The 144,179-nt window shown below is 43.0% G+C and overlaps 3 protein-coding genes across 9 annotated transcripts in view; 1 reads left to right on the top strand and 2 right to left on the bottom strand.

The window, feature by feature from the left end:
• Positions 1-1,311: 1,311 nt before the first annotated feature.
• Positions 1,312-16,884, bottom strand: LOC121870003 (solute carrier family 26 member 6-like). 4 transcript variants are annotated; one of them, XM_042371699.1, is made up of 15 exons: positions 16,731-16,884; positions 11,375-11,526; positions 10,411-10,593; positions 9,918-10,028; positions 9,410-9,612; positions 8,418-8,585; positions 7,963-8,067; positions 5,851-5,984; positions 5,420-5,582; positions 5,048-5,224; positions 4,312-4,584; positions 3,921-4,106; positions 3,260-3,484; positions 2,906-3,035; positions 1,312-2,142 (listed from the first exon to the last, which is right to left on the bottom strand). In XM_042371699.1, exons 2-15 carry the CDS (start codon positions 11,511-11,513, stop codon positions 1,955-1,957), a joined length of 2,385 nt encoding a protein of 794 aa, XP_042227633.1. In that variant the 5' UTR covers positions 11,514-11,526; positions 16,731-16,884; the 3' UTR covers positions 1,312-1,954. The 4 variants fall into 4 exon arrangements, with proteins under 4 accessions (XP_042227633.1, XP_042227632.1, XP_042227634.1 ...); XM_042371698.1 differs by lacking the exon at positions 16,731-16,884 and adding an exon at positions 16,685-16,703; XM_042371700.1 differs by lacking the exon at positions 16,731-16,884 and adding an exon at positions 13,484-13,869.
• A 12,822-nt stretch (positions 16,885-29,706) lies between these two features.
• LOC121870002 (glucocorticoid-induced transcript 1 protein-like) lies at positions 29,707-113,041 on the bottom strand. Of its 4 annotated transcripts, none has more exons than XM_042371693.1 (8): positions 112,817-113,041; positions 102,396-102,495; positions 39,588-39,730; positions 37,897-38,108; positions 35,988-36,115; positions 34,673-34,818; positions 34,240-34,544; positions 29,707-32,730 (listed from the first exon to the last, which is right to left on the bottom strand). In XM_042371693.1, the coding sequence occupies exons 1-8, from the start codon at positions 112,889-112,891 to the stop codon at positions 32,370-32,372; spliced, it is 1,470 nt and encodes a 489-aa protein (XP_042227627.1). In that variant the 5' UTR covers positions 112,892-113,041; the 3' UTR covers positions 29,707-32,369. The 4 variants fall into 4 exon arrangements, with proteins under 4 accessions (XP_042227627.1, XP_042227630.1, XP_042227631.1 ...); XM_042371696.1 differs by lacking the exons at positions 102,396-102,495; positions 112,817-113,041 and adding exons at positions 60,855-60,903; positions 79,801-79,993; XM_042371697.1 differs by lacking the exons at positions 102,396-102,495; positions 112,817-113,041 and adding exons at positions 60,855-60,903; positions 79,537-79,771.
• Positions 113,042-140,812: 27,771 nt separating this feature from the next.
• LOC121869921 (protein DBF4 homolog B-like) overlaps positions 140,813-144,179 on the top strand; it is a 4,863-nt gene continuing 1,496 nt past the window's right edge. Inside the window, exons 1-4 of the mRNA XM_042371486.1 lie at positions 140,813-140,851; positions 141,745-141,966; positions 142,914-143,182; positions 144,119-144,179. The exon at positions 144,119-144,179 is cut by the window's right edge and continues 92 nt beyond it. Coding sequence (XP_042227420.1) covers positions 140,813-140,851; positions 141,745-141,966; positions 142,914-143,182; positions 144,119-144,179 — 591 coding nt within the window. The remainder of the gene's footprint in view (positions 140,852-141,744; positions 141,967-142,913; positions 143,183-144,118) is intronic.

Genomic DNA, 144,179 nt, shown 5'->3' with positions numbered 1-144,179 from the left:
TTCTTATTTTATTAGTTACACACATCTTCACTGCTCTTCCCTTATAATCTCTTTCTCAATGTGTGTGTGTGTGTAACTAATCATCTGTCTTGGGTAAACAAATGAAACGACAGAGAATTTACATCTTTCAGTCGTCTGCAAGGAGACCTGAAGCATTATAGACAGACACACATACATGACTAACAAAACACAGGTATAGGGTCACAACACAGCTATTAAGGTGAGATGGTCGGCCAGCCTCATTTACGAGGGACATCATTAGGGATAGCTAGCGGCTTATCTTAATGTTGGGCCCACTGCTCTGATAAACCTCGCCCTGCCCTGACCACACACTTGATACACAAGAGAGAGATTGTGAGGGGGTGGGGGGTGACATTGTAATAGAGATAAAACAAGAGATACAGGCCTTTGTTTCTGGCTCTTCACCCACTTATAAAATTTACTACATCCACTTAACATGATATTATTACTACAGTGAAGTAGTGAGACCAGCAGCCCTCTGTGTCGATTTCACTTCCGGACAATGCCACTTGATCCCTGAAAGAAACCAAATGACTGGCTCTGTATTGGACGATTAAACTGCTGCTTCTTGGCTTCACTAGGGAATTAAAACTAAACAGTTTTCAATTAATTGTATTTAATTATTGGATATATATATATATATATATATATGCTGATAACCACAAGGAAAGAAGAAAAACACGAAGGTAAAAAAAATAATACTCTCTGGATTGAGTATGTGTGTTTATGCACATGCATGTGAAATGTGTCTTTCAGCAATGTCACTTTACAACAAGGCACTTTCTACTGTCCATTGCTGTCTAACAAACATCTTTCTACTGTCCTCTTTACAGTACTGTATAACTGTATTACTGTGCTGGCGTTAACATAAGAACATAAGAAACTAAGGAGTCTGCAATAGGCCGGTTGGCCTGTGCATGGCAGCTCCTGTCGAGAGTTACTACCACTCTATCATCCATGAATCTATCCAGCCTCCTTTTGAAACTTTCCAGAGTTCCCGCACTTACTACAAAGTTGCTAAGCTTGTTCCACTCGTCCACCACCCTATTTGTGAACCAGTTCCTTCCTATCTCCCTCCTAAACCTAAACTTATCCAACTTGAATCCGTTGCTCCGAGTCCTATCCTGCTCGGATATTATAAGAACTTTATCTATATCCCCTTTATTGATTCTTTTCACCCACTTAAATACTTCTATCATATCTCCCCGCACTCTTCGTCTTTCTAGGGAATGCAAGTTTAGTTTCTTTAACCTATCCTGATATGGAAGGTTTCTAAGTCCCGGAATCACTTTTGTCATTCTTCGCTGCACCGACTCTAGTGAATTTATATCCATTCTATAATAGGGGCACCAGAACTGAACCGCATAATCGAGGTGCGGCCTGACTAGCGCAAGATATAGTTGCAATAAGACCTCTGCACTCTTATAACTTACACTTCTGGTTATAAAACCCAATACAAAGATATAAAACCCAACACCTAGATATAAAACCCAATACTAAGTAACTGTGTAGTGAATAAGACTAAAAGAACCGACCAAAGTGCAGAGTAGTGGACTAGGCTGGTTAGTAGGTCACCACCCAGTCTGTCTACTCCCATTTTCGTCTATTTCCCTTTAGGTTAGATTAGCTCATCATTAACTGACACTTCGGGAATATGTACCATTTTAAGAATAGACAAAGGAAGTAGACAAAGTGGGCATAAACCGGTCTGTGGTCACAACGGAGGCCTTACTGCATGGGGACACAAGATTCTGTACTGAGGTCACGGTTCCTTTGGTCCTTTTGCCTTCCTAATACTGACCACACTTTCCACGGCTATTGACCCTTGACCTCGGGGTGACCTGCATTATCACAGACATAACGAGGGGGCTTCATCTTGACTGCACTGAACATCACTTGATCACGGATACACCTCAACACGCTGCAGTTTTATCTAATCATTGTGGACAGTATGAGATAGAGGAAGAGGGGAGGGGGGTGGATGAGGCTGTAGACTGTGGGAGGGCAGGTTGAGCTGTGAGTGGGTGATGGCGGTGAGGGCGTCGTGTGTAGAGTGAAACATCAGGTCTCTAGTGATGGCGTCCAGTGTCCCGCACCTGCTTAGGGTCCTCTCCACGCCATCTATAAGACAATATTCTTGATGATGATAATAATAATAATTCACATTGGTTAAAGAAGAACATAAGCAAAAAAGGAAATTGCATTAGTCTTATTGACCCATACAACACATCTCTGTTTACACCCAACCCTTATCACTCAAATATCTGTCCAACCTTCTCTACGAGTTGAGTTACTGATGGGTTTTGGTAACTTGTTCCACAACTCTGTTAACAAAACAATGTTTGCCTAATTCTAAACCTGTTCAATTTAAAACTATTGCTACGTGTTTGCTCCTGGTTTAATAATTATATCACCTTAATCTAACCTCATTTTCCACTTACACACTTGGATCTTATCGCCCCTCATTCTACATCCCAGAGAATGAGTTTTATTAATCTGTACCTACATTCAAGGTTCCTAATGCCTGTGATCATTCATCCCATTGGGGTCATTATTACTATATCTTAGTTGTTTGTGTGGTATATTTAGCACTGGTGAACTGTTAGTTTGGGTATCGGGTCACCTGAAAAGGTCGGATCACCCTCTGTATCTATGGTCACTTCTGGTGGGGTCATCTTAACTACACCTCATCTCAGCCATTTACTAGTCCTCAACTGTCTCAACACCTTCCTCAAACCTAACCAAAGCTAATCTGACCTGACCTAACCTAATCTGATCTAAACTCACCCTAAAACTGATATAACCTGGCCTCAACTCAACCTAGCTCAAATTAATCTTCACTAACAAAGCATATAATTCAACTTTTAAGTGGTGAGTGACTTACCAGTGGCACCAGCAAGGCAGAGCTTGATGCCAGCATCTCTCAGATCCTTGTGCAGCTGTGTGAGGACTCTGGCCCCCATAGTGTCCACGAAGGTCACTCCGCTCATCTCCAGTACCATCCACTGTACCTCCTGTAAAACACACATACACACTGTTATCACTGTACTGCTTGACACACACATACACACTGTTATCACTGTACTGCTTGTAACACACACACACACACACTTAGGTTAGGTTAGATTGAGTTTGGTTGGGTTAGGTTATCTATAGTTACTCTTAAGCACTTATATAATTCTACCAGCTGTGGCGTTCATTAATAGTTAAATGTGTAGAATCAATTCACAGGGTGTACCGGGAGCGCAAGGCAGGCAGCACTGGGGTGTATGCCGGTGTCCGGGTGTGAAGTAGGTGTCAGCGGTGTTGTTAGTGTCCCTGGGTCCACCACTTGTTTGAGTTTCTCCTTGTCGAGAGATCCATTACTGACAGAGCCTTGGATGGGTGAAATCTCGTCATCAAGTATCGTCTCCTGAGTCTTACTGTTGCTCACTTGACACTCACTGATGCTTGCTACACTGGGCTGAGGGAATCGGTAGTTATTATCAACAGTATGTGAGTTATGCGTGGATGGCTGTGAAATTGCAAGAGCCTTTGATGACATTCGGCGAGATTGAGATTATTCTAAAATATCAGGCACTGCTGTTAACCTACCTAAACATGAGCTTCTTCGAAACATTATTACATTATTTAGATTAGGTAGGTTAGTATGGTTCAATAAACATTCTAAAATATCAGGTACTGCTGTTAACCTTCCTAAACTTGAGCGTCCCTTAAACATTATAACATTATTTAGGTAGGTTACTATGGTTCAATAAATTATATAATGTTCCCAATCGCGGCAAACGTCAACAAAGGCGCTCATGATTTTACACCCTATACGGACTACCTAAATTTGGACAGCTATATTGATTTTACGGACTAAAATTGAACTGAAGAGAATGAACAACACCACTGACCAAGCGTGGATAAATGGTAGGTTCTGGGGATTCGTTGTGGTTTTGTAGGTGGTCTAGTCTGGCGGTGATGAGGGCTGCCAGGTCTAGTCCAGTTACGGAGACCAGCTTGGACCTGAAGTATTTTATATTAGCGAAGTGAAGAGCTCCACCGAATTGGAAGATGCGTACCCCAGCCACCTCCTCCGCCTGTACACAGATCACACCAAAATGTTACCGTATTTTTATCCAAGTGTGTAATTAGATAATGCAATTTAAGACTCAATTGTTTTAATCTCTGGAGAAACTTAATGGCAATCAGGAGGTACTATTGTGTGGTAGCATTCTTGTCATGTATTTAATCATCAGGGGAAATAAGCTGGGGGGGGGGTAATCTTTGTCATCTAAAACTTACAAGCTGATATTTAGTCAGGTCAAGATACACGTCAGTATAGGGGACGTGGCCGAGACGTGCAGTGGGCGGGCACTGGTTACGGGCCAGGAGCACCAACAGAGACATGCCAACACCCGCCATCAGCCCATAGTCAATGTCGACGATAACGGAGACGGAAAAGGTGACGACCCAGATGAGGGCGTCTAGCTTGGACGTCGCCCAAAGCGCCGCCAGGTCGTGGAACTGAAGGAACAGCCCCTTGAGTGACACCACGATGATGGTCGACAACACGCACTGTAACACATTGTAATAATTCATTGTAACAACAGCACACTATAACAACACATTGTAACGGCACACATTAACAACACACTGTAATAACAACACACTGAAACACAACACACTAACCACAACATAGTGTACTAACACAACACTACTCTGTAGTAAGTGTTCTTGTAAAAATTTCACACTCAAGTGGGTGTTTGGACAAGTCATGACTCATCCCTCACACGGTATGGGAGGCTGTCCTGGCCTCCTGGAATGCATAAGGAGCTGAACAAACCCAACAAAGAGACTCAATTATATATAATGATGGTTTATCAGATTTTGTTAAATTTTTTTTTGTATGTATGGCACCTTGAATGTGTTCATAAAACACAAACATTAATGATGACATCCTGTCAGTTTAGCTCTTTTTTTTTGGGGGGGGCATTTCAGGAGGACCTGCAAGTACAATACACACAGGTGAACCTCTTACATTGGGGAGTGTCTCGAAGACTGGCCCGATGAACAGCAGGACGATGAGGATGAACAAGCAGGAGATGAAGGAGGTGATGAGGGTGACACCGCCCACCGCCTCTTGGATGAGTGACCGAGACATTGCAGCCGCCATCGGCCCGCACGAGAAGAAAGACCCGAACAGGTTACTCGCACCCTGCAACAGTAACCAACACCTTGCAACAATGATCAAATCCTGCAGTTATAATAAGTGTATTACAATATTTATCAACACTGCTTCAATAATAAACATTGTGCAACGATTATTCAATTACTGCAAAAGCATCATAACGTCCCTCAAGACTGATTTGATCTACATACATTTGTCAGCCACAGCACCAGAAAGTTTTACCTGGGAGTAAAGTTCCTGTTTGGCGTCTACAGTGTAGCCCTGACGCTTGGCGAAGATCTTGGCCATGGAGAAGGTAGTGGTGTAGCTGATGACCCCAATGATGAAGGCGTCCATGGCCACCCGAGACAGCAGCTCTAGTGGAGGCTCGGAGGGACTTGGCAGCCTACAGGTAACAGGAGACACTATGAATGACTAACTTTAGATACATTATTAATACATCCCTTATTTATGATAGTGTTGTGTATTTCTAAGTAAAGTTTTTGATGTCTTAATTCTCAGTCTCTTTCTTGTTCATTGTCTCATAAACAACGGAACCCAAGGGGACTACCAACTTCATTCGAGGGAGAAGTATTGTGGTAAAACTCGGCTGTGACCACCAAGGAGCAATACAGTGACGTGTGTGTATGTGAGAGGAAGAGAGATTCACCCACCCAGTAGGAATCTCTCCGACGACTTGCACGTGGTAGGTGTTGCTGAGGTTAGCGAGGTAGGACACAGCCGTCCCAGTCACCACAACCAACAACTCGATGGGGATTGGCAGCCTCGTGTACTTCTTCACTCGTGGCTGAGGAAAACAAAATCTACCAGTGACACAAGTTTCCTGAGATAGATCACTTGAAGAATCGATACCCCAGCTTATTGCATCTGAAGAATAGGTACCCCAGTTTATTGCATTTGAAGATTAACCATGCTAACTTTAACCCTTTGAGTATTTTTTTCCCAGGGATTAGCCCACCTGGGCACAGGTCATGACCCACATCGGGGTCTGGGGGGCGAAAATGTACTTCAGTAATAATAATAGTAAAAAAATGATAAAAAAATAAAAAATAATACCTGTAGCTATAATTTGAGAACTTTGTACGGCAATAGTTTAAACAATTTACCTTAATTATCAGTAATTTATATTCTACGTGTTCACAACTTGCTTTGTAACCAATGAATTTTTCTTCTGGATAAACTTTTGAAATTGTATTTTTTTTTTAATGTTGTACATGTTAAAATTATTTTCAAGGCAGTGTAACTTCAAGGGGATAAGTGATGTTTGTGGCAACTTGGGGATGTGTGAGGCTCTTAAGAGCTATCTGTGTCTCTGAGGAGGCTGATTGATTCTCCCCTAAGATCTACATGATGCTTCTAGGGGGCTTATAAGTAGCTAGTTGTGTACAGCTAGTAAGGGCTATGTGATGAAACTAAAGGCTGTCTGTCACTGCTAGGGACAGTGATGCTGCCAAGGGCTGGGTGCCGAGGCTTATCCGAGCCCCCTACTATAGAGATAGGCGAGACACGTCGACCAAGGTACACTGGTAGCCTTGCATGATCCAGGTTGGGTGACCTTTATGGGACCCTGTGTACACAGGTTGTAGTACCATAAGGGCAACCTAACCTAGCAGTAACCTGGTGTCAATCATTACAATAAATATTTGTAGAGTAACTTAATGTGTCGTATAAATGAAAAAAAAATACTTCTTTTTCTTTGTTTATAATTATCCTAATAAAAAAGTTGAAAACAAAAGGGTTCCAAAGGTAAAATGATAAGAACCAATTTTTATACTTTCCCGAAAAGTAGAAAATCTACGTCACCGGAAAGTAGATACTTACGATCTTTTGAGAATTAGAAAAATCCTAAGATATTTTTTCTCTTAAGTTCGAACTTACGACAATGAGAAAGATCGTAAGTAATTTTTTCTCTTAAGTTCGAACTTACGACAATTAAAAAGATCGTAAATTCGGATTCTCAAAAGATCGTAAGTATCTACTTTTCGGGAAAGTAGATTATATACTGTACTTTTCGGGAAAGTAGATTATCGACTTTTGGTAAAATATTACCTAATTTTCTGAATTAAATTATCATAGAAAACGGGAAATTTGTATAACGGAAAATGGGAAATATCTACTTTCTGGGAAAGTTGGTTATCTACTTTCCCGAAAAGTAGATTATCTACTTTTCGGGAAAGCAGATTATCGACTTTTCGGGGAATTAGATTATCGACTTTTGGTAAAATATTACCTAATTTTCTGAATTAGATTATCATAGAAAACGGGAAATTTGTATAACAGAAAATGGGAAATATCTACTTTCTGGGAAAGTTGGTTATCTACTTATCATAGAAAACGGGAAATTTATATCATAGAAAATGGGAAATATCTACTTTCTGTGAAAGTTGGTTATCTACTTTCCCGAAAAGTAGATTATCTACTTTTCGGGAAAGTAGATTATCGACTTTTCGGGGAAGTAGATTATCGACTTTTGGTAAAATATTACCTAATTTTCTGAATTAGATTATCATAGAAAACGGGAAATTTGTATAACAGAAAATGGGAAATATCTACTTTCTGGGAAAGTTGGTTATCTACTTATCATAGAAAATGGGAAATTTATATCATAGAAAATGGGAAATATCTACTTTCTGGGAAAGTTGGTTATCTACTCTCCCGAAAAGTAGATTATCTACTTTTCGGGAAAGTAGATTATCGACTTTTCGGGGAAGTAGATTATTGACTTTTGGTAAAATATTACCAAAAACAGTATTTAAGACTCCCACCTTAAGGATCTCGTTGTTAAAGATAAGAATAACCATGAATAAGGCAGAGAGACCCATGACCATAGGATTGGCCGATGTCAGACGAGTCACCACTTCCTTGTACGTCTGAAACCACAGTAAATCGAATGAATAACTGTAAATTAATTATACTTCAACTTCAAAATAAATAAAACATTCAATCACGTATAGATTAACCACATCTTATTAACCCTTAATATTAACCTAATCTAATAATGATAACATAATCTTATCTTACAGTGAGGGGAGGCAGTGTGTGTGTGAACATAGGGTGTATTAGTGTGGTCGTGCTGAGTAGTAATGGAGTGTTGTGGAACAAAGGCGTTACTCACACAATAACATGGATGACTCATAAAGGCGTCACTCACTATAACATGGATGACTCATAAACACACTCGTCACTCACAATAACATGGATGACTCATAAACACACTCACGTAGATGAGCCTGAAGGGGCCGTTGAAGCGAGGGACGGAGATGCCGAAGAGGTACTTGACTTGTGAGGTGACGACATGTACTGCGACGCCCGTAGTGAAACCCGAGATGAGCATGTCTGAGAGAAACATACTGAACACCTCCCCGAGCTGCACCACCGCCAGCAACACCTGTAAAAAATAATAAAAACAAAATAAATAAAATAAATAGATAAGTAAATAAGTAAAAAAATAAAAAATAAAAATCCTCTTAATAATGGTGGTCAAAAACAAGTTATTGCACAATTCAATAAAAAAAAATCTTTTCTTCAATCCAACAGTATGCAGGTAGATCTCCTGCGAACATCCTGTTATTCATGGCTTGTAAACCATAGGCGGGGAGTAATAGTTAAAAACTTTGGGGCGCGCTGTGTCCGAAAGTACAATACCTTAGACGTAGAAGGACTTGGGATACGTAAGAATGGTCGTCTCTCTCGTAAAGCTCGGCAATAAACTTGAAATAAGCGAAGGAGCACAAACAACAACCTACCTCCACCACGGCCATTGTGAGACTGGTCAATGAAATTATTAATTACCCAGGCTGCTTACTCTGAAAAAATCAAATGGGATTGGTTGAAAAAAATTTGCGTGAAGATATTGATACCTCATTGGTCACGACTGGGTGACGTCAGTCAACTTTGCGCATGCGTGATACGCAGATAACATCTCAGACGATGACTGAAAACTACTTAAAATCAATTCAATTCAATTGTGTCGCTATTATCCATTTCCGCCATGTATATATCTGGTTCAAAATGCTCAGAATAGCGAGATCTAAATGTTTCAGTAGTTTATAACTTTCGGGGAAGCTATGTCCGAAAGCAAAATAATAGTCATTTGTACAAGTAATTTTACAGATATCAAATTGCAGACAACAGATCCTTATTCAGCATGTTCAGGAGTACATATATTAAGATTTTGAACGAAAGTGGTCTTTGGTCATGAGATTAACTCACCTCCCACATACCCACAGCAAAGGCCACCACAGCGCTCACTTGCTGGGGGGTGTAGGTGGTGTTGGTGAGGGTAGCCGCCGTGGTAGTAGCGGTGTGATCAAGAAACTCCAGCGTGGTGTTGGAAAGTGTTAGAGACGTTGGCTTCTCCGAGGACAGCTCCCCCACCACCTTCGCCATCATCAGACAGGCTACAGAGAACGTCCCTGAAACAGCGACATAAAAAAATTGGACCTATGAAATTCGGGATTCTAAAGTGGGGAAAAACTCTAAAATTCGGATGATATCGCAGGCCTGAATCTTAAATTTATATAATACAGTCATTAAGTTTATTTACTTGTAGTTAATCCATTTTCCTATTATGCTGTACTTATATGTACTATTCACGTAATTTCTATTAGTTTCCAAAAAAAATCGAATCAATCTGAAATCCGGAAAGGACCAGGTAGGCTACCATATTAAATAATTGGTTGAAGGTGTGTGACCAGCTAACATACAAGGAGGAACTAACCCATTGATACGTGGCGGGAGGTGCCGAGGCAGATGTACATCAAGACGGGGAAGAAAGCCATGTATAGACCAGTGATGGGCGGGAGGCCACCTAAAAGCGCGTAGGCCATACCTGCCAGAGACATCGATAACCATGTCATTCACTAGACCAACAGAGGTGCCACTCTTGATGCATGGGAGTTAATTTACCGTGTTAACAAGGGAATGTATTTGTTAGTTGTGTGTTAAAGGAATGTATTTGTTAGTTATGTGTTACAAGGGAATGTAATTTTTTACAAGGTTATTATTTGTTAGGTATGACTTAAGAGCATAATATATATTTTTAACGGGTGTGATATATTAGTTATGTGTATGTTAACAGTGCTTTTGGAATAGGCCTTAAAGCAGACCATTGTTTACAGTCCAAGACACATACCCCCCAACTATGACTTACAGTAGTAAAAAGAAACATTACTGTTTTATACAAATGTCAATAACAGCTATCTTGTCTTTACCTTGTGGGATGTGCATAATGCCGACGGTGATGCCGCCGACCACGTCACCAAAGAGGTTGGCACGCAGATTGTAGGCGGGCAGCCAGCCGAGGATGGGCACCCGCTTCACCACCGAGCGCCACACACACCCACGGGAGCATCGCCAACCTTCCCACACACGTTGTCTCACTTGAGCCCGCCACCCTGTAAAGTCATGTTCTTGATATCTCGTATTATGTATGAGTAGATGTGAGAATACAAATTATACTTTATTTAGAAAAGTAAAGTGACGGTGATAATGGACGCCCCCTTTCCAGCCATTACCGTATCTGGCGGTCAAAGTGTGGTGGTGGTAGGGTGGGTCATCCTTGCAAGGCGCTGACGGTTCCTATACAGTAAACACAGCAAGGTCACCAGACAGCCACTGCAATGTCTGTCTAGCGGCTAACCTATTATATTAACAGCAGTACGTGACTTTCCCAGCCCAGACAGGTGCTGTTTAACGTCGGGTAGCCTTCACCTGTTGTGCTTCTAATGGTGTTTATATGCCCTCACACACACACACACACACATTGCAACACTAGAAACCCGCGCAACAGTGAGGGTGGGCCACACTTACCTGGACCACAGTGAGGGTGGACCACACATATCTGGACCCCGGTGAGGATGGGCCACACCTACCTAGACCACAGTGAGGGTGGGCCACACTTACCTGGACCACAGTGAGGGTGGGCCACACATCTGGACCCCGGTGAGGGTAGGTCACACCTACCTGGACTACAGTGAGGGTGGGCCACACCTACCTGAAATATAGTGAAGATGTGCCACACCTACCTGAACCACAGTGACGGTGGGCCACACCTACCTGGACTACAGTGAGGGTGGGCCACACATCTGGACCCCGGTGAGGGTAGGTCACACCTACCTGGACCACAGTGAAGATGGCCCACACCTACCTAGACCACAGCGAGTGGGCCACACTTACCTGGCTTTTGAGAGGCGACATAATTGTATTTGTAGCAGCGGTGGGCCACAGTGAGGGTGGGCCGCACCACATGGACCTCGCCGGGGTCATCGTGTCCCATACAGGTAGTTGTGGTCGGTGGTGTCTGGTACCCCCTCATATCACTGCTGGACCTGGAGCATCGATCATTAGAACTCAACATACAGGGTTAGGGGGATCACCTGAAGATTAGACACACCCTAGCTTACTTCAATTGATGATTAAACGCCCTAACACTACCTAGGCGGATTAGGTTAGGTTAAATTAGCGTTAGGTTAGCATTAGGATGGTTAACTCTCCAGATGAAAAATGCTGGGGTGTCTACTCTTCAGTTGTTTCGATAGAGAATAGATAAAAGTGCAGTACCTCTTATTTCACTAATAAGAAATTCACTACTACAGATCAAAATATTATCATCATCCTGTTATAATGGTTGTATGACGTTTGGACCAGAGTGGCTATAACCTAACCTAACCATGGCCACGGTAAACATCCAGTGGCTGTTAAAACAACAATCGTGACGTCGCGTTGGTCTCACCGTGTAAAAAATAATGGAAAATCAGTTAAACACGCTGGTGAGTGAGAGAAACATAGCTATTATTATAATTATTATTATATTACTAAGAATTCATTCGCAGGCATTATCCGGGTTCAAGGGTTCAAGGCTTCGCTTCCCGCTTCATTGTATATCTTTCCCAAAGTTTCTCAACGGCTCTCTTAAAAAACAAAACAAGTTTTCCTATTATCTTTGGTGATAAGGTAGACCAACTGTTTATACACATTATAAATTATTAACAGCTATATACTTTACTATACAACGGCAGAAATATATAGTACCATTATGTGAGATAATGGTCACTAATTATCAGCCCGTATTGTATCTAAAGGGTGAAGGAGTGACGGGGGATGGGTCTGAGGTGAAGGAGGGCGTGACGGGGAGGACTGGGGTGAAGGAAGGAGTGACGGGGAAGGAGGGGGTGGCGGGAATGACTGGGGTGAAGGAGGGAATGGCGGGAAGGACTGGGGTGAAGGAGGGAAGGACTGGGGTGGAGCGCGGCAGTGACGGTGTTACCAGGTGCGTCACTTACCGTGGTCTCCAGGTGAGGGACTGGATCAATAAATGCAGTAGTGGTGGTGGTGACAGTGGCAGTAGTATAATGGTGGTGGTAGTGGTGGTAGTGTAGTGGTGGTAGTGGTAGAAGTGAGTGGTGGTAGTTTAACAGTTAAGGGTTTTCACTTTATTTTCTATTTATTTCTCTCCTTTATTCTTTAATTCCACTTTCTTACTCTGAATTATTCTAGTTTCTTGTTCCTTACACCTTTAACCCTTAATCTTACTCTGTCGTAGAGAGAGAGAGAGAGAGAGAGGGGGGGGATGGGGTGAGGAACGTAGAATCGGGGAGGAGAGGAGAATAAGGGAAGACTGAGAGAAACAATAATCGTGGAATAGGAATAACATGCAATCACACAGACACTAATATTATGTGATAGTTGTTTAGTTGGTCATGATTCACAGTGTATTTGTGATATATATTCTACCCCATACTATTGATGACATTTCATAACGTTGCCTGTATTAATTGAACAATTTAAGGATTGACAATTGCACTCACAGCAACCTAATTTCTAGCTACTTCACAGAGGAACACGTATCACTAAACCTAACCTAACCTTATGTGAGCTGATAGAACTTAGCCTCCCGACCCGACCTAACTTAACCTAATCCATTTTAACCTGACCTAACACAACCCAGCGTATCTTAACGTAACCTAATTCAACCCAACGTATCTTAATTAACCTAACCTAATTTAACCCAACCTATTGTAATTTAACTTAACCAAGACTAAACAGTACTTAACCTTAAACCCTGCTTGTTCAGTCAGACAGTAGTGCAGGGAAGTGTCACAACTAAATCTGACAGTATACGGGAAGTGTCATAAGTTATCCTGACAGTAGTATATAAGGGAAGTGTCACAACTCCTGACAGTAGTATATAGGGGAAGTGTCACAACTAAAATACGACAGCAATGAAGTGAAAAAGGCGAAGGAACTTGCAAAGCGAGTCAATAAGTCGATGTAAACTACACTCACCCGTCCAGGAATTTTCCACTGGAACGCCGCGGCCGACCGCATCAATCATGTTCAGAAAGCCGTGTAGGATAACACTTCACCCCCCCCCCTCTCTCTCATCTTTAATTCTTCCACTTCAACACATGTAAATTTCCACGTTCATTAAATATTCATAAAGACGGGATATATTTTGAGCCCTTGTGGTACTACATGATCGCTTTATGTCCAGTAAAGGATAACACACTATGCTGTTATGGTACCAGAGTTTCGGCCCCCTATGATGTACCAACAGACCAGTGTTCACTCTCCCAGCCGATACGGTCCTAACAGCAGTGATAGGGTACGACAACGGGAGGCTTGGTTGCACTCGCCTTACAGGGTCGCTCGATGGCGCCACACTGACTACTACAACCACCACCACCACCACCTCCTCCACTACCACCACCACCACCACCACCACCACCTCCTCCACTACCACCACCACCTCAACACAACACTTACTGTCTACCACACAAAACTACCACGCAACACCACTTCCCTTATGTCAATTGCAGTGCGTGCGTGTGTCGCAACTGATAACTGGTATTTATTAACAAACACTATCTCAGTAAATCAATTTGGTAAAAAACCTCTTACTTCTGTTATACGCAACAAAATAGATAAATACAGACAGACAGACAGACAGATGCACAGACACAATACACGAATCATTGACGCCATGCAGCAATAACTCCCGGAAGTTGATTCAATTGTATTAAATCACAAGAAAAAGAAGGCGGTGGGTGATTTACCGTCTAAACTAGCCAACCACTCTGTAGTTTTAATTCATATAAGATCACATGAAAATAATACACTCTAAAGCTACTTGACAGGGTTTTAAGTGGTTTAATAGTGCGTAATAAGCTGGGGTGACTAATCTTCACATGATCCACAATTCTTCCTACTGGTTTGTTATTAAACGTTTATATTACTTATTAATGGAGGTGTCTTAAGGATGAGGATGGCGGTGAGGAGAAAATGGCTCCTTCATGACTCTGTTCTGGTATCATAAGGCTCTCCTCATATAAGCTTGGTCTTGATGGAGTGAGGTTGCATAAGACCATTAACTTAATAAAGACTGTTCAACACTACTCCACTCACTGACGCTACACACTCACATAATTCACTTTATACTCACGAACTCACATGCACACCCACACTACACACTCACATACACTACCTCCATACCTGACTCAATACACTCACACATACTCACACACTCACACCCCTACACCTCACACTCCCAGACCACTACTCCCCTACACACTCACACATACACTACACTCACAGACACTACTCACACATACACTACACTCACACACACACTACACTCACACATATACTACACACTACACTCACAGACACTACACTCACACACACACTACACTCACACATATACTACAAACTACACTCACAGACACTACTCACACACACACACACACACATACACTACACTCACACACACACACTACACACACACACACACTCACACACACACTACTCACACACATACACTACTCACACATACACTACACTCACACATACACTACACTCACACATATACTACACACACACACACTACACTCACACATATACTACACACTACACTCACAGACACTACTCACACACATACACTACACTCACACATACACTACACACTACACTCAAAGACACTACTCACACACATACACTACACTCACACATACACTACACACTACACTCACACATATACTACATACTACACTAACACATACTGTACACTACACACGCACACTACACTCACATTATACTTTCGCACACTGACAGACTACTGTGCTGTACTACACACGGTGTCACATGACAAATACTGTTACAAACCCAGATAGTCTATCTGGCCTATCTGAGATATTACTTCTTAAAAAAATAATATTTTTGATAATAGTAGTATCACCACCACCATTACTACTACAAGTTTTTTTTTTATGGCCTCCACCCTCCCTTCACAACCATACTTTCACCTGCATTTTATTACCTAGCTGCCCCTATCATAGGCTAGTTTCACAATGAGCTGTCACGACACGAGACAAAAACATCAACTGTCATGTCTGGTGCTGACTGGCTGCACTTGTCGGGGCCAGCCACTCAAATTCCATACTCCAAAGGGTGAAGAAGCTGCCATGCAGAGGTTGATCTCACTCGTGCAGGAAAGGAGGGCAGTTTATGACTTCACTCTGAAGGATCACAGCAATAAAGTTGTGGATAAGCTTTCGTTGAAAATTTGAAATGATCTGAATATCACAGGTAGTGCCTTTCCACGTGCTTTTTTTTTTACTAAAAATAATACCATATTGCAACTGCCCCTTCTTCGTCGGTAAACATACTGACTGGCCACGTGAGCTGTGTCGTCCCGCCAGTGAATTCAATCTCCACTCCCCAGACACGACGTTTTGTTGTGTCGTGGCCAGACAGTCGTGCCGTAACAGCTTATTGTGAAACCAACTTAACGAGCCGGTCAGTGAAGAGGATAAAAGTAAATTATCTAACCTAACTGAGTTGGCTACGCTGCAGATCTATGCGGCATTCCGTGACTTCCTCATAACCCATGTCTGTGTTTGATTTATAGAATTACTGCACACAGAGGTCTCACTGGTACCCATGCAAGTCCAATTAGTGAAACAGCGTCGTTTAATGCGCTACCAAAAGAAACATTTTAAGAACATTGAGGGTCTCTTGTTCAATTTATGAGACCAATATATTAATAAAGAAATAAAGCATCCCCAACTCATGTCTGCATGCAGCCACCTCGCAGCACCATGTTTACATCAATAACATGTACAGTATAAAAGATTTTGTTAAAGTGTATTTTATTCTGTTGTGGATATGGCAAAAGTATTTATTTTATTTAATTGACGTATAATACGTTTGTGGAAGAAATAAATAACGGTATTCTTTTAGATTTACCATCTTTCTCGCGACCTAAAATAATACGACCATAATGCTGTATAACATTATATCAACATAATTCACGGTCACAATTAATACGTGTGTTATTAATCCTAGTGTGACTGTTCATGCACATATACTTTTCACAATTTCACGTTACTGTATAAAAACACATGCCCTTGTGTAGTTAGTTAAATGATGGATATTAGCACTGCTTAACGAAATGGTATATTACATAAATAAAAATAAACACACACGCACATCGTGAGAGAAGTCGATGATGGATGGACACACACATGTAACTCACAGTACAGTCCGTGCGTTGTTTTGAACCACTTCAGGATTGACGTGGGTAGCGCGGCTGAGGATCGATGTGGTCACCTCGGGATGGCCCGCTTCACTGAGCTCTTGATTTGAGTCTGGGCCTTATATACGGATGCAAGTGATCCGTTGTGATGCACCTGATAACACGATGGTAGCTAGTACAAGCACGTGGGTATCCCCTGGTTACCTGTCAGTCACTGCAGGGGTAAATTGGTCAATGTTTATGTACTGCGCACATCATTGTCATTCCTAAAAACCCCATTTAATTCATATTACGCTATATAACATTCAAATCCACCGTTCAAACCATTAAAATTGCTAGTGTCCTCATTGGTAATGTTCCCGGTGTTCGTGACCCTAACGACCCGGAACGGTTAAAACTCTCCTCACCACCAGCACCAGTCCTCACGCCACCTGCCGACGTCGCCTCGCCACCCTCACACGCCGCCACGCCTGCAGCCAAGGTCCAAGCTGTAGGGACACGGACGGCGAAGGTGAAACGACCGCATCCCCTGATTCTGCCGAATTTGTTGCCACTGACTGTGACGCCCAAGGAGTTTGCCAAGCTTCAAGACTCGTGTGCCACTCTGAAGCGGGTAAGGGAGAAGGTGACTTCCGGGGAGGAGGATCAGGTGAGAGATGGGTCGGTTTATAAGTTTGTTTCTATTAATGGGGTGTTACACAGGTCTTGTGTTTCATCCAAGCGACCAGCCAAAGTAGGTCGGGTTTTACTTGTTGTCCCTGCTGTTTGTCGGAGTAACATTCTCTCTGTAGCTCACAAGAGCTCTCTTGTAAGTCACTGTTCTCGTAGGAAAACTTATAGGAAGGTTGCTGATCAGTTTTACTGGCCAGGTATGGGAGCGGATATTAGAGCTTTTTGTAGGAGTTGTGATCACTGCCCACGTATGTCCGCCAAGGGTAGAGTCCGTCCTGTTTCACTTGAACCCTTACCCGTCATTGCAGAACCATCTTCTCGGGTAGCCATAGATTTTGTTGGACCGTTCTCACCCCCTTCCTCTAAGAAGCCTAAATTACATCCAGCTAATTTGTTAAAGCAATATAATTGCAGGACCCACATTGCTCGTGTCCTTGACGACGTCCCCAAGCTGGAGTTAGTCGAGGCACTACCCTGCAAGAGTTCCTGTGAAGTTCGGACGCCAGAGTCTGGTGATCTCGGTTCCTAGTTGCTGCCAACACCTGACGAGATAGAAGAATCCTCTACGACTGGAAATAGGCCCAAACTTAAACTTGGACTGAAGTGGACCCCACGTGCAGTTCCTTGATACGGCCTTACGTTTTGGACATCAAGTTACCACCTATTCTTTTATGTGACCCTTCTTTATTGTGCAATGTGTATTTAAGGATTTGTTGTAAGATGATTATGCTTTGTGTACTAATCTTAAGTTTTAATCTACCTTACAGTAGATTTTTGTTGGGGGAGCTGTGTAAGGGCGGAAACGATCTTCCTGCTGTTTACCGCTGCTAACTCGCTCGTTTGCTGGTGCAGACGACACTTAGGGCGGTTGGACAGAGGTGAGAACGGCAGCGACCCTCTGGGTCACTGGCAGATTCAACCCAAGCTGCCATACAGTCACTATCTAGCTACCCCGCTGTCCGTCAAATTCTGGCTGTGATCTCATCATAGGTCCTGGACTCGTGGGCTGTGTTCCCAGACCTTCACCTATCGACTATCAATTCTCTGGTCATCTACCACTACCGCATACCACGACTGCCATTTCATCTCATTCCGTCTGTGCCCCGGTGTTCTGCCATTTCAAGACGTCGCTCAAGTGTGGAGTTGAATGGACGCTTCCCTACCCTGAGTGTGCATCACCGTGTTCCAGAACCTTCCCCCAGGGCCACTGCCGTAGGAAATATCTGTTCATTGTTTGATTCTATCAGTTGTTGACTCCCATTAATTGTTTGATTCTATTAATTGTTTGACTCCATTAACTGTTGACTTGACGTAAAACCGTATAAGATTTTAATAAACATGTAATTGTAAAATCAAACTAGTCATTGTCTACCAAAGTAACCATTGTGCAACCTCATCCTTACATGTTCACTATAACACCACCACATGTTCACTATAACACTACTACATGTTCACTATAACACCACTACATGTTCACTATAACACCACCACATATTCACTATAACACTACCACATGTTCACTATAACACTACCACATGTTCACTATAACACTACCACATGTTCACTATAACACTACCACATGTTCACTATAACACCACCACACGTTCACTATAACACCACCACACGTTCACTGTAACACCACCACACGTTCACTGTAACACCACCACACGTTCACTGTAACACCACCACACGTTCACTGCAACACCACCACACGTTCACTGTAACACCACCACACGTTCACTGTAACACCACCACACGTTCACTATAACACCACCACATGTTCACTATAACACCACCACATGTTCACTATACCACCACCACATGTTCACTATACCACCACCACATGTTCACTATACCACCACATGTTCACTATAACACTACCACATGTTCACTATAACACTACCACATGTTCACTATAACACTACCACATGTTCACTATAACACTACCACATGTTCACTATAACACTACCACATGTTCACTATAACAACACCACATGTTCACTATAACACTACCACATGTTCACTATAACACTACCACATGTTCATTATAACACTACCACATGATCACTATAACACTACTACATGTTCACTATAACACCACCACATACTGTAGTTCTTCCTGCCTGCTATTCAAAAGCTCCTCCCTACTTCTCACAAGAATGTGGTGGTCGAGTGGATAGTGCTCGCCTTCTGTTCCATGGGTTGGTAGTTCAATCCCACATGCACTCCCAGTTCATCCAGCTGTAAGTGGTGTACTTAAGTTACAACTTGGGGAAGTGAACATGGTCAAGTGCAGTACCAGTCATGCTTCCTCCTTGAGTACAAAAGACACTGCATATAGTAAAGTGTGCTATATTCACACTGTTAGCTAATGGGCTGCCATGCCGATGAAACCCACTTTCACTTTTCACCTCTCACAAGCTCTTCTTAAATGTCAAAAACTCCACCCTGCCTTTCACAAGCTCTCCTTGTTTCTCCAGGTTCTCAAAAGATCTCACAAGCACTCTTGGTGTTCAAAAATTTTCCTTATCTTGTCTTTCACATCTTACCTGCCTCCCTGAGGTTTCAAATAACATTAGCTACTCCTCACCAAGCCTCCCTTCCTTTCATAAAATATTTCTGCTTCTCACCAGCACTCTAATACTTTCCCATCTTCCCTAGCTCTCCTAAGTCCTTCCAACCTCTCATAGTTCCTCCCTGCCTCTGAGTGCTTCCTCTTGGCCATAAAGTCTACCTGCCTCTCTTAAATATATTCTGCCCCTCCTTAAACTTTCTGTAAGCACTCTCTGCTGCTCACAAGCCCTTCCTGCCTCTCAAAACATGCCTATTCACAATTCCTTACAGGGGAGGATCCAGGAATATCAAAAGGAGGGGGTGCAAGAAGTTGTGGGTGTGGGAACATAGCGAGCGCAGCAAGCCCACCCAGCTGGGGATGTTTGGGGGGGACATAAGAACATAAGAATGGAGGAAACTGCAGCGGGCCTATTGGCCCATACTGGGCAGTCCCGTTTACACCCAACCCCTATTGCTCATATAAGCATCCAACCTATGTTTGAAGCTATTCAGCGTATTCGAGTTAATGATGATATTTGGCAACTTGTTCCATTCATCCACAACTCTGTTTCCAAACCAGTGTTTACCTATTTCACGCCTAAATCTAAATTTGTCTAATTTAAAACCATTGTTACGAGTTCGCTCCTGGTTGGATAGTTTGAGTACCTTTGTAATGTCCCCTTTGTTTAGCCCTGACTTCCACTTATACACCTCTATCAGGTCGCCCCTCGCTCGACGTCTCTCGAGGGAGTGCAAATTAAGATGCTTTAACCTGTCTCTATACTCAAGATTCCTAATGCCCGGGATTAGTCTTGTAATTCTCCTCTGAATTCTTTCCAATGATTCTATATCCATTCAGTAATACGGTGACCAGAACTGAACTGCGTAATCCAGGTGTGGTCTCACAGGAGCAAGATACAGGTTCAGGATGACTTCGCTAGTCTTGTAACTAACACTCCTTTGTATGAACCCAAGTACTTTATTAGCCTTGTTGCGAGCAAAAACACGGTGTGAGCTCCCCCTGAAATTTTTTGTTAATTAGACAAATATCATGGGTATTTGAGGCCATTTGAAGCCATGTGCATTTAATATTAAGAGATATTCTGAAGTCAATAGTAAATGCTTTTTACTATACGAAAATACCTGAGTACAATACTGCATTCAAGAAAAAGTATTGGAATTTTCTGGTGAAAAGGGGGATCCGCCCTTCCCTTGCATAGAAGTGAGGATCACCCTTTATGACAAATTTACTTGGATGAACTACTGATTTACCTGTACTGTGCAGTACAGTACAGTACTTCAAATTGTTAAGGTTGGATAGAGCTCCAGGCATGTTCACTACTTTACAGTATTTCCCAGTTAGTCAGAATCTTCAAAAACTAGAATTTGCCGTCACCCAGAATTTTTTTTTTTTTAATTTTCCAAGAAAAAATCTCTATTCTAGGCATGCAAACGAATTCCTGAGAGATTGCATCATGCACCAACACATGCCAAGCATGTAGGTTAGTAGGCTGAGTGCTTGAGAATTACGATTGGTCACTACTCTCATATGACTGCATGGGATGCCAACGATTGGCTGATGTATCTTGCAGCCTATCTCCTCAAACTCTAGCACCGCTGATTTCGCATACGATCTGTGTTTTGCAGTATTGTATATACTGTACCAGGATACAATCTGCCAAGAATACTGATAAAGCAGTGCTAAGACATAAAAAGTAATTACAGTTACATACACTGTACTATACATTCAGTAAGTGTGAAATTGTAGTATGTACAGTACTGTACTTAGCATAGTGGGCAGTGTATGACTACTGTAGGCTAGTTCACAGAGGGTATATGTATATTACATACAGTGTGTACAATCCCTCCTTCATGGAGGGAAAGGAGAGTAACAGTTAGCACCAGCTGCCACAGTAGCTGGTACTTAACAGGACAAAGGCAGGCCATCCTGTATCATCATTATCGTCATTTGACCTGCCTGCCTCAGAAGCTCAAGATGACAGCATCTGCTGGTGAGTACAGTATAGTATGTACATTAGTAGCTATATTTTGTTTACAGTAAACCCAGGGCCGGATTAAGACCCTTCGAGGCCCTAAGCACTTAAAAGATTTTGGTGCCCCCCCCCCATATATATGTAATTCAAAATATAAACAATAATAAACCATAAAATAAAATGTTATTTTTCGAAATTAAACAAAATTTACAGTCAGATGGAAAATAATGTTTATTTTTGTATACGTCCACTTTATTTATAGTTGAAAAGTTTTCTCCTACTTTTTTTAATTGCAAAGTCTTTGATCAGATCCTCAAAATTAGTCTTATGTAACACATCTGCTTCTATACTTAGTAGAGATAAGGCATCCAGCCTGCCGGGCAACACAAGAACGTTCACGTGAGCCTCCGTGGACCATGGGGCAGTTACCAGATCCTAATTTTGTTGTATATCATTAACTTCTATAATTACTATTTATTATTATTATTGTATATATATGTATTTATTTTTTTCATTTAATGTGTGGGCCTCTTTTTGTGAACCCTGGTTCAGCTGCACCATTTGCAGTTTTGCACCATATGGTCCATGGTAAATCCGGCTATGGAAAATTTCTGTGGTGCCCCCTTCCCTTGATGCCCTAAGCACATGCTTATTTTGCTTAATGGTTAATCCAGCCCTGAGTAAACCCATGATAACTCAGAATACTGTACAAGGGGCTCTAACCATTCCGAGTTATCAAGGCACTTTCCTCCTGGTCTTTCGTACCACCCCAATACTGTACCCAACTTTTTGGCCAAAACAACCAACCATAATCAGAAAACTTGCACAAAAATTAACACTTACCAGCACTGCAGGTGAAGGATGATGATATTCAAGCTTGTGGTGCCATATGGTAGATTTCAGACGTGATGGGGGGGCTCACTGCACACTATATACAGTACAATTCTGTATTGTAAGAACTTACCACACCAACTTTAAAGGTTATTGTTCACTTAAATACTACTGTACATGTATACTGGTAAAATTTTCAATGAGGATGGAATAGCACTTTACACAAAATACGTAAAGCGACTGCGGGTGGGAATCATCTCACGGCCTGCCAACACGTATGAGCGGCCGACCAGGCACAACCTGCCACGCATCCTGCGTTGATCACACGTGTCATGCCATTCCGAGATTGTCTCATCGTATCTCGGAATATTGTGAGTTATGTAAAAAAATAATTAAAAAATAATTAATTTGCAGTTGAAACTTTTACTACCATTCCTAGTTACGTATATACTCGTCTATAACCCCCCCTCGTTTAGCGATCGACCCTGATTTTTTGACCAAGAAATCGTTAATTTACGATATTCCTCGTTTATAGTTTGACCCATGTTTTTGAGGATAATGGAACAACAAAATCTTCACTAAAAACTCTCTACGTCCTATAAACTGAGGCTCGCTGTGCATGAAACACGAGTGCCGAAGGCAAATTGTTTCCCATTTATTATTTCGTCACTTTACACTGAAACGCGGGTAGTTTCAACAAAAATATTGTATATTTCCATTCAAGTATTTATTCAAGTCCATAAGGAGGGAATATTTTGTAATACAACAGTTTTTTAACTAGACCATTCGAAAAGCGATTACGGAACATCTTTCGAACGAAAGAAAGCGAGTCATTGCTTTCGTCACAATTTTATCCCACTTTCCATTGTAATACGCACGTAATTTCAGCAAAAATATTACATTTCCGTGAATGTATTATATCAAGCACAGTATGAATAGAATATCATTGTAATATAACAGAATTTTAACCGAAAACTATAAAAAAACCGAGTAACATCTCAAGAACAGAAGCTTAGGTAAAGTCTTTTGTTTTCGTCATGTATTTTATCCTATTTTACATTGAAATACATCACGTTTCAGCAAAACTACTATTTATTTCCGAGAATATATTCATTCAGGCGCAGTTTAGGTAAAATATACGTGTGATGTAATAGTTTTTTAACTGAAAACGTTTCGAAAAACACGTACCCTCTAGCCCTGTTCAAGGAGAGGACTGGGAGAAGCTGTTTGGTGCTGGAGACCATCACAAGGAAAATGATTTTGATGGATTTTAATGAAAATATTCAGAAATATGGTATCGTAGTATTTATTCAAGTCAATTAGGAGAGAATATTATCATAATACAACAGTTTTCTAACTGAAAACCATTCGAAAAGCGATTACGGTAACATCTTTTGAACAAAAGAAAGCGAGTCATTGCTTTCGTTACGCTTTTATCCCACTTTCCACTGTAATACGTACGTCATTTCAGCAAAAATATTACATTTCCGTGAATGTATTATATCAAGCACAGTATGAATAGAATACCATTGTAATATAACAATATTTTAACCAAAAACTATTAAAAAAACGAGTAACTTCTCTTGAACATCGGAAGGTTAGGTAAAATCTTTTGTTTTCGTCATGTATTTTATCCTATTTTACATTAAAATACATCACATTTCAGCAAAACCACTATTTATTTCCGAGAATATATTCATTCAGGCGCAGTTTAGGTAAAATATACGTGTGATGTAACAGTTTTTTAACTGAAAACGATTCGAAAAACACGTGTACCGTCTAGCTCAGGGGTTTTCAAACTATGGGTCCCGACCCTTCAGTGGGTCGCGAAATAAATAAATTGGGTCGCAAAATAAAAATGGGTCGCGAAAATAAATAAGAAAAAAAAATAAAATGGGTCGCGAAAATAAAAATAAATGCACCATAATGTAGGCTTGGTTATTGTAATGTACACTCCACAGTCTAGGAAGCGACTGCAAGGAGAGCAGTGTTTGTCTTTGATTTACTCATTTCATATCATTACACTTAGGTTTAATGGGTCGCACTTCAAATTGTTGTTCTGGCTGTGGGTCGCAGTAAAAAAAGTTTGAAAAACACTGGCTAGCTGATACAGCTGGTGGTGCGTGATGCGTCATGCGTCGTTGTAAACAATAGGAGGTTGAAGTAGATTACCGGGTATTATATTAAGTGTGAAATATCGAAAAGGTTTTTAATACCGGTATTTTTTGTAGATCAATGAGAACTGTGATACCGTATATGATATGATAAGTTAGCCTGTGCTAAGAACTTCAACATAGGCTACTGAAAGCACGTTGTAAGGTAATTTAGCCTATTGTAAGTTGGTGTGTACTGCGCACATCATTGTCATTCCTAAAAACCCCATTTAATTCATATTACGCTATATAACATTCAAATCCACCGCTCTTGTAGAATCTCAAAAAAACGGGAAACACTGTTAAAGGATAACTCACCTACTCAATGTTACTAGACCATGTGTTGTATTGTACCCAGGTACAGTTATATCATATTAAGTGTATGTATTCATAGCATTAAGGAGAACTCAGGGTATCCATAAGATGAATGTTAAAGTCCAGTTGAGCCGGACTAGTGTACTGTAGGACTAAGTGTGGATCAGGGTTTGAAGGTCATACTATTTACGTCTGTGAACGTGTAGCGAACATAACTTCCACAGATATCATATGAAAATACATGAGAACAATGATCTGGAAAAAGGATTAATGTACCAGAACTATGTGAGGTGTTGGAAGTGACCCAGAAACTATACTTGAAAGGAAATATCTTGTATGCGTCGGTATGAACTTAATACACCTCGTATCCTCACGTGACATATACCCACGACAGGTACAGTGATCAGAGAATCTTATGTCTGTGTTCAAATAGTGCAATGTGTGAGAGGAGGATCCCTCATTACAGTTTTAAGTGAAGTTGATACACCCCCGCCATGAACATTCAGCCTTTGTTTTAAGGCGCGTCATGTACCCGCCTCGGGTGTGCCGCGTTGATATTATAACCCAATGAATTTACCCACGAACTAGCAAACCAAGACCTTACCTTAGTGTGTAATTTAGGATTAAAATATGTGTTTATACGGCATGAGTGACAATATACCGAAAAGTGTTCAGGTGAGAACCGTAAGAAATAAAAGTAAAAATTAAAGATTGGAAACTGTAGGCCTATGCGGTGACGAGCGGCAGGGCACTGCCCTCAGTACCCTCCGTTCTACCGTCACCTCAGGTTCCATGCGGTCGGAGTGCCTTGCTGCCCGGCAGCCATTATCCCTATGAGCGTCCCAACAGGTGGTGACTACTCCCAGCTATGCCACTCCACTGTGAACCTGTGGATTTCCAGCACACCACTCCAAATGAGTAGTCACAATTAAGGAGACCGTGAGAAACTCTGCGGTTGTCACTTGGAGCGACCTATAATACCAGGCATAGAAATAGTACTGGTATGTCTCTGGGTGAAGCCCTCGTCTTTACCCACCGAGGGCGGTGTGTGAACGAGGTGCCTGTTGTGTATACCTAAAAGTCACAAGGAGTCCCATACCTGCAGGTATGGAGTGTAACATGTGTGTTGAGATGGTGCTACTATGTATGATAACCGATGGTGCTATATTCCATACAGGTGGAGCAGTCTGATGTGTTAAGGGGTAGTGTAAGAAGGAATGACCGAAGTAAGGAGGCCACAGATTGTTATGCAATAAGTATGTGGATGACACGCCATTAATGTAAGACGTCTGGTGCCCATCTGGGTAACCAACATTTTCATTGTTCTTCTGAGGAAGACCCATTCAATTGTATGTTTTCTACCAGTATGCTTTATAAGGAATAAATTAATTAAGACGTGTTATGGTTTCACCCTTCTTTCCCCTTATCGATCTGGTCAATGGAAAACCTAACCCAATGCCTAGTCCACTCTGCACGCTACCTAACGAGCTACATACTGTCCAGAGGGGGTCTGGTGGCAGCGACCCTTAGGAATTAAGATTAGAGTTAAGTATTTACCCTTAGTATTAGTGACTCCCAGTCTGGCAGTATAGGTGAGCTTCATTTACTGAAGGAACTGCACAACTTTTCATTACTACTTGGTACATATTTTACTTTTCCATTGTTTACTGGCAGTAAATGGTAAATATTTTTCATGTCTGAAGATAAAAGTTGCTCCTCGCCCTTCCCATCATGTACGGGTTCAACCTAACAAAACTATTACGCATGTATAGGACGACCCCCAATTTTTTGCCAAAAAATTTGGTCTTAAAAACTCAAACTATACACGAGTATATACGGTATATAGAAATATGAGCTATCAAGGGTTTACCGTGTGTGTACAGTAGTGTTTGCATAGATAAATGCAGCTGTGTCTGTCCGACTGCAGTTATGCCTCCATAGCAGCGGTGCTCTGTGAAAGATTCTTAGTTTAGATGTGGAAATATTCACCAGTGCCCAGAAAAATTCTGGGGATAAGAAAATTTGTCCCAATACCCGGAAATCTCTCAAACCTAGAGCTGCTGTGCACACATTATTCCGGCTACTGGGAAGATTACTCGTATATCTTTTTTTTTTAAGCTCTTATTCTATTGCATCATACACTACTGTATAATATTGTTTCTTGCAAGCCTTCTCCCACTGCTGAAGGACAGCCACCATCACCCTACTACTGTTTTTTTTTATGTCCCTCCCCTCACATTTGGTACAATACTTCCGTAACCCTTTTTGGTTTTCCTCTTCTCTCCTGTCTCTAAACTATACTAATATTTTGTTTACCAATCCCTCACTTCATTTTCTCTTAAGTACAGTATATGTCCATATCATCTTAATAAACGCTGCTAAAGTTTCTCTCCAACTTCATTTACAGTCTCCTGTGTATATTTCTTATTGTATCCATTTTATTCACCCTACATACTGCTCTCAAGTACTGTACAGTCAACCCTCGCTTTACGCGGTCCCACATTACGCGTTTCCACGTTTACGCGGTACCCTGCCGAAACCGGAATGCTCACTTTCCGCAGTGCGTGTACCCCTTTACGCGGAGAGCGGCTGGCGAGCCGCGCCATTTTTGGATCCAAACCTCCCGCCATCTCTCCCGCCCTCCGCCATGTTGTGTAAGCGGCGCGAGCAGGGTGCGCACAAGGTCGCCCAGTCATCAAAACATTACCGAGTTCTTCACCCGCCACCCACCACAGCCGGCCCAAGTCAGTGATAGTGATAATGATAGTGAGGATATGGACTTATATGGACTTTGAGGGGTTTGACAAAGAGGCCCTGCAAGCCTCTGTGGTGGATAGTGATACAATTGATACAAGTGATACAGGTGAGGGCCAATAATCTGCCCTCTGCCTCGGAACCAACCCCCCATCCCCATGTGCCCAGCCATCTTTTCTACTAATGTAAGTGTTAAAAAACCTAATATTATTGATATTTCTCTTAATTATTAATTGTGTGTGCATACCATCATAAAATTAAGAAGTTATTTTTACTACAACGTAGGTATTGTGTCTGAAAAAGTGGAGTTTGGGGGTCGGCCCGGTCTCTATTTCAATTAATCCCATATGTTATGTTGTTCACTTTACGCGTTTCTCACTTTACGAGGGCCGCCGTGGGTTGACTTAACCGCGTAAAGTGAGGGTTCACTGTATATCATTTCTGCCAGTTCAAATTTAATTCTTCCTCCTGTACCCAAAGAGTCGGTGCTTCACCCACACATACAGTCTCTCTAAATGTTCAAAACTTTGACACAGTTCTCTCTATATTTACATTTCTTAATACACCTCCATATTATACTCTCTTCTTTTACTACTCTTTGAATCAGCTTGTCTAACATATCCACTCCCAAACACCTCACTTCCTCCATTGTATCTTTTTTCAAACTAACATTTATTTCTCTATCTTCCTTCTCACCTTATTTTCATCAGTTTACTTTTGTTTTACATTCACTATTAACCCTCTTTTAGTACTCATTGTAACAAGCTCATTCACTGATTTTTGTAACTTTTCTTCTGAATCATGTACTGTACTAGGGCAGTATTATTATAAACAGGAACTAATTATACTGCCATTTGCAACCTGCATTACTAAATCCAGAAGCTAATTGCTTCCCTGTGCAGTACTTTTCTTTTCATTCTCATCACCCAATTCATAAAACCTTTGAACTGCCTTGGTGACAATGTCCATCCTTGATGTAAACACACTATCACTGGGAACCAATTTTCCTCCTCACAACACACTCTGATACATGTTTCACTATCCCAATAAGAACACTGAATGGCCTCCACCAATTTTCTATTTATCTCATAAATATTTATCATCTCCCAAATTGCTTAAATTCTATCAAGTGCATCTTGTTTTTTTTCTTGATCCATGAATGCCAGACACATTATTTCCCTTCTATACATCCTCTTCATTTTCTGTATCCACACCACTTTATCTTTAATACACTGTGCTGTACTCTCCATTTTTGCAACAACTCTCTCAATAAACCAACCATACACTGTACAATATACTGTACTCAAATATACTTATTCCCAAAAAATTTATTTCATTTTTATCCTCTTTTTCTGTTTATACTGTACTGTATTGGGAAACTATTCATGGTCTTTGCCATTCTTTTGCTTGCTACTCTTCCTTCAGTCTTGCATTCTATTGCTTTTCCTCCTCATACCCTTAACATTTCTACACAGATTCAATCCAATAATGATACCTTAGCATTCTTAAGCTTATTTGCTTGTAGAGGTCTGACTTATGTGTACAACAAACAAAATACAGGGTGCTGCACAGTTATTACGTACAGAGGAAGAAAAAATGCCAGACTACAATGTATCCATTATCTACGTTGTGCAGTATACACGAAAATACATTTCACTTCTAACAGAGGCACGGGGTAAATTCAGAAAGGGAGAATCATACAACTTTTCATTTTAATGAGCGTTTAATGAGAAGTGAGATTAGCCGAGGCATACCCGAGGTCCTTCTACAGGAGGCTGGTGTAGCGGGTGTAGCAGGTACACCTCAATCTAGGTTATGGACCAGCCAGCAGACAACCACAGACCAGGTGTAACAGGCACACATCAATCTAGGTCACAGACTAGCCGACGACCTTAGACTGGGTGTAGCAGGCACACGACAATCTAGGTCACGGACCAGCAGACAACTATAGACTGGTGACTTGCTCGTAAACTGATTTCTGCAGTTTTTTCCTCATGCTGGGCACCACTAGCTTTATAATATGTAAGCTACTGGTGATGGAGAGTTCCCAGCAGCATTACAGTCAGTCATGCAAATACTGAATTTAGTTACACTGCGAGCGGGCATGGTCATATTCCCAGAAATTTGTACGTTAAACTTCCTCCTATTTGGTGATAAGACAGTTCATCTACATACTGTGGTCTTGATACATTATAGATGCTGTTTTTCAGTTGTCATCTTTGTACTGTGCTTCAAGTGATCCAGATAGATGTGTTCTGATATCTCCAATTAAGAGGAAGATATTTCCTACAAATCTTTGAGAATCCTGATGCAGCCCATAACAGTGTAGATTTATTCAATGAACTTATACAGACATTAAAATACACCCCTGCCAAAAGAAGTGTACTGTAATCCATACTGCAAGACAGGTTGAACTGTGGTTTTGTAAGCACTTGTATCTATTTTTGCAAAGAAATTTTAATTCTAATAAAAAAAAGGGGTAAGGGGAAGGGCTGACTTTTTTTAACAGAGGTATATTCTTGGATGTCAGATAAGTATCATTACTGACTTAAGGTTGCTGAATTAAACTGCTGCCACTTGAGCAGCAGCCACAACAGCAGTTGGCACACTCAACCACCAGCGATCCAGATCCACATCTTATTTTATCCAAAGAAATCTATCACAGGTTTCCAGCAGGAACTTGTTATGGTGTAAATTGTGTTTATAATGCATGATCAGACTGGTTCCTCCCAACAAGGGTATGATGAGACTGGTTCCTCCCAACAGGGACATGATCAGACTGGTTCCTCTCAACTGGGGCATAATCAGACTGGTTCCTCCCAACAAAGGCATGATGAGACTGGTTCCTCCCAACAAGGGCATGATCAGACTGGTTCCTCCCAACAGGGGTTTCATCAGAATGATTCCTCCCGACAAAGGCATGGTCAGACTAGTTTCTCCCTACAGGGGAATGATGAGACTGGTTCCTCCCAACGGGCATGATGAGACTGGTTCCCTCCTGGCAGAGGAATGATGAAACTCGTTCCCTCCCAGCAGGGGCACGACGAGACATCCCTCCTACCAGGTGCATGATGAAACTGGTTCCCTTGTACTAGGAGCATGATGAGACTGGATTCTTGTCACCATATACATGAGGAAACTGATTCCCTTCCACAAGAGGTATAAGACTTTTTTCAGTCAGGGCAGGATCCACTTTTGTTTCCAGTAGAAGAATGGTGTAACTGATTTTATCCCAGCAGAAACATAAGACTGGTTCTTTTCAATTAGGGACAAGAATGGTCAAGTTTCCTCCTAGCAGGAGCATAACCACACTACTCCCTCCCAGCAGAGGCATCATTAAATTGGTTCCTTCCAAGTAATTTAGCACCACTAAAAGTACCACAGATAGAATGGCAACTACACTGCAATTGAGAATATGTCAAATTAAATTAAGTTTATATTTTTCATATTGCCTATGAATTAATCACTTGCCTTAATTGAAAAATGGTTTGAACAAGTAAGAAAAAAAATGAATACTGTTACGAGAGATCAACAGAAGTCTTGTGAACCAGCAAATTTAACCAGTCTATTAACAGATATCACAGATGACAATCCTCAATGGGTGTCAAACCAGTCCTCCAATATGCTGGTGACATGTTGTCCTTTAATAGTAGCCGGGCCAGTTGTGGATGGCCAAAAGTTTTATCACGACAACAACCATTTATTTCAGGTGATTGTATGCAGACAGCTATTTCTATTCCAGAAAAAGGATCATTTCATTAATCCTTTAGCAGAAGAGAGACTTTACCTGTTACAATATAAGGAGAATACTTAAGATAATTCACCAAAATGACATCATTTTTTACACTTTCAGAGCAGGAGGGTATGTGAATAACTTTCCACACCAGCAAGTCATTCTAAAGTTCCTGTAGTAGGAGGTTATTACACTAGTTCCAGCAACATAAGTGATTACACCAGTTTCACTAGCAGAAGAGTCAATGCTTCCCTGGCAGGAGGGTAGTCGACTGGTCCCCCACCAAGAGGACGAAGAGTAAGTACATGAGCAGTTCCCTACAATGTGTCAATTAGGTCTACGTTATAGTGGCTACTTATCCATTAAATCCTGAGATGTAAGGGAGCTTATTCACTTCTAGGTGAACAATATGCAACATTGGGATATACGTACAAAATTGCCTTGGAAATGCTGAATCACGTTGAAAGTTAATACACTGTGTACATTAATACATACCAAATAATACTCAGTAAGCATATTCACGAATCACTATAATGTCTATTAAGAACCACAATGTCTGAACCACTTTTTAAGATAACTGTTAAACTGCAGGATGACAAAAATAATTGTAAAATGTGCTAAAACATGGCCTTCGCTATTGATCAGCAGTGACTTCAGAGGATGTCCCTATACTTGTGCTGGCAGGACCAGGGACCATAGTAGACACACCAGCTTCACACGTTGCTGCTGACTGACTTGAAGACGGTTGTTGGAGTTCTTGATCTGGACTACCAACATCGGGAGGACATCCGCTAATACTACTGCTTCCACACACAGGACAAGGTTCACTCACGGTACCAGTGTGATGCTGACACACAGGGAGAGCTGTGGCTCCACACATCTCTTCCGTTCCTAACCTGTCTGGCGGACAGAAGGCTGACCCCTGACTGGGTCTAAGAGTGAAAGCACCAGGAGGTCTGACGGCTGGCCATGCACCTCTCGTAGTTGCACCTGACCTGTAGACAGGGATATTGTTAGGTACAGGCAGCCTAAGAAGTGAAGTAACTGTTTTCAGTATGATTTGTTCAAACAGCGGTATCTGGCAACTTGGTGGGAGCCGAGTGACTGACCGAGAGACCAGTGTTTTTTTTTAAGTACAATTTTGATTTATTCTTCACATTTACTGGTACATATTATTTTATCTTATTCCTCATAGGAGTTGGTAACTGATGGGAATTCAGTTTCAGAGTTGGTAACACCGTTCATAGCGTCAGCTGCTGTGGTGGTGGTCACGGCCAAGACACGTTGGTGTGAACGTGGCGTCTTGCTACAAATTATGTCCAGGATTATACCTTGTATTTCTCAAAAGCTGAGACTGAATCATACAAGAGATATATGAAAATCTCGGGATTTTTACCAAAAAATCAAGAGTGGAACTATATATGAGATCAGTTTATACACAAGTATATACGGTAGTCAAATGAAAGAAAGGAGAGTATTTTCACAAAACAATATCCCAAGATGATAACACAAGAGTTGTGCACAAAATTGCCAAGAACAATAAGGGGTGTGTGGTTAACTCGGCCTGTACACATATTTTATGTCCAGACAAGATGAACCAGTTAGATAATATAAATCTGTGAAGGAGAACTATTGTCAGACATGTTGAGGATATTGCTAAGAACCTGCATCTATAGTTAAAAAATAAAATATGTAACTTTAAATATTTTTCACTAACACTCACTGAGAGTTGTGACACCAGATACAGTCCAGTTGATCATTTAGCTCACAGAAGAACTGACATCAATGAAAGATCCAACAACTGCAAGCAGTACATATGTGCATCAAAAAATTAAGACTGGATTGGGGAAAAATAGATGAGAGTGACCAACGATGGAAGTCCAAATCTGATGAGTAAAAATACTGGGTTGCTGAAAAAGAATTAAAGACCAAATGAAAGCCACAAATGCTCAGCAGAATATTGTTTTCCTCCACTGCATCATCCACCAAGAGGTCCTCTGTAAGTGTTGTAAATGTAGGCAAAGTTGTGAAGAATTTAAAATCCAACACAGATGTTCTATGTCACACTAATGTAAGATAAGTTATTTGGGAAAGGTCCTGAAAAGAGTGTGGGAAATGAGCAGAGATTGGTTGTTTTTGACAGGAAACAAAGAGATTTGAATTTGCAACAGCTGTTTGTGATGTAAACCTAAAGTGTTCTTAGACTCACCAAATTTACTCTCTGATTCCAAGCTTATTGAAACTGACAGTGACCTTGGTTGCTTCTCCTTTCTCATTTAATGTTGATAAAGCCCCAGTTGATCTTATTGACTTGCAACACCATGCAGTCTGCCAGCTCTATGAATATACTGTATTGTAAATCCTAAATGAATGACTAACTCATTTACTTTCAGAACTTTTTGACAAGCTACTTTTTAAATAAGCAGCACAAAACCAATTCTTGGTGAATTTTGTTTGGGAAATAGAAAAAATCAACCAAAGTAATGTACAATGCATTACTTTACCTGTCTTCGTGCTGCTTGAGGGCTACTCTCTCGCAGCCGTCGGGAGGCTCCCGTGCCAAAAACTTGTTTATGTGTGGGGAAGTTGCCAGTGTCGGAGCACTAGTTGGGCTTGGAGTCAAAGGTGGCATGGCAGCATCCTGGCTAGGTGGCGGAGAGGTCGGTGGGGAGAGGGAGGGTGATGTGTGGTTGGAACTGGTTGCAGAGACTGTTGACCCTCGAGCCGGAGTCTGAGTGTCGATACTTCTCGTAAACCGCAGGTAGTCGGCAATTGGTGCTCTTCGACCGTCACGTGCAACTTCACCCCACTGTAAACACAACGTTGAAATCAGCAGGTCATAGATGTGTTGGCATCACCTGCTATGAAAGAACTACTGTACCAAAAGAAATTATAACATCTAAGGTGTAATGATCCTGCCTAAATTACTGTACATACCCCATCATCTACGTCATCCCCAGGTATGTGGGACGGGCGTAAGACGAGGCGTTCAATTTCTTGGTTAAGACCCTCCACGGAGCTGCGCAGCCGAGGAGGAAGCAGTGGCTTTGGCAACTGTGGTATGGGGATGGCACGGGACCCACCTGTTAACAAAACAGTAAAAATATTAGGATTGAAAAGACTGAATTCATTTGTTAACACAATGTTATAGCCCTCTGACCCAACTAAACAGACCCCTTATCAATATGACATTACTGAACAGCATTTTGATCCTACCGATTTAATTCACTTGTTTAATATAAAAAAAAACATTTGAGCCAAGTGGTAAAATTAACTAATAATATAATATTAAAATGTTTTGATCCTAATGAATGAATTCAACGGTTGATACACAAACACAATTTTTGGATCCTACAGAACAATTCACCCAGATGCCAATAAGGAGGATTGTAACAATAAAAACTGTTAATTTTACCACATTTTGTCTAAGTTGGCAATATAAATGAAATGCAACATCAATAATGGCATCTCACACCTGTTGTAAACTTTTAGTCAACTTTTCCCACTATTTAATTCAGTGTGTATAGAACTTAAGGCTCATTAACTTATTCTTCATCAATTAATACATTCAATATACCAGAGATAAAAAGGACTGATCTCTAAGATATGCAAACTGAAGCATTGTTATAACATATACTTTACATTTCAATATGATCCAGTGAATCTGTTTCAACCACAAGTACTTATTATCTGACATTCTCTCACCTCTTCTGATGATGTAACCTAAGCTGGCAATTTCAATGAAAGAAAAACACAGACAAAAAACCCCCCTCACAATGGTATTTTGGTGTTGAGACAAAGAATCATCGCGGCTGTAAACTCGTCTACATTTGAAAGTTATCCAGGGAACCAGAAAACAAATTATTGTAACCTATGATAGAGAAGAAACATCACCTCAGCTTTGCTCTGTTTACTTCTACTTATTTTCAAAACAACTTTATTCATACAGTATTTCCACCACACACCCTCAATGGACCAGCAAGTGTGACTCATGGGCCAGGAAGTATAATTTATTGGACAAGATGTATGACTGTATGAGCAGGCAATATGACTGGATGGAAAAAGAGGTATGCTTGGATGAACAGGGAGTATGAATGAATGTACAGGAAAGAAGTATGACTGAGAGAAGAGGAAGTACTGTATGACTGGATAATATTAAGAAGATGAGAAGATTATTCATAAAATTTGGCAAAAAAAAAATTACTGGCAATAGACTTCACTTTTCCTCTCAATTCAACAGCAGGACACTCACCATTTGTATGTTGGAGGGGATGGTGTCTTGGGTGTATGGGAGTTGGTGCAAGGACGGAGTGATCAGCATGTACGGGACTGTAGCGCAGCCCACCCCCTGCTGTACCTTCTTTGTTGGTTCGTTGCAGCCTGGAAATAGTCCGGTGGATGTGACGCAGACGTTAACAACAAGTAATTCTTAAAGGAGCTTATTTCTGCCAACAAATAATAACCTCATCAAGTTACTGGTGCCAACATATAATAGAGTTGTTAGTTCATTATAGCCTGCAAACAATGGAGTCATCTCTCCATAAAATCCATTAAATAGGGGTTTCATATCTAGTGGACCCTCGCTATAAAGGACTTTGATCTCTATATAGTTCATTGGATGGAGGTTTCACATATAACGGGTCCTCGATATAACGGATTCTCTCCATATACTGTGGTCCGGTAACTAGAGGTTTTCATTGTCTATCATTCAAGTGTCAGCTCCTTACGGTCTATAATTTATCCTGTATAACAACACTAATGACAAATAGGTTATGCCCATGTGCTTCTCCTTACAATTATACAGATGAAACATTTATCTTGGTAAGTTTGTATTTCCTTCATGATTTACAAATACGTACTGTACTGTACCCACTCAGTGTATTCATTACATACTCAAAGGGTCCATTTTATATATACTGCACCAACATTTTTATTTATCTTTACTCATAAATCTAGCATTACTATATTTATATCTGTATGGTCTACTCTTGATCTAAGTTGCAGACAACCCACCAAAATGAATGTCCAGTACAGTACATGACCAACTATAGTCTCTCTCTCTCTGGAGTATATAAAAAATACTCAAGTACTATAGAAACAACAAGACTGAGCTTATATTTTTGTGGTACAGGTACAGTATTGGTACAGTATGAGGGGGCAATTAAGAAAGTTACATCTCTGGTTGACATCACCAAAGAACTTAGAATAAATCTACAGTGTTTCAGAGCAAATTTTAAATACAGTATATGGAAAAATTATATAACCAAACAGTTGAAAGTCAAAACTGTAAGTCCAGATGTGTTAAAATGTGCCCGTGGCTCATGAACAAGTATTTTTATTTTGTTTTTTTTATTCTTGTGACCAAACTGGGAGAAAAACAAACCTACATCATTTGTGTGAAGAATAAATCCTGCACACTCATTAATGTAATTCAAAATGAGACAGCATCAAAACAAATGTCTTGTGAAATGGGAAAAAATCTTGTTACCTGTGAGGCAAAATGCACTTGAAATTAATTAACCAGACATTAAAAAAGTTCTTAACCATTCAGACAAACACACACACACAACTATGGCTGTCCAATTCCAATCCTTGTTCTAGCTACCAGGCGGATGTTCTCTTGACCCCAGATTATATCAAACAAAAGCAGCCAAGTGTAATTATTAGTTGTCTCAACCAGTGAGACAAGACCAGTATTCACAGAGCTGCTCATCAAGATACAAATATGGCTAAAGTAAATTCATAAATATACTGTACTATACCTCAAGCTGCAGCAAATGAACTAGCATCACCTGCAGTTCACACACACACACACACACAAGCCTATTCTTTAGGGTAGCTGGATAGGCATTTAATCCTTGAGTCTTGGCATACACCAGCTTGGCAGGATCCTACTCCAGAGATGTTCTACCACCAGCAAGTTCATCCAAGAGTGGACTTATTTACTGGCATAAGGGGACGTGTGTAAAGAGGGAACTTAATTCTCCACACTAGCTGGGATTTAACCTGTGACCATTCCTTCGTGGATCAAACACTCAAGTAACCAAACGTTGACATAAATATGAAACTAAAAAATATATTATATTGTGCCAGGTAGTACTGTAATGAATCATTAGTACAAGCCTAAATCAGAGGCAGGAAGAAGGCACCGAGATACTTACCGATGTCGAATAAATTTGTCTATTTGTTCTCCCGATGCCGCAGTAGGAGTCTGGTGCCCACTAGTCAACCACGGGGATGACACCACAGACACTGAGGGGCGTCTGCTGCTGTTGTTACTGCTACTATTGCTGCCGCTGTTATTGGATTCTTCGTACACCGACCAACCAAGGCTCACCCCCCCATAACAGCTTGAGGCCCACTCTTCTGGGGTCTGTGAACACAAATTCACATAGTGAGAAAGACTAATACATATTGGAGAAAATGGATCCACTCATCATTCAAGTCCACAGTTCATCAAGTTTGGTGTCCACCAAGGCAAATGTGCTTCACCAACTGTTCTGTACACTCGACAGCTGAGCTACACACCTAAAATACATTTAAAATCTACATAATAGATCAGTTCAAAATCACAATGTTTTTTGGGGAGCACACAAGGGAAACACATTCAGTTAGTTTTGTTGAGCATGAACAACACACATGTCTTGTTTACTAAGATATGACCTCATGGAATATCTCTCATTCAAATGTGAGTATAGTACAGTTCAGTACATGTGTTATGAGTTACAGAACTTGCATTAATTCAAAAGTTCAGGAACATCTTACATATTGTATGCAGTTAATATTAGGGAATTATACCTTATTAAAATCTGTTAAAAAAGAAATCCCTGCACAGCGTCATCACGTGAAAAGGAATTACAGTATCTGAGAGTGATGTCCAGTGATGTACACACATCTCATTATATTCTGTACAGTTATAACTCTCCTAGCTCCTCCCCCCCCCCAGAACCTTCCACTGAACCCTCCTCCCCCCCCTCTTTCCCACAACCTTCCACTAGACCATCCCTTGAGAGGGGGGAGAAAGTGTTTCCAAGGTAATCCAGAACCTGTTCACCTTATACCCCCATCCCCCTCCTCCAAGACTCCCTTTTTTCAGACTTGCTAACTCTCTCTTAAGCTTCCAGGGACCACCTCCTAAGTCTTTCTTAAGTCCCACCTAGCCTTCCTAAGTATCCTCCCCCCAAGACTTCCCTGATCTTCTTAAGTCTCCCTTGGTCATTCTCTGTCTCGTCTGGACGGTAACTAATGTATCGTGGTGGGCATTCTACATCTTGTAAATTCTACCTCGGTTATCCCTTAAAATGTCTAATAAATTCTACCTCAGTTATCCCTAAAAATGTTTCATAAATTCTACCTCAGTTATCCCTTAAAATGTCTAATAAATTCTACCTCAGTTATCCCTTAAAATGTCTAATAAATTCTACCTCAGTTATCCCTTAAAATGTTTCATAAATTCTACCTCAGTTATCCCTTAAAATGTTTCATAAATTTTACCTTTACCTAAAACTCCGTTAAATCCACCTAACTCTATTTGTTTTCCAAGACTACCTGAGATGACCTGACCTGACCTATCATCTCATTAATTATCTCCTGATCTCCCTAAATCTCCCCTAATCTCCTTAATTTTCTCTTAATCTAACCTAATTATCCCCTAACTGTAAGTGTGGCAGGTGTATGAAGCTTTGTTTAAGGTACAGGTGTAACTGTGTGTGTGTGTGAGGGGGAAGGATTCACCTGTGAAGCCTTGTCTACATGCAGCAGGTGTGTGTGTGTGTGTGTGTAAAAGAAGGACTCACCTGTGAAGCCTTGTCTACATGCAGCAGGTGTGTGTGTGTGTAAAAGAAGGACTCACCTGTGAAGCCTTGTCTACATTCAGCAAGTTTGTGAAGGGTTGGTCGTCCTTAGGCCACTGTCCCTTGAGGTAGATGGTGTCCAGCGAAGCCGTGCGTCGCATCAGCGCGCTCCCCTCACCACCTCGACCAGTTCTCACTCGACCTACACAACACAACAATTCATTATTAGTAACAAGACATGGAAATGGTACAAACACAGAAACAAACAAACACATACACCCCCTCTCTCTCTCTCAAACACACACTCAACCCTCTCTGTAAGTGCGTGCAGTAACACAGGAAGGCGTGATCAGGTCAAGTGCATTACCGTATAGGGTCATATAGGCAAGTTAGGGGGTAATGACCGGCAGCCAGGTGACCTATTCTCTTAACGACCATCACCTGTACTACTACCCCCCACACACCCCGTCATACGTCACAATATAATTTCTTCAGTGTGTCAACTTTTCTTCTCCTCCCTCCTCTACGACATACCGTTAAACACACCTTTTACACAGCCCATCCATCAACACCATCCCCCCCTCCTCCTCCTCCTCCTCCTCACAGGCATACCACACTATGCCCACGACACATAATTTCTACACAACATCGACCGTCATACACACACACACACACCACTCATGACAGGTAAAACTACTGAGTAAGTTAGTGGGTGGGGAGGACAACGCCACCACCGTCAGATAAACAAGAGTTGGTTCACCTTTCGTCTCCCTGTAAAACATTAACTCGTTTACATATATCCTGATGACTGAAAGTGTTATAATCCTGACCTGACCTGACCTGACCTGACCTGACCATCTTACAATCATTATCTCCCTTTCTCTATATCTTTTCTATCTCTCTCTCTCTTCTCTCTATATACCTCTCTTTTCTCTCTATCTCTGACGTGTGGGGGGAGGGGGGGAGGGCACGAGTTACACCTCACTAACTTGTAAAGGTTTTTTTACACTCGAGGTTATGAATGGAGTGCTAGTTCTCTCTCTAGTTCCTCACCCTTCAAGTACAAGAAACTGTCATCACCACTCCCATCATCACCACTATCACCACCACCACTCCCATCACCACCACCACTCCCATCATCACCACTATCACCACCACCACTCCCATCATCACCACCACCACCACCACTCCCATCATCACCACCACCCCACACACCACCCCACACACCACCACCACCACCACTCCCATCATCACCACCACCATCACCACTACACCACCACCACCCCATCATCACCACCACCACCACCACCCATCATCACCACCACCACCACCACCCATCATCACCACACCACACCATCATCACCACCACCACCACCCCCATCACCACTATCACCACCATCATCATCACCACACACCACCACCACCCACCATCACCACATCACCACACCACCCCATCATCACCACTATCACCACCACCCCCATCATCATCACCACTATCACCACCACCACCCCATCATCACATACCACCACCACCCACACCCACCACCACACCCCACACACACCACACCACACACCACACCACCACACACCACACCCACAACACTATCACCACCACCATTCCATCATCACCCATACCACCACTACTCCCCACATCACCACCACCACCACCACCCCCACCATCACCACCACCACCACCACCATCCCCATCATCACCACCACCACCACCACCACTCCCATCATCACCACTATCACCACCACTCCCATCATCACCACCACTACATCTCTCTCACACTTAGGATGCTGCTGTAGTAACGTAGATTGTAGTGAAGATGTGTTCCTATTTTCCTACCCTGACTACACTAACTAAACCTTCAGATAATCACTGTTGAGATAATCACTGTGTTGGAGATAATCACTGTGTTGGAGATAATCGTGTTGGAGATAATCACTGTGTTGGAGATAATCACTGTGTTGGAGATAATCACTGTGGAGATAATCACTGTGTTGGAGATAATCACTGTGTGAGATAATCACTGTGTTGGAGATAATCACTGTGTTGGAGATAATCACTGTGTTGGAGATAATCACTGTGTTGGAGATAATCACTGTGTTGGAGATAATCACTGTGTTGGAGATGTGGAGGTAATCGTAACACCTCCACCACCTCACTTCACCGTCACACCTCAGTCATGTTACCTGTGTGTAGTATCACCTGTCAGTCATCACCTCAACAGGTCAGGTGTGTCAGGACCTACTGTCAGCACCACCAGACAGCCTTCAGGTGTGTCAGGACCTACTGTCAGCACCACCAGACAGCCTTCAGGTGTGTCAGGGCATCCACCAGACAGCCTTCAGGGTCAGGGCCACTGTCAGCACCACCAGACAGCCTCAGGTGTGTCAGGACCTACTGTCAGCACCACCAGACAGCCTTCAGGTGTGTCAGGCCTACTGTCAGCACACCAGACAGCCTTCAGGTGTGTCAGGACTCTGTCAGCACCACCAGACAGCCTTCAGGTGTGTCGACCACTGTCAGCACCACCAGACAGCCTTCAGGTGTGTCAGGGCCTACTGTCAGCACCACCAGACAGCCTTCAGGTTGCCAGACCTACTGTCAGCACCACCAGACAGCCTTCAGGTGTCAGCCATGTCAGCACCACCAGCAGCCCAGGTGTGTCAGACCACTGTCAGCACCACCAGACAGCCTTCAGGTGTGTCAGACCTACTGTCAGCACCAGACAGCCTTCAGGTGTGTCAGGCCTACTGTCAGCACCACCAGACAGCCTTCAGGTGTCAGGCCTACTGTCAGCACCACCAGACAGCCTTCAGGTGTGTCAGGACCTACTGTCAGCACCACCAGACAGCCTTCAGGTGTGTCAGGCCTACTGTCAGCACCACCAGACCCAGTCAGCTCAGCACCACCAGACAGCCTTCATGTCAGACCCAGCCCACCAGACAGCCTTCAGGTGTGTCAGGGCACTGTCAGCACCACAGACAGCCTTCAGTGTGCAGCACTGTCAGCACCACCAGACAGCCTTCAGGTGTGTCGGCCTACTGTCAGCACCACCAGACAGCCTTCAGGTTGTCAGCCTATCAGCCACCAGACAGCCTTCAGGTGTCAGACATCAGCCAACTTCAGGTGTTTTCAATAGTCATCCCCACAACTTATTGTTTACAGTGTGTGTGTAGTGAATGACAACAGTGGGCGGCAGGGTGGTGGTAGTGGGCGGCAGGGTGGTGGTAGTGGGCAGGTGGTGGTAGTGGGCAGGGCAGGGTAGTAGTGGGGCAGGGTGGTGGTAGTGGGCAGGGTGGTGGTAGTGGGCGGCAGGGTGGTAGTGGGCAGGGTGGTGGTAGTGGGCGGCAGGGTGGTGGTAGGGCGGCAGGGTGGTGGTAGTGAATGCAGCAGTGGCGGCAGAGTGGTGGTAGTGGGCAGGGTGATGGTAGTGAATGGCAGCAGTGGGCGGCAGGGTAGTGGGAGGCAGGGTGGTGGTAGTGAATGGCAACAGTGGGCGGCAGAGTGGTGGTAGTGGCGGCAGGGTGGGTTGAATGGCAGCAGTGGGCGGCAGGGTGGTGGTAGGGCGGCAGGGTGGTGGTAGTGAATGGCAACAGTGGGCGGCAGAGTGGTGGTAGTGGGCGGCAGGATGGTGGTAGTGAATGGCAACAGTGGGCGGCAGAGTGGTGGTAGTGGGCGGCAGGGTGGAGGTAGTGAATGGCAACAATGGGCGGCAGGGTGGTAGTGAATGGCAACAGTGGGGGCAGAGTGGTGGTAGTGGCGCAGGGTGGTGGTAGTGGGCGGCAGGGTGGTGGTAGTGGGCGCAGGGTGGTGGTAGTGGGCGGCAGGGTGGTAGTGAATGGCAACAGTGGGCGCAGAGTGGTAGTGGGGCAGGGTGGAGGTAGTGAATGGCAGCAGTGGCGGCAGGGTGGTGGTAGTGAATGGCAGCAGGGCGGCAGCAGGGCAGGGCGGCCTTCACCTGACCCTCTCAGAGAATCAATAGAAGCTTTCACTCTTGCTAGTCTTCATAATCTGCTGCCTCCGTCTACCGTCACAACACCGTAACTACCGTCACAACACCGTAACTACCGTCACAACACCGTAACTACCGTCACAACACCGTAACTACCGTCACAACACCGTAACTACCGCCACAACACCGTAACTACCGCTCACAACACCGTAACTACCGTCACAACACCGTAACTACCGTCACAACACCGTAACTACCGTCACAACACCGTAACTGCCACAACACCGTAACTACCAACACCGTAACTACCGTCACAACACCGTAACTACCGTCACAACACCGTAACTACCGTCACAACACCGTAACTACCGTCACAACACCGTAACTACTGCCACAACACCGTAACTACCGTCACAACACCGTAACTACCGCCACAACACCGTAACTACGCACAAAACAAACGAATACAACACCGTAACTACGTCACAACACCGTAATACGTCACAACACCGTAACTACGTCAATACTGTAACTACCGTCACAACACCGTAACTACTGCCACAACACCGTAACTACGAGAAATGCAGGAGTGTGACTTCTTACTACCTTCTTCCCTACTCTTTCTTCTCCCCACTTCTTACTCCCACTTCCCACTTCCTACTTCCTTACTTCCCACTTCCTTCCTTTCTTTCTTCCTTCCTTAATTCCTTCTTTTTTCCTTACCTGTATCTTATCAAGAGGTCAAGCCTTCAAGTTTATTTACCTATTAATTAATGTGTTATTAACAGTCCAGTTAGTCAGGTATACAGTTACTTGGTTCCAGTCAGTTACTCAAGGTGCCAGTCAGTTACCTGCTGTGCCAGTCAGTTACCTGGGCGGTGCCAGTCACCAGGTGCCAGTCAAGCTGCTGTGCCAGCCAGTTACCTCAGGTGCCAGTCAGTTACTCAAGCCAGCCAGTTACCTAGGTGCCAGCCAGTTACTCAAGGCAGCAGCCGTAGTTACTCAAGGTGCCAGCCAGTTACTCAAGGTGCCAGTCAGTTACTCAAGGTGCCACCAGTTACCTCGGTGCCACTGCTGGTGCCAGTCAGTTACCGCTGCCAGCTGCTACTAGCAGCCAGTTACTCAAGGTGCCAGCCAGTTACCCACGTGCCAGCCAGCACTGTGCCAGCCAGTCACCTGGTGCCAGCCAGTTACTCAGGTGCCACCAGTTACCCAGGTGCCAGCCAGTTACCTGGTGCCTAAGGTGCCAGTCACACTGGTGCCAGTCAGTTACTCAAGGTGCCAGCCAGTTCAGGTGCCAGCCAGTTACTCAAGGTGCCAGTCAGTTACCAAGGTGCCAGCCAGTTACTCAGGTGCCAGTCAGTTACTCAAGGTGCCAGTCAGTTACTCAAGGTGCCAGTCAGTTACTCAAGGTGCCAGCCAGTTACTCAAGGTGCCAGTCAGTTACTCAGGTGCCAGCCAGTTACTCAAAGGTGCCAGTCAGTACGGTGCCAGTCACCAGGTGCCAGCCAGTTACCAAGTGCCAGTCAGTTACTCAAGGTGCCAGTCAGTTACTCAAGGTGCCAGCCACAACAGTCAATCATTTTACTAAGAGTTGCTATGTTCTACTTTAATGGCTTTGTTAGTAGGAACTGTTCAGCTAGTAGGTGACTTACACTCGGCCTACACTACACCCTCAAAATACCACTACACTACACTACTCACTTCCACACTACACCACCTCACTACACTCACACCACTACACTCACTAGGACACACTACAGCTACACCACCACTGCTGCCTGCCGGTTTAACATTGTACTACGGTAAGGTCGATGCTCCCAATGTAAAAATAAATAGGTTTAACAGTTAACTGACTCGTGGCGAAGACAAGTTATTGATAAGAGGGAATAACAAATTACCTGTTGACGATAACGAGGAGGGCGTGACAAGAGATTGTTGGCAGAAGTGCAAATACTGACACTTGATATACCTGTAGACCCCGACACACACCCAGCCCACGCGCCCAACCCACACCCAGCCCTATGTGCGCCTGCAGCCCCTGCAGCACACCCAGCCCACCATGTGCGCACATATACCTCACCCTGCCTCATGCAGGATCTATGGTTCCAGTAGCACAAAGAAACAAGTGTAAAGAGACAGTGAGGAAAGACGTGGGGTGAGGCTACGATGTAGGGGTGGGAAGCCCAGTGTAGGGGTGAAAGACAAGTGTAGGGGTGAGGAAGCCACAATGTAGGGTGGGAAGACACGATGTAGGGGTGAGGAAGACACGATGTGGGGTGAGGAAGACATTAGGGGTGAGGAAACGCCGATAGGGGTGAGAAGAGAACGAAGTGGGGTGAGGAGAGAAAAGTTAGAGGCTGGGGAGACACGTGTAAAATAGAGAAGACACGATGTAGGGGTGAGGAAGACACGATGTAGGGTGAGGAAGACACGGTGGGAGTGAGAGAAGACACGTGTAGGGGTGAGGAACACGTGTAGGGAGTAGGAGAGAGGAACCAGTAGGAGGAAAAGACATTAGCCAAATGAGAACACATTAGCAAGGTGAGAACACATGTAAAGGTGAGAAGACACGATGAAAGTGAAACAAAAAAAAAACAAAAAAAAACAAAAAAAAAAAAAAACAAAAAAGGAACGACACGTAGGGGTGGGAAGACAAAGTGAAAGGGAAAGGAAGAACCCACAAATAGGGAAAAAAACCACAAAAAAAAACACAAAAGGGTAGAAGAACGTAAACGAGGCAAAGGAAGACACGTGTAAAGGAAAAGGTGAGAGGAACAAAAGGAGGAAGACAAGTCATAAGGGTAGAGGCAAGATGTAAGGGGTAAACACGAGGAGAAGACACGAAGGGGAGGAAGAAGACACGTGTAGGGGTGGGAGACAAGGTAGGGAGTGGGAACACAATTAATAGGGAAAGAGTCAAAGGAAGAACGTGTAGGGAGTAGGAAGAACCAGTCGTAAGGTGAGGAACACAAATAGGGTGAGAGGAAGACAAGTCAAAGTGGGAGACACGATGTAGGGAGTCAACAAAAACAAAAAAAAAACAAAAAAAACACAAAAAAAACACAAAAAAAAAAACCAAAACCAAAAAACACAAAAACAAAAAAAGAGAAGACAAGTGTAGGGAGGAAAACTTACGTGTAGGGAGTGAGAACCACGTGTAGGGAACCACAGTGAGAGGAAGAAAAGTGAAGGAAGGAGGGAACACGTGTAGGGGTGGGGAAGCAGTGTAGGGGTGAGGAAGACACGATGTAGGGGTGAAGGAAGACACGTGGGGTGAGGGAGCCACGATGTACAGAGTGAGGATACACATTAATAGGGTGGGAAGACAAGGTGTAAGAGGAACAGTAAAAGGGGTGAGAAAGACACGTGTAGGGAGCGAAAGAGAACACAAGCTTGGGATTGAAAGACAGTGTAGAGTGAAAGAAAGAACGTGTAAGGTGAAATGAAAAACACAATGTAGAAATAAAAGGAACAAGTCAAAGGGAGATGAAGCCCCACACAGTGAGGCACAAGAGAATTAAGGAAGACAGTGTAAAGTGAAAGAACCACGATAGCAAGGGTAGAGAAAACAGTGTAGAGGTGAGAGAAGACAAGTGTAGGGTGAGAACACGATGTAGGGGTGAGGAAGACACGATGTAGGGGAAACAAAAAAGAGAAGACAATGTAAAGGAGGAGAACCGTAAGGGGAGGAAAGAACGATGAGGGTGAAAGGAAAAGACACGTGTAAGGGGTAAAGAACACAATGTAGGGAATTAAGGAAAACGACCACGTGGCAGGGGTGGGGCGTGTGGGTGGGGAAGTGTAGGGGGGGTGGAGTGGGAAGACACGTGTGGGGTGGGAAGACAAGTGTAGGGTGAGGAAGACACGTGTAGGGGTGGAGAAGACAAGGGGAGGAGGAAGACACGTAGGGGTGGAGAAGACACGTGTAGGTGAGGAAGACACGTAGTGGAGAAGACACGTGTAGGAGAAGAAAGGTGAGAAGACATGTAGGGAGGGAGGAAGACACGTGTAGGGGAGAAGACATGTAGGGGAGGAGGAAGACAAGTGTAGGGGTGAGGAAGACACGTGTAGGTGAGGAAGACAAGTAAAGAGGATAAGTAAGGAAGACAATGTAAGAGGAAACATGTGGGGAGGAACAGAGAACACAAGTGAGAAGACACGTAGGGGGGAGGAAAGTGTAGGGGTGGGAGAGGAAGACACGTAGGGGTGAGGAAGACACGTAGGGAAAGACATGTGTAGGGGGAGGAAGACAAGGGGGGTGAGGAAGACACGTGTAGGGGGAGGAAGACACGTAGGGGTGGGGAGACAAGGAAATGTAGGGGTGAGGAAGACAAGGAAGTGGAGAAGACAAGTGTAGGGGGGAGGAAGACACGTGAAAGTGAGAAAGACATGTAGGGGAGAAGACAAGGAAGGAGAGGAAGACACGAAGGGGAAGACAGAGGTGAGGAAGACACGAAGAGGAAGATGAATGTGGGGAGGACAAGAAAGAAAGTGAGGAAATATAAAGACAAAGAAAGGGAGGAAGACAGTGTAGGGGTGAGGAAAACAATGAAAGAGGAAACACGAATATAAAAGAGAGGGACACGTGTAAGGAGGAAGACACGAGTGATAAAGACACGTAGTGGAGTAAACAACGCAAAGAGGAAGACAGAAAGGGAGTGGGAAGACACGTGAAAAGTGAAGACACGTAGGGGGTGAGGAAGACACGAGAGGAGGAAGACATGAAAGGATGAAGACAGCAGAAAGGGAGGAAGACAAGCCAGAAAGGGAGGAAGACCGTGAAAGGAGGAAGACACGAAAGAGGAAACAAATGTAAGGGGTGGAGGAAGACATATGTAGGAAGTGGAGGAAGACACAAAAGGATAGGTAGGCGTAAGACAGAATGAGGAAGACACGTGTAGGGGTGGAGGAAGACATGTAGGGGTGAGGAAGACACGTGTAGGGGTGAGGAAGACAAGGGAGGGAGGAAGACACGTGTAGGGGTGAGGAAGACACGTAGGGAGGAGGAAGACACGTGTAGGGGTGAGGAAGATGACACGTGTAGGGGTGAGGAAGACAAGGAAAGGAGGAAGACACGTGTAGGGGTGAGGAAGACAAGTGTAAGGGTGAGGAAGACACGTAGGGGTGAGGGAAGACAAGTGTAGGGGTGAGGAAGACACGGTGAAAGAGGAAGACACGTGGGGGTGAGGAAGACATGTAGGGGTGGAGGGAAGACACGTAGGGGTGGAGGAAGACACGTGTAGGGTGAGGAAGACACGTGTGGGGGTGAGGAAACAAATGTGTGTGTGAAGACAAGGGAGAAGACACGTAGGGGGGAGGAAGACACGTGTAGGGGTGAGGAAGAAACGTGTAGGGGTGAAGAAGACACGAAGGAGGAAGACACGTAGGGGTGGAGGAAGACACGTGGGGTGAAGACAAGTAGGGATGAGAAGACATGGGGGAGGAGGAAGACACGTGTAGGGGTGAGGAAGACACGTAGGGAGGAAGACACGTGTAGGGTGGAGGGAAGACACGTGAAGGGGAGGAAGACAAGTGTAGGGTGAGGAAGACACGTGTAGGGGGTGAGGAAGACACGTGTAGGGGTGAGAGAAGAAATGTGTAGGGTGAGGAAGACACGTGTAGGGGTGAGGAAGACACGTGTGGGGTGAGGGAAGACACGAAAGGGAAGACAAGTGGGGAGGAAGACACGTGAAAGGAGGAAGACAGTAAAAGTGAAGACAAGTGTAGGGGTGAGGAAGACACGTAGGGGTGAGGAAGACACGTAGGGGGGGGTGAGGGTAATGTGTAGGGGGTAGAGGAAGACACTGTAGGGGGAGAAGACACCAAGGAGAAGACAGAAAGGAGGAAGACACGTAGGGGGGGAGGAAGACACGTGTAGGGGTGAGGAAGACACGTGGAAGACAAGGGGAGGAGGGAAGACACGTGTAGGGGTGAGGAAGACAGGGGTGAGGGAAGACACGTAGGGGTGGAGGAAGACACGTGTGTGGGGTGAGGAACACGTGTAGGGGGTGAGACAAGGAAGAGAAGACATGTAGGGGTGGGAGGAAGACACGTAGTAAGACAAGTAGGTGAGGAAGACACGTGTAGGGGTGAGGAATGAAGGAGGAAGACACGTAGGGGGGGAGGAAGACACATGTAGGGGTGAGGAAGACACGTGTAGGGGGAAGACACGGGGGTGAGGGAAGACACGTAGGGAAGAGGAAGACACGTAAAGGGAGGGAAGACACGTGTAGGGGTGGGGAAGACATGTAGGGGTGGAGGAAGACACGTAGGGGAGGAAACATAGGGGGAGGAAGACACGTGTAGGGGGAGGAAGACACGTAGGGGTGAGGAAGACACTTAGGGGTGAGGAAGACGGGGGTGGAGGAAGACACGTGTGGGGGTGAGGAAACACGTGTAGGGGGGGAGGAAGACAGTGTGGGGGTGAGGAAGACACGTGTAGGGGGGGAGAAATAGCTAGGGGGGTGAGGAAGAAAGTGTAGGGGTGAGGAAGACAAGTGTAGGGGTGAGGAAGACACGTAGGGGTGGAGGAAGACACGTGTAGGGAGGGAGGAAGACACGTGTAGGGGAGGAAGACACGTAGGGGGTGGAGGAAGACACGTGAAAGGAGGAAGACACGTGTGGGGGTGGAGGAAGACAAGGTAGGGGTGAGGAAGACACGTGTGGGGTGAAGAATGTGTAGGGGTGAGGGAAGACACGTGAGGGAGGAAGACACTGTAAAGAGGAAGACACGTGTGAGGGTGGAGGAAGCACGTGTAGGGGGGAGGAAGACACTAGGGGGTGGAGGAAGACGTGTAGGGGTGAGAAAGACACGAAGTAAATATGAGGAGAAGACACGTAGAGGAAGATAGGGGGTGAGGAAGACAAGGAAAGGAGGAAGACATGTAGGGGTGAGGAAGACAAGTGAAGGGAGAAGACACGTGTAGGGAGGAAAAAGTGTAGGGGGAGAAGACAATGTAGGAAGACACGTAAAGACATGTAGTGGAGGAAGACGTGTAGGGGTGAGGAAGACAAGGTAGGGGGAGGAAGACACGTGTAGGGGTGAAGACAAGGTGGGAGGAAGACACGTGTAGGGGAGGAAGACAAGTAGGGTGAGGAAGACACGGTAGGGTGAGGAAGAGTAGTGGAAGAGACGTAAGAAAAGGATGTAGGGGGAGGAAGACACGTAGGGGTGAGGAAGACAAGTGTAGGGTGGAGGAAAGACATGTAGGGGTGAGGAAGACAGTGTAAGTGAGGAAGACACGTGTAGGGGTGGGAGGAAGACACGTAGGTGAGGAAGACACGTAAAAGGGAAGACAAGGAAGAGGAAGACACGTGTAGGGGGGGGGAGAAAGACACGTAGGGGAAGTAGGAAGACACGTGTAGGGTGGAGGAAGATGGAAGAAAGACATGTAGGAGGAAGACATGTAGGAGGAAGACACGTAAGACACGTGTAGAGGAGGAAGACATGTGGAGGGGTGGAGGAAGACACGTGTAGGGGTGGAAGAGGGGGAGGGAGGGAAGACATGAGAGGAAGACGTAGGGGGCAGGGAGGAAGACACGTAGGGGTGAGGAAGATGGGGTGAGGAAGACACGTGTAGGGGTGAGGAAGACACGTAGGGGTGAGGAAGACAAGGAAGGACGTGAGGAAGACACGTGGAGGAAGACATGTAGGGGGTGGGAGGAAGACACGTGTAGGGGGAGGGAAGACACGTGTAAGAGGAAGACACGTAGGGGGTGAGGAAGACATGTAGGGGTGAGGAAGACACGTGTAGGGGGAGGAAGACAAGGAAAGGAGGAGAGAGGAAAGACACGTGTAGGGAGAAGACACGTGTAAGGAAAAGACATGTAGGGGTGTGAGGAAGACACGTAGGGGTGAGGAAGACACGTAGTGAGGGTACACGTGTAGGGGTGAGACACGGGGGGGTGGGGAGGAAGACATGTAGGGGTGAGGAAGACATGTAGGGTGAGGAAGACACGTGTAGGGGTAAGGATGTAGGGGTGAGAAGACACGTGGGAGAAAAATGTAGGGGTGAGGAAGACACGTGAAGGGGGAGGGAAGACACGTGTAGGGGAGGAAGACATGTAGGGGGTGGAGGAAGACATGTGGGTGGAAGACAAGTGTAGGGGTGAGGAAGCAAGGTAGGGGGAGGAAGACACGTGTAGGTGAGGAAGAAATGTGGTGAAAAAGGGAGGAAGACATGTGTAAGTGGAGAAGACACGGAGATGTAGGGGTGAGGAAGACACGTGTAGGGGTGAGGAAGACACGTAGGGGAGGAAGACATGTAGGGGTGAGGAAGACATGGGGTGGGAGGAAGACAAGTGTAGGGGGGAGGGAAGACATAGGGGAGGAAGACACGTAGGGTGGGAGGAAGACATGTAGGGGGTGAGGAAGAAGGTAGGAGGAAGACATGTAGGGGGTGAGGAAGACACGTGTAGGGGAGGAAGACACGTGTAGGGGGGGAGAGGGAAGACATGGGAGTGGGAGGAAGACACGTGTAGGGGTGAGAAGACACGTAGGGGGGGAGGAAGACACGTAGGGGGGTGAGGAAGACACGTAGGGGGTGGAGGAAGAGATAAGGAAGACACGGGGGGGTGAGGAAGATGTAGGGGTGAGGAAGACACGTGTAGGGGTGAGGGAAGACATGTAGGGGTGGAGGGCACATGAGAAGTGGAGGAAGACACGTGTAGGGTGAGGAAGACAAGAGTAAGGAGGAAGACACGTAGGGGGAGGGAAGACATGTAGGGGGGGGTGGGAGGAAGACACGTAGGGGTGAGGAAGACACATGTAAGGAGGAAGACAAGTGTAGGGGTGGGAGGAAGACATGTAGGGGTGAGGAAGACACGTGGGGAGGGAGGAAGACACGGTAGGGGTGAGGAAGACATGTGGGAGGGAGAAGACACGTGGGGTGAGAAGACATGTAGGGGTGAGGAAGATGTGTGGGGTGAGGAAGACACGTGTGGAAGACAAGTGTGGGGTGAGGAAGACACGTGTAAGGGAGGAAGACACGTGTAGGGGGGTGAGGAAGACAATGTAGGGGTGAGGAAGACAAGGTAGGGGGTGAGGAAGACACGTGTAAAGGAGGAAGACACGTGGGGTGAGGAAGACACGTGTAGGGGGAGGAAGACACGTGTAGGGGTGAGAAGACACGTGTAGAGGAAGGACAAGGGGGTGAGGAAGACACGTGTAGGGGTGAGGAAGACACGTGTAGGGGTGGGAGGGAGACACGTGTAGGGGTGAGGAAAGGAAGAGAAGATGTAGGGGTGAGGGAAGACAGTAGGGGGAGGAAGACAGTGTAGGGGTGAGGAAGACACGTGTAGGGGAGGAGGAAGACACGTGTAGGGGTGAGGGAAGACATGGGAGAGGAAGACATGGTAGGGGTGAGGAAGACACGTAGGGGTGGAGGAAGACATGTAGGGGGGAGGAAGACATGTAGGGGGGGTGGAGGAAGACACGGGGGTGAGGAAGACACGGGGGGTGAGGAAGACAAGTGTAGGGGGGAGGGAAGACATGTAGGGGGAGAAGACACGGGGTGAGGAAGACAAGTAGGGGAGGAAGACACGTAGGGGGGAGGAAGACATGTAGGGGGAGGGAAGACACGTGGGGGAGGAAGAGAAGACATGTAGGTGGGAGGAAGACGTGTAGGGGTGAGGAAGACACGTAGGGGGAGGTAAGACACGGGGGTGAGGAAGACACGTGGGGGGAGGAAGACATGTAGGGGGTGAGGAAGACGTAGGGGAGGAAGACACGGTGGGGGGAGGAAGACACGTGTAGGGGGGTGGAAGACAAGGTAGGGTGAGGAAGACACGTAGGGGGAGGAAGACACGTGTAGGGGTGAGGAAGACACGTGTAGGGGTGAGGAAGACACGTGTAGGGGGTGAGAAGACACGTGTAGGGGTGAGGAAGACACGTGTAGGGGTGAGGAAGACAAGGTAGGGGGTGAGGAAGACAAGGTAGGGGTGGAGGAAGACACGTAGGGGTGAGGAAGAGACACGTAGGGAAGGAGGGAAGACACGTGTAGGGGTGAGGAAGACACGTGTAGGGGAGGGAGGAAGACACGAAGAGAGAGACACGTAGGGGTGGAGGAAGACACGTGTAGGGGTGAGGAAGACACGTGTGGGGGTGGAGGAAGACACGTGTAGGGGTGGAGGAAGACACGTGTAGGGGAGTGAGGAAGACACGTGTAGGGTGAGGAAGACACGTGTAGGGGGTGAGGAAGACACGTGTAGGGGTGGAGGAAGACACGAAGGGAGGAAGACAAGTGTAGGGGTGAGGAAGACACGTGTAGGGGTGAGGAAGACACGTGTAGTGAGGAAGACACGTGTAGGGGTGAGGAAGACACGTGGGTGAGGAGGAAGACACGTAGGGGTGAGGAAGACACGTAGGGGTGGGGAAGACAAGGGGGTGAGGAAGACACGTAGGGGTGAGGAAGACACGTAGGGGGGTGGAGGAAGACACGTGTAGGGGTGAGGAAGACACGTGTAGGGGTGAGGAAGATCCCCTCGTCTTCATGGAACTGGCTGGGTCGTGACAGTGTAGGCACCACTGTACAGGTCAACCTCCATTTACACTATAACACCCCCCGCGCTACACACACGCTAAGAAAGAGGTGTAATGTGCAGGAGATGAGTGGAGAAGTTATCCTAAAATCAATAAAGATGCGAGACGGAGATGAGTGTGAGTGTGTGTGTGTGTGTGTGTGGTGTGCGTGTGTGTGTGTGTGTGTATCAAGGACAACGGTGAAATCTTTATCAGTAACTAAAGTATTTCCCTCCCTCCCCCCCTTCCCTCACTCTCTCGCGTTCATTCATAAAAGGTTCTGGTCTAAGTTCTTCAGTGACCCCCCAACGATGTAGTCTCTCAACCTTGTGTCTCACTCCAACCTCAAACACGTTATTTCCTTGGTCTCACATCTCTCAGTTATAAAACAAACAGGACCCAACAAACTCCTTTTTTGAGAGGTAGGGGGAGGGGAAGGGCATCGGATGAGGGGGGGGGGAAAGAGGATGGGGTTCTCTGTCAATTCTTTACTGACTTCTGTCAATTTGTTCGTTTTGTTCTGTCAATTATTTGCGGTCCTGATCTGTGTACCTTACTTGACCTGACATGACCTAACTTAAACTAAGAGTCAACACACACACACACAACCAAGTGGCGGGGGGGAGGGGGTTGATGATAGTAGTAGTAGTAGTAGTAGTAAAGTGACGTCACAGCAATGTGACCAATCCAGGAACTCCGGACTCGCATGCGCCTGGATTTCACCACACACAAACTGCCTGATGCCGCCCCTCCTCCTCCGCTCTTCCTCCTCCTCCTCCTCCTCCTCTCTGCCCACCATCCTCAACCATAGTTATTCGTCAGCTGTGATCAGAAGCCGATGGTGTCCGTTAATAGGAGGTGTCCAGTATATAAAGGTATTGTACAGTGACCACCCATAAATGGTCCACTTCACCCTCAACAATATGTGAACCAGCTATGTCAAGTACGGGCTGGTTGTTATAGCCTCTGTCTGTCTGTTCAGTCAGTCAACCAGTCAGTCAGTCTACCAGTCAGTCAGTCAGTCTACCAGTCAGTCAGTCTACCAGTCAGTCAGTCAGTCTACCAGTCAGTCAGTCACCAGTCATCAGTCTACCAGTCAGTCAGTCAGTCTACCAGTCAGTCAGTCAACCAGTCAGTCAGTCTACCAGTCAGTCAGTCTACCAGTCAGTCAGCTCACCAGTCAGTCAGCAGTCTACCAGTCAGTCAGTCTACCAGTCAGTCATGCAGCCAGACAGAGTGAGTGAGGAGATGGTTGATAGGAGAGAGGTTGTCGACACTGGTAAGAGGAGGATCACTTAGGAGTCCCCGAGTCACCGGGACCTGTGGGGGGATAAGGAGGAAGAGGGACACCCTCCTCCCCTCCATCTCCCTAGCACCTGAGGGCGTCTCTAGAAGGGAAGTGATTCAGGGTGAGGAAGGGGGAAGGGAGGGTGATCCAGTAGCTCCCTCTAGCGTCTGGCCGCTACTCCACGTACCCTATGGCCTCATCCTCCTCCTCCCCCCTCCACCCACTCCTCCACTCCACCTTCCCTCTCTCTCTTCCTCCCGCCCGCCGCCCCGACACTCCGGAGGAGACACAAAGACCATCCCCCACCCAACCCACCCTCCACCCACTGCTGGTGACACACCTCCACCCGGTATGACACACACACACACACCGGAAGAAAAAAGTAAAGTAAAATATATGGATAAAACACACATACACCCACAGGCCGGTGAGCCCTTATGTGAACGATAGTGAATGTTAAGCGTAATAATCAAGGTAACGTCTCCAGGTTAGGTTAGGTTAGAGACACACACGTGGCGGGCATAACATAAATAAATATACAGCTTGAAAAATCCCATCCAACATTCATCACACAATTGACTTAATGATCAAAGCTGACTGACGGTGGGTGGTTGAGTGAGTGAGTGAGTGGGTGGGTGGGTGTGGGTGAGACGCGGCGCCACCCATCCACCTGCGTCAAACGTACAGGACAGAGTGGTCGCGGTTTTTTTTTTTTTTTTAGAGAAAGGAGGGTGAAGGAAGATTAGAGGTGGGGAAGGAAGTTATAGTTCGAAATTGAAGAAATTCAGGAGGAGATAAGAGAGGGCGAGCTGACCGCCTAGCTGCTAATAGTGTGTTAGGGTTGTGTCATGGGTTAGTTATTGTCTGTCAGTACAGGCACTAGACATCCTACCCTGTCCCATATGGGTGTTTTGAGGGCCATATTTCATATTCCGCCGACCCTACTGGCGGATGCTGGTCTAGGAGGTTGTCTATTGCCTGGCCGTGTAGATCGGGGGTGGTAATGGACCTTTTGAGATTTGGTAGCCTTTTGGGAACCATGTATGGTTGTTGTCGTTATCTGGTGGGAGTCTTTGAAGGAGTTCTTGCTCTGATCGTTCTATCTTTTGCCAGATTCTGCTGGCCATACCTACAGGTATATTCACCCCCTACCTGACCAGGAGGGAGGGAGGGAAGAAAAGGGAGGTAGGTAAGGGAGGGAGGTAGGTAAGGGAGGGAGGTAGGTAAGGGAGGGAGGTAGGTAAGGGAGGGAGGTAGGTAAGGGAGGGAGGTAGGGAGCATGACACTATACACCACCAGTACCTAAGTCACTATACCGAGATAACCATTTTCCAGCTAAGACCTAGAATGACCTTAAATGACCTTGACCTTAATAAGGACTAATTCTCCTCTCCCTAACTACCCAGGACAACTACTCCCCACCAGCCCCCTTAGATGACGTATTCCAACAAGGTCAGTTTATAATCACCTTGAACCTTTATGTGACCTGGAATTAATTAAGGTTCATCAAATCGTCATCATCTTATCTACACAGGTTGGGCTATTGAGTTGGCTTGGCTTGGCTTGGGCCTGTGTGTGTAGTGACGGGCGGTAGAATAAGGAGCCCCACACACAGTGACAAACAGGAAGACAGCTTAAAAGAGGTGGTAGATGAGGGGGGGGTAGGCCCACAGGAATGGTATGGCAAGCGGCGCCAGTTTTTTTGACGATGGGGTGCAGTAGGTGGGTGGGGAGTGGGTGTGTGGGGTGGGTGTCTAAGATACGAAATGGGTGTAGAGACGGGTAAGAGTGGTGTGGTGAACGGATGGGTGGGTGATTGAGGGCGGGGGCATGGGCGGTGGTCCATCTCAGCTTTTGATCTGAATTTCAAAGGTGACTTGACTGTCCATGACCAGAGGAACACATCAAAGAGGGAGAGTTGTGATATCTGCCACCCACCCAACCACACCCACTCACCCAGGAGGATGCCACCCAACACCAGCTCTGGGGGCCGTCATCCAGGCGCTGTGGGAGGAAGGGGAGAGGAGGAAGGCTGGGGAAGTCAACATCAGATGGGAGGAAGAGGAAGACCAGGAAGAAGAGGGAAGAGGTGAGGCACATTATGGAGACACACACACACACACACACACACACACACGTAAAGATCACAAAAATATTATTAACACCAATCTACAGTCACACACTCCAGCCACCCATCTACCACCCACTTACCACCCAGTCACCCACCCACCACCCGACCACCCACCTACCACCCAGCCACCCACCCACCACTCCAGCCACCCACTTACCACCTGACCACCCACCTACTCTGACCACCCACCTACCACCTGACCACCCACCCACCACCTGACCACCCACCTACCACCTGACCACCCACCCAACACCCAGCCACCCACCACACCTGACCACCCACCCACCACCCAGCCACCCACCCACCACTCCAGCCACCCACCTACCACTCCAGCCACCCACCCACCACCCAGCCACCCACCCACCACTCCAGCCACCCACCTACCACCCACCACCTACCACTCCACCCACCCACCCACCACCTGACCACCCACCCACCACCCAGCCACCACCCACCACCCAGCCAACCACTTACCACCTGACCACCCACCCACCACCTGACCACCCACCCACCACCTGACCACCCACCCACCACCCAGCCACCCACCACCACTCCAGCCACCCACTTACCACCCGACCACCCACCCACCACCTGACCACCCACCTACCACCCAGCCACCCACCTACCACTCCAACCACCCACCTACCACCCGGTATTTACTAAGGAGGCAGCAGCAGGCACGATTATCATTGAGCCAAGGTAGCTTTATCGATCACCCGGCCAAGACAGTCTTCCTCCACAGCGGCGCGCTCCCACACCCACGCACCTGTCCCACACACCTGTCCACACCTGTCCCACACACCAGTCCCACACCCACCTGCCCCTACATACCTGTCCCACACACACACCTGTCCCCACACCCACCCACACACCTGTCCTACACTCACCACACACCTGTCCCACACCCACACACACACACACACCTGTCCTACATACCTGTCCAACACACCCCACACACCTGTCCCACACCCATACCCTGCCCTCACAACCCACACACCTGTCCCACACCCACACACCTGTCCACACACACACACACACACACACACACACACAGCAAGTTGTGATTATAAATGTAATTTTTATCCGTAAAAAAATTGTGAACGAGAGATCCATTCAACATTATTTTGCCAACATTCCTCCACAACACACTTAGCAGACTCTGTGTAAGCTAGAGGGCCTCACCCCACCCCCACCCACCACCCCCACCCACCCCTAACCCCACCCTCCACCCACACCCTCATGACAGTCCCATCTTAAATTTTTCCCTTTACTGGAAATGTGAGAACGCTTCCAACTGCTTCACTTGCACCACACAAGGATAGTTGCCAAATGGTGTGGAATTACACAACTGTTCTTGAATAGGCTGTAGCCGGAGTCATTGTAATACCCTAGTTAGGGAGGAGGGAGAGAGAGAAGGGGGTGGGGGTATGTGGGAGGGGAGGTGGGATGTGGGAGGGAGGGGGTGGGGGTATGTGGAGGGGAGGGGGTGGGGGTATGTGGGAGGGGAGGTGGGGTAAGGGAGGGGAGGGGTGGGGGTATGTGGGAGGGGGGGTGGGTGGGAGGGGAGAGGAGAGGAGGGAGGGTTATGGGTAAGAATCCCCCTTGGGTATATGTACAGTACATCAACACACTCACGATCAGTCAAGTCAGGTGTTGGTTAGTAAGTCAGTCAAGCAATCAGTTAGTCAGTTAATCCGTCAAGTAATGAGTCAGTTAGTCAGTCAGTCAGTCAGTTAATGAATCACTCTCTCCATCACACAATCAATTACTCATTCACTGTCACTCACACTTCTCTCCTTCCTCCCTCTCCCTTCCTCCTTCCCTCACCCTCTCTTCCTCCTTCCCTCACTCCTCTCCTCCTTCCTCTCCCTCTCTCCTCCTTTCCTCCCTTCACTATCTTAGATCATCAGGGCCCCTCCACCACCACACAGTAACCTAACTAACCTAACCAAACACTTGAACATTAATCTGTACTTGTGTTAATACATTGAATAATAAACTAAGGTCCAGTCCAGTAATTGTGCTGTTAAGTCATATTAGTAGGGGAAAGGGGTGGGGTGAGGGGTGAGGGAGGGAGGGGGGGTGAGTGGGGTGAGTGTGAGGAGGGGTGGGTAGAGTAGGGGTGACATACATAGAGAGAGAGAGAGAGAGAGAGAGAGAGAGAGAGAGAGAGAGAGAGAGAGAGAGAGAGAGGTGGGCTGTGGAAATATATAAAAGAGTCAAAGATGTGTGGGGAGAGGGAAGGGGAGGGAGGGGGAGTGGAAGGGAGGAGAGGGGAGTGGAAGGGAGAGAAGGGGAGGGAGAGGCTTGGTTCAAGGTTACATTGAAGGAAAGTGTTAAGATGATTCTGGTTTAATGATCCATGTGTGTGTGTGTGAGGTAACTACAGGACACAGGTAACTACAGGACACAGGTAACTACAGGACACAGGTAACTACAGGACACAGGAAGCTACAGGACACAGGTAACTACAGGACACAGGTAACTACATGACACAGGTAACTACAGGACACAGGTAGCTACAGGACACAGGTAGCTACAGGACACAGGTAACTACAGGGACACAGGTAACTACAGGACACAGGTAACTACAGGACACAGGTAACTGTAGGGGACAGGTGTATACAGGACACAGGTAACTACAGGACACAGGTACTACAGGGACACAGGTAACTACAGGACACAGGTAACTGCAGGACACAGGTAACTGCAGGACACAGGTAGCTACAGGACACAGGTAACTACAGGACACAGGTAACTTGCAGGAAGGCGGTGCTATGGCACAGGGGTAACTGCAAGACACAGGTAACTACAGGACACAGGTAACTACAGGACACAGGTAACTACAGGACACAGGTAACTACAGGACACAGGTAACTACAGGACACAGGTAACTACAGGACACAGGCAGCTATAGACACAGGTAACTACAGGACACAAGTAACCACAGGACACAGGTAACTACAGGACACAGGTAACTACAGGACACAGGTAACTACAGGACACAGGTAACTACAGGACACAGGTAACTATACAAGATACCACACACACACATAGACACAGGTACTACAGGACACACAGGACTGCACACACAGGACACATAGCCATGGGACACAGGTAGCTACAGGACACAGGAAGCTACAGGACACAGGTAGCTACAGGACACAGGTAGCTACAGGACACCGGTAACTACAGGACACAGGCTACAGGACACAGGTAGCTACAGGACACAGGTAACTACAGGACACAGGCAGCTACAGGACACAGGTAACTACAGGACACAGGTAGCTACAGGACACAGGTAGCTACAGGACACAGGTAACTACAGGACACAGGTAACTACAGGACATAGGTAACTACAGGACACAGGTAACTAGACCAACAATACAATTTACGTGTGTGTACAGTACTTGTTAGTCTCACCTGAGTTCTGGGCACCCCACCACCAACACACCACTTCTCACCCACATACCTGATGGAAGAAAAAGAGAAGACAAATTTAATTCCTGATAATGACAAATAGTTGATAATTGTAGGGAATAAACAGACACCCAAAAAAAATGGAACGTGATGTGTTTTAGAGGAACCAATGGTGTGTAGCAGTTGATATACCTGTAAGATGATGGTGGTGGTGATGGCAGTTAAAGGTGATATATGCTTGTTATGTAATAGTAGCGGAGGGGGAGGGGGTGATGCTTCTCTCGACTCACCTCCCTCTCTCCATCAACCTTCCCTACAACTCCTCCCCTACAAGTCTAATCATCATCCCCTACACACACACACACACACACACACTCTCCCTCCCTCCCCAAGCCCGCTCCACCCTCACACTCACCCCTTGCACCACTCTATAGCTCTGACCTCACTACAACCCCTCACTCACCCTCCAAAACCCTCACACGCTTACTCTCCCTCCCGCCATCCCTCACTTACCCTCCTCACCTCCACCCCTGACTCATCCTACCCCCACACACACACACATAGGCGCAGGCTCAGAGGGACGAGCCTCGCACACACATGAATGGACAACCAGGTGCCTTGGGGCCTACATACCCCTCTCCCTCCCCCTCTCTCTCTCTCCCTCTCTCACACAGGTGCCAACACCAACCTTCCCTCATCAACAAGACACTATTCATAGTGTACACCACCGTCTAACCTAACCTAACCTAACCTACCTACCTACCTACCTACCTACCTACCTACCTACCTACCTACCTAACCTAACCTAACCTGATCAATATTATCCACTCACACACACACACACACACACACACACACACACACACACACACACACACACACACACACACACACACACACACACACACCAAGATTTAATATGTATCTCGAGCCTCGGTAAATCACGAGGTGGCTTCATCATCTCAAGGGAGGGGGGGAAGGAGGGGCGAAGGAGGGGGTGGGGGAGGAGGAAGTGGTAAATAAACATATACTTGACGGTCAGAGGTTCCAATGGGTGGCCAGAATCAATATGTGGGGGTGGCAGAGATAAGAGTGTACAGCGGGGAAAACAAACTAAGCTTTAATGAGTCTTCTTCCTCCACCCACCACATGACGGTGATGTTATGTGAATGGCTCTAGTGGTGTAATAATAATAATAATAATTAACGGTTTATTGAAAGAGCTTGGTAGACAGAAGGCTGAAAATATACAGTTACATATTTGGGGAATGGGTTTCGAATGCTGGACTGTGTTATAGTGTACTGTAATGTGCTGTAGTGTGATAGGATATTCTGAACTGTGCTGGGCTGTGCTGTGTTGACCTGTAGTGTGCTGGGTTGAGCTGTAGTGCTGGGCTGTGCTGTAGAGGGCTGGGTTGTAGTGTGTTGGGTTGAAGTGTGACTGCGTTGAGTGTGTTACAATGTGCTGTAATGACAAACATCACCCACACCTCCACACACACACACACACACACACACACACACACACACACACACACACACACACACCATAAAATACCCCCAGTGTCAAACAGGTACTGAACAAACTATTAACAGACAGAAGAGTAAACACAACTCATTCTGATAATAACCTGACAGTATACAGTAGGTAAACGGTGCAAACAGCTCACTTCAACACGATAAATCAATATAAACCCCCTTCCTACCCCCCACGACGACGCATACATGTACGGCGAATCCAAGGGGAGGGGTAGAGAACATGATGGGTGAATAACATTTTTGCCAAGGCTATTTGAATCACCCGAGGAATATGAAACTAGCCCTCTACACTACTCTACACTATTCTACTCTACTCTACACCATTCTACACTACTCTAACACTATTCTACTCTTACTCTACACTATTCTACCTCACTCTACACTATTCTCCACTACCACACCATTCTACTCTACTTCTACACCATTCTCCACTACTCTACACTATTCTACACCACCAACACTATTCCTACTCTACTTCTACACCATTCTACTCCCCTACTCTACACTCATTCTATCTCACTCTACTATTCTCCACTACTCTCACACTCATTCTACCTCCTACTTCTACCCTCCACCATACACTATTCTACTCTACTTCTACACTATTCTCCACTACTCTCACACTATTCTACTCTACTTCTCCACCACATCTCCTTTCTACACCACCTACTCCTATTCTACACTACCTACCTCATTCTCTACACCATTCTACACTACTTCAACACTATTCTACTCTACCACACTATTCTCCACTACTCTACACCTCATTCTACTCTACTCTACACTATTCTCCACTACTCAAACCATGCCACACTATTCTCCACTACTCTACACTATTCTACACCACTTCACACTATTCTCCACTATTCCACTCCTACCACACTACTCTACACCTATTCTACCTCACTTCACACTCATTCTCCACCACTCTACTCTACTCTACACTATTCTCCAATACCTACACTATTCTACCTAGTCTCCACACCATTCTCCACCATTCCCACCACTCTACACCATTCCACTCCCACTTCACACCATCCTCCAACCACTCTCACACTATTCTACCTACCTCTACACCATTCTCCACCACCCCTACACCATTCTCCTACCTCTACTCTGCACTCCATTCTCCACCTACTCCCACACCATTTCTACTCTCTACTTCTACACTATTCTACATCTACCTACTTACACTATTCTCCACTACCTACACTATTCTACTCTACTTCTCCACTACTCTACACTATTCACTCTACTTCTACACTATTCTCCACTACTCAACACTATTCTATTCTACTTCTGCATTATTCTACTCTACTCTACACTACTCTACACTATTCTCCCACTACTCTACACTATTCTACCTCTACTTCTACACTATTCTCCACCACTCACACTATTCTACCTACTCTACACCATTCTCCACTACTCTACACTATTCTCCACCTCTACACTAGTCTCACTCTACTTCTACACCATTCTCCACCACTCTACACCATTCTCCACCACTCTACACTATTCACTCCCACTCTCCACTATTCTCCACCTACTCTACACTATTCCCACTTACTTCTACACTATTCTCCACCACCAACACTATTCTACTCTACTGCATTATTCCACTCTACACTATTCTCCACTCACTCTACACTATTCTACCTACCCTACACTATTCTCCACTACTCTACACTATTCTACTCCTACACTATTCTCCACTACTCTACACTATTCTACTCTACTCTACACTATTCTACTCTACTTCTACACTATTCTCTACTTCTACACTATTCTACTCTACTTCTACACTATTCTCCACTACTCTACACTATTCCACCCACTCTCACACTATTCCACTCCTACTTCCCAATTCTCATACTTTCACACTGTTCTCCACTACTCTACACTCATTCCTACCTACTCTCTACACTATTCTACCTCACTTCTACAATACTCTACTCTGCTTCTACACTATCCTCCACCTACTCACACTATTCTACCTACTCCACACTCATTCTACCCACTCTACACTATTCTCCACCATTCTACACTAATCCACTTACAATCATCCCACTCCTCCACTTCTACACTATTCTACTCACGTCTGCCACTCATTCTCCACCACTCTACACCATTCTACACTACTCTAACACTATTCTACCCAACTCTACACTATTCCACCTACTTCTACACTATTCCCACTCTACTCTACACCATTCTCCACTACTCCAACCTCCCAATTTCACTTCTACACCATTCTCCACCTCATTCTACTCTACTTCTACACCATTCCATTCCCACTCTCTACACTATTCCACTCCTACTTCTACACTATTCCTCTACTCTACACTATTCTCCACTATTCTACTCTACTTCTACACTATTCTATTCCCACTCTACACTATTCTACCTCACTTCTACACTATTCTACTCTACTTACACCAATACTCTTACACTATTCTACTCTACTTCTACACTATTCTACTCTACTTCTACACTATTCTACTCTACTTCTACACTACTCTACACTATTCTACTTCTTTTCTCTCTTCTTTTCTACTCTCCCTCTCCTCCCTCCCTAAAAAAAGTTTATTTCACCTCATGATTAAATACCTTTCTGCTCGACCTAGGGGAGCTGAGGGGAGGTTACGTAAGGGGAGGTTAGGTTGAGTGAGGGTAGTGTTAGGTTGCAGGTAAGTGAGGAGTGTTAGAGTTTTGAGGTTAGTGTTGAGGTTGTGAGGAGTGTTAGATTTGGTTGTAATAAGTGAGGAGTCTGTAGTTGTTAGTAGTGAGGTAGTGTCAGAGTAGTGGAGTTAGAGTTGGTGAGTGGGAGTGGTAGGTTTGGAGTGTGTTGGTTGAGTGGAGTAGAGTGGAAGGAGGTAGTGTTAGAGTCAGTTAGGTTAAGTGAGGGTAGTGGTAGTGCTTGGTTAGGTTAGGTTAAGTGAGGGTAGTGGTAGTGCTGTTGGGTTGTTAAGTGAGGAGTGGTGTGTTGTGTTGGAAGTGAGGAGTAGGTTGGGTTAAAGTGAGGGTAGTGGTAGTGCTTGGTTAGGTTAGGTAATTGTGATACGTGGTGTATCTGACAACTGGTGGAGGATGAAAAAATTACAGAGATATATTTAGACGTCGATCTTTCGCCTCTTTGACTATTTTACAGAGGTCAAAGGTCACCAGGAATGCACACAAGGGTCACAGGTCACTAGCAATGCACACAAGGGTCACAGGTCACCAGCAATGCACACATGGGTCACAGGTCACCAAGAATGCACTCAGAGGTCAAAGGTCACCAGGAATGCACACGGGTCAAAGGTCACCACGAATGCACACACATGGGTTAGGTTAGGTTAGGTTAAGTTAAGTTATGTGAAAGAAAGAAAAGAAAGAAAAGAAAGAAAGAAAGAAAGAAGAAAGAAGAGTTATGACCCCCAGGTGTTCTCTTTATCCTATTGTTTTGTGTAAAAAATTAAGGAGAGTTAAACCAGGTGGACCTCCCAGGGTTCCTCTCCTACCTCCCTCCCCTCCACTCACCCTCCCTCTCTCCCTCCTAACCCTCACTCTCTCTCCCTCTCACTCATTCACCCTCCCTACCCTCCCTCTCTCCTCCTCACCCACCCTGGACACAATACAAAGTGAGGGTGACGCTCTACTCCAGCTTATCTCACACACACACACACACACACACACACACACACACCACACACACACACACACACACACACACACACACAACTCCTCTCTCTATTTAATATATTCTCTCTCTCTCTCTCTCTCTCTCTCTCTCTCTCTCTCTCTCTCTCTCTCTTATATATATATATGTATTAGAGAGATAATGGATGTGTGTAGGTTAGGTTAGGTGCATTGCCTAACCAACCAACAGTAGCTGATGGTGGACAGTGCAACAATGGGTGTGGGTGGGTGGGTGTGGGTGGGTGTGGAGTGGGTGGGTGGGTGTGGAGTGGGTGGGTGGTACATACAGGCCTCCACACGCGTGAATCATTACACGTCACGATCATTTCCTCTGCCAGTACACCAGAGGAAGATCAATCACCCGCTGGCTGCCCGTAATGACGGCTCCACGCCTCCACCTGTGTACACCTCCACCTGTGTGCACCTCCCTTTGACCTCCATCTGTGTACACACTCCACCTGTACACCTCCACCTGTGTACACCTCCACCTGTGTAACCTCCATCTGCACACTCCCTATTCACCTCCACCTGTGTACACCTCCATCTGTGTACACTCACCTGTGTACACCTCCACGTGTACACCTCCACCTTCGCCCTGTGTACACTCCCACATGGTACACCTCCACCTTGGCCCTGTGTACACTCCACATGTGTACACCTCCACCTGTGTACACCTCCACATGTGTACACCTCCACCTGTGTACACCTCCACATGTGTACACCTCCACCTTGGCCCTGTGTACGGTAGTGGTAACCACCCCCACTCACACAGGTAGACACACACACACACACGGGTACACATGACATACACTCAGGTGTGAGGAGGCAGCAGAGGTGTTTGAAGGAGACGGTGTATAAGACCAGTACTGTACGTGTTATAGTCGTCACCTACTGTACCACACACTGTACTGGTGACCCGCCGTGACCACCCGGGGTCATACTCACAGGTCAACCCCCACTTGTTATAAAAGACACTCACTTAACCTACCTATCCCTTGCCACCACCACTTCCACCTCCTCATCCTCCTCCACCCCCCCCACCCTCTTGACCTCCTTCTCCTACACCTGTGTTAATTACTCACCGCCTTAAGGTATGAACCATACTTCGTCTTCCTGGTTACCTGATCCACTACTCTTTAATATACAGTACAGTGTGTGTGTGTGTGTGTGTGTGTGTGTGTGGTGTGTTGTGTGTGTGTGTGTGTGTGTGTGTGTGTGTGTAAGGTAAGGTCATCACCCACCACCTACCCCACACCATAGCCTCTCAGCAATATGTAACACCGACCAACAAACTCCTCAACCTCATAAATCCTGAATTTCATTGGAATCGGACACATCGGGAAACATTTTTCATAGGGGAGGGGGTGTGTGTGAGGAAGGAGGGTGAGGAGTGAGAGTGAGGAGTGAAGAAGGAAGATGGGGTCATTCCTGGAGCTTCTTACACAACATAACACTGAGATAAACAACTAAATATAAATAAGTGTTTCTTGGCGTTACTCGGCCACACGGTCTACCACCACTATCACTACCACCACCAACAACCACTACCACCACCAACAACCACTACCACCACCAACAACCACTACCACACCAACAACCACTACCACCACCAACAACCACCACCACCACCAACAACCACCACCACCACCAACAACCACCACCACCACCAACAACCACTACCACCACCAACAACCACTACCACCACCAACAACCACTACCACCACCAACAACCACTACCACCACCAACAGCCACTACCACCACCAGCAACCACCACCACCACCAGCAACCACCACCACCACCAGCAACCACCACCACCACCAACAACCACTACCACCACCAACAACCACCACCACCACCAGCACCACTCCACCACCAACAACCACTCCACCACCAGCAATACCACCACCACCAGCAACCACCACCACCACCAACAACCACTACCACCACCAGCAACCACCACCACCACCAACAACCACCACCACCACCAACAACCACTACCACCACCAACAACCACCACCACCAACAACCACCACCACCCAACAACCACCACCACCACCAGCAACCACTACCACCACCAACACCACTACCACCACCAATAGCCACTACCACCACCACAAACCACCACCACCAACAACCACACCACCACCCTACTACCACCACTATCACTACCACCAACAACCACTACCACCACCAACAACCACTACCACCACCACTACTACCACCAACACACACCACTAACAACCACACCACCACCACTACCACCACTAACACCACACCACCACCACTAACAACCACTACCACCACCACCACCACCCACCACCAACCACACCACCACCACACACCACCAAACACCACCACCACCACCACCAACACCACCACACCACCACACTACCACCACCACAACCACCACCACCAACAACCACCACCACCACCAACAACCACCACCACCACCAACAACCACCACCACCACCAACAACAGCCACTACCACCACCAACAACCACTACCACCACCAACACCACTACCACCACCAACAACCACTACCACCACCACTACTACCACCACTATCACTACCACCACCAACAACCACTACCACCACCAACAACCACTACCACCACCACTACTACCACCACTATCACTCCACCACTAACAACCACTACCACCACCACTACTACCACCACTAACAACCACTACCACCACCACTAACAACCACTACCACCACCCAACCACTACCACCACCAACACCACTACCACCACCACTACTACCACCAATAACAACCACTACCCCACCACCAACCACACCACCACCACCACCCACAACAGCCACCACCACCACCAACCACCACCACCACCACAACCACCACCACCCAACCACCACCACCACCACCCCACCACCACCACAACCACACCACCACCAACACCACTACCCACCAACAACCACTACCACCACCACCTACCACCCAACTACCACCACCAACAACCACTACCACCACCAACAGCCACTACCACCACCACTCACCACCACTATCACTCCACTAACAACCACTACCACCACCACTACTCTACCACTAACACCACTCCCACCACACACCACTACCACCACCACCACCACTACCACCACCACACCACTACCACCACCACCACCAATAACACCACTACCACCACCACCACCACACCACCCCACCAGCCACTACCACCCAACAACCACCACCACCACCACCAAACCACCACCACCACCAACAACCACCACCACCACCAACAACCACTACCACCACCAACAACCACTACCACCACCAACAACCACTACCACCACCAACAACCACCACCACCACCAACAACCACTACCACCACCAACAACCACTACCACCACCAACAACCACTACCACCACAAACTACCACCACCACTCACTACCACCACTCTATCACTACCAACAACCACTACCACCACCAACACCACTACCACCACCAACAACCACTACCACCACCAACAACCACCACCACCACCAGCAACCACCACCACCACCAACAACCACTACCACCACCAACAACATACACCACCAACAACCACTACCACCACCAACAACACTACCACCACCCTATCACTACCACCACTACTACCACCACCACCAACAACCACTACCACCACCACTACCACCACCAGCACCATAACCTACCACCACCACTACTACCACCACCAACAACCACTACCACCACCACAATCACCACCACCACCAACAACCACTACCACCACCAACAACCACCACCACCAACAACACCACCACCACTATCACCACCACCACCAACAACCACTACCACCACCAACAACTACCACCACCAACAGCCACCCACCACACCACTACCACCACCAACAATACTACCACCACCAACACCACTACCACCACCACTACTACCACCACCAACAACCACTACCACCACCAACACCACCACCACCACCACCAATACCACCACCAACAACCACTACCACCAACAACAACCACTACCACCAACAACAACCACTACCACCACCAACAACACTACACCACCAACAACCACTACCACCACCAACAACAACTACCACCACCAACAACCACCACCACCACCAACAACACTACCACCAACAACCACTACCACCACCAACAACCACTACCACCACCACTACTCCACCACCAACAACCACTACCACCACCACAACCACTACCACCACCACCACTACCACCACCAACAATCACTACCACCAACAACAACCACTACCACCAACAACAACCACTACCACCACCAACAACCACTACCACCACCAACACCACTACCACCACCAATCCTCACCACCACCAACAACCACTACCACCACTATCACCACCACCACCAACAACCACTACCACCACCAACAACCACTACCACCACCAACAACCATTACCACCACCAACAACCACCACCACCACCAACAACCACTCACCACCACCACAGCCACCACCACCACCACTATCACCACCACCACCACCAACCACTACCACCACCAACAACCACTACCACCACCAACAACCACTACCACCACCACACCACCACCACCACCACCACACTACCACCACACACCAACACCACTACCACCACCCAACCACTACCACCACCAACAACCACTACCACCACCACTACTACCACCACCAACACCATACCACCACCAACAACCACCACCACCAACAACCACTACCCACTACTACACTACCACCACCACCACTATCACTACCACCCAATACCCTACCACCACCAACAACCATACCACCACTACTACCACAACCACCACCACTACTACCACCACCACTACTACCACCACCACTACCACCACCACCAACAACCACCACCACCACCACTACTACCACCACTACTACCACCACTATCACTACCACCACCAACAACCACTACCACCACCAACAACCACTACCACCACCACTACTACCACTACCACCACCACCACCACCAACAACCGCCACCACTACTACCACCACTACCACCACACTACCACCACCACTGCCACCCCACTACTACCACCACCACTACTACCACTACTACTACCACTACTACCACCACCACCAACAACCACTACCACCACTACTACTACTACTACTACCACCACCTACTACCACTATTACTGCACACTACCACCACCACCAACAACCACTACCACTACTACCACTACTCTACTACTACTACTACTACTACTACTACCACCACCACTACTACCACCCCTCACACCACTACCCCGGGTGTCAGCACGGACAATACCCTCAACTATGTCCAGGATATGTAACAGTTCGTGAATAGTGTGCTTACTGTACGTGGTGGTAGTGAAGTGATGGTGACAGGGGAGAAGTGGTGGCAGGGAAGAAGTGGTGGAGGAAGTGATGGTGGCAGAGAAGTGGTGGAGGAGAAGAGTGGTGGCGAAGGAGGTGGTGGCGGGAAAGTGGTGGAGGGAAGAAGTGATGGTGGCAGGAAGCGTGGAGGAAAAGTGGTGGCGGAGTGGTGGCAGGATGGTGGCAGGGTGGAAGTGGTGGCAGGGAAGGAGTGGTGGCAGGGAAGAAGTGATGGTGGCATAGGCGAATACAACAATGTCCCCCACACACCTCCTCCAGGGCGGCGCGGCTGGCGGTCTTGTCACACACAAAGTCTAATATTGAACATTACTTGTCACTCATCACTTGGGTAACTTCTAACCTGTCCTGCTGGTTGACACACACACACAGGCGTCACCTCACCTGACTGCTAATGTTGTTCACACCTGTTTTTATTTATAGAGTAACACAGTGATCAAGTCTTTCTTTATCCCTTTTGTCAGTCAGTCAGTCAGTCAGTCAGTCAGTCAGTCAGTCAGTCAGTCATATATATATATATATATATATATATATATATATATATATATATATATATATATATATATATAGATGGATGGTTAGATGCAATGTATGTATAACCGTGTATGTATGTACAGTATGTATGTATGTATGTATGGATGTATGTGGATGTACCTCCCCAATAAAATCCGCACCGTACAAACTTTAAAAAAAATATTTCTCCGATGACAAACGAGCGAAAATAAAATTATCTCTGAAACGTCACAATAAACCCGGATATAAAGAAGCACACTAGATCCGGTTTCACAAATATTCGTACAGTATAATGAATATCTCGACAACTGAGCCCCCCCCAACCTAACCTGGTCTGACCTTACCTGACCTAACTTGACCTAATTTTACCTAACCCAACCTGACCTGACCTAACCTTACCTACCATAATTGAACCTAACCTTACATAAATGAACCTAACTTGACCTGACCTGACCTTACCTACCATAATTGAACCTAACCTTACATAAATGAACCTAACTTGACCTGACCTGACCTTACCTACCATAATTGAACCTAACCTTACATAAATGAACCTAACTTGACCTGACCCCCCCTACCTGACCTTACCTACCATAATTGAACCCTAACCTTGACCTTGACCTGACCTGACCTAAGCTAACCAATCCCAATAGCCACCAGCACTAATAACATCCTCTTTCAATAATTCTTCACAATCCACTCGTAATTATAACACCCTCACACAGAGCACCAGCTTTTGTACTGTACTCAACCCGGCATTAACACTTATCACATTATTAAATTACCTGTACACCCTCCCCCACACCTGTACACCCCTACTACACCCTCCCTCACACCTGTACACTCTCCCCACACCTGTACCTCTCCCCACACACCTGTACACCCCTACTACACCCTCCCCCACACCTGTACACACTCTCCCCACACGTGTACACCCCTACTACACCCTCCCCACACCTGTACACCCTACTACACCCTCCCCACACCTGTACACCCCTACTACACCCTCCCCCCACACCTGTACACCCCACTACACCCTCCACACCTGTACACCCCTACTACACCCTCCCCCACACCTGTACACCCCTACTACACCCTCCCCCACACCTGTACACCCCACTACACCCTCCCCCACACCTGTACACCCCCTACTACACCCTCCCCACACCTGTACACCTTCCCCCACACCTGTACACACTCTCCACCTGTACACCCCTACTACACCCTCCCCCCACCTGTACCTCTCCCACACCTGCACAGTGTACACCCCTCCTCCACACCTGCACACACTCTCCCACACCTGTGCACCGTCTCCTCACACCTGTCTCTCCCCCACACCTGTACCCCTCCACATGTACATCCTCTCCCCACATGTAAACCATCTCCTCCACACCTGACACACCTCTCTCCACACCTGTACACCTCTCCCCCACACCTGTACACACCTACACACAAAAACCCAATCAAGAACAGGTAATCGCCCACCTGGTTCTCCATCAATTAACCTGGTCGTTCTTCCTGCCTCTCCAAACAGAATAATATGTGGTTAATGAGTCAGTCGTGATTAACCTTTTTGTACAGAACTACCCCATGAGTACACGACCATTTGACCTACGAACGACCATCCCTTCCTAAGTACATGACCATTTCACCCACGACACACCCCTCAGTACACGACCCCTCATTAGATAAATAAAACTCATAACGACTTACTCATACACATACGGATGGGTACTTGAAGATCACGTGTGGGTATCTGGTTAACGGGTGCGGGGTTTGATTGAGTGTGTGGTCAGGTGTGGGTGTGTGTGGGTCAGGTGTGGGTGTGTGTGGGTCAGGTGTGGGTGTGTGGTCAGGTGTGTGTGTGTGGGTCAGGTGTGGGTGTGGGTCAGGGTGTGTTCCGGTGTGGTGCAGGTGTGTGTGTGCGGGTGGGTACCACTTCCCAAGCAGCGTCTCCTGAGTATTGATTGGTGACGGATAACATGACCTTTCCTCCCCACCGTCTCCAACACTCCCCACCTCCCAACACTCTCCTTCACCAACACTCCCCACTGTCTCCAACACTCCCACTGTCTCCAACACTCCCACAGTCTCCAACACTCCCACAGTCTCCAACACTCTCTTGAGGACGATGACTTAACCCCTCAGTATGATGACTTAACCCCTTGAGGACGATGACTTAACCCCTTGAGGACGATGACTTGACCCCTTGAGACGATGACTTAACCCCTTGAAGACGATGACTTAACCCTCAGTATGATGACTTAACCCTTGAGGACGATGACTTAACCCTTGAGACGATGACTTAACCCCTTGAGGACGATGACTTAACCCCTTGAGGACGATGACTTAACCCCTTGAGGACGATGACTTAACCCCTAGAGAATTATTTCTTCCCTCCTCCTACTTCCTCTTCTTCTCCTCCTCTTCCTCATATTCCTTCGTCTTCCTCCTAAACTTCCTTCTTCCTCCATCACAAATCTTTACTATAATTTGCCTCCATCCTCCTCCTGTTCCCTCCCCCAAAACAACCACCACCACCACTACCTACCAACATTTCCCTCTGATTACCACCACCACCACTTACAACTACCCCCCCCCCTATATAACAACAACTATTTCACCACTATCATAACCTGACTACAACCAATAACAAACATCTTGCAGTAGCAAAACACTATGACTAATGTATGTTACTTTGGGAGGAGGGAAGGAAGGAGGAAGGAAGGGGAGGAAGGAGGGGAGAAGGGCCATCACACCCTTACCACAACAAACATTGATTACGCCATTCCTGAGCTACAGTCACCACAATCTACCACCATCCACTTCCCTTCACAATCATCAGACTACCACCACACTATTCATACTACCATTACAATCACCATCACAAGAAATATACCACTGTCACTTGTACCCACACACTGTCACCAGTACCCACACACTGTTACTAGTATCCACACACTGTTACTAGTACCCACACACTGTCACTAGTACCCACACACTGTTACTAGTACCCACACACTGTTACTAGTACCCACACACTGTTACTAGTACCCACACACTGTTACTAGTATCCACACACTGTTACTAGTACCCACACACTGTTACTAGTACCCACACAGTTACTAGTATCCACACACTGTTCGTAGTATCCACACACTGTTACTAGTATCCACGCACTGTCACTAGTACCCACACACTGTTACTAGTATCCACAAACTGTTACTAGTACCCACACACTGTTACTAGTACCTACACAGTTACTAGTACCCATACACTGTTCGTAGTATCCACACAGTTACTAGTATCCACGCACTGTCACTAGTACCCACACACTGTTACTAGTACCCACACACTGTTACTAGTACCCACACACTGTTACTAGTATCTACACACTGTTACTAGTACCCACACAGTTACTAGTACCTGCAGTTACTAGTATCCACACGCTGTTCGTAGTATCCACACACTGTTACTAGTATCCACGCACTGTCACTAGTACCACACACTGTTACTAGTACCCACACACTGTTACTAGTATCCACGCACTGTCACTAGTACCCACACACTGTCACTAGTACCCACACACTGTTACAGTACCCACACACTGTTACTAGTATCCACACACTGTTACTAGTACCCACACACTGTTACTAGTACCCACACAGTTACTAGTACCCACACACTGTTACTAGTACCCACACACTGTCACTAGTACCACACACTGTTACTAGTACCCACACACTGTTACTAGTATCCACACACTGTTACTAGTATCCACACACTGTTACTAGTACCCACACACTGTTACTAGTACCCACACTGTCACTAGAACCCACACACTGTTACTAGTGCACCACACACTGTTACTAGTATCCACGCACTGTTACTAGTACCCACACACTGTTACTAGTACCCACACACTGTCACCAGTACCACACACTCACCAGTATCCACACACTGTCACTAGTATCCACGCAGTTACTAGTATCCACACTGTTACTAGTATCCACACACTATTACTAGTACCCACACACTGTTACTAGTATCCACACTGTTACTAGTACCCACACACTGTTACTAGTACCCACACACTGTTACTAGTACCCACACACTGTTACTAGTACCCACACACTGTCACTCAGTACCCACACACCTCACCAGTATCCACACACTGCCACTAGTACCCACACACTGTTACTAGTACCCACACACTGTTACTAGTACCCACACACTGTTACTAGTACCCACACACTGCCACTTAGTAGTACCTCACACACTGTTACTAGTACCCACACACTGTTACTACCCACACACTGTTACTAGTACCCACACACTGTTACTAGTACCCACACACTGTTACTAGTACCCACACACTGTTACTAGTACCCACACACTGTTACTAGTACCCACACACTGTTACTAGTACCCACACACTGCCACTAGTACTCACACAGTCATTTGTACACAAACACACACTATCCAACCTAGGTATCCATCCAGCATCATACATCCACACACTTAATCCACCTTTGTTTACATCCGGTCACCTGGCTACAGACACCTTTATAAACACCTGACTTTCACCTGATAATTAAACACCCTAACCTAACCTGACTTAATACTAACCTAACCTGATACTAACCTAACCTGACCTGACCTAATGCTAACCTAACCTGACCTAATGCTAACCTAACCTGACCTAATGCTAACCTAACCTGACCTAATGCTAACCTGACCTGACCTAATGCTAACCTGACCTGACCTAATGCTAACCTGACCTGACCTAATGCTAACCTGACCTGACCTAATGCTAACCTAACCTGACCTAATACTAACCTAGCCTACCCTAATGCTAACCTAATCTGACCTGACCTAATGCTAACCTAACCTGACCTAATACTAACCTAGCCTACCCTAATGCTAACCTAACCTGACCTGACCTAATGCTAACCAAACCTGACCTAATACTAACCTAGCCTACCCTAATGCTAACCTGACCTGACCTAATGCTAACCTGACCTGACCTAAACTAACCCCACCAGGTAGTGTTAGGGTGATTAATCATCAGGTGAAATACAAACACTAAGGTGATTAACACCAACTAATTTCACTACTAACGACAGACAACGGATAGTCACCCCAACACAACATACACACAAACACAACACAACATAGCACAACATACACACAAACACAACACAGCACAACATACACAGAAACACACACACACAAACACAACACAACATAGCACAACATACACAGAAACACAACACAACATAGCACAACATACACACAAACACAACACAACATAGCACAACATACACAGAAACACAAATACACAACATACACACAAACACAAATACAACATATACAGAAACACAACACAACATACACACAAACACAACACAACATGCTACAGAAACACAGCACAACATACACACAAACACAACACAACATACACACACAAACACAACACAACATACACAGAAACACAGCACAGCACAACATACACACAAACACAACACAACATACACACAAACACAACACAACATAGCACAACATACACAGAACACAACACAACATAGCACAACATACACACAAACACAACACAACATAGCACAACATACACAGAAACACAACACAACATACACACAAACACAACACAACATATACAGAAACACAACACAACATAGCACAACATACACACAAACACAACACAACATAGCACAACATACACACAAACACAACACAACATACACAGAAACACAAACACAAATATACACACAAACACAACACAACATAGCACAACATACACACAAACACAACACAACATACACAAACACAACACAACATAGCACAACATACACACAAACACAACACACAACATACACAAACACAACACAACATACACACAAACACAACACAACATACACACAAACACAACACAACATAGCACAACATACACACAAACACAACACAACATACACACAAACACAACACAACATACACACAAACACAACACAACATACACAAACACACACAACATAGCACAACATACACACAAACACAACACAACATACACAGAAACACAACACAACATACACACAAACACAACACAACATATACAGAAACACAACACACAACATAGCACAACATACACACAAACACAACACAACATAGCACAACATACACACAAACACAACACAACATACACAGAAACACAACACAACATACACACAAACACAACACAACATAGCACAACATACACACAAACACAACACAACATACACACAAACACAACACAACATAGCACAACATACACAGAAACACAACACAACATACACACAAACACAGCACAACATACACACAAAACAACACAACATAGCACAACATACACACACAAACACACACACAACATAGCACAACATACACACAAACACAACACAACATACACAGAAACACAACACAACATACACAAACACAACACAACATAGCACAACATACACACAAACACAACACAACATACACACAAACACAACACAACATACACAGAAACACAACACAACATACACAGAAACACAACACAACACAACACAACATAACACAACACAACACACACAGAGGAGCACACTACTTGTGGTTTGCCTTGTACAGAACAGCCGAGGGAGGGAGCGAGAGAGAGTGCACCCGGCCTGGCCCTGGTGGTGGACCCTACTGGTGCTAGAAGGCAACTGGCTGCTTGTGGTGAAAGAGCCACCACCAACCTAGCAACACCTCCACCACATATGGCACGCCCCCATAAACGTCCTACCTCCTCCACGAGCACCCAACACCCCTTCAGGCACTACTACTACTACTCTCTACACACACACACAAATACGCTACACTTGTACGTACACACACACACACACGAACACATTAAGCTACATGTACACACAATTCACTACGCCACAAGCAAACATTATATACAATTCTGGCTAAATAATTTGTCCTAATTACACTACACACACACACAGTACATTACACTAAGCAACACGTACACATACTACACTACACACAATACTACACTCCGCTACACACACGTACACACACAAGCACGCATGCGCACACACGCACACACATACACACACTCACTACGCAACACGTACACATGCACACACACATTACACTACACACACACACACACCAGACAAGAGGTCCTCCCACTCCACCCCAGGTCCCTCACACACACACACACAGCCATGGGAGGAGCCATGGAGTGCAAGACGCGCTACACCTCTCCTACAAGGTGACACCTCCACTGAGCTGAGTGCAGTGTCCCTTCCAATCCCCTCAATTTTATTATTATTTTTTTGTGTTTACAACGTTTGTGGCAGCGATACTATTATTAGCCAGTGTAGTGAAGTGAACCAGCGGCCGTCCAGTCTTTGTTACCAGCAGCAGGAGGAGTGTTGGGTGAAGGAAGCGTCATGTTGGCAGTGGGTTGTGTGGATAAGACGCGGGTAACATCAACACGAGTGACTGAGCTGTGTGTGTGTGTGAGTGAGTGAAGGTGGTGAGGTTAAGTTAGGTTATGCCGGCTACCTACTTGCTCAACATAGCTTCCTCATGTTGTGGCGGCCAGTTATCCTGTGTTTCCTGGCTGGCACTACATAAACACGTCCATTGTAACGTGTGGAGTGTAAAAACCGTTCCTTTGTTAGGCTGGAGTGTGTGAGGCAAGAGTTGCAGGGCAAATTATCCCTTGGGCGCTGTGCAACAAAGGTCAAGGTCGCCTCTGATCTTGATCCCCGTGCGGCAGGCCTGAGGAGGACCTAACCAGGGGCGCCCCCACACCACTACATGAGCCTACCTGGTCAGGAGGGCGGCGGGGATCCTTCTGCTACTCCTACGTTGTGATGAAGGAGTGAAGGGCGGCACAGGGGGGGCGTGATGGAGGCAGCGGCGGCGGTGATGATAGTGATGGTGGTGAGGTGATGATGGTGGTGATGGGGGAGGTTGTTAGTTATGGTGGAGGTGGTGGTGGAGGTGGTAGTGGTGGTGAGGGCCGACGAGGAGTGGTGTGGTGTGCTGCCCCGCCACTGCCACTCCCGCCGGGTTACTACTACTCACTCCTGCACTACCACCCGGCCGCCCGATGTCCGCTCCCCCACCCACCCTCCACCACCCGCCCACTCCCCCACTTACACACACACACACGCGCCACACACACATACACACACGTCCGTCCGCTAACACACACACACATTACACCCTACACCTCCCCAAACAAACACCAAACACAACCATTAACACCTCCCCATCAGCAGGTTGTGAGGTGCAGGAGGAAGTGTATGGTTTTAGCGTAGGGTTGTGTGAGGGCGCATGCTCGTCCCTTCTCATTGACACAGGCAGCCCCCCCTCCCCACACTACCGTGAACGCTCCACAGTCAACGTTCACCAGGGGGGCCGCCGCTCCCCGCCCTGCACCGACGATACATTCTGGCAAGCGGCGCGGCTCAGTGATCCCTACACAAACCGGAGCAACGTAAAGTGTTCCCGAGATGAGTTGGGTGGGCGCGGTGGGTGGGTGGTGGTGGTGCGGGGAAGGCGGGTATGGCCTCTGTGAGCTCGGGCCAGTCAGCCACCACACCACGCGCACGCCATTACGGTCGACAGGTGCGCCAGCCAACCACGGCAACTCCGCCCTTACCCGCCCGCCCGACACACGATCAATAGCGTAGCCTGCAGAGTATGAATGTTGTACTCTAAACTTACTACGTCCCTCCCTCCTGCTCCACCCCCACGCTGCCGCCCCCCAACACAAGGAGGTGCGGCCCAGGCCTCAAGGGGCGCCGCACCCACCCCGGACACCCTAGCTAACACTACCACACACACACTTATACTTAACACTACCACACTTATACTTCTGACCCACACAGACTTATATCTTACCCTGACACTACAACTACTACTACTACTACTACTACTACTACTACAGACTTATAAGTTACCCCTGACACTCCCGCACTTACATCGTCACCACCACATATACTGCTGCCCCAAGACCACTACGTACGCACTTATACTATCACACGGCCCTTATACTGACACTACTACTACTACAGTCTTAGACCCTTATACTGACACTACTACTACACTGTCTTAGGTCCTTATACTGACACTACTACTACACTGTCTTAGACCCTTATACTGACACTACTACTACACTGTCTTAGACCCTTATACTGACACTACTACACTGTCTTAGACCCTTATACTGACACTACTACTACACTGTCTTAGACCCTTATACTGACACTACTACTACACTGTCTTAGACCCTTATACTGACACTACTACCACACTGTCTTAGACCCTTATACTGACACTACTACACTGTCTTAGACCCTTATACTGACACTACTACTACACTGTCTTAGACCCTTATACTGACACTACTACTACACTGTCTTAGACCCTTATACTGACACTACTACTACACTGTCTTAGATCCTTATACTGACACTACTACTACACTGTCTTAGACCCTTATACTGACACTACTACTACACTGTCTTAGGCCCTTATACTGACACTACTACTACACTGTCTTAGACCCTTATACTGACACTACTACTACACAGTCTTAGACCCTTATACTGACACTACTACTACATGTCTTAGACCCTTATACTGACACTACTACACTGTCTTGACCTATACTGACACTACACTGTCTTAGACCCTTATACTGACACTACTACTACACTGTCTTAGACCCTATACTGACACTACTACACTGTCTTAGACCCTTATACTGACACACTACTACTACACTGTCTTAGACCCTTATACTGACACTACTACACAGTCTTAGACCCATACTGACACTACTACTACACTGTCTTAGACCCTTATACTGACACTACTACACTGTCTTAGACCCTTATACTGACACTACTACTACACAGTCTTAGACCCTTATACTGACACTACTACACTGTCTTAGACCCTTATACTGACACTACTACTACACTGTCTTAGACCCTTATACTGACACACTACTACACTGTCTTAGACCCTTATACTGACACTACTACACTGTCTTAGACCCTTATACTGACACTACTACACTGTCTTAGACCCTTATACTGACACTACTACTACACTGTCTTAGACCCTTATACTGACACTACTACACTGTCTTAGACCCTTATACTGACACTACTACTACACTGTCTTAGACCCTTATACTGACACTACTACTACACTGTCTTAGACCCTTATACTGACACTACTACACTGTCTTAGACCCTTATACTGACACTACTACTACACTGTCTTAGACCCTTATACTGACACTACTACACAGTCTTAGACCCTTATACTGACACTACTACTACACTGTCTTAGACCCTTATACTGACACTACTACACTGTCTTAGACCCTTATACTGACACTACTACACTGTCTTGACCCTTATACTGACACTACTACTACACAGTCTTAGCCCTGTCTACCTATACTGACTACTACTGTCTTTGACCCTTATACTGATACTACTACTACACTGTCTTAGACCCTATACTGACACTACTACTACACTGTCTTGACCCTTATACTGACACTACTACAGTCTTAGACCCTTATACTGACACTACTACACTGTCTTAGACCCTTATACTGACACTACTACACTGTCTTAGACCCTTATACTGACACTACTACTACACTGTCTTAGACCCTTATACTGACACTACTACTACACTGTCTTAGACCCCTTATACTGACACTACTACTACACTGTCTTAGACCCTTATACGACACTACTACTACACTGTCTTAGACCCTTATACTGACACTACTACACACTGTCTTAGACCCTTATACTGACACTACTACTACACTGTCTTAGACCCTATACTGACACTACTACTACACTGTCTTAGACCCTATACTGATACTACTACTACACTGTCTTAGACCCTTATACTGACACTACTACTACACTGTCTTAGACCCTTATACTGACACTACTACACTGTCTTAGACCCTTATACTGACACTACTACAGTCTGCCTATACTACTACACTGTCTTGACCTATACTGACACTACTACACTGTCTTGACCCTATACTGACACTACTACACACGTCTTAGACCCACCTATACTGACACTACTACTACACTGTCTTAGACCCTATACTGACACTACTACTACACAGTCTTAGACCCTATACTGAATTACTACTACACTGTCTTGACCCTATACTGACACTACTACTACACTGTCTTAGGCCCTTATACTGACACTACTACTACACTGTCTTAGACCCTTATACTGACACTACTACTACACTGTCTTAGACCCTATACTGACACTACTACCGTCTTTATACTGACACTACTACACTGTCTTAGACCCTTATACTGACACTACTACTACACTGTCTTAGACCCTTATACTGACACTACGACTACACTGTCTTCCTTATACTGACACTACTACCACACTGTCTTAGACCCTTATACTGACACCCTGACAGTATAACACATACTTACACTGCCATCCTCATGCTTATAATATCGTCATACTACTACCAAACACACTTATAATACCGCATATACCCCACACACAGTATATACACATGTTTTGACTTATCACACGTTACTGGGAACTGTTGAAGCCTTGGAAACGTCAAGCTCTTAACAACAACAACAACAACAACAACAATAAAAATAATAATAATAATAATAATAATAATAATAAAAATAATAATAATAATAATAATAATAATAATAATAATAATAATAATAATAATATAATAGAGAACAGTACAACGCCACCACCAATACAGTACTGTACTACACCCAAAATACACTCTGATACACTCGACTGATTATGTATCCATGAGAGAGAGAGAGAGGAGACACAGTGAGACAGACACACACACATACCTACGCACCTCAGGGAAAAGTTCTGAACACACACCAGTTTCTTACCTGTAAAGATAGAGAGAAAAACATCATTATTACACCAATACTAACAACAAAACTAAATGATAATAACATTACAACACAAAACACTAATTTATTTCCCCAGAGAACAAGAAGAAGAAGACGAAGATATAAAAGAAGAATAAAACGATAGATGAAGAAGAAGGACATTTTTAACACAACCTTCAGAACAGATGAGGGAAAATATAGTGTTTCTGAGTACAGTCCTTAAGAAGCCAGGGAGTCGGTCACCTCTCGAAACCTGCCCACAAGTGACGTTTTCCCAGTGCCCCGTCGACCACAGATCCCCGAGGGTAGTCTTGTTATGATTGTGGCTGGAGGGTTGATGCCCTGACAGTGAACCACCGCCACATACCACACAAAGTTGATCACCCTGGGGGCTTGTCTACTGTACTGTACACCTGAACTGATGTTTGCCTAAAGCTAACCTAACCTGACCTGGCCTAGGGCTCTCCTACACCTAAACTAACCTGACCTAGGGCTCTCCTACACCTAGTATAACCCAAAGCACTCACCTACACTTCGTCTAACCTAACCTAACCTAACCCAAGGCTCTCCTGACCTATCTTAACCTAACACAGGGCTCTCATACACATAGCTTAGCCTCGCCTAATCTAACCTCACAAGTAACATACCTAACCTAATCGATCCTAGAGCTTTCTTACACCTAACCTAACTTAATATACATCGTATCAACACCTAACTTAACCAGAATATAGGTTGTTCATTTCACATGTCTTGAGATGCAAACAAGTTCCTCAAGTTGATACTGATAACAGTGCTGGATGATGAACGAGTTTGGCTGGAGAAGGTGAGTGTGATTATTGTTTAAAGAATATATACTGTACTTTCCCCACTTGTTAACCTCTTTCTCGTCCGTGGGAACAACAACAGCAGCCGTCCAGGTACTGTCCATGAAGCTACCAGACTTACCAGGTCTCAATGCTGGAGTTTCACCTTCTCCATCAGGTGGGTTGAAGCAGCAGCAGCTTGTCCAACTGACAATGCCCTTAAGCACAGTGACTTCTTAATGGCTCTTTCTTGCTCTCTCTGGAGAACACCAGTCTACCTTGTACCTAATCTCGTGCTGCTGCAAGCTGGAAAGACTCCTTGCTTTCATATACAGCTAAAAGCTTCTGGACTGACTCCTACATATCAGGAACAGTCTTACACTAATACCTGTAATGTACTGTAGTTGGTTCATGTGGTACAGTACAGTACTTGGTCTGGCAGTACATACTGTACAAAGCAAGTGAAAAGAGTGATCTATTTCAGTACACATGTTACTGCTTCAGTACACATGTTACTGCTTCAGTACACATGTTACTGCTTCAGTACACATGTTACTACTCCTTCAAGTAGTAGAAGCTTGTTGTTCAGGTCAGTCATAAGAGTGTGTCTGTAGTCCACTAGTTGAGCTTGTCAGGAATGATCTCACATTAATTAAATCCTAAACGGCTCTCAATTCTGATGCCTTGAGCCAGCCACTTTGGTGCGAGGATGACTACACACTTCTCTGAAGTCTCTTACCAATGTAGTGAAATCATGAATGTAATCCAGATGATTAACAAAAAATGACTACATGACCCAAGTAATTTATCACAAATATACTGTACATGTGTCCTTATCATCTTAAAAACATAATTCTTAGCTTAACAGTCAACCTCAATCTCTGAACTATAATCTACTTTGCTTGATATATATGCCCTTCTAGTCCCTACTGTTATATGCATATCACATGCCATGAAATAACTTTTGTAATTATGTTTTCCATTAGTTTGCCCGTAGCAACAGAGAGGGGGAAAAAACCCCACTCCAACCTGTCATTAACAAAGTTGTGTTTAGAAGTTACTTGTGTATTCAATTGCCATTTCAATTTATACAGCATCTTGAAATAAAAAAATTTAAACCACAAAAGAACTTACTGGAACACTGTGTCCAGCTCAACAACAGGTCTCTTGCACAAAAATAAGAGTCTCTTTCATGCAATAACATTAACAATAATTAATCAGTGTTTTTAAGACCAAATTGGATGTCTTAAAACCCCCCAAAAATCTGGACCTATCAGGCCCCAATAGTATAAGTGACAAAGACCACAACAGTGTTCCAAGAGGTGTGTCTTAAAACCTCTAAGACCCACCCATAAAGACACAAGACCTCAAGACCACAGATATAAAGAATCCCACTTAGTCTTTGATCACATGCCACTCCTAACAATGTCTCCTTAATGATCAAAACTACTGAAACATACGGTGAAAGATCCTGGACTTGGGTCAATCTATCTCATAAGATATTCAAGCTAGAGGTGTTGTCTGAAGTCAATGTTGAGTTATTAATATTCTAAACACAGTGACAGTCAGAAAGACAGTGTTCCAGGCTCTTAATCCCATGTGGGATTGCCCCTAGAGGGATACTGATGACAATGGCAGAGAAGGAACAGAAGGATACACCCTACAGGTCTCTCTCCATTAATACTGAACAAGGGGAGACAGGCTGCCCTTACCCAGAAAGAAACAACATTAAATTGGCCAAAAAAATCCAATAAGAATGGGAGAAATGATTGCACAGCCTAAAGACAAAGAAGCTACTGTAAATTACAATCCTATATAACTTTTGCAGTCTCAAGGGTTTCTTTTCAGGTGAAACAGGTGAGATTCATCAAGAAATCCCATTTTATAACCAATCTTGGACCAAGCAACACATATACTGTACAGTCAACAAATCAATGGGACAACTAAGGTTCACAGTACACTTAATAAGTAACTGGGATTAAATTCCTGAAAATGTTCTTTCTTTCCCAAAACAACTATAACCCATATATAAGAAGGCACTGTACAGTACTAGGAGGCATCAGTTAACCATCAGACTGAAAGATGAGTCTTCACTGCTGTGATGACATACACTCACTCCTTAATCTACATTTGTTGTTGAATATGAAACAAACGACACATTCAACCTACTCAGTTCTTGCTCAACACCCCAAGAGAGGAGGCAGGAAATGAAGTTGCACAATCCATCCTTGGTTACAAATGGGATTTAGGATCAAACCCTCATTTATAACTTCTGCAATAATCCAGCAACCCATGCAAGTAACCCAGCTAGCAGAGGTGGGGGATAAAGACCATAAGCTACACAGAGACCAAGTTAAGACAATCAGTAACCTTACAACCTCCCAAGTGGCACACAATACAAAGGAACTACAATCACATATAGGTAGTGGGAGGTAAGCTCTTCACTGATACCTCAGGAAGTACTGACTCGTATATACTACCGGGAATATTAAGGCTACTGTACTGTCTCATAGAACTTTACTGTGTGTGTTTAATGGCCTTGACCTCTACCTGGTTATGCCCAAAAGATTCCACTCTCAGGCTAATGGTTTAAAGACAAAGCTGACTCACATGGGCCAATATGTCTACTGTAGTTTCCTGTATTCTGATGTTCTTCAAGTGGTCTGCCAAGTTACTCTGGACTATATTTATCAGATAAATAGATGCACCACACACAGTTTCCAAGTTGAGAAATTAATCTACACAAACCTGAAGCTCATTCAGTACAGTCATCTGGTTTTATAAACAAAACCTATACTGGGCCTGAGGCTAATCCATGAGAGGGAGTAATAAACCAACTCCCTCCTCTATGAAGGCCTTATAGAGTCCAAGAATCAGAGAAATGGTTCAAGGGGCCACAAGAACTCCATAATACAAGAAGGATATTTAATGAAGAAGCAGTGAGACACATCCACACACTGTACTGTATACCCTCAGTAGGGATGATAACAAAGGTTCTCTTTGACATCTGGGTAATGCAAACTTATAAGTTTCTAAAGTATTTGACCCTGCATTCAAAACCTATAAATGAAGAACTCCTTCACCAAGGATACCAAAAGTGACTCCTGCTTGATTAAATGAATATACCTTTGGTAGTGTTTCCAAGAAGGTTCATACTGCCAACTGGTGGCCTCTGTTATAGACATGGGTGTAGTAGTCAACATGCTGGCCTCACACATCAGAAACCCCAGCTGTAGTCCCCTATCCATTTGCCTGTTTACCCAGCCCTGTGTTCCAGGACAATGATCAGTCAGTGCATCCGTCAAGTTATCTTGTGTTCTTCGGTTATTCTCCGGCACTGTGTCTTACACTTCATTTAAAAAGGATTTGGTCGAGATGGTGGTAGCCTCTACAGTATACACAATGAACAACAGTAACAAAACCCACCACAAGGTACGCACTGCAGATACTGTACTGTATAGACATGAAACGACTTCAACCCCTATTAACACACACACACAGATTCTAATGTGAAGCCAAAAAACAAAATAAATTAGTCCTCAAGATGATGTGCTCATGAGGAGGTGATGGAGACACTTATCTCTCATCCACAGGAGAACAAGTCTCTCTCTCTCTCTCTCTCTCTCTCTTTCAAACATCCATAAAACACCAGGAGAACTCAAACAACTGTCATCATCCCACTAAACAAGGGTGGTGAATCACCTGAGACGTTCACTCCTCCCACCATCACCTCTGCTTCACCTAACATGCAGGTATTCCCTACCATGAAGGCTTTTATGCTTTACATCCTCATGAAATTACAGTACCAGAACACCAGCAAGGAACTATGGGCCTTAGACTGTCCCATTCCCTGATGAGGAAGGGGAAGCCCGAGAGTCTGCCTCAGTCCTGAAAGAGATAACAGGTAAATGCCTCTTACGTAGCCTTAACTAGACAAAACCCTATCTGCCTCATCAATTTACCTTTGACCAAACAAGGAAACTATAAAAGTCTATATAAAACAAAACACACACTGGGTAGATGGACACCACTGACCACTTCTCTTATCAAGTTCTGCTGTAAATAATGAAAAACAACAATGGTTAAAATCTATTAAGAAAACAGTATTAAAACTACAGCTCATTAACTACCTCTAGTCCCCAACAACCCCAACGATCATCATTACTGTTTTATATAGCCATTTTCCATGCTATTACACTTTACAAAACCCACCAAATAAACCTTGCTGTTATTATCACCCAAACATAACTACCAACAACTGCACATAGTCATCACTGTACCATCATCACCTCAATACAGTGATTCTTTTATTTAACAGACTATATCAAGAGAGGAAAGTCCGTTATATCGGGGTCCATTACATTTCTCACCCCCATCTAACGAACTATACAGAGGCAAAGAGTCCGCTATATCGAGGCTCCGTTACATGTGAAACCCCCATCACATGGATTATATACACAGAGAGATGTTTGGTATGTGGAGGTTTCACTGTACAACTGTTTCAAATTTTATTACTCCCAGAAGAAGCCGGAAGTACCACCAGCCTCCTGCAACTACAAGTAACTACCACCACCACCATCATCATCAACTAATTTCCTCCACTATAATTTCATAAACCTCTACCTATCACTCCTACATAATATCTGATACAATTAACGCCATCCAACCCCATAGTACCACCCTTACATAACCTCCAATGATCTTAATACCATACAGTACAACCTCAACTGTCAACCAAACAACCTCCCTTACTCATTAAATACCAACATACAGTCACATCACTACATCATCCCAATTACCCATACACGAACCACTTCACCACTGCTAATACTTAATTTCACCACCGCCACCATTAAGACACATTTCACTCCTTCATCTTATACACCCTTAGAACATATTAGTATTATTTCTCTCTTACTTTAAAGCTCTTTCTCTTTCAACCTTCCATCTGTTATTAACGTTGCTTCACTTTAAATAATGGCCGGCTATGTTCTTAGTACATCCACAGCAATTAAATTAACACTTCACTCTTCTACCCACCAAATACAGTCTGTGAATCCCTGTATACACTCTACTGCCCTGCCTCTCTGTGCTGTATATTTTTTTAGTTTTGTAGTTTCTTTCTAAACAATGGATTCAACAGTCAATCCTCTTAACAGACATTTCTACCCCTCTCTCTCCCTGTTTCTGTTCATACCTAGTACTCCATATTTACCTACAATCCCATCATCCTCTTCCCTATCACCAAGATTATATTCACACACAGATCCCAACACCCCAATTTTAATTCTTACTCGGGGTTGTATATCATTAAGGTCCCACACTGTATAAAAATTATTAAGTTCATGAAATTTTCTTTCCCACAGTACTGTACATACTTCCCTCCCCCCTTATATACTGCATGAACATTTACATGGTCACACCTTCCTGTACCGTACCTCTTAATTAGTTTAACCCCCTTCACTACAGCGACGTCACTTTTAATAGTTAATTTGGATAATGCCAGGAAATTTTATTCAGCAGAGGCAACCCTGTACACAAGTGGTTAAACTACCAGCACCAGCCAGCCACTCCCCAGGCTATTAATATTTTTTTTTCTCTGAAGTACAGTAGAAAGCCCTCATGTTTACCCTAAATGGGTGTCGTATAAATGATAACTTATGTATTTTGTAGATGTGGCAGTCATGACATCGTTGACACATGTCTGCCTTATACACACTGGCCAACCCTGCAAGTAAGAGGTCAAGTCACTGCAAAAGAAATCACAGTATAGGTGTCAGCTCTAAAAGAGTTCCATACAAGGTAGTCAACAGAAATGCATGTCATTGATGCTATATTTCTCTCACAAAGTGGGGTTAATATACCAGCAACACTTGGCAGCACTGCAGAAATTGTTCTAATAAGTCTATAATTTATATGACAGTCCATCAACATCATTGAGCATGGCACTGAAGGAATCAGAAAGTGAATAATCTCTGGTCCTGATTAAAATTTCCCAAAGATTTTTTTTTTCTGTTGTTTTTTTACGGGTATAAGCCCACCCGGACACAGGTCACCGACCGACATCAGGGCCCGGGGGGGCGAAAACGTAGTGTAGGAATTCGTGGTATAATGTTGTCTAGCACTCAGGATGGATGGAAACTCTAAGGTGGTTTCTTGTATAATATAAGTTATATGATAGACAGTCTGGTGCTGGAGGTGCCGTGTGGTGAGGAGCTGCTCAGTAGAGACATTCGGTGAGTAGCGTGTTGAAGGAGGTAGATGTACAGGAGCTTCGTTAGAGAAGATGTTGCCTGTTGCTGGCCTCCTGGTTGAATGAAAGCTGGACAGCGTGGAGCTTGCTGGAGGAGGTGTTGAGTGTTCAGGAAGATGGGCCAGAATGAATCTCAATGGAGAGACAGAGCTTATATACCCAGCAGCCGTGAGTCATCTATGAGTCATGTTGGGAAAACCCGAGAAAGTCGCCGGTCTTTGGTTCCGTTGCTAAGATACGGTGACATCTGGTGACGCCACTCGCTTGGTTGCTAGGGAAGATGGTAGCAGCTGGTGGCTGCGGCTATGCAGTTGTAGGGGAGAAGTCCACTACAGTAGTAACAATAATAAAAATAATAATAATAATAATAATAATAATAATAATAATAATAATAATAATAATAATAATTCAGATAAGTAAAATTTATAATAAAAAATACAAAAATAAAAATAAAATAATAATGATAATAATAATAATGAAAACACTGCAATAATAATAATTATAATAATAATAATAAGGAACCATAAAGAAATTAAAAAAATAGATCATTAGTGAGAAACGAAATATGTATGTTGTGTTGTCAATAGCAAGAGAAACAATTGAGACCCCGCAATTGTGTGTAAATGAGGCAGAAAGTCAGATCAGCAACCTGGGACTTGGTCACAATTTTTGCAATGCCATATAGCAGCAGGGTCTACCATTAGACAACACATTATGCTTCCAATATCTTCCCAGGTGGTAGTACCTCCCTGTTTGGTAGCTGCCTACTACCTACTGCCTAACAACTGAACTTAGCTAAATTAAAATTGTTCCATTACTGACACTTTCTTGGAATGACCAAGATAATATAATACTACACAATACAGTATGACAGACCCAAGGACAAATTTGTTCCAAGGATTAGATGCAAGTTTAGGCAGCAACAACAGATAACACCTTCAATCATCACTTGATTTGCACAGTCTCTTTCTGCACAGTTTTGAAACTGCATGCTTTACATTTCAGCACCAAAATTCATATATGCATGAGATGATTCACAATTGCATGAGTTGAATGACAAAATTCTGTGCTTATGCTCATGCCAAGCCAAGAACTGTGGGGACAAGGGTACCAGTGTACATTGCAGCGTCACATACAACCACACACAGCTAGCTGCCTCACACAGCTTGTTGCCATACAATAATAGCTGCCTCACACAGCTTGTTGCCATACAATAATAGCTGCCTCACACAACTTCTTGCCTCACATAGCTAGCTGCCACATACAGCTTATTGCCAAACACAGCTTGTTGCCAAACACAGCTTGTTGCCAGACACAGCTTATTGCCAAAACACAGCCAGCTGCCTCACACACCCAGCTGCCTCACACAATTAACCACTACACACAGCCATCTGCCACACACAGCAAGATGCTCTTAGCAAGTATAACAATATTTAATTAGGAATCTAAGTCGGAATATACTGCCAAATTGATAGTGGGAAATCTGCCACATCATTGCATGAACCTACAGTGAAGTCAGTAAGTCCTGGGTGTGGTGATCCAGTGCAAGTAGGTGTTGTGTGGTGTGTGGCGGTGGGCCAGTTGGAGCAGATGTGCTTGGCACTGGCAAGCAGGCACGTCAAAAGATGGCTTACATCCATTCTACTGTCGTTTCATACTGTAAATATTCATAATTATGTTTTTAAGGTTCGCCCTGTTTATATACAGGTAATATGCATGAGTTTTGTATACACACACAGATGTTTGTGGGACAGAAGTGTGAACAATTGTATAGGGGAAGAATGTCTGAGGGGCAGATACTGTACATTATTTGGTCCATGAGAAGATCTAGAACCTAACTGACCTTTTACAACATAATACAGTACTGGTCTTGTTTAACATGGCTTCACTTTACATGTCATTTTCTAGGAATACAGTACAAGCCCAGTACAGTACAAACAGAGGAACCAGTGAATGTATCCATGTTAGGTGAGGACAAACCAATCACAGATGCAAGCTGCCATCACACAACTGCATCCCTTCACAGTGTGCAACTACACAGCCAATTTTACATCCAGAGGAAAAGTTTACTCCCAAGAATGAACACTAAATAACGATACACATTCAAGAGGAGTAGTACTTGCTGAATTGGGGGATTATCCATTACATCATCGGACTGATTAACACAGCCCGATACCTTGATGACCCTAACCAGACACGAAGGAAAGCAAACCAAGAGACAGACAGACACTTTTCCAATAGTGCTTAATACCAAAACATCATCATCACCATCATTATCATCTTCATCATCATCGTTTTATGGCCATTAACACAGGCAATTTCTCTCCATGAAAATTCATCCTTTACGAAAAACTAATACGTAAAAGTCAGATACGTATCACCAGGACCTTATACCTTAGGTTCAGAAGGACTATTATTACACAACTTCTGGAGATACTAATTTAGATTTCTGTATACAGTCTAAAATATGGTATGATACACCTGTTATCAGTAAAGTCCAGGTATCCATTTACTCACGAAAAAGTTCATGAGCTAACCGCCAGATGGTAATTGTGTTTAATTTGATTGAGTCGGCCACAATAAAACGGTGGACAAGTTGCCTCCTGTGTTGCCTTAGGATTATATCATCTTCTCAATAACTTCCTAAAAATGGTATCTACCAGAGATCAGAAAAAAACAATTCCTACATTCTCTGTCTTAAACCACAACAACAAAAACTAAAAACAATTCTAGACCAAGTTTTCTGCCTCACTGCAAGATTGATTGACTGTGGTAATTACATCTCTTTCAACGCAACAGCTTAGGCCGCCAATCAGTACAAGACCACATACAAGTTATGGAAATGTGATTCTACATCCCCTGTGGTAACCAATGTCTCCAAACAGCAACATGAATGGGTATTGGTTGTGTAACGATAGACGTGATTGGTGGATAGGTTTGTTACAGGTCATATAGGTTAGCCGTTTGGAGACACGGGTTACCACAGGAGTAGGAACACATTTCCTCAACTGTACCATACTATTATTGGGCACCACAAAAATTATAACACTCTAAGAGGATTAAAAACAGAATATACAGTGTCCAAGTATTCCTCCAGCTGACTAAAAACATTAACAGTCCTCCTCAGAGCCAACACAAGCTGGGACTGAACTTCCCTCTCTTCTTTACTTTGAAGATTTACCATCACTCTGATTCAGCAACTGAGTCTATCCTTCTTGGGAGAGTTTTTTACCTTTAACATCCCCTTGGAGCACAGTAGATACAGAGAGCATTCCCAGGTTATCAAATGCCCAATGTACTGTAAATTAATACCGCAGGACATAAATCAAAACCGAAGGTATAACAAGAATCAAATTTAAAAATTATAAACTACAGTATAATAAATGTATCCATTCTTAGTGTGTACTTTCAGACCTCACCACAGCCTTCACAGGTCAGCTGGCAGAAAAGAACCGAGTGACTGATGACTGATCCATAAAATTACACGAGTGAGGAATTTCAAGATGAAGACAACCTTCCTGAGAGTTTTTGAAAAGCCTGACTGGCTCTTGACACAACCAATGACTCAATATGAATCCAGGATGGCTTGGTGAGAAGGCTACTTGCATCATCATCATCATCTCCCACATGGATAATTAGTGTGTCCTGTTGCAAGAGCAGAATGTTTGGAATAGCTTGGTGGTAGTGGTGGTGATGTATCTTAGTGGTCAATCTTCAGGATCTTTTGATCATGAAAAATAACAATTTGGAACCATTAAAGATACAACATCTAATCTTTAATTTCCTATGAGTAACATTCTCCAAATATTTGACAAATTGAAACTGAAGTAACTGCACAGATACCAAAAAGTTCATAGATGGTAGACACAGTCATGCTTTATAACCAGAGAAAAGATTATAAAATGTAAATGATAGATGGAGAACTATGATAGGGAAAAACATATACAGTATGTATACTGTAGTGGGTAAAGCTTTTATCAGTGTATGCTCTCACTTGTCACCATCACCTGTATACAGTCATTTTCCACATTTGCATGGGTTAGCGGGGATTACCTGGTGGCAGGTCTCCAATCTGCGGCCTCTCTGTCAGGTTCTTATCTCTGATGTCACGACTCACAACCTCTATCCATGACATTCTTGGCCTACCACTACTTCTCTTCTCTATATTCAATTTAAACTCATGCCTCTCTGGACCCAGTTGATCTCCTCCAGTCTCTCCACTTGTCAGAACCATCTCAACCAACCTCTGCACAAAACCCTCTTGGCTCTGAACAGGGTTTCCTATCTCTCAATATCACATTACGCATCCACCTCACCATTATCACTTCAACTTACTCAAGCCTAGTATGTATGTCATCCTCTTTTATTGCCAATGTTTCAATGCCATACAACATCACACTAGTTGTATAGATCTTTCATGCAGAGAGAAGGGCCTCTCGCCATCAGGGAAGGAAACAGCTGCAACATGCGTGGTCAGGTGATCTTAAAATCTGCTGCATCATCCAAGACCTCAGGTTGATAACAAGACCCACCACCATATTCTTCCCATAATGTGAGTACTGTAATTATTTTCTCAGCCTTGAGCCTCACTTGTCCTGTAATATAGACTCGGATCACAATATACCAAAGTAGTCTCACATAGATACAAGGATTAAATATTATGATGACCAATAGAGGACTGACAGAGACCAAAGTAAGGAAATATGGGACGAAAATGACTCGCCATCCTCCCAAGGAACTGTTCAGAGACCAAGAAAGTTGTGGACATGATCTTTGTGAATATGAAAGCTATCATATTATTTGTCTTACATGAAAAGTCCAAGACACAGAAGTCATGCAGTTGTTGTTTTTGTAAGAATCATCGACTGTAACATTAACTGAGGAGTAAAAGTAGAATAAGAAGTTAAAATTTTGAATCGTGTAAGATGAGAAGAACAATCTGCTGCTCTCTTGTTATGATGCATGATGATAAAATACAGGCATGTGTCCCACCTGTTATTTAGTGTCAAAGTGAACAAATCCAGGACTGTATACTGTACTATCTTGTTACATCAAACATTGTAACCCACACTCATCATACTACCCCCCATAGTTTTAGCTTCCAGGAACAATATAGAAATTTCAGTACAGTGATATCCCCGTTACCCGGAACAATTGGTGCAGAGCACTTCCGGGATTGAGAGATTTCCGGGTAAAAAGACGACTCTCTTAAAGCCGGAAAAAATCCCCCATCCCTTGAATTATCCCATTATTATTTATTTGTATGTGTTTTGTGTGTTTGTGTCTACACACACACACACACACACTATGCATACAATACAGGTAAAAAAAAATAATTGTCCTAAGAACAAACACATAAAGGGAATACTGTATACATTTCTTTGTACACAAGTAAAAATGTACCCCCCCCCCCGTCAGCTAATGTCATTCACGGATTTGGCGATTTGCGGCCAATTTGAGAACCTAACCCCCGCAAATTTGAAGGGCCCACTGTACTATAATCACACTCTGAAATCCTATGTTCCTGCTGAGCTAATATAGTCACCAGACAACTCTCAGTACTGTACATGGGAGTGTTGGTCTGATAGAGGTTGTGGCCACTTAATCACAAAACCCAAATAAATGCTGCCATCTGGTCAAATTCCACCACTAATTCACCATCAGTTTCAAACTGACCAAACACAAACACAAGGTAAAAGGGATGGTATCCAATCTGCCTGACATTGGGCTAAGCAAGAAATATGACATCAGGATCAATTTCACATTTCGAGCAAGATGTCCTACAGCCGGTAGCTTTTGTTACATAGAACCAGCAAGAGAAACAGCAGACAGAACTAGAATGGCTTCACATGACACAGAACAGATGATTTACCCCAGCAATGCAACTGGATGGAGATAGATGCTGAAAAATACTGACCTACAACTCTCCTGAGCCGTACGGACCTGCACCTGTTAACCTGGTACGATATTTTAGTTCATGGAAAGCACAACCATCCCCACTGAGCTCTACTTTGAAATAGACAAAACAGCTACAGTACTGTAAGATGATTATCCATCTCTCTTAACAAACCTACTACTGTCCTGTACTGAACAAACCATCAAGGAAATACAGTAATCCAGGATAGATTGGAATTACTCTCAACAAAGAAGGCATCCTACCCCAACGCTAAGTGCCCCAGCTCTGTGTATGGCCGATACTGCTCAAGAGAACTTCGGCAGAAGGATGAACACTTAAGATCTGCCACAATGGAAGAGCTTTAGATGATTTGTGTTTTCTCATAAATACAACCACTGACGTGTTACCAAAAAACAGAATAACTCCCCCTTAAAAATTATTTCCCACCCAAGACACAAAAACAGTAGACAATTCTTTCAAGTAATATTCATTCTTGTCAGGTAAGTGGACTCATCTCCCATATATTCCAAACCTTTTTAGGAATGAAAACTTTATCTTGTATCGGAGGCATCTGTCCAACCAAACTCCTCCAAGGGTCTCCGAGGAACCGGGGAAAATTAATGATGGTCTGACTTCTGCCACTTAAAAATGCACAGCAGGTCCTCGGGGAACTGGATCACCTTGCATCAGAGTCTGGCTTTTAAGGACCAACTCTGAAAATTACAATCTGCAGTAAGTGATCCCCTGGTTCCACTACAGGAGCTGCAAGAAATCGATCTCTTCTACAGGAGTGTGGATCTCCCGAGGAAAGGACTGGATTTTTTCTGTCCAAAGCCAAGAAAACTCATTTCTTGTTTTCCACCAGAGATGTTGCCAATAGAATATACTGGCCAAAGAGACAATCTAAACTTTTCAGTTATTAACTAAAAACTTGATTTTTTTTAGGGTTTGTATCACAAGCAGTGTATCCAATCAGACCCTCTAAAGATGATACACTATACAGTACAGTAAACACAAAACTACTCTTTCTCTTAAGAAATTTAATAATATTCCCCAAAACCTTACAAAGAGATTCTTGGAGTCACTTTTAACCCAAAAAGAAGAACCATAAACTGCCTATGAATAGGAACAGGCTAAGTGGCATCCTTCAGATAAATACTGTATAATTAGACCAAAAGATCCTTATTTAAATTCCACCTTTCTTCTTGACGGTGAAACAGAAACCTGATGTTAGAAATACTGTACAGTACATACAATCATCAAAGGTGGACGAAGTACAATAGGCCCTTGCCATTCGCGGGTTTGCGATTCGCGGTAAGCAGCTGGCGGCTAGCTTGCAAGCCTTTTCCTGCAGCACGAGTCACCCAACGCACCCACGACATCTCATCTCCCTCTGTTCACGCTCACCTAGTACCCGTGACCAAGCATCTCGTGTCATGCTCCTAAAACTTTTATGTTTCTTTGTGAAAATGGCCCCTAAAAGATTGCCTAGTGTCAGTGCTAGTGATGCTAGTGGAGTGAAATGTAAAAGTCAGAAGTCAGTGATGACCCTGAAAAAAAAAAAGTTGAATTATTAGACAAGTTAAAGGAGGGGATGAGCGTTGCCACGGTTGGCCGGTTGTTTGGTGTGAATGAATCCACAGTGCGGTATACCAAGAAAAATTAACAAGCAATTTGTGATACTGTTCCAGCAAGTGCTCCTAGAAGGGCTAAAGTGGTGCAGGTTGTTCGTGACAAGATCATAGTAAAAACTGAGAAAACACTTAATGGTTGAGGACCAGCACCACAAAAATGTTCCAGTCGACAGCAACGTGATTCGTGAGAAGGCTAAAAGTCTTTATGCTCATTTTTACAAGTCAACAGGTGGTGAAGGGGCTAGTGCGGTGACTGAACCAGCTTTTAGTGCCAATAGAGGTTGGTTTGAGAATCTTAAGAAAAGATTCTCTCTCCATAATGTGCAGCTGACTGTGGAAGCTTCATCAGCTGACCACACAGCCCCAGATGCATTTCATGCCAAGTTAAAGAAAATAATAGAAGAGAAAGGCTATAGACCAGAGCAAGTGTTTAATGTCGATGAATCTGGACTATATTGGAAGAAAATGCCTGGTAGAACATACATAAACAAGGAGATACATGCCCCTGGGTTCAAGGCAGCCAAGGACAGAGTGACGCTTATCTTCTGTGGTAGTGCACCTGGCCACATGATCATACCTGGCTTGTTTTACCACTCAGCAAACCCTAGGACTTTAAAAGGAAAAAACAAGAACCATTTGCCAGTTTTTTGCCAATCTCACAAAAAGTCATGGGTAACTGTGCAAGCATTCCTGGATGGGTTCCATAAATGATTCGTCCCAAAGTGGAAAAATACTTTGCTTCCAAGAAGATGGAATTCAAGGTGTTATTATTGATAGACAATGCACCAGGCTCACCCAGAAAGTTTGCAGTTTAGCCATCCAAGTGTAGAGGTAGTATTCCTACTCACTAACACCACTGTTCTTATTCAGCCTCTCGATCAGGGTGTAATATGCACCTTCAAGGCATATTACACTCGACACAGTTTTGGTCGTATCTGTAGTGCCATGGATGAAGACCCTGACCTTGATGTTACCAAGTGTTGGATGGAGTACAACATTGCAGACTGCATTACTAACATCAGTGAATCATTCAATGAACTCAAACAGTGACAGTGAATGCTTATTGGCAAACTTTATGGCCTGAGTGTGTGAATAACTTTCAGGGATTTCCGTCCATAGTAAAGGATGTGAATGACATTGTGAGTGTTGCACATCAGTTGGGTGGTGAGGGGACAAGGAAGAAGATGTGAAAGAGCTGATTGATGGGCATGGAGAGGAACTGACACAAGAGGATTTGGAAAAGTTGGTAAAAGTGCCAAGGAAGATGAGGAGGAAGACATTATGGAATTACAACATGAAGATTGGGGCTTGGACAATTTTGGTGAACTACTTCGACAGGCAAAGATGGTAACTGATTTCATTGTTGACCACGACCCTTCCACGGAATGGAGCCTAAAGATGGTCTGAGGAATCAACCCGGTATTGTTTCCCTACCAGGAAATGTTTAAAGACCTCAAAACAAAGACGAAACAACTACCAATCATGACGTTTTTCAAGAAAGAACCAGCTACTACCACCACCCCGCCACGCATCACCCGCCTGATGATCCACCTATGCTTCAGTAACCAGATGTCTCCCTATGTACAGTGCACCACTTCATCAAGCTCCAAACTTCCACAGACAAATGTAAGTATTGGTGACTTAAGTTTCTCATAAACAGTATAGACATACAGTGTATTAATGCACTAAGGTATTATATAAGTTGCTATTCGCAGCTTTACCAATTCGCGCCATTTCTTGCAACCTAAACCTCGTGAATGGTAAGAGTTTACTGTATTTCCAGTACTGATAAAAGCCATTTAAGTAGAAGTACTGCTTGGGATGACAGTTACTTACGTAAAAGAAAAATCAACCTTATTTAGAAGTACTTAAGTAAGAGTACAAAGTACAGTACAATACTGTATTTTTAAAACCACTTAACTACAGAAAATAAAAAGTAACTGGGCGGCAGATCAGAGAGAGGAAAGCGTCGGAGGTCTCCATTTTTTTCTGACACTGTCCACTCTGGTTGTAAGTACCTCACTTACCATAGGAATAGAAACAAGCCTTCAATAGTACAACACACTGTATAATGAAGCAGTGACTCAAAACTTAACAAATTAGTCTCTTACAATCTATTTGCCCCAGTTAATGAACTAATTCAATACCTGTACTGCCAACTGTCTGATTCCTTAGTTTAGGGGTTCCAGTTTGTCTTAATGTAAACACTGAGAAACACACTGTAAACAATTAAAAGAGACTATTACTGTATGTGCAGACCTAACCAACTCCTGGACAAGATAACCAGCACAAATAGAACCATAACTATGTGATAATACAATACCTAGTTGATGGATATTTCCTAAACCTTCACTCTAGAATACTTGCCACTAGGAAACAAAAACTTGGTCATAGAAACTGTACTAAAACTATCCTGAGATAAGGTGAGTTACTGCATCATGAGGTGAGGGCACAGTGCCACCCCACCGTGGACTTATCACCTACTTACAATCAGATCATAAATCAATTAAACAAACCTCAAGGAAATGATGTATGAAATATTAGTAACTAGTCTTACCTTACACATGAGACGCAGAATTGTGGTAATCCCCACTACGTACTTCCCCCTAAAAGTGTCACAATATGGGGTAGCCGGTTCACTTAACAATAGTACTGTACTGTAAGGCATCTTGTCTCTGTAGTGGTCAGGTGGGAAATGAATGGAAACAGTAGACTGGTCCTGGAATTTAACAAGACAGGAATCCATAGCTGGGCACAGGTAAGGAGTAACTAGCTCAACACATGGTCTATTACACCTCCTACCTCTAGTATGTAACCTTTGCATCTAATCCCTGTCTTTTAAGGCTGGTGGGTGAGGTAAAGGGAGCTGGGTGATCATAAAATCAGTCACCAGCTGCCTTCGGGTGGGTATAAGGCATCAAGGACCAACCCCTCACTCTGGACATGTACAGTACTGAGAGTTGCCTGGCAGAAGACATCTAGTGAGAAGACTATACAGCTCCTCCCCGACTTACGACGGGGTTAGGGACCCAAATTCAGGTCGCAAGTTGAAATGGTCGTAAGGTGAAGTGGCTGCAAGTCGAAAATGCTTAAATAATACATAAAAAATCTAAAATGGGTGTCTTTTTCTTCTCAGCACCACAAAACTCTCACTTTTAAGCTTGCCAGCCATTTTAAAGTGAATTACAAACAAAAATTTTCTCTGTGTACTGACGTTGGGACTCGAAAATACGTAATTTGACAAAATTTTGGTACGACTGAGGCAGGTCATAAGTGCGGGTGGTCGTAAGTCAAGTAGTCGTAAGTTGGGGAGGAGCTGTATATGGTACATACTCTGAATCCTCATTAATTTGGAATTCATAAATTTACAAATCTGACAAAATTGTCCTGCATACTGTGTCAGGTCGGGTTACTTGGGCAGCCTGGAAAGTGTACTCAACTATTAGGTATCTCTCAGACAAGGGCAACAGTTAAACTATTTTTACAATTTTACTTATGGTTGGTAGGCTTCAATATTTTAGGTTTTCTATACAGAAATGTTTGAATTACTGTCACAGCACTATAGATACAACAGTTAGAGCCAGAAATAACATTCACACCTACTGACAAGATCTGTTCTCACCACACACACAGTTGTTGCTGATTTAGTTGTGTTTATATACCTTAAAACATCATTAAACATAATTTTTGCAGCTGAAAACCTAAGCAATGATTAGTATAAATACAACAGTTTGTAGGATACAGGTACACGTGTATGTGCATCATCCTTAAATGGGTCCAAAAACTCAGAGATGTTGGTTAATACAGAAAATGATGAATTGTCAAGGGGTAATGTACAGGTGCTTCTAACAATTAGCGAGAATGACCTTACCTTTGTTTGTGGTTGCTGTGCTCAAGTCAAGACCAGGAGTAATTTCAGTATCTGGAGAAATCCTATTTCTTAATCTCAGTGGGCTGGTTCGGTGCATAGCCTGAAAAAGTAATATATATATATAAAATGCTGATATACAGGTACTGTGGACTGTACAATATAACACTGACAAGTTGTATAATAGAATGAAAGTGAAAGTAAATGCAAAGTAAAGTAATAATGTACAGTTGTTCTTGAGAAGACAGAATTGGACAAGGTACTGTAGATTTTGGTGTCTATCAAAATAAATGTAAAATTATTATCAACTGCACCAAACATGACACCTGCACAAACACCAATGTTCTGGCCACTACATGGATGCAATCACCAGGAGGGTCTCAACTTCAGGAGAAAAGCCTGTTGGTCTGGCATCATACCAGTCTGTCAAATTTACGGTTTCACAGCCAGTTAAATGCACAGGACACTCACGTTGGCTAACTATGCTGTACACACCTCAGCGATGTTCTCACACCCTATAGCTACACCGTACTGCAGAGGTGGCCAAAACGTCAATCAAGCACCAATTTCTAGTAGATTGCACCTCTCGTCAACAGTTGGTTCATGATCCTGTATGGCGTGCTGAGATTACCCCTCGGATTAAAAGATTAGGTTAGGTTAGGACAGGCTGGGTTAGGTTAGGACAAATTGGGTTAGGTTAGATTAGATTAGATTAGGTTAGGTTAGGTTAGCTTTTCACCGAGTTGCACATGGCAGAAAATTTTCAACACGGTACAATCTCAGTTGGTGACACCTGCCACTACCATCACATCCTCCGCCAGTTGTGTGAGATATCATTAAAGTGTCATCCACATTTTTGATAGTATAGATTAATAAAGTGTTTTTCTCTTCTATCTTTAATTTCTTTTTATTCTTATCCCCCCCCCCACAAGGTCCAGTTGTGGGTCGATAACCTGTGGCCGGGTGAGCTATTTCCCGTATAAAAAAAATAATGGTAAGCATGACAGTTTACATTAATGACAATTCTCTTATGGGGGGGGGGAGACTGGGATGGAGGGTCTCATTAGAGTGACTGTGGAAAAGGTAACTCGCACCTCACTCAAGTCTGGCCACCCCTGCTGTACAGTATTCCCTTCATATTTGCTCCATTATATTTGTTTTAATATCTAATTTATCATAAATTCATGTGTTTGGTAAAAGCATACTGAAGAGAACTGTATTAAAAGATACAAATAAATATAATCTTCACATAATTTACCAAGTGGGATACAGGTATACAGTACTGTGCTGTATATGATTTGCATTGGCAGGCTCTCTCTTAAAAGCAAACAGTATGTGTCAAAAATGATTGGGCATTTGTGATTTGATTTGACACATTGATGTGTGACACATGATGGAGTGTTATACAGTACTGAACTGTACAGCTTGTAGCTCCTAGAAGCACACTAGGTGGACACACCCACCTTATACAATAAAAAACACCTGCCTCACACAGCATAACCTGATATGGGAGAAAGCAGCAGTAGTCTGCCATAATTCATTACTTAGAGCAGGTCCCTGAACATGGATAAGATATACTGTCCTGAACTGTACAACACCTTCTCCCCAACACCCAAGCTCAGTCTGGGGAACATGGTCTCCCTGCAGCCACAGCATCACAAAGTAGAGAGAGAAATCTACAGGATGTAATTCTCAGGGTATCATTAAGCCCATGACATCCTGGGATGAAAGACTACTGTACTGTACTGTACAGTATCAAGGTCGCTTCCCTTTCCCAGCTGAACACAGAAAACTGGTTGGGTGCCACACCATAATTCACTTCAGCCTGCATGAAAAGATCTTTTGTCAATGAATCCTGAGTAATTTTGAAACAGGGAATCCTCTTAATTCTCCGAGTCAAGTGAAATATAATGTCACCAAAATGAATCATTAATAATAACCTGCACTGAACTGTACAGTATAATGTAATAACATACAGTGAAGCCCCATTAAATGGGACTTTGCAAATAACCAGTTTTTCTGGAAAATATTTACCATTAAAACCATTTAAGATGTCTACAGTACAGTAATACATATACAGCTCCTCCCCGACTTACGACGGGGTTAGGGACCCAAATCCAGGTCGTAAGTCGAAATGGTCGTAAGTCGAAAATGCTTAAATAATACATAGAAAATCTAAAATGGGTGTGTCTTTTTCTTCTCAGCACCACAAAACTCTTACTTTTAAGTTTGCCAGCCACTTTAAAGTGAATTACAAACGAAAATTATGTCCGTGTACTGATGTTGGGACTCGAAAATACGTAATTTGACAAAATTTTGGTACGACTGAGGCAGGTCGTAAGTGCGGGTGGTCGTAAGTCGAGTAGGTCGTAAGTCGGGGAGGAGCTGTATAGCCATTTTACAAAAACTGCACTGTACTTACAGTATCCTGCTTCATCCATGATCCATTAAACAAGAAATGAAAAAAAATAAAAATTCACTGAATATGAACACGAAGGCACAGTGGTGTTAAAACACCAGGTACGGTACAGTACAGTATGTTAATGTGGAGAGGATACGTCATGAGCCTCACAAGTGTTCTGGGTGAGAAGATGAGAATATTAATACTTTTTTAAATGCAGTAATGTGAGGTGAAGAGAAAATATTAGTGTGTGTACCTAACATGATCTGTGGTGCAGCTGAATACTTCTTACAGTACTAGAGTTTATCAACCAGGATCCCAGGCAGCAAACAATAAACTTAAACCCCAGGATGTGGTGCAAATCTCACGATCTTTCATTTTTTGCAAAACATTCTAAAGGTATTATATCTAGTAATTCTATGCCTGCAGAAACTGTTATTGTGAATGTAGAAAATAAGCTAGCTGAACCTACCTGTAATTTAGTAAGAAAATAATAAATAGTACAGACAGTATGTTACAGGTAGCACAAGTATAAAGGTTAAATTTGGCAAGTTAATTAACAGTCATCTTCACCTGCGTTACACTGTAATGTACACTCAGCTGTGCTGTGTGTGATGTTCTGTACAGGAAAACTGAAATATTAGTAAAGATGTAAGTGTCAAGAGATAAATCTGGTGGATCAGCCAAGTTAAAATTAGACAAAGAAGGAAGAATTTAACACAGCAACTTATACAACAACAGATGATTTGGTAATGGATGTTGATAAATTTGTTGATTCCATTGGAGCTGTACAGTGAGAGAACCTTCCCACAGTGACAGTCTCTTACAGACCACAGTAGTGATTGTCTTTGTTTTCTCAAGTTACCTGTACAGTACTGTACTGTATAAATACAAGGTAAGAAGGATAAGAATTGTATTTGTGAGTTGATATCTTATGATCAAGGGCGGATCAAAGGGGGGTCCTGGGGGTCCGGATCCCCCTTTTCAACAGAAAATTCCGGTACCTTTCCTTTAATGCAGTATTGTACTGTGCAGTATAAATATTTTATTAACTTTAGTATGTGAAGTATTTTTCAATTAAATTTTTTAAATATTTTGTCATTTGACTAGGAGACAATTTCTTACCATCCTGTGATGAGAATACATAGGGGCCTCGATTAGGGAATCTGGTTAACCATTCTTGAAGATTCCTAACTGGGCACAATATATGAGGAACCCTTGTCTCATCCATTAGCCATTTTATCCTAATAGGTTGAGCCTGAAAATCCTCCCTTTCATTTTTTCTTAGGATCTCCGTAGGAAAAAGGGTGACATCTTCCTCAGAAAATACCAATAATGATGGATTATTGGAAATTGAAATCAGTTCACTAATTCTCATACCTGTTGCTATTGCTAGAAGGAAGGCTGCCTTCTGGAGCAATGTGTCCCGGTTCAGATTTATATTGTAATTAGGCCCTATAAGAAATCCGTCTTTTTTCCAAGAAATCCAGGACAGTGAAAATCCCGGGAAAGGAGACACCCCAATTTGTACCTGCGCGGGGTTTCATAAACATGAAAATAATTGCTTCCATATACATAAAATTATCCCTAATTTGTTTTTTGGTAGCATGAAATTTCAAATACAGGTACGCAAAATTCATAAACAGAGGAATAACATCACCCGAAAAAATTTATAAAACCCAATGTGATGGAGTGGTCCCCTGTGATGATGCACACCTGGCCTCACTGATCTCCTTAGTAACACAAATACCAGTAGTGTAAAGTACAGTAAAAGTCTAAAAATCCGGATGCCAGAAATCGTGACCACCCGAGAATCCGGAATTTTCGAAAACTCAATTTTTTTTATAATTTAGTTGGCTTTTGTGTGTATGTGTGCATGCGTGAGCGTCACAGCTGCACAGCGACAACAAGCGACCACGCGGTCGCCACTTTAAAACGAGCAATCAAACTGTGACAACGTATGTAATTTTGAGTCCTACTCTTTCCATTTACAGAGTACTGTACAAGCCCATAATAATGGCTCCTAAAGTAGATAAACTTCGTTGTGTGAAGAGAAAGAAGAACACGTTGAAATTGAGTGACAAACTTGAAATAATTAAGAAACTAGAACGTGGTGTGAGCAATACTGTTCTAATGAAAACATACGACATTGGAAAGTCTACAACTTATGATATAAAAAAGGCAAAGAATAAAATTCTATAATTCACAGCTTTTTCTTTAAAACTGCTCGTTTTGATAAGTAAAGCATGCTATATTTGCTAATAAATAAACTATCAAAATGTACCTGTTCATCTCTTCTTTATTCCTCCTTAAATTTGAATTTCAAAAGTACGTACTGCCTGAGAATCCGGAAAAATCCGAAAATCCGGACCGACCCAATCCCCAAGCAGTCCGAATTTTTGGACTTCTACTGTATGAGTATTAGACGTTTATACCCTACAAAGTTTAAGTCCGTATGAACAAGTCAAAGAAAACAAAAAAATGACAAGACATCATTATACATAAGGGCAGGGAACACATGTGTCAGAGCTGGGCCGATCAAAGTAGATTATCACATCTGGCAGCTACATTTCCTATTTAATCCAAACCAAACACACCTGTGGACATAGCTCGTGTTTTGGTGTCTATTTTTGCTTTGGGTGGGTTTATTTTTTTTTTAAGACTGATTTATTCTCATACTTTTATTTATGCTTATATTATACTGAATATATTTCATGGCATAGAAAAATATAAGATTTTTAAAACATAAAATATATAACAATAATCAAAAGTTTTCAAATGCATTACAGGGCAGTACAAGTAGTCCCCAAGTTACGAACACCGGTTACTTAAGAACGGGCTCCCATTTTCATCACAAAAAATCTGTAATTAATTTTTTTTTCATTACTTTATATTGTTTAACATCACTTTACTTACAGTATTTACAGGTATTTACTGTATATTATTTGTTATATATAGGATATTATTGTTGTTTTGTACTGTATATGCAGGGTTGTGTTCTAACCTAACCTATGGAATTAACACTGTTCTGACTTACAAACAGATCGACTTATGAACAGGATCCAGGAACATAACCTGTTTGTAACTCAGAGACTGCATGTACACTATAAATATTTATAAAAAAAAATCTGTAATCAATCGCTTTCAATTTGGTAAAAAGAGTGTGTGTGTTTCTTATTCAGAAGCACTCTATAAAAAAATATTGTACAGGTACAGTTACTGTATCACATAAACACTTTTGAGTGATAGCGACTCAAGTGACAGAGCACTACACCTGGCTGCCTCCCAACTCCTCACCCTGAATGTGTTACGGCTCCAAAATATTTTTGTCAACGTACAGTAAGGGTCCTACTTAATATTAACCATTTACAAAAATTTCGCTTAGTGATCTTAGTGTTTCTGGGCTTGAAAATTCAATTAATGAACTTTTATTCATTTACCAAGCAAAATTTAGAGTGGAGGGCCACTCACATGCCTGCCTGGACCCTCAGCAAGGTACACTCCTTTATATTATCATTTAATTTATACTTCATTTATTATTTATTTACTTCATAAAAAGAACTTTAAACTCAGGTGATGAAGCTTTAGGAGAAGAAATTATCCACAAGACTAAGACTTAAGGAGCAGTATAAAAGCGCACTCATGTAACCAACGACTATGGCAGACATCCTCTCTCACACCATTACTACCGGGTAATTCTTCCCTCAATGAGCCAAAAACATCATTAAGTGCTGTTGTTAACACTTTCCAAGCTGGGAGGTGTTGACAGAGTGGCCAGGAGAAGGAAACTGAGAACTGGTCATGATATTTTATTGTGTGTGTGTGTGTGTGGGGGGTCACAGTAAGGGAGGTCAGGAGATGAAGACTCTTGACTACAATTCACAATGGTATGTTTGAGTGGGAGAAGTCTACACTGTTGTGAAAATCCTGCAAGAACAGTGTCCTACTATAAAGCATTGCACACCTCCTGGGCGCTGGCAGGCTCTCCCTAGGGGGGACGCACCAGTGGATGTGTCTACTGGGTCAGTTGCAAGGTTCTGTAACCTTAAAATAAACTTTGTTGCTCTCATAATCAGCCGAACACTGATACTCTGTGCAGCATGGATCACATACCTGCCATTAATGTATCATCATATTTTCAATTGTTATATTTTATGGTAGTCACTACACGGGACTTACTGAACAGTATCTGTTCTTTATACTGTACCAGTACCTAAATCTATTCTGGTACAGTACAGTACAGTTTTCATATTTCTGAATCTGAGTGATTTCAAACAATTTAAATTGCACAATCATACCTGATATGCCTTCACTGATTGTGTTAGTGATAAGAAAGATCTACTGTACAGTATTGGCGTCATCAAATTTACCAGTTAGCTGTTGTAGTTTGTTCTGGAAGGTTTTCTGTAGACACTGTTTAAGAGTTAGGATCAATGGCAAATATGTGAGTTAAAAAAAGAGGCAGACAGACCAACAGATAAAGACAGAGATTAAATTCAGGTATTAATCCCTTCACTAAGACACCACTTTCAATATTATATTCATCACAGAGGGGACCCTGTACATAAGGGTTCAATGAACATAAAGACTGCATATACTGTACCTCTATTTATCCAAATAACAAGAACGACATCATGCTGAATGTCGCTTCAGTATGTTGGATTTGTTTCTTTTATACAATATCCATTATTCACAACTGTACAGTATGCCAGGTACTGTACCGTATATACAGTACTGTATTTTTTATGATTAGTAAATACCTGTAATCACCATTACCTGTACTATGAGAACACAGCACAATATTCAAACACTTACGTATTATATTTGGAAATCAAAACCACATTAAAGGCGCAAACATTACAGTACAGTACTGTATTTCGAACAACACTGTTTTTATGACCAATCCCCTTCAGCTGTGACGAGGATGCCAGGAAGCACTCAAACTGTATATTTACTTACAATACTTCAATACTCCGGACAAAAACATAATAGACAGTGCTTTGAGAAATAAACGTTGCAAATTTGGGCGTCCATTCGTCGTGTCACTTACAGTACAGAGTTGTAAATCAGGGAAAAACAGCAGCATCTCATAAGAATAATATGAAACTAAGACAAGCTAAGACAATGATAGTAAAAATGCAGACAGTACAATACACCAAGTTCATTACTATCACTACTAGTTCGTTTGTATACACCCTCAGTTAATAATGTGATTGTAGAGTTGATTCCCGGTAAGAAGGGAATCACAAAGTATTAGTGGTCCATTAAGCATACCGGTACTCAACAATCATTAGATGAAGATAGTGAAGAAAAAACTTATTTAAGGATGAAGTGATGAAGGTAGTTAGTGTCTCATGGGGTTATGTGGGATATGTTAAATCTGATCATCCAGTCATTTGGTAATCCAACAAAAAGCCAGGAAGACTAAGACAGTATTTTTGTATATATTGTTCACCTTTTATCCCCCAGCAGTAGTAAGGAGCTGTACCAAATGAAACACCTCCAACAATGCTTTCCTACTGTATCATGTAGTGCTGTTAACAAGGAAATAGATTCAGATTTGCCCCCGAGGGGGCTAGTTTATTGATAAGAAGGAAATTGTGTCTCAGAAAAATGTACAGTATACACACTGCCTTACAAATGTTTTCATAGAGATCAGGTGAATGCCTATATGGTATTGATGTGAGAGGTCTCCCACAAGTCAGGAGTGTTGTTATTGTAATACTGTACTTGTACAGGTACAAGAATTTACATCATAGCCACAAACATCTGAAAGACCCTAAAATACCCAGAAGCCATTTACCCTATACTGGACTGGACTGTATTGTGTAGGAGAAAAAGAGCCATTCACAAGTGTACAGTAAACCACAAAACCACTGTACAGTGAGATTGTCGGTGTCACGTGACACTCACACGCTTATTCGCATTTTCATCGGAAATTTATTCTTTTCAGGTTTTTAATTTTTTAATTTCAGGTTTGGTTTCTTTGGGTACCTTTCTTTTTCTTGTCTCATTGGGTTAGGTTAGGCATACACACCGGTCTCCCCCCCCCACCCGGATAAGAGGTGAGCTCAGGTCCTTCTGGTTTCTCTCGTTAGGTTAAGTTAAACACGTACAAGTACTGTACTGTACTACAGTACAGGTATACTGATATTTGAGTCATTAGGTTTTGTCAGTTTTTTGCGTGTTTTTACTTCACAATTTCCCTCTACCTCAAAGCCCTCCCCGCTTTGTGCAATCAAAATTGCATTTCTTTAAGTGAAATCGAAAAGGAAAAAAAATCAAATAAAAATATATGTTCCAGACAGAAACGACATTGAGTAAATTCTTCTGTCTTTATTGCTCTCTCTCCCTATATAAGGGACCCACAAAGTCAGGACTCGCTGAACAATTGATGATTTTAGTAGAAGTAAAGAACTTAGAACTGCCAAACTTGAGTACTGCGTATATATCATTCAGTGGTCCATACCTACTGTACACTACTAAAGTCTGGTAGCCCTTTATTTTGTCAATTCAAAAGTGCTGCCTGTAATGCACATACTGTACTTACCACTAGCAACATGAGGTAATTGTCGTGTGGCCAACTTTAGAGCCATAAGTGAAAAAAAATGGAAAAAGAAAATTTTATTCTGGCATCATAATGGTCGCTCTAGCACCATCCCCCTGTGAATTTATTTAAGGTGTAGAAGCCATCACCAACCAACCACCATTCCCTAAGTTAACTAGAAGTGTTAAGGTAAAATCCAAGAGGATCGGACAACTCGCCAACTGCACTGATTAACCATTACCCCAGAACACGATCCCCAAATTGATTAATATTCGGTCCCAGCCACTACATGGTAGGCAGACGCAAAAAGAAATTTGCCCGCAGTTTCACCCTGCCCGAGGATTGAACTTGGGACCACTCACCTGCTAGGTGGACATGCTAACTGTGCCTTCATGAATTTGTTTTATATTCTAGGTAATAAAAAAAAATTAATATATAAAAAAAACCATAATATAGCTACAACTCTTTCATAAACTGTCACCCAGGTCAGTCTGGTATACACAAACATCTACTGGGACCACTTATGACACCTTTACCACTTAAACAACAACAAACACTTCCCGTCAAGTTGTTATATATTAACTTTCCATTATATTGTAACTCTCTGATTATGTGTACAACATTTCTCTGTAACTCTCCAACTGGTTAACACTTCCCACAATCGTCCTCAAAATAGATGCCAGCACTTAATCTTGTTCTCCCTCTCAGTAATAAGCTTCTGAGTACTTGTAGTTCTGGATTATTGGTATATAAAGAAGTTTTGTCAATTTCTGGATAATTTGCTCAGATTTGGGTTGTACTGTATAATATATACTGACCGGGTTGTTTCCTGATAACCGTCGGAACAGGACTTCATTCAGGATTTTTTCACAGATCTTTCAGCCTAATAATTTAATATTTTCATAACACAGAGTACACATAAGTTATCATAAACATCACTTGATACTGTGGTTGCCTCTAGGAGCTGCTGGGTCAGTTGTACAGCATGGAACACTACTGTACACTGTAGCTACACCATAACAAAATACAAAATCTTCACTATTAATTTTACAATCATCAGAGATATTTTTCGTATTATAACAAACTACAATTAATTTTCACATTTCAGCAAACATTATAGAAGCTAACTATAGCTTTAAGAACAAACAATGATCAATGACCAACATTCACACTTGCTGATTGTGTTTACCAGCATTGTTACACCACTGAGTCACAATCTTTTCGAGAATAATTTATAAATACTCGTGTAGGTGGAATTAAAATTATTTCTACAGGGCTACCAAGCACTTTAACTCTGGCAATGGTTCAGATTTGATATATATTGGTTAGCATCATATCCTCTGAGGTGAGTGGTGTGGAGAGGGTGGTGTGGGTGTGTGTGGTGTGGCCGTGACCCCCAGGCCCCAGCAGTGACCTAAGGTGACCTACATGACCTTGCCCACGACCTGAGAGAGGCAGTAATAAGGTTGGTTATACCTGTACGGGCACGGTGGCTCTGAGGGGGCTGGGGCGGCGGCTGCTGCTCCTGCCCTCGCGTTCACCGCCCGACATTGTCCCTCACTGATGCCTTACTGCCCTGTCAAGGACTTTAATCACCGTAATAACCCCCAGTTAATCCCTTTAGAGGCGATTTCAGGGCTGTTATCGCGATCAACAACAAACGACGTCTCGATCACTCAAGAAGTAAACACAACACTTTCAGCTGTTCGGGAGCCCAGGTCACGTGACCCTCTTCCCGCCATCTGATTGGTCCAAAAGTTTAAGTACGTCAATTCGAACAATAAGCGGGAATATGATCTGCATTAAGTATTTTAGGGATATATTAACCATCCATAATAAAGTTAGAGCACCAACTTTATTAAGGTATCACTCTGTGGGAAAACTATAGCTGTACTTTAGGTTCCTTATGTCTAAATCTGTTTTTGTGTTCATATTTCTGAACAAATATTTGAATGTGATTTATATTGCATAAAACGAAGGCTGAAAAGAAAAACATATTTGGGTGGAATATATATATAGTCTTATAGGAACAGGATACATTTTCCTGCCATTGTGGATAATTCTGAGGCTTGACACAGGTTTTAAGAGAAGCCAGTCAGGTGAGCAAGCTTCATTACTCATTACGGGTTTTGTTTATTATACATTCGTTAATCTAGACTTATCACTGAAATTCCTTTTACTGTTGTTAAAATATTACAGGGAAATTAATGTGACAGTAAAATAAAGAATACATTTTCAAGCTCCTTTCAGACACACCTTTAAAATTGTCTGCCTGCTGAGGTTATGGCAGCAAAGACAATCCTAACATTTAAATGGGTGTATATCAAGTGATCAAGAACAACGGACAACAGTTAGTCATGGACACCAGGAAGTAAACTAATACGCACAGTGTATCAATTCATAAAACTATTTTAATTTACAATATTCAGTATACCTTTAAAAAAAAGTGAAGTAATATAAAGTCATTTATTACATCTGAACACACAAATATAATCTTATAACATGCAGTACTTTCTAAAACTTCAAAAAGAAAGTTGAGGTTTTAATGGTACAGTGAGACGTATATCTCTAACCAATATGTCCCAACACTGGACACACATGGAAAGGGTGGTTGTTATCCAGTGTTACCCTACCAAACATGACAGGGTTTCCTACTGTTCAAACACTAGACAATAAAGTTCTTAACAAAGTAATAAAAAGGAGCACCAAACGCCCCAACAGCGGGTAGTGAAATAATCAATGCGTCAGATAACAAATGTACCTAATTATTTACTTGCACTTCAGCTATATACACAATGCTTATATTTACCAATGCAATCGTATATATTTTCACTCAGATAAATCTCTTTTTAGATACCTCGAAGCATTATATCTACACTAATATCAATGTAAATAATTGTTGATGTATATTTATTGATATCTATTAAATATTCATAATAGCAAGGTATATTAATTTTTTTTTATTGCAACATTTAACTCACAACAATTAAGAAGCCTATTATAAACAGTACATGTAGAATTAGAAGAGATATTACACCAACTTATTATAAAGGTGTCCATACAGTTGAGCATTATGATCACAAACAACTACTGTAGTGCCCCCTGTTTTATATACACAACAGTGGGACCAGTTAACTCGTGAATGTTTAGACAGGTTACTTAAAAGCAATACTCATGGGTTCTGTGTTCCCTAAAACTCATGTATTATCTGGTGACTGTAATACTTAAATTTACTGCCAGGAAAAGAGGGGGCGGGGATTTTTTATCATGAATTCCCCAAGATCCAGGAAGTGGAGAGAGGGGCAGTGATAATGAGTCACTAGTAAAAATACACTGTTTATTATGATGTTGGTGTGTTGAGCATATTCTTTTAACGAAGAAGCTTCCAGGAAGTAATTTAGAATAAACATATCAAAATAAGCTATCTCAAGGAGCAGTTAGGCATGTAGATTTATAGATTCCAAGACTTTATTTAGAAATATATGAACACAAGTACTGATTTCTCGTGGAAGTGAAGTGATTCCTATGTGATAACGGCGTTATTTAATCTATAGTTAATTGTACCTCGTAATGAATTCAGTTTGCAAATATATTACCTTGGAAAATCAAAGGTAACTGGAGGTAATTAGGCTGAGCGTTCTTACAGCTCTAGTTAAAGGGAGAATCTAAGGAATACTGTACTGTACGATGCTTGAAGACTCCCGCTCACCGGCCGCCGCTCCACAGCCAACCAGCAGCTCTCCTTTAGTAACTTTTGTTATAGGCTAATCCCGGATAACGGTGACCAATGTTAATCTAATTTATGCCCTAAAAGTCAGGAATTTCAGTATGGTTTATTCATATATAGTAATTGGAGAACAAGGATTAATGATTTATCAAGGACAAGAAAGTCGAAGGTATTTTAGTGTGTCAATGTATATCTCAGAGGTGACTCATTTACCATCACGTACTATATACCTCAGGACAATTCACGATCAAACAATTTACAGTATACAATTAGTAGACTTATTGTACTCCATGGTTTTAACGCGCCTTCCCTTTACAGATTTAACAGTTTTACACACACACACAATATATATATATATATATATATATATATATATATATATATATATATATATATATATATATATATATATATATATATATATATATATATATATATATATGTGTGTGTGTGTGTGTGTGTGTGTATAGGCTGCAGCGACACCAGCCTAAATTTTAGATTCCTTGAATTTATGAATAGTAATACTGTGATACTTCTGATAACGATAACCATATTACCAGTGATTATGTTATTACAAAAATGTCTAAGCTTTTATATGGAGTATAAAGGCAGATTCATATAAAAATAAAGTAAACAACACAACATTTAACCGTACGTATTTATGAAGCGCTGATACTCCACTTGCCTCTTGTCATCAGTTGGGTTCAGGAACTTTCATCAGAAATATATGAAGTGTAATACAAATACAATTGTCGAATGGAAGAAAAAATATATTAGAAAACATTTATATTCTAAAAATACTAAAAATTTGCACCTTGCACTAGAAAGTGAAAAGAAATCAATTCTCTGGTCCCACCATCACTGTCAACAGCAAATGCTCAACGTTCGCAGCTTCAGAACACGGATTCTCAGATACCAGTCTGTATTGTATGTTTGATTAACTCTTACTGGGGATGAGGACGTGAAACGCATCAAACTAAAAAATTACTTCCTACTGAGTAGTAATACTGTACTGATTCTGCCTTAACTAAATATAGGCCCTCATATCCAGTTAGCGGAAAGGAGCAGGTAAATCTTTGGTAATTCGCTTCCAGGAAAAGCTTGCGTGATATATTTGTCTAAAATACTTTTTCTTACGATTGTTTAGTTATAAGTTATTCAACTTATTCGAGAATTACAACCACAAACAAAATAGTTGGGATAGGTAAGGTTTTGTTGCAGCACTGCCTAATTCAACCTTCGCTTGTAATAAATCAAATACTGTCCTACTGAAGAGAGGGTCATAGATCACGTGACGGGTTAGTTATGGACGTCACGGCGGCCTTTGACTTGCAAACAAAGTCTTGTCGACAAATACTCATGAAGGTGTTTGACTGGTGTGTTGCTGGGCGCCAACACATACATGGGAAGTATTTTGTGGATATACTTGTATCTTTTCCCAGGGGTGGATCCTCAAAAGTATTTCCAGAATATCCAATAGATAATTATATATGGGTATATTTCGTAGATTTTTATTAGATGTTCACTAAGGAACGTAAAATAGGTATGTGGCAATGCTATACTTCTGAGGTCGGTCTGTGATGGGTCAGCGTCACGTACTGGCTCAGTCACCTTGTAAACTATAGAGGTGACCCCTTCATTGGCTACAATACTATTTGTAAGCGTATAATTATAGACAAGTGCTTTATAGAATATGGTAAAATCTGAAGATTAGACACCCGGCTTATGTTAATAATAATAAAAATAAACCAAACAGAAGCCGAACACACACACACACACACACACACACTAGATGTTTGTCCCCACATGTGAACGACTCTGCCGGTCCCGTATCGGCCTCTCGAGTCACCTCAGAGCTCACCAGTGACGTCATTGATAAATCATGTCATTGTACCACAGCTGGATGATCGTCATACTCGATTCCCAATGACAGCAAAGTATTGTGTGTGTGTGTAGCCAGTGCACCTGAGAGTGTAGTGAAGGTGATGATGAACCATACTGACGAGGCCGACAGTTACCATAATAAGAAAGGGCGGTGTTATGGCAGTGACGTCATCGAGGGAGGTAATGATGACGTCATTAACAGTGTTTGTATGTGAATGTTTTCTCCACAGTCCCGTAGAGTTTTGTTAACCCGCATGGCCTTGGGTCGTTCCTCTCCGTCCCTCACCCCCACCCCCTCCCTTCCCTACCCTCCCTGAACCGCCTGCCTGTTAACCCCCCCCCCCTTCATGCGCTACAAACACCCCCTTCCACCTCTCCCTCCTTCCCCTCCCAACTAATGCTGCTGGCCGCCCATACCCCTCTCTGTCTCTCTCTCTCTCTCTCCCTTTCCCTCTCCCACGGCGAGTCCCCCTCCCTGACGGCGTCGTGCGCAGTAGGGAGAGAACACACACATACACAAAGTCCTCCACCTACCCTACCCATCACTTGACAAGCAACACCCTCCTTCACTCCCCCGCCCCTCACACACACACTCCCTCCTCGACTCCATACCGGTTGAAATAGAGATAAGAAAACAAATCCACTGAGTCTAGAGTCTTACAACAACTTGGGCGCCAGTTTTCAAGTCACTCTATGTTTGGTACACCGGTGGCCGTCAGGAGGAATAATTAAAACACTTTACTTTAAAATACTAAGAACTTTGGGGTCTTAGGGTACAGATACTTTACTTTACTCTTCTCCAGCGGTTATACTTCGTCTTATCTCTCTTCTCTTTTGTTTATTTCATTATCATATTGTTGGGTTTTGTGGAGTTGTAACCCGCTGTCGTGGCCACATTCCTCCTGGTGACGTCACGGGCGGCTGTGGTGAGGACCAGGGTATGTAAAGTGTACTGTACCCTCCTCAGTATATGGTACAGGGTTACTAACTGCTGCTTGGTGTACCTTAGTGTACCGTGTGTGTCTCTAGTGTACTGTACCCTCCTCAGTGTATGGTACAGGGTTACTAACTGCTGCTTGGTGTACCTTAGTGTACCGTGTGTGTCTCTAGTGTACTGTACCCTCCTCAGTGTATGGTACAGGGTTACTAACTGCTGCTTGGTGTACCTTAGTGTACCGTGTGTGTCTCTAGTGTACTGTACCCTCCTCAGTGTATGGTACAGGGTTACTAACTGCTGCTTGGTGTACCTTAGTGTACCGTGTGTGTCTTTAGTGTACTGTACATTATGATACTAACAATAATAATAATGATGACGATAATAATAATAATAACAATAATAATAATTCAGTAAAATCATCATACAGCTTTACAATTTATATGTCCTGTATACAGTATATACATAGACTATACAGACATACAGCTCAGCATGTATATAAATCCTACATGAGCACTACAGCAGGTATACATGTAGTGACGCGTTAAAATATTTTCCACATTCGAACCTTTCCCAGTCTGTGTGTGGGTGTGTGTGTGTGTCAGTGCGGCACCTACGTCTATACGACCCTCACACGTCACCCACTAAAGGCAACTGAAATTATGGTTAGGTTAGGTTAGGTTAGGTGAAATAAGCTGAAATGACTAATCACGTCATCCTAAATATATCATTCGTTCTCGTGATTCATTGTTTGCTGCGTCAATCGGCTATATGAATACTGTTTCTGACTGAATGATTGTCATTGACTCACTGAAAGATTTTTTAAACCACCCGCGCTAAATCAGCTTGTGGTAATTGATGTGTGTGTGTGTGTGTGTGTGTGTGAGCGCGCGTGTGTGTGTGTGTGTGTGTGGTCGCCATTGATACGAACAAGCGCTCTCTTCAGTACAGGTACTTGTAAAAATATATATGTAAGTGTTGCTTAATTTAGGAAGTTTAATATATGACAACACGACCACTACTTACTGTACTTAGCATAACCGTTTGTTCGTGACGATTAAAACAAATATTTATCCATTAATACATTTGATAAAAACAACGCCTGCTAAAATAAAAATAAACAATAAAAACCGACCTAACTTAATAAAAAAAGTTAATAAAATCTATCCTATTTATCAACAGTTTTAATAAATTCTCACGTCTTTACCATCAACCAAAAAATACTCATAATAATCTTAGCTATATTAATTCTGGTACATGATAATTAAAACTTTATTCATCAGTGATAGAATTTACGTTTGATAATTTTACTGGGGAAATAAGCGTTGTTTTTTAGGAGTGAGTGAGGGAGAGAGCGAGAGGTTGTGTGGGACAAAAGCCAGACACAGCCAGCCCGGTTTATCAGCAGCGGTAGATAACACTCGAGATAAAATGAATTGGTGTGTGACAGAGAGAAAGACAAAGACAGACAGACAGATAGACACAGAGAGCAAGCCTAAAACGTTTTAATGTTAATAGACCCCAAACATTACTGAGCCATTAGGATTGGGGCCCAGATATAATGGGCTCGAGAATTAATGGGCCCTCCTAGTACTAATAGGCCCCTAGAATTAACGGACCCTGGCTCTAATGGGCCCTAGTACTAATGGGTTCTAGTACTAATGTTTAAACCTTTAGACAATGGTTTAAACCTATGAGGAAAAATGTTTTAACCTTCCAGCTCGTGATTAAATTATCTTCGTTTATAAATGTTGTCAAAGTCGCTCAGTTGTTTTTCCTTGAACGCCGCTGCCAGACGTCCATCACCCCCCCCCCCGTCCTCAGCTCTGTTTACTGTAAGCTCTTTACTGTTTACTCTTATCTATATATTGTTTATTATTTGTTTATTATTTACTGTTTATAATTGTAAGTTTTTATCTGCGTTTTAAATACTAATTATTTTTATCAGTTACAATACGTCTCCTCCCAACGTCATCAATTTCCACTGTAATTTATTTCACTACGAACTTCAGTGGTACTTATTTTATGCGGTACAGTACTTATTTTACAGAGCACTTACCCTCTTATTGTACCTGCTGCCGGTACTTATTTTATGCGGTACAGTACTTATTTTACAGTGCACTTACCCTCTTATTGTACCTGCTGCCGGTACTTATTTTATGCGGTACAGTACTTATTTTACAGAGCACTTACCCTCTTATTGTACCTGCTGCCGGTACTTATTTTATGCGGTACAGTACTTATTTTACAGAGCACTTACCCTCTTATTGTACCTGCTGCCGGTACTTATTTTTCACTTGACTAATAATTATTTTAATGTATTGTCGTTGTACATGAAAATTGTAAACTTGTTTGACGATTTAACTGAAGAATTATTATTATTTATTAAGTTTGTTGTCATACATATATAGCCAGCAGGTATACATATGTTTTGATATCTTTTAACATGACGAAAAAACGATGATTACGTATTAATTTATGGATAAACCCCAAATAAATAATTCTCTTGATGTAAAATTAGTGGAATACGGTACAGTAATCATCCAGATATATAATATGATGATAGGTTAATTAGATCACCTGAAGAACCTCCACCCCAGCTTATTTCACCTGAAGATTAACCACCCTAATGCTGTGGGGGATTAGGTTGGGTTAGGGTGACTAATATTCAGGTGAAATAAAGTAGGGGAGCTAATCTTCAGGTGATATAACAGACTACAAGAGAGAACACCTATTGTGTATTCTAGTATTTTATGATCACCAGGTTACCAGAATACTCGAGTCCTCTCTCTCTCTCTCTCTCTCTCTCTCTCTCTCTCTCTCTTAAATCCGGGTCCGTGGTTGTACAGCTGTTATGGGATTTTCTTTATAAATTGTTTGAACTTAACCTAACCTACCTTCCTCTTACCTTTCTCTCCTGCTCCTCCTCACCTTTCTCCTGCTCCTCCTCACCTTCCTCCTACTCCTCCTCTACCTTCAAGGCTAGAATCGATCTGGCAGACTCAGGCAGACTTAAAGACTTAGTACACGGCATCACTCACTCCGGTAGAGAGAGAGAGAGAGAGAGAGAGAGAGAGAGAGAGAGAGAGAGAGAGAGAGAGAGAGAGAGAGAGAGAGAGAGAGAGAGAGATTAATACTCACTGTTCTGACTGCCGTAGACACAACTCCTGACCTTACACACACACACACACACACACACACACACACACACTAATAATAATAGAATCCCTGGAAATAAACAAAGGAGCCAACTGATGGTTTATTGTTTATTCTTGTTTGTATTGTCTACCTGTTTACCATTGTTTGTATACCTCAACTATCTAGGTACATTGTTTATATACCCGCACTGTCTACTGTATATACATCCTAAACCAATAATAAACAAGTATACAAATTTAACTCAATAAATATCTGTCAATTTACCGTCATTTCCCAAACACCTGCACAAACATGGCAATTAGGCAGCGCAAATTAAGACCTCCAGGTAATGTTTTCTTAACATATACTTACGCCTTTTCAGAGCACTAACTAAATAAGCTTAATTCTTCACTCTTAACACGGTAACATATAATAATCAGGTGTGTGGGTCGTTTAACACCTGAGTAAATTAGTAATGTTACCTGGGTGTGGGCCAGACAGGTAAGGGTTAGGGTTGGTTTGATGATGATGATGATGATGATGATGATGATAATGATGATGATGATGATGACGATGATGATGATGATTGATAATGATGACGATGATGATGATGATGATGATGATGATGATGATGATGATGATGATGATGATGATGATGATGATGATGATAATAATAATAACACAGCAGACACTACAACCATAACACAACATTGATCGGATGGAGAGAGGAGGCGGGCCCCCGTCATAGCAGGCACACACACACACACACACACACACACACACACACACACGTTACCTAGCAAATGACCTTTAATGAAGCGATGTTGTCCGCCTAAAGTGAACTGGACAAACGAACACACAGTGGTACCCGTTTATACTGACTGACACCTGTCCTAATTGGTTGATTAAATTGAAAGAGACAGTGGTAGGTGTGTGTGTGTGTGAGTGTGTGTGTGTGTGTGTGTGTGTGTGTGTGAGGTCCCCGGGGGTAGTGTACAACCATTTCCTGTCTTGTTGGTGTGGAGAGAAAAAGAGAGAGAGAGAGAGAGAGAGAGAGAGAGAGAGAGAGAGAATCATGTTCCACACCTCACTTTACTTACCACGGGATTTTCTTCGGGATGTAAATAAACAAAATCACAGAAAAATAAAAAACAAAATAATTAAAAAAAATAAAAATAAAATCCCAGGGTATAAAACCACCTCACTTGAAAAAAAACTAAAATACATATAAAATTATAATAAAAAAATGATTAAATTTTGGGGTAATGTTCATGGGTGCATATTTACCAGCGTGGATAAGGAGCCTAATATATTTTTTTATTGAAGATGATAATAGGCCCGTATCCCCTTACCTCTCTCTCTCTCTCTCTCTATCTCTCTCATGGGGCCGGAACTTCATTTTCCTTGTTCTGTTCTTATTTATCCTCCTCTAGTCCTGTTTCTAGTGGATTATTTATTACTTTTATATTTTAGGATGGGTACCGGGGGAAGAGGGGGGGGGGAGAGGAAGCAGGATGGGGGAGGGAAGAGGGAGCAAGGAGAGGGAGGGAAGAGGTGGGAGGTGGGTGTGTGAGGCTGTTGGACCCTAAACCTGTTCCCCTGTTTAACCTGTTGTCATATACAGTATAAACAGACAACAGATATGAACCAGCCAATCAACTGTTTTGATTGGCTGATGAAGCTAACTGGATCACCTGAAGATTAGACACCCACAGTTTATTTCACCTGAAGATTAACCACCCTAATACTATTTTTTGGGGGGGGTGGGGTTAGGTTAGGGTTAGGTTAGGTTAGAGTGTCAGACCATCAGTTGCAATAAGCAGTCGGTCGGTGGGGAAGGGAAGGGAGGATGGGGAGAGGGAAGGAAGAGGAGAAGAGGGGGGAGACGAGGAGGGTGGGGGGAGGGAGGCGAAGAGGGTGGGGAGAAGGTAGAGGAGGAAGGGGGAAGGAGGCTACTATGATCTCCAGGTGAAGCGAAACTGATCGGGAACGTTGGAAAATTCATGAGTCCAGGAGAGGAGAGTAGGTAGTGCGTCCTCTGACCGACACACACACACAGACACACACACACACACACACACACACACACACCGACACACACACACACACACACACACACACATACCATCCACACAGTGTAGGGAGGACTGTGGAGTGAATATAGTGAGCATAGACTAATACTGATCCTGACAGGTGGGTGGACATTTGCACACCTGTATGAGAGAGAGAGAGAGAGGAGGGTTGACATGAGTGTATTGATGAACAGAGATAATTTGTCGTCCTTCAGGGTGGAACATAAGATGGCACTGGAGCATGAGAGGAGGAGGAGCATGAGGGTTAGTGAGGGAGGGAACGAGGAGCGTGTAATGGAGCATAAAGTGTGATTCATCTGAAAGTGTCGAAGCAACAGGTGTGTGTGTGTGTGTGTGTGCCAGATGACGTCACTGGGCACTGACGTGTCTCTGAGGCTTGTATGTGTCAAGAAACTCCTCCTCACACCACTGACATTTCCCTCACCTCGTCCCTCACGCCCCCTGACCCACCCATCCACACACACTGTCTGAAATAATCATCTGACTATCCTTGGTTAGGTTAGGTTAGGTTAACACAGCCATAAATTAATTCTATACCAATGTTAAAAAAAAACACAGTCACTATCTACCCAGACACAATGTTCAATATATACACCGTCCCTCTACACCACTGCTATTATAATAAGAATAACATTAAATCCGCCAGCGTGTTATACGAAATACCTGATAAGATAACATAGGTTTCCATTCTTGATTATATAACCTTGACAGTATGATGTTTCCGCGTTAAATCTTCGTGTTTCTTCTATTTATTTTTAAAGACCAGGAGGAATTATGTCGGTGTGAATGTTAGTCTTCTTATTTTTATTTCACCTGTTGATTAAATACCTTTATACTTTACCTGGAAGAATGGTTTCGTTGTGTTGTAGGCTAGGCCTTTTCCAGGTGGGTTGCCAGGCTAGGCTTGTGTTGTGGCTTGGGCTCTGGTTTGTGCTGTGCCAGGCTCTGGGCTCTGTGTGGCTGCTAGGTTGTGGCCAGGCTTGGCTTGCAGGCTGGGCTGCTGCTAGGCCAGGCTAGGCTAGGTTGCCAGGCCTGGCTTGGCTTGTGCCAGGTTTTGCTTGTGTGGGCTGCTGCTGCTGTGTTGTGTTGTGTTGTGTTGCTAGGCTAGGCCGGCTTGGCTTGTGCCAGGCTTTTGTCGGTGGCTGCTGCCAGGCTTGGCTTGGTTTGTGCTAGGTTTTGCTTGTGGGTTGGGCTACAGGCTAGTGAGGCTAAGCTAGATGAAAAAAAACATTTTAACACATTTTAACATCAACATTCATGGTTAATGTTGAGGTAAGAAACATTTATAATAGTGGTGAAGGACCGTACACTGTTGTATAAGAGTGACCCGTCAGTACATGCTCTTTAAAATGAGGCTATCAAACTACTGAGTGACGTCAAGAGCAGAGAGAGAGAGAGAGAGAGAGAGATATTAGGCAGGGAGAGAGGGTGGATGAGAGAGAGAGAGAGAGAGAGAGAGAGAGAGAGAGAGAGAGAGAGAGAGAGAGAGAGAGGAGTGGGTGAGGGATGAAGAGAGGAGAGAGTGAGAGGTGACGTGAGAGGAGGATAAGAGTAAGGGATGAAGAGAGAGATAGAGAGAGAGTGAGGGAAGGAAGAGAGGGAGGGTGTGAGAGGTGAGGGAAGAGGAAGAGAGGGGGAATAATTATTGGTTCAGCATCTGTGTAGTGTAGTCAATTTTTATATCTATCTATCTATCTATCTATCTCCACACACACACACACACACACACACACACATTATCACAAATATCACACAAATACATAAAAATATATGAGAAAATAACGTGGAATAAATTAATTGCGAGTTTAATTAATTACTGAGATAAAAATTCAGTTTTTTCCTGCACTTAATCATATTACATGTTTTAAATCATCTGGTCACGCAACAATAATAATAATAATAGTAACAATATTCATAATGCTGGATAATAATAATAATAATAATAATAATAATAATAATAATAATAATAATAATAATAATAATATGTCACCTGTTTAAAAATTTCTTGTTATTTACACTTTAAACGTGATTGATAAATTTATTCTCCTCGTCAAACACAGATCACACGCCATGACATGTTATTGCTGTCATTATTTATTTGTTGTTGTCACGCCTCATTTATGCTGTATCCAGTATTTATTGAGATGAATGATTGTTTGCTTTGATGGATGGTAAGTCTGTGTGTGTGTGTGTGTGTGTGTGTGTGTGTGTGTGTACAAACTGTTCTTATATTTCATGAAAACTAATTTATTTTATTTCTTATATTTAGGTGGTATATTCCCCACCGTTACACAATAATTACCTTTCTAGATTAATAACTAAGACAAATAAAACTCTCTAATGGTATAAAGGAATGCGGCATTATACAGTACATAGATGAAATTCGTTATTAAAAGTAACTGAATATTGTACATGAACCCAAAACACTTTAGTATGTGATTCGTGCCACGTCTGAACCCTTGTAGTGACTAACCTGTGATGTAGTGTTGCCGACCCGAGATGTCCCCAAACACGGGTAGTACAGAATAGTATTGACATCATGTTGGTGATATACGTGGGCGACGTGATATTACACAGGCAACTGAAGCTATTTGACAGGTCTTGGTGATCAATTTATGTAGTTTCGTATTACTGAAATAATATGTACAGTACTTAATGATACAATACAATTTATATATCGATATAATGAGACAATTAAAAATATTTAAATTGTTATCATTGATCACGACGAGTAAATAGTCTAATTATATTCTATCAGTATTAGTCAATAAATCAAATATTGCCGATTAACAAAAAAAAATATTTCTCGGCACATCTTTTGTTGATAAATGCCACAAAGTCTAAAGATGTAATTTTTTTTCAGTTCATTAACAAAGAATTTACATGTCAAAATTACCCCGTCTAGCAGGTAATATATCAGGATATACAGTTTTATATGATCCATAGTGAATATTACGAAAATACTCCGCCAAATGCCAGAACAGACCGTTGTGTTTTGCTACCTTGCTTCTTGTAAAATTCACATCTATCGGACCTTCCAGACGCAGTTTACTAAATGCTACATGAGGGAGATATACGCTGTGTTATATCTGGCTTTAAGGTATAACTGAAGACGTAATTTCTGGGTTTCTAAGAGGCGCGGTACAAAGTGTAAACAACCTGTGCAACTGGTGGTGGTGTTGCAGCGGCGATAAATTGTTGCAACTCCCGTAAACAATGTGTACACCACCAAAGGATAGAGGAAGGCAAGGGAACGTGTGGGTAATACATTTGTCTTGTGGACGCTATAAAACCCAAGAGTTAGGAGTAGTAATTTGGGAGGCCATTTGTTACTCTGATCACTGTCGATATTTGGCAGCAAATCTACTCGTTCTACAAGCCAAGTTTAACTGTTTAGTAAATTATATTAATGTCAGCATATCCAGTTTTCCATACAAGGGCATTGCCATAGTTTGTAACAACAGGTGGTTCCGGGTGTACGACTCAACTAGATAAAGTTTGCTTCTTTCCAGTTTCATATTTTCATCCCTTTAAAATGTCGGAGAAGCAGCGACATGCTTCACAGAGTCACATGGACCAGCTACGGTTCAGAAGTTTAACGCAAGTCCACAGTGACTGGATTGTGTGAGTAACTGCAGGTCGCACACGTATTATATTATATTATAAATGGATTTTTCTTCCGTAGGTAATATAAGGGATGGAAGGGGACAACTCATGTTCAAAGTCCCATTACAATATAGCCTCACGAAGGTCTGTAGGAAAGAAAACACAGTAGTTTTCAGAGACAAATAGATGAATAACCAATCACCAAGATGGGGATTGGCGTCTTATCGTGTAAACGTGACAAAGCGACAAACTCTGAAGCTCGTAAGGAGGGGGAGATACAGTGTAGTATATACAATGTGAAATGAAGACTGAATGACAGTATGGTTTAAAGGCCAGAAAACAGAGATGATGGCGTCATATTGTCCAAAACACAAAAAGTAGAGAATTTTTCCCGACAGTCTTGTAACATTCAAGGTGACATCCATCTTCATTTTAATAAGACGATTTTTTTTAAAGAAATCTTAGCCAATTATTTATATTTAAACTTCCGCTTCGAATGCGGATTATTATCAAAAGCAACAATTTTCGAATGCACTTAGCCAAAAGGTTTGTATTTACATATTGCCAACATCAAGAGTATATAACCATCATTTCGGCGCTTTCCTACACCTACTTGGATATTGATTGGGGCTGGGGTAACTGTCAGACGCTACTGGGGGATTCAGTTCCTCAGATGTTCGTGCTGTACGTTAAATTGTTCATCTTAATGGTGATAGTTTAACGCATCTACCAGGATCACATAATGCAACTATATAAGAAATATCATTGAAATTACACGAGACTTTGCCCTAACTTGATACTTTATATTATTAGAATACATGCAAACCCCACAAAATAATTTTTAAGAAACACCTAGTCAAACACAAGCGAGTATGTTGACAGTCGACATATAGTTGACTCGGCAGTAGCAACACTTGAGCATGTCTCTGAATTTAAACATAGGTCAAGTGTTCCGCCCACCATCGTGTCTGAGTCAAGATTCTCAGAAAACCCATCCAGTCTCTTTTACTATTTTCCTACATGTTCAGGATAACGAAATATTATATACAAAAAATTAAATGAACTTACCGTACATGCACTTAACCCTCTGCGAGATAAGTGTTTCAGTAAATATGTAGCAAGCCTTTTCATGGTGTTAAACGAAAGAATTTGCTTCTGTGTGCACTGTAGATCATTCCCGTGTCCTCCAATAATGCACCGTATCCAATATTCCTATGTCTTCAGCTCGTAAGTGGGCCTGGACAATGTGGCAGAGGGAAATCACTGGATAAAAATAAATGAGAGAACAATATAAAGTTTATAAAATTAAATCCCAGCGATCAGGTAACCCGAGGCTAAACAGGGAACCAAACCTAGGGGTAACTTCACAATACTAAGGCAAGTCAGCCATTCAAGGAAAACGTATTTAACATGTCCTTATATAAATGAGAGAAATCACGTTAATGTCACTATCATGTACTCGAATTATATACACAGTTTTATTTTAAGACATGTGTATCGCTGAAAATACTAAACGGCCTAATGTGTGGACTGTATGGAACACATATATGATGACTTATCCCTGTTTGGTCTTTATTTGCCTTGAACTATCACTACTTTCCATCAGCGTATTTAAGACTAGCTAAATAAGTACTGATATGAAGAAAAATATCCTTACTCTATCGAGAAATGAAGTTTGCTGTACTGGGTTAGGTTAGGTAGCTTGATGGTGCAGTGTACACAAGTACTCAGTAACTTGTGGGCTCCTCTGTCAAGTTTTGTTGCATAAATAACATAAATAATTTTTTTTTTATGGGGGACGGGTGTTGCTTCGGTAGTTTTTCATCCCTGTATCAGCAGGTTACGCTAGAAGGTTGAAATGTAAGCACAGCTAAAAGATATTCCGCAATTGATTATTTTTCCATCACAACATTAAATAAACATGAACAACAAATGGAATATGATGTTCATAAGACGTATTTCAGACAGACTATATAAATGAAAGTGCTCAAAAACTCATAATGATTGAAGAGAAACAAAATTTAATCAGACGGGAAAGTCTTAGGGGTGTCACTCAATAACAGACAGACAGAGGCGACATCTGTAGGCGGCCGACGGTGACTTTTCCCGCGCTCGCTCTCTCCTTCTTCCTTTCACCAACTTGATTTCACCGTATAATATTTCCCGGGTCAAAGTTATGAATTACTTATGTGCTCTGTTCTTATTCTGCATCATTATCAATTACTCCCCCCAAAAAAGTTCTTCATGATATGTTGTATTGTAGTTGATATTTTTAAAAGAAAGAAAATAAGTTTTCTACCATGCTATATTCAGTGTATACAATAAACTAAAACATATGATAAATAATGTTAGAATGGGAATACATAGTAATATTTTTATTCATTTACTCAGGAAATGTCGCGTCACATTCTACCGTTTGGTTTGAAACTTGACCCCGGCAATATTGATTTATTATCTAAAACCGAGTATAATACATCTCTCAATTTTCGTGTTTTGTTATCGGAATGTCTCATAATTACTCTGCTACACTATTTAAATAACAAAAAAATAATATATAATGAGATATGATTCGATAAATCTATTTTAAGCAGGTCGAGTTTGACCTCCGGATGCGGATAAGACCTACGTCACTTCCGGCGGGATAGCGGGGAACACATGAGCTGCTCCTTAGATTTGCTCCTCCCACCTCTCTCTCTTTCTCTCTCACTCAGTGTCGTGAAAAGACTACACTCAGCATGGCGTTTACGACTGTTTGAAGACGCCATGTTTGATGAAGTGCCATATTTTTGTATGACGAAGGATGTCACTTGTATTTTGAGTTGTCTTATTCATCAGTGATTAACTTTTCATTGAAATCCAACAGAAAGGTTTTGTTACTGTACGTACAGCTTCTCGTATCGCTGCAGTAGTGCTCACCGAGGAGACAAATTCTCGCAGAACCCTCACCAGGTAACTTTCTTATTATGGTAGACAGTGAAAGTTGCCGTGATAGCTATAATAAATTCATCTTTTAGAATATGTACTGTCTTTCTTCTTCCCTTATTGTGAGATTTAAAAACGATTCTAAATGTGACTCATTCATTACCGGCAGTGAAGTACAGTACGTACACATTAAGTGAATGCTTCGTCATAAATACCTTCATAAACATGTGTGCACACTGCTTATATGCTTAAAAGATCCAGGATGAATCCACTTTAAAAATCCGTACCTTAAAGATTTTACAGGCAGGTCTCCTTTGGGAAGACTTTGCTGATCGCCACTGAATGTCAAAATTCCTCCACCGTCCATTGTGACTCCCCTCATCATATTGCCTTGGTGTTCAGCTTCTTTTCTTAATACAACGGTAGCAAGGTATACTTATAAACTGGATTTATTGAGTATCCGGAAAGAGCATTTCGATTTACACAAAGTTTCAAATTCAGATGTAGTGTATTCAAAACTACAAGCACAACTGCAGATTTAGTCACAGGTGGATTTTTAGTTTAGAGAGAATGGAAATGTAGCTAAATATTACTTACATTAATCCTTGACATCTCGCACTCAGGGTACATACATTAAAATCGCTAAAAACGAAACTGCTGCGCGACACTTTTCATCTTTGCTCAGCGAGTTGTGTTGCGGATATCAGCTTCTGTCGACTAGGCTTTATATTTTGCTACCTCGGGCAACACAAGGTGAATGATTTCTTGTGTATATCGGTGTTCATATCATTTAAGTGTTTCAGAAACGATAATACAGGTACAATAACGAATACAATTACAGATGCAGAGGCTTACAGACTAGTGATTGCTCAAAATATTGTTCAAAATCAACGTGTACTAATACTGTACATATATAAAGTACTTTACCCTCGTTATTTAGAGGATGTACTGTACTTCTTAAAGTGGATAATGTTAAGGTGAAGTAATTTTAGTCATATTTCTATACAGGTATTGTTCTGTACATCTAAACTTGTGGAGAGAGAAAACAATAGTCTAAACGCGAAAAGCAAAGGGGCTTAATGAGTTTCCCAGGATGAACAAGAATTGGGAAGCAAGCAACTTGTACTGTGCTATCTCAGAGCTATTTTACGAAATCCAGTCACTGTATATTTGGCTTTACTTTCTTAAGAATGATCTAGAATAGTTGCTTATAATATAATAACGTGACCGTCGGTAACTTAAGTTGTCTGTGGTATTACATCAGGCGCTCAGAATAATGGGCTGCTCTTGTCAGGAGTGCCGTCTTCTTCTTCCTGTGAAAAAATAATGAGTGCTGGGGGAGGCAACGGCCCAGTGTTGCAGACGTCAACTTTTACTACTTTCAAGTGGAAAGTCCCGTTACTGAACTACGTAAATGACGTCTTAGACGAATTCTCATATTCAAATATGAAGAAAGAGTGTTAACTACATTGCCGGGTATAAATGAATAACTTAATCAGATACATTCCTATTTATATGTAAGTAAACACCCAACCTTGATAATATTCTCGTCGCGTGTGAACTACTGCACTTGTACTGTATACCTAATTATGTGCTTGTACTTTCTTTTGTTTGTGAATAAAATATTTGAACCTGAAATACTGCGACACAAGTATGTGGGTGGGAGCGGTGAGCGGGTGGTGGTGGTGGTGAGGTTGGCAGCAGCGCGGGGCAGGACGCCACTATGCACGTTACATAACCTCCCTTAACTCTCCCTCCTATCACACCAAACTCTCCTTCTTGCCATACGTATTATGTAAATTTGTTGCTTTAATATATAAACATTCCGAGCACATCCCCTGTGTGAGGAACCACGCTGCCCTGTGAAATGTCCAGGTGACATCCACCCTACCACTCAGGGGTTGCATGGTGTGGGTGTATAATGTAACACCTGGTGTGTTAGGGTGGTATCTACCCAGGAGCTACACGATGTGGATGTAGTGAAACACTTGGTGTATATACCTCCACCATATAGAGACAATGCGATTTGAGTGTAGTGAAACACTTGGTGTCCAGGGAGATATACACCCACACCACCCAGAGGCTACACGGTGTGGGTGTAGTGGAACACCTGGTGTGTGTTAGGGATGTATACACACCGTCACCAGCCGTACTGAACAAAGGCTGCATGAGCGCTGCCAGCCACACCAGCACCTCCACCATAGCTACACTCAAGCGCCGTGTGTTTGTGTGCCTGTGTGCTGTTCTGGCGGCTGCAGGGCTGTTCTGGGCCTATGACCAGTTTGCTCACAGACCCAAGTTAATAATAACGGGACTCGGACTAACAAGCAAACTCCACCATGACCACATATCTTCGTTCTCATGTCCATTCTTATCTTGAAATAGACACATAATTATAAAATGTGTCTTTAGTAACATCGATACAGCTGTAAACGTCTCGGAGCGGTTATTAGGACCCAAACTCTACTACAGTAAATCGTTTTGAGACGAAACAAATTTGGTCGGTCACACATAAACCTCCAAGACACCGGCATCACTACACCACCGATGGCACGACATCTTTACAGCGAACTTGAATTATTTATAAAAGTAGAGAGAAATTATAAACTATTTTGATAATTTAATTTACATATTACAATGTTTCAAGACATACAGATGTATTGATATGGTAAATCTGAAGAAAATTAGAAATGTATACCAGACAACTATTGATGCTAACGGCGAGTGAGGGTCCCACGGTAAACAAGGGAACCCGGTTTAGGTGGATTTCCAAGCCTAAATATTAATAAGAGCATATTAGCTAGTATATACTCTCTTTAAAATAATATAATAGTACCATTAAAATTAGTTTCAAGAGAGATTATTCTAAAGATCTTTCTAAACAATATGTTAAATGACAACAGCGGGGCCTTCGGCATAGCACGCACACCCCGTTATAACACCTTGTTAGTTATGAGAAACTACTTACAGTGTTCATATTTTTCTAACAGTTTTTTCCCTTTTTACCGACTCATAAATGCTAATAATCTTAGAATTAATCATTGCAAAAATATATAGGCTATACCATGAATTCCTTGTATCTCTTCCAGCATTATGATTTAGAAATGTTGCGTACGTTTACCTTAAAGTTTCGCCCTGACAGATATATGCAGAACAATAACATCGTTACTGGTATTGGTTGTACAAAGTAAATGGTTATGACATCTAACATTTACGGAACCTCGTCATACATATAATTACAGTTTGCTTATGTTATCTCGCTTATTTACTAAAAGTGTATTGGTGAAGCCTGCGTCAAGCAAAAAGGTATTGATGGACTACAGGGAACGCTAGTTGCTAGCAGGAGTCAGCTCAGCCCATTTCGCGCGCTTTTTCCCTATTTTTTCGTATGTTTTTGTGACAGCTTTCAAGACATTTTCAGTAAAATGTCTTGTTGACGACAGCTCAAGGCGATATTTCAGACCAACTAAATAACTATCTACAAGCATAGCAACATCGCGTTCAAAGGAGTAACCAGTCCTGGAGAAAATGTTGGCCAGGAAACCAGAAGATAAGCATTAATACATGAAAAAGGTAGAGAGCAAGGCAGTGTGTGGATTGATAAAGATGAGTATTGGTAATGTAACAACAAGTCATACGAAGGAGGTTAAACTGCATTCTTATAGTAAATGACATGCAATCAGGGCTCAAGCTCGTAGTCTCAAATGTTTGTACGTTGAATTTTACCCCTTAACTGAAGACATGAAAATATATCTCTGGTTCTCTTAAGCTACGAGACGATGTCGACCGAAATGGTATCTAGATTAAAGTAAGACTCTTCTGTAGCTAAGTGAGTCTTGATCTCATTTTAAGGAAATATTGAACGAAGGAACCTTTGAGTACCGAGTCCAGAGCAGTGAACCAGACATGAACTAGAGAAAGGCGTGGTGAACCTTCCACCCTTTGAGCGTTGGTGGTGTCCTGTTACAAACCCCTGGAACCCCAGGAAGCCATGGGCACCACCCTGGCTTGTCTTTGTCTCTCAGCCAGATATTTGTTCATTCTGATATGAGTGAGCGGAACTCATTCTAGATTCTAGAGTGTGCATGTCTGTCAAACACCTGGTGAAGCAAAAACTCTTACTTTGAAGGAATAATATTAGGAGGAAGGAGAATAGCTTCTTCTAGACATGAGTTGATGTTTCCTTCTACAACTACTTCAGCAGCTTAAGAAGAAAATGCAGTAAATAGCGAGAGTAGAGACAAAATGGCCGGGCGCTCACTGGCAGCGTCCGGCCGTCGTCTACGCTCACCCGACACTCGCAGTTTTCCACTCTTCCACAACTCCCTCTCTCAGCCCGGTCGACTACCCGACTAACAATTTTTATTCAAATAACTCAGAATATCCTTCATTCACTGTACAAAATCGTGTTATTTATATTTTTAATAAAGTAATAATAGTACTAATACATAATAAAGAAGAACATATCTTTAAATAACAGTGAAAATAGTTGTAAGGTTGTAAGTGAAGCAGCCTAACTTTCAAATGAAGCCTTGGCTGTTTACCAACAGATGGCAGTGATGATGTGTGTGGCTGTGACCAGTGGTGTAGAGGGAGCACACTTAGGGCTCTACAATTAATACAGTTTATTAAGTTTACAAGTGTCATGACGCCTCAGATACAGGTGTGAGTGATGTGAGAGTAACATACGGGTCTATAATGAACGACGAAAACGACGAGGAAAGTGTAGAAACTGTGATAATAGGGAAAGGGCAGCAGTAAGCCTAACAACCGCGGCCCTCTTGGTTCAATGATTGTGAAGCAACACAAACTTGTATTGGTCTGCGGACGATGGTTTCTCCCTCTAAAAAGAGGCAGATAAAGGGTAGAGTGACTACAGGACATAAAAGTGACCGGAAAGGTAAATATAGAGTGTATCAGTTGTGTTTAATGTTGGGGAGAAGTTGGTGGAGGTTGTTGATGGCGGCGGACGCTCCTAGCCAACACCCGCCTCGCTCACTCCCTGCCGCTCACAACCAACGCTCTCTGATCAATACACCCTCACGTGGCGCCCTTCTCTCACTTTATTAGTAACTATTTGGATCAGGTGTTGTCTGTGTCAGTAAGGCTTGCTGGAGGACATTATCTTCTTAGTCAGGTTAGCAGGGGAGGAACTTGGGCCTATCACCCAGACTCAGGGCAGCTGTTGGGGGTCTTGATCAGTGGCAGTACAGTATGTGTGTTGAACCACGAACCCTAACGGTGTACAGTACGGTGCAACTACACAAAAAAATCAATTATTTGCCAAATACCTGACACCCAACCTATGCTGGAGTCAGTGTGCTTGATAACAGTGTCATTATTTACATATATGTGTCATGTCATGTTTAAGCTCTGTGTAATGCCTAGCATGGACAAAATTTCGTGTCATTAATAAAATATATATACAGTATATATTTTAATTTAGTTAAATTGATTATTACACTGTATGAATCATCAGGCTGGGGAGGTACTGTATACTGTACAGGGTTTGAAAGTATAATTTATCCATCCTACAGTCAATCCATTTTTTTCTGTACTGTATCAGGAGAATACAAGGATAAAAAGTAAAATGTAACAAACTGTATGCAAGTTTGTGTAAGTAATATACATGCAAAAACTTATTGGCTTTACTGTACATACTGTATAGAGCACACAGTCAGTGGCTGCCTGTTACTGTATATTCAATAATTTTCTGTTGTCAAAAAGAACATTATTTTACAATTTTCGAGATAATTTTTGAGAGCAGTTCCTGACATGATGTAGTTTAAGGTTCAAATGTGAATTTTGACCATACAAACCTAACTTAACATATAATAAACCAACCCAGTCTCAAGTGTCCTGCACAATTATAACAAAATCTGGGTCAATTTAAGATAGTAGCCAGGTTTTGGATAGGTTAGGTTAGGGTGGTTAGCACCAGAAATGAAGGTCAGATTCATTCAAACCTCGACAGAAACAATAGGAAGAACTTATTTTTTGGCACCTACAGTACCATTTTTGGTCTGAGAGTATTAGCATAATTTTTTGAGTTTTTTGATCTTTGGTATTCAAGATATTATAATACTCCCAATTATTTGTTATTTTGAAAGTTAAAATAAATACTTTACAATATTATAAAAAAATGCATGTGCTGAAAGGTAACCATTGACTTCTTTAGATATGAGGATATACAGGAAATGCCAACATAATTTGTCATTCTGACATTTTCAGCTGTCTGGCAACTGTACCCTGATTAGATTTTTATTTACAATTTATTTTTATGTACCATAGATATATGAGTATTGTTTATGAGTAATCTTGTATTTAATGATCGTAAAATTATGTAGATGAGCAAAATGAAAGATTCGTTGATAATTGGGAACCTCAGAGGTACTGCACCAGTATTGTTTCCTTCCTACGTGCATGAATTTATGGAGGAACTTACTGTATATCATAGAGGCAACAGAAATTACAAACTTTATTTGAAGTGGTTATCTGTCTGTCACGGATTTTTACTTACCCCCACTATTTTTCTGCCATTCATTCTGATTGGTCAAGGCTGTTGACCTAGATTACTGAATTCAGTCGCTTGCAAATATGGTTAGGTTAGGATTGCAAGTGACCGAGTTCAGTAATCTAGGATCCGCATCATCAGCCTCGATTGGTCAGAACAAATGGCTGACAAATAGTGTACATAGTTAAAGGTCTGTGACTGGTTAAATAACTACGGCCATATACTGTACACTAATCATTTGTCCAGTCAAGGCATTATCAGTGTCATCAGCTTCCATCAATGAGAACAATTGCTGGACATATAGCGGCAGTAATCAAAGGTCCGTGACCAGACAAATAACCACTGCTCACTTTATGATACATGTTGCATGATTGTCTCCTGTAGTCATTTAGATAGTAAACTCATCCACGTGATTTATATCAGTTCAGTACAATTTTATGGTATCTATACCCTGTACAGTACTGTATTTGTCCATATATAGAGTAGAATCACATATAACTATTCATATAAATGTATACTGTACTGTACATAGGTTTATCAGTCTTAATGTAAATTACTGTATATTACTCATTAATAGTCAAAGTTCATGAGTGCTGCTAAATTTTTGGAGTTTTCACACTAAGATTTCACCCGAGTTCATAATTATAATCCCTTTATTTTTTTTATTTTCATTTTAGTCATTGGGATTCAAGCCTATATTATAGTATATTTTCGGCCATAGGCATCTGACAAGATTAAGACTAAACGGAAGTTGCGTAAGGCTCAAGAAAAGGGGAAATGTAAGGTTACAGCCCACGTCTCTTCGTGTGTTGCTGCCGCCCATATATGTATACAATTATAGTACGTTATGTTTTCTTGTACCAGTGTAAAAATCTCAGTCGAGTGTCCACACCTGGAGCTGGTGGACGCTCGCCCCACAAAGGGTCACAGCTCAAGGTTGAAGAACCCGCAAGTCTAGAAAACTGTGAGGGCGAATTCTTGGAACATCCTGCCAGAGAGTGTTGTGACAGCACCAAGTGTGAGCTCTTTCATGACCAGGCTTCACCTGCACTGGAGCAGGCTTGGAGCCAGTGCATGCCCAGTACTTGCCAACAGTGCGTAATAGACATGGCCAATCGCCCAAGCGGCTAATGAGCCAATCAGTGGTGAAGAGGTTCAAAGTAAAAAGTAGATGCACAGATATCACTCGCAGCTGCCAAATGTACTGTACCGGGTATGCCCTGTGGATGTCCTTCCACCAGTGTGTTTTTAGGGTCCGTGCTGGTGACTTATGTCGTCATTGTATGGCTTATGGCTGCTGCAGGTTATTTGAAATGGAGCGAGGTTGATAATTATTCACTGTGTTACAACTACAGTACTGTACCGTACACTGTTCCAAGTACAGTAGCCTCGGGTTATATCGCAAGATGGGCTGAAAATATTCGTGCAATAAAAAGTCGCAATATGAAAATTTCTGTACAGTACATTGTACCGTAGCGACAGTATGTATAATTAATAAAAGATAAGGAGTTAGTTATGTGTGTTAACCAGCAACTTGAGAAAATTTTCTATAGAAGATAAATACTTTCTTACCCTATGAAGAACCCCAATAAATTGGAAGAAATTTTTTATTAACATTTTTATGATTTTGTTCTATTTTCCGTGAATGAAACTGTTAACTAAACCATCCTTGGTGTACCGGTAAACATTGGAGCTACACTATTGTGTAGTGTTTTTCTTATGTCAGATCACCTCAAGTTCACATCATCCTGTTACAAGCATCCTCAGTCTCCGGCACGGGGATCACTCGGTGATGATTACATTTGACAGTGACACTTGACTAACTTTCTTCATGCACCTTTCTTACACAACTAAACTGCTGACAATTTATGGTGAAATTCTTCATTTTGAGTTACGGTACTGTACAGTAATTTATTGAATGACACTTTCTTGGTGTAGCTTTATTTTAGTTCATAAGGTGGTGACTCCTCGTTGGAGCAACATACTGTGCAGTATACAGTACATTATTTCACAAGTTTGTGTTCTTTTTTTCTCTCCCTGGTTTATTATCTTTTCATAAATTAATAGTTATCAGGCTTGAGAATTTTTTTCAAAAAATCGTCTTGGCCAACAGCCAAACTGCACAAGAAAAGTATCGGGAATTTAAATATTGTATCAAATTAATAATGGAATAATGTGCAGTACCTATTTGCATAATCCCCTTCAGAAAATACCATTACCTGTATTAATTTATATATATACCGGTAATTAATTTGCACGTACTGTACTGTATATATCAGTGATTTGACACGAGGCTGTATGACCTACAGGTGTTGCTGTAGCACACAGTACAGTACAGTTATGTTTAACCCTTCACCTGTAGCTAAGGATTACCTTCAGTACTCCACTCCCATACGTGCAAAGATGGAAGGCAAGGAACATATGCCGATAATGTCCGCCATTTAAGAGTTACAATATAGTACTGGGGTTGGGTTATAAAAAGTACAGTATAGTAGTTCTTAAGTTGATGATAAGGATTTAAACAAAAATCAACAGATACTGTATAGTGAGGGTATTATTTGACCTGCTATCAGTACACCAACTAGGGGAAAGATTGCCTTCATTATCTTAAGCTGCTACAGATTATAGGCAAGTTTGCTCTATAGTACTGTATTGTTCATGACACCACCTCTGTACTGTCCTGCACAAAAAAAACAACACAGCTAGATACAGTACTGTAATCATAAGACATTAAATTATCTGTCAACTCAAAACTTTAGGTACAAGAGTGGATACTATCATGAACCTGTGTCCGAGGAAACAACGTACAGTACTGTAGCTACTGATAATAAACTATAGTATTTGTGTCAGTACTGTAAATACTTCTATCATCATTCTCTCAATGGTAGTAAGTCTTCAAAAAAGTTTTCAGTGTATCAACCTTCTCTACTATCACCAGATAACTTACTCCTCAAATTCCGGTGGGGACAAGTAGACTCATCACTCACACCACCACACACAGCCAATTGCCTGATTCTCTAGATTCTTCTCATTTACTTTCTTGTAATATGTGGGAAACTAGATAGATAGAGAAAATTAATATGTATTTTTAAATTTATAGGCAATATAGAATGCCTAAATCTTTCGTGAAATATATACTGTACTGGTAGATTATTTTGTGAAGTAGATTTTTGGTTGACATATACTGTACAGTACTGATATCTCTGCTAGCCAGAGTGATTGGTTCCAAGCGGTTCCAGGATTCAGAGGTTTCCAGGTAGGGAGTCAAATTTTTTCATCGCCGGAAAAAATAGCATATCCCTGGAATCTTTCCAGGTACTAGGGAAAGTTTTCCTAGAGTCTGAACTACGCATCTCGCACAGTGGCAGCATATAATGAACTAAGAGTGTTGTGATGCAAGAGTTTGAGGAGGTAGGCTGTGAGATATATCAGCCAATCATAGGCATCCCATGTACTCACATGACAAGTAAGAACTCTGAGCCTGGTACCCACGCGCCCAGCATGCATACCCATGTCGAAAACTTGATGCAATCCTCAGAAATTTGTTCGTATTTCCAGAATGGAGAACGTATCGTACATGTAATTATTTATTACAGTCTCTCTTCAACTTAGGAGGGGGTTCCGTCCCGACGACCAGGTCGTAAGTCGAAAAGGCGAAAATAATACATAGAAATTCAAAAATGGGTGTCTCTTTTTCTTCTCAGCACCACGAGAACTCGCACTTTTACGCTTGCCAGCCATTTTAAATGGAATTACAAACGAAAATTTTGTCAGTACACAGCACGATCACTAACGCCGGGACTTGAAAATACGTAATGTGACCTACTGTATACTGTACTATTAATCATACATAAATGATGTCGAATCAGATCCGCCGTCCACACCCAGAATACAGTACATATTTGTGTGTTTGAAGTTTACTGTTTGTTTAAGAGCGATGTTGTACTAAATCTTTCCTCCTGTTTCAGGGGACAAATCCAGCAGCAAACTACCGTACAAACCTTTGTTGAACAAGAAGTTTTACTTGGACGTGAAAGGTTACAAGAGCACCGCCACCATTACAGCTGACATACACAACCTTGGAGGGGTGAGTTTGTTATGGTTCTCTGCTGTACATCACACATTGTATACAATTCTTGGGGATTCTAATCTTTTGCTTAAACTTGGGGTTAAAAGTCAGGTGCCACAACTGATACTGTATGAAGTTAAACAATTTGAGCTATTATATAAAGACTAAACTGTGTGTTTTTAATCAGTACAGTAAATATACTTGTACAGTATAGCCAATTGATCTCTTAACTCACACACTGGATTGAACAACTCAATTAAAGTCAACAGGTCTATTGGCTGTAGCAACCCAGGATGTTTATGACCCCTGACATGTTTGACTGGGACTAAATTCCAGAAACCTAGAAACTTGTAACTTAACTGTAGCCCATAAAAAGGAGGTGCTTAGAGTTACCAGTTAGGCCAAGAGCTGAGAGACCTTGCCTACTGGGCTAACACATGCACTCCATGACCCATTAGAAATTGGTTGCAGATTGGTCATCCAAACCAATCCCACTTAGTCCGTCCCCTGATTGTGCTGATAGATGTCTTCTCTTATGGTAGCTACTGTAAGTGCTCCATCTAGCTTATTTTGGATACTTACAGCATGTGGACCTTGCAGACCTTGGTGTATTATATTGTACTTGTGGGTGTGTATAATATGTTAAGAGTGTTTACCCAAATTTGGGGTGTGGCTTAAGGCTACTACAGTAAGAGGAGGTTCCACTTGTCTCAGAAGGTTTGATAGTGAATAGAATTTCAGGTTCCATTTTAGAAGTGTACATAGTTTTTTGGGGGAAGGGGGGGGATTATTGTCTGTTTGTTTATGCCTGAGTTGAAGGCACACTGGATGCCTTCAGAGGACCCAACAGCTAGCTAACTACAATAGGTGTTTTTCAGTGGGTTCATATAGGTTTATACAAGTCACCCCTGAATTAGTTTGACTTAACTATCTTTCCTGTTTCTATTGTTGGCTTGTTCGAGGCTGTAATCCCAGATAACTCACCAGTGAGGGATTTGTGGGGACTCCTGGCTGTGGGTCGGAGGTTCACACTATGGATAACTACAGTACTGTGCTGTATAGTTTTTGCCCTTGTCACAAGGCCTGTTGTTGACTGAATTTGTTTGACACTTTTTGGTGTGAGGAATGCAACAAAATGACTGGTTTCATTTTAAGAATAAGTCTGATTCTACAGCTTTTATTATTTTAAAGACAGGAACTTTTGAATGGGTGGGAATTATTGCTGCTGATTTTCTGGAAATTAAAAGAGTGACAGAGGTGTCCCCATGTCAGGGATGAAGAGTCCAATCTCTAATAGGAAAGGCATCTGTCTGTCTCTTGTACAAACCTTTTACTGTACTGAACACTAGGAGCCAAGGTCTGACTTAAATATAGGTCATAGTTTTTTAATATATTAATCTGGACTGTAGCACATGGCATTCAGATGGATGGCCATTTATACCATGTTTTATGCTGTTTGTGGTTCTCCTTATCTCTAATATAGTTGTTTATATTTACAATTTTTATTTCTTTAACAGGTTGTTGAAGAGTTCTTGACCCGGGAAGTGAACTATGTAATAAGTACCCGAGGAATCCAAACAACGGGCGGCTCTAGTAGTGAACGGCAGCCTTCCCCCAGTGGTGTTCCAGTGGCCTCCCCTCTAACTCCTCACCAGCCCCTGTCCTCCCTACAGTCAACCTCACATGATTCACCATTAAATATTGACTCTCCCAGGGAAGACACAGGCAAAAAACGTGTTGTGAGTAACTGTGGTATTCTCAAGTGTTTTATCATCTGATCGTTGAGAGTATTTCTGTATGTAATACAGCTTCGTGACAGCACATTACGGTAATTAAATTAATCCTTCTCTTAGTAGTACAAGTTCTTCCTTCTTGATAGTTACACACCTTATCCATTTTTTAAGCACATACAGGAAACTCTTTCACTACCCCTCACCCCTGACAGTTAAACATACAAGAGATAGTCACAGTCCCATGGCAGTCTTAAGATGTTGTCACATTTTCAAGATAAAACTTCAAATACCCAAAGATGGAATTAGGGTCTGTCATCTGTTATTGATTACAGATGTAAGTACCAGGACTTATGAATAGAAAACCAAACGTACAGTACAGTATAGCCTGAGGGCTTTACATTAATCCTAACTGTGCTAAAGTCGGTATTTTTTCTTTAAAAGTGAACTAAAAACCTGTATGTCGGGGTGTACAGTACAGTATTTACACCTGAAGAAGTCACAGTAATTGCATTTCATATAGCTTGAAAACTGTGCAGTACACATATTATTTTCTTTGTAGACTAGTACAGTACAGTGTACATATAATAAGGAAATAAATAAATGATATTCCTGTAAGAAATTTTATAAAACATTTAATAAGTATTTATCAACCAAGTCAACGGTCAAAGCTTTGCTGGTCTGCTTACAGCTCTCATAAACTGTACCATAAGCAGTTGAAATCCCAGAAATGGTCCCAAATTTAATTTAATTTTGCAAATGCTAAGCATAAAGATTGTTTGGCACTCTGCTGCATGTAGACTAAGAGCTTGCTACAGTATATGTAATGAAAAGTACTGTACTGTATTCTTACAGGAGAATTTTTTTTTATTTAGTGTTTCTAATCAACTGTACCTTATTCATATCTGATCAATGGATTTTGTTCATAAATGGTAAATGTCTCCTTTACATTGCAGAGAACAAGAGCAGAGGTGTTACTGGAGCGTGCTTGTGTGCGCCGCCAAGGCACCAGTGATGTAATAGAGAATGCACGTTTATGGAGTGTTCCTGTTTGGCCGTTGGCCAAACTCCTCAAGTGGTTATCTGTCCTAAAAGAAAGCAACCGTTACAGACCCCAGAAGACTCATGGTACCTTAGCCTCGAAAAGTTCCTCCTCCTCCTCGTCTTCCTCGCCAAAGGTTCAACGTATCAAAGGTCCCTTCATCAAAACAGAATCTTTTAGCAGGTTAGTAGTTACAGTTGTTAGTAGAGTGAAGTGTTATCAGATGGAAGTGTCGGTGAATATACTGTATAGTAACACCATCAAGATGTTCAGCACAGTGTCATCCTTTCTTTCTTTTTTAATACTTATACCAACATATTGAGTATTACCTTATTTATTACCTACTCACAAAGACCCACACTGGTAACTGATATACAAATGAATCAGAATAAATATAATAAGAGAATAATGTATTAGATAAGTGAATGAAAACCTTGTGAGAAGAAAATGTTCTCAAGTTGTATAAGAATGTTGTGAGAGTGACCTCCATGGGGTGGCCTGTGAACCCAACCAAACCTAGTGACCCACACGTACATCATCTTCTCTGGGAGATGATATTATTCACAGACCTCATGTCATTTACTGAAATATTAAGATGATGAACACCACGTCATCCTTCTTATACAGTATTGAATGTATTTTTATGTAGAGGAAAGACTTTGTGGGGTTGCACAAGTTTTGACTTTGCTTACTAATCAACTACCCAAGTTAGGTAGTTGGTACAGTATATGAGATCAGCACTCTAACTATAACTTCCCAGTATGTACAGTAGGGAGGGAGTTGTGTAGTGTGGAGCTTCTGGAGGGTTTTACGTCAGAAGTTCACACGTGCCTCCTGCAGTGACGTAGCCGAGGCTGCGAACAAAAGCATTCACAATTCTAGCCTTCGTGAATCACCTGTGTATTAGCCTAACTGAATACTGTACAAAATGGAATCTTGCAGGGAATTTACAAAGGATTTATGGACAAGGTTAAGTCATTGGGGGCAGTTTGTTTGTTTCTGTAGTGACTTGTATTTCTCAGCAGAGTACAGGCACATCTAACCCTGGGAAGTGGAACAGTTATGGAAAGAAATTGAATTGCTTCCCTCTTGTTAATTATTTTTAAATTTATTTTTCAGACAGTACAAACCACTCTTCAAGGAGTTGTCTGCTTGGCCAGAGTTGAATTTGTCCAATCTT

Source organism: Homarus americanus, unplaced genomic scaffold, assembly GCF_018991925.1.
Source record: "Homarus americanus isolate GMGI-L3 unplaced genomic scaffold, GMGI_Hamer_2.0 scaffold14467, whole genome shotgun sequence".
In the NCBI taxonomy this organism is placed as follows: domain Eukaryota; kingdom Metazoa; phylum Arthropoda; class Malacostraca; order Decapoda; family Nephropidae; genus Homarus; species Homarus americanus.
This window is presented reverse-complemented; position numbering and strand designations above follow the sequence as displayed.

Coding starts and splice junctions, on each gene's coding strand:
- LOC121870003 (XM_042371698.1), bottom strand. Junction 10,029..10,410: donor CATTATGCACATCCCACAAG/GTAAAGACAAGA, acceptor TGTCTCTGGCAG/GTATGGCCTACGCGCTTTTA. Junction 4,107..4,311: donor ACCTGACTAAATATCAGCTT/GTAAGTTTTAGA, acceptor ATCTGTGTACAG/GCGGAGGAGGTGGCTGGGGT.
- LOC121870002 (XM_042371693.1), bottom strand. CDS start 112,891: ATGTCGGGCGGTGAACGCGAGGGCAGGAGCAGCAGCCGCCGCCCCAGC. Junction 34,545..34,672: donor GGGATGACGTAGATGATGGG/GTATGTACAGTA, acceptor TTGTGTTTACAG/TGGGGTGAAGTTGCACGTGA. Junction 32,731..34,239: donor CTCAAGCAGCACGAAGACAG/GTAAAGTAATGC, acceptor CCCTGTCTACAG/GTCAGGTGCAACTACGAGAG.